The sequence below is a fragment of the Aulonocara sp. 'chitande type north' Nkhata Bay genome, linkage group LG9 (genome assembly GCF_057382095.1).
Source record: "Aulonocara sp. 'chitande type north' Nkhata Bay isolate Kocher_YH1m ecotype deep benthic linkage group LG9, A_spYH_male_GT1.1, whole genome shotgun sequence".
Lineage (NCBI taxonomy): Eukaryota > Metazoa > Chordata > Actinopteri > Cichliformes > Cichlidae > Aulonocara > Aulonocara sp. 'chitande type north' Nkhata Bay.
The window spans coordinates 1-101,723 of record NC_141352.1 but is presented as its reverse complement, the minus strand read 5'-3'; the positions used below and the strand labels follow the sequence as shown (position 1 = coordinate 101,723).

General features: G+C 48.1%; 1 long non-coding RNA gene across 1 annotated transcript; it reads right to left on the bottom strand.

Annotated features, from left to right (window-relative positions):
* Nucleotides 1–24,264: 24,264 nt before the first annotated feature.
* On the bottom strand, nt 24,265–74,823 carry LOC147321343 (uncharacterized). The gene is made up of 3 exons (XR_015130863.1): nt 74,625–74,823; nt 72,356–72,534; nt 24,265–24,444 (listed from the first exon to the last, which is right to left on the bottom strand). It is a non-coding gene; the product is annotated as an uncharacterized LOC147321343 (long non-coding RNA).
* Between the last annotated feature and the right edge of the window lie 26,900 nt (nt 74,824–101,723).

The window sequence follows — 101,723 nt, the reverse complement described above, 5'->3', positions numbered from 1 at the left end:
TAAACTTCCCATTTAGAATCTTGGAAGTGCTCGAATAAGACGTAATTAGTGGTATGATATTCCGATCATCCAACGCCTTCGATTCCCTAAAGGTTTTGAAGCAGTCCCGTAGGAATGACCTGGGATAACCTCTGTTCCTCAAGGCCTTAAAGAGTGTCCTCACTGCTTCAAGAAACTCCGCTCTTCTTGTGCAAATCCGAGCAAACCGTAAGAGCTGTGCTTTCACAATCCCTCTGAAACAGTGTGTCGGATGAAAGCTCCTCCTGTGGAGTAATGCGTGTGTATCCGTTGTTTTAAAATGCACCTTAATGTCTAACTTATGTGTCTGTAAGAAATCCGGTCCCTTAAAGACCGTGGTATCTAGGAAATCAATTGAATATTCATCAAATTCCTTTTTTAATGTAATTGAGGGATCGTGTGTATTGAGGATTTGCACAAAGTTATCAAATTCCTCACGCGACTTCGTCCAGACACCCCAAATGTCATCTAAATACCTAAGATAACATTTCGGCTTCGTCTCACACTTGGCTAACACTTCTTGTTCCCAATTGGCCATAAAGATGTTGGCATAGGCCGGTGCAAATCTTTTGCCCATTGCCGTGCCTTTCACCTGAAGATAATATTTTTCATTAAAGACAAAATCGTTTCTAGTTAAACTAATTTCTAGTAATTTTAAAAGTTCCTGATCTGGTCTTTTGGGGTCTGGATTCCTTTCAAACACCTTCCTAACACAATTGATTCCAGCCTCAATGGGAATATTGGTGTACAGGTTATCCACATCCATACTGAAGAAGGCGGAATCAGACGTGAGGGTTAAACTCTTTACAATCTCAATAAAATGATAAGTATCTCTGACATAGGCAGGGTGAGTAATGGACAAGGGATTAAGATAATAGTCTAAGTATTCCGCTATCAAATATGTCTCACTCCCACAGTCCGAAACTATCGGTCTGCCGGGAGGAATTTCAAATGGGACTGTCCACTTATGCGGCTCCTTATGAATTTTGGGCAAAATATAAAATCTCCTCTCCCTGGGCTCAAATTTGCCAATCAAGTATTGTCTTTGCTTCGCATTTATGAATTTCTTCTTTTTTAGTGTGTCCAATATGTCAATTACCATGGGAACTGTGTCCATGTACATAGGTTTTTCCAATTTTTTATAATACACCGGATCATTAAGTTGTCTTTCCACCTCAAACATGTATTGTTCCCTACTCATTATGACAACAGCTGATCCTTTGTCAGCTGGCTTGATTACCATATGTTTGGTTTTAATTAGCTCCCGTAGCGCTTTTACTTCCTGCCATGAAATATTGGGTTTCTCATTCTGAGATTTATAATGTGTTCTAAAAACGTCTCTATCCGTATCAATTAAATTTTGGACTGGGGTTGGTATCAGATTCCATGAAGGTTCCCAAATGGAAGGGCCAATGAAAGGAAGTATGTCTCGCTTTTTAGAGTTCCTATAATGGGTTGCCAATTTGAGCTTCCTATGATAGTTTTGCATATCTAACTGAAATTGGTCCCTGCCATCCTTGCCTATGTCGAGGGTTGGGACATATGTCAACCCCTTACTGAGCAACCTACGTTGTGAGTCAGTAAGTTTGAAATTTTTTGCCAAAACTACTACTTCCCGAGCCTGAACGGACTGCGAGCCTTCCGCCCCCTCTCGTTCCAGGCTCAAGGGGCAGCAGAGTTTAGCGTCACCATCCAATGTTCAAACATTGCCCTTGCAGTGTCACTGGTCCAGTGTACATCATCCAGCTCGGTCTCAAAATCCTCCTCCGGTAAGAGGGGGATGTAGGGCATGTTCCTGATCAGATGCTCATTCAAGGTCTGGAGGTTTTCCTTTTCCTCTGTTGGGAGGTTTGGCGAAAAGTTGATCAGTGGTACCCATATCTCCGCATAGGGGAACTTCCTCTTCGCAGAACGAAGTGCCCCCTGCAGATTCTTCACTGTGGTTTCCTTAGACTTATTCGCCCTACTGTTAATGCCAAAGGACAAAATGATCTTTTCCACCACTAAATCTGGAGGTGGTGTAGTTTTTTCCATTAATGCCTGTGCGTGTCGAAAATGAGCACCCGGAAAACTATCCACCTGTAGGTTGCTAGTGAGGAAGTCTGGAAACCGACAAACGTTCGAATCGCCCATAATGAGCCACTTTTTCTCAACCTCCAACGACCAATCTGTGAGCTTCCGCTGAGTGTTTGGATGGTGCTTCACCCTAAACCTCGGCGGTTCTGGAGAAGTGAAGTGATCGAAGGAGTCCTCAAACAGATCATCACTGTGTGCAGAGTCTTCTTCTCGGTGGACCTCAACCTGAGATATCTGTGACACAGGTGACATCTGCATGTCGGCGTGCTCCAGGTCTTCACTTTGTGCAGAAGAGTGCAGGGCAGCCGCCGCTGCTTCAGCCGCTTCCTCCTCTCTCTGCATTTCATCAAACAGAGCCTCCAATTCGGGGTGCTCTGAACGATAGACTGGCGCCTCAGACTCCTCCTGGTCCTCCGCGCTTTCAGCGATAACTTCCAGGAAGGCCTCCTGGTCACGGCGTTGTCTGACTCTCCGACGCTCTTTCGGAGGTTCCGCGTGACTTCCAACCTGAGGCCAATCCTCATCTTGAACCCGTAAATCAGTCATGGTTCCAGCCGAAACCATGACCTTGGGCCTCTGCCGGGGACCTTGCTGTCTACCCGAATCTCTACGTTCAGTTGAAGTAGCAGTTAAGGTTGAAACCCTAGGAGCGGTCATCGTAGCTGTGGAAGTTCCACGGGCTTGTGGAGCCTCGGGCTGAGCCGGGGTTTCCGTTTGCTGGGGGACCTGAGCCTGTCCTTGCTGTCCCTCCTCAGCAATGGACGTAATCAGGGCTTCAGCATGCTCAAGAACAGTGTGGGTGATACGCGACAGGTTCCGCTTCGCCCAACGCACTGCTACTTCAAACGCAGGTTTCCAATCAGGAACCAGAACGGTGGACAACCCTTCCAAAAGATCCGTCAGACCAGCTTCATAGTGCTCCATAAGAATCTGGCAAGTGGTATAACCCCAGTTCTTCGCATTGGCCTGAATCAGGCTCAAAGTGTGCTCCGTTGGAGCGGCCGGTTTAATCATTCCAGATAGAACCTCCACCATTCTGGAAATCATTCTCGGCTCTGTAGTCTGTCCAGGCTTCAGAGCCACATTCTGCAAGTGGTGAACCATTTTGATCACCCCATGCATTTTGCGAACCAGTCTCCCAAACTGAGGGTCAGCTGGTTGCCGCCTAACCTCATTGCCTAAGCCCCGTGGAGAAGGACCTCTTCGGGGAGGTCTTGGGTAAGCTTGGCGTACCACATCCGCAAAAGAGCGGGACTGGGTGTTCCTGTACCGGAAGTTCCCTATGGGAGGCGCTGGCCGGCTAGGGTAGGGGAATTGATTCCTCCTACGAGGGTAGAAGGAAGGTGCACGGGCCATCCCACGGGAGAACCCCCGATCCCTGTCTGGGTTCTCAAGGAAGGGACGTTGGCGTCGCCTTCCGTAGCGGACGACTTGCCACTCGTCCGCCATGACAAGTGGTTTTTAATTTACTGTTTTAAATATAAATGAAATAAAACAAACTTGTTTTTAAACAACTAAAAGAGAGCCCAAGGCTTCAAAATCCCTTAAAATAAAACACCGTAAATTCGGTTCCAAACAACTAAAAGAGAGCCCAAAGGCTTAAAAATCCCTTAAACTAAAATACCGTAAATTCGGTCCCAAACAACGAAAAGAGAGCCCGAAGGCTTAAAAATCCCTTAAAAGAAAACCGTGTATTCGGTTGTTTAGTATAAACAAAAATAAAAAATTCTGCAAACAACTAAAAGAGAGCACCGGGGCTTGAAAATCCCTAAAAACAAAAAAACCCGTGTTTTCCGGTTGAAAAAAATCAAACGTGCCTCAGGCAACGTTTCGACCCTAAAAGGTCTTCCTCAGGCCTGTGAGGCACGAAAGAAAATAAAACCAACAAAAATCCAAGCGCTCAAAACAATGGCTGGCTGCTGGAGATGTGCACTGTTTGGCCGTCGAAAGCAGAATGAGCTCTCTCTCCTGCCTGCGCTCCTTTTATATCCTCTGGTCTGTTGTGCGATTTAAACCGTTCGTTTTAAATGTTTTTCCAGTTTCCCTGTGTCCTTTTAAAAGTAGGGCTTGACATTACACTAAAATGAATTACACAACATGAATTGAAATGATACACTATTTAAATTAACTTATTTATTTATTTATTTATTTATTAGCGTGAGTGCCTTTTTAATATTTGAGTGTATAATTGTATATTTATACTTTGACAGTACAATAATGAATTTACCGTCATTAATCCAACCCCTTTTCAGAAGAGTAAAATATTTAAATATTCCCACCTGATATTAGGGTTGGACATAAAGCCAATTGGGGTTATTAGGGGAAGGGGAAAGGTTAGGGTTAGGGAAAGGGAACATGGGTGGGGTTAGGGTTAGGGGAAGGGAAGGGGTTGGGGTTAGGGAAAGGTAGTGGGAGGGGATAGGAGGTAAAGGGGAAGAGGGGGAGTGGTTAGGGTTAGGAAAAGGATCCGGATTGGGGATAAGGGGATGGGATAATAGAAATTTGGACCAGACCAGGGCACATTTCAATTAGGGTTGGACAAAGAACTGGGATCCGGAGTTGGGTCAAATTGGAAATTAAACTAAATTTGCATATTTAGGCCAGATGGGTCTTTAGTACCTAATAAATAAATCCAGTACTTTTCCTTCTTTTTACGTTCCCAATCCGTCCAGCTTACATTCCGTTGCAGGCCAGCCATTCTCATCGCTTCTTCGCCATGAATTAAAAAATGTTGAACCAAAAGAGTGTCCGTTGACTTCTTTCTCTTCACATTGTATCGATGTTGCATCATACGTGTGGACAATGTGTTCTTGGTTTCTCCAACATACTGAACACCACACTTTGAACAAAAGATAACATATATACAATTTTTTGAGTCGGTGCTGAACCCTTGCTCAACCCGAAAAACTTTCTTATCAGCGCTCTTAACAAACTTAAGCCTGACAAATTGGGATTCCAATAGCTGTGGTTTCCGCACGGTTAGAGAGGGTAACCTGGCTTTAACCAAATAATCCCGCAAGTTCTTATTCCGTCTATAGGCTGAGATAACCTTAGATGACGGAAGAAATTGCTGGACATCCGGAACCGTATCGAAATTAGTCTTAAACTTCCCATTTAGAATCTTGGAAGTGCTCGAATAAGACGTAATTAGTGGTATGATATTCCGATCATCCAACGCCTTCGATTCCCTAAAGGTTTTGAAGCAGTCCCGTAGGAATGACCTGGGATAACCTCTGTTCCTCAAGGCCTTAAAGAGTGTCCTCACTGCTTCAAGAAACTCCGCTCTTCTTGTGCAAATCCGAGCAAACCGTAAGAGCTGTGCTTTCACAATCCCTCTGAAACAGTGTGTCGGATGAAAGCTCCTCCTGTGGAGTAATGCGTGTGTATCCGTTGTTTTAAAATGCACCTTAATGTCTAACTTATGTGTCTGTAAGAAATCCGGTCCCTTAAAGACCGTGGTATCTAGGAAATCAATTGAATATTCATCAAATTCCTTTTTTAATGTAATTGAGGGATCGTGTGTATTGAGGATTTGCACAAAGTTATCAAATTCCTCACGCGACTTCGTCCAGACACCCCAAATGTCATCTAAATACCTAAGATAACATTTCGGCTTCGTCTCACACTTGGCTAACACTTCTTGTTCCCAATTGGCCATAAAGATGTTGGCATAGGCCGGTGCAAATCTTTTGCCCATTGCCGTGCCTTTCACCTGAAGATAATATTTTTCATTAAAGACAAAATCGTTTCTAGTTAAACTAATTTCTAGTAATTTTAAAAGTTCCTGATCTGGTCTTTTGGGGTCTGGATTCCTTTCAAACACCTTCCTAACACAATTGATTCCAGCCTCAATGGGAATATTGGTGTACAGGTTATCCACATCCATACTGAAGAAGGCGGAATCAGACGTGAGGGTTAAACTCTTTACAATCTCAATAAAATGATAAGTATCTCTGACATAGGCAGGGTGAGTAATGGACAAGGGATTAAGATAATAGTCTAAGTATTCCGCTATCAAATATGTCTCACTCCCACAGTCCGAAACTATCGGTCTGCCGGGAGGAATTTCAAATGGGACTGTCCACTTATGCGGCTCCTTATGAATTTTGGGCAAAATATAAAATCTCCTCTCCCTGGGCTCAAATTTGCCAATCAAGTATTGTCTTTGCTTCGCATTTATGAATTTCTTCTTTTTTAGTGTGTCCAATATGTCAATTACCATGGGAACTGTGTCCATGTACATAGGTTTTTCCAATTTTTTATAATACACCGGATCATTAAGTTGTCTTTCCACCTCAAACATGTATTGTTCCCTACTCATTATGACAACAGCTGATCCTTTGTCAGCTGGCTTGATTACCATATGTTTGGTTTTAATTAGCTCCCGTAGCGCTTTTACTTCCTGCCATGAAATATTGGGTTTCTCATTCTGAGATTTATAATGTGTTCTAAAAACGTCTCTATCCGTATCAATTAAATTTTGGACTGGGGTTGGTATCAGATTCCATGAAGGTTCCCAAATGGAAGGGCCAATGAAAGGAAGTATGTCTCGCTTTTTAGAGTTCCTATAATGGGTTGCCAATTTGAGCTTCCTATGATAGTTTTGCATATCTAACTGAAATTGGTCCCTGCCATCCTTGCCTATGTCGAGGGTTGGGACATATGTCAACCCCTTACTGAGCAACCTACGTTGTGAGTCAGTAAGTTTGAAATTTTTTGCCAAAACTACTACTTCCCGAGCCTGAACGGACTGCGAGCCTTCCGCCCCCTCTCGTTCCAGGCTCAAGGGGCAGCAGAGTTTAGCGTCACCATCCAATGTTCAAACATTGCCCTTGCAGTGTCACTGGTCCAGTGTACATCATCCAGCTCGGTCTCAAAATCCTCCTCCGGTAAGAGGGGGATGTAGGGCATGTTCCTGATCAGATGCTCATTCAAGGTCTGGAGGTTTTCCTTTTCCTCTGTTGGGAGGTTTGGCGAAAAGTTGATCAGTGGTACCCATATCTCCGCATAGGGGAACTTCCTCTTCGCAGAACGAAGTGCCCCCTGCAGATTCTTCACTGTGGTTTCCTTAGACTTATTCGCCCTACTGTTAATGCCAAAGGACAAAATGATCTTTTCCACCACTAAATCTGGAGGTGGTGTAGTTTTTTCCATTAATGCCTGTGCGTGTCGAAAATGAGCACCCGGAAAACTATCCACCTGTAGGTTGCTAGTGAGGAAGTCTGGAAACCGACAAACGTTCGAATCGCCCATAATGAGCCACTTTTTCTCAACCTCCAACGACCAATCTGTGAGCTTCCGCTGAGTGTTTGGATGGTGCTTCACCCTAAACCTCGGCGGTTCTGGAGAAGTGAAGTGATCGAAGGAGTCCTCAAACAGATCATCACTGTGTGCAGAGTCTTCTTCTCGGTGGACCTCAACCTGAGATATCTGTGACACAGGTGACATCTGCATGTCGGCGTGCTCCAGGTCTTCACTTTGTGCAGAAGAGTGCAGGGCAGCCGCCGCTGCTTCAGCCGCTTCCTCCTCTCTCTGCATTTCATCAAACAGAGCCTCCAATTCGGGGTGCTCTGAACGATAGACTGGCGCCTCAGACTCCTCCTGGTCCTCCGCGCTTTCAGCGATAACTTCCAGGAAGGCCTCCTGGTCACGGCGTTGTCTGACTCTCCGACGCTCTTTCGGAGGTTCCGCGTGACTTCCAACCTGAGGCCAATCCTCATCTTGAACCCGTAAATCAGTCATGGTTCCAGCCGAAACCATGACCTTGGGCCTCTGCCGGGGACCTTGCTGTCTACCCGAATCTCTACGTTCAGTTGAAGTAGCAGTTAAGGTTGAAACCCTAGGAGCGGTCATCGTAGCTGTGGAAGTTCCACGGGCTTGTGGAGCCTCGGGCTGAGCCGGGGTTTCCGTTTGCTGGGGGACCTGAGCCTGTCCTTGCTGTCCCTCCTCAGCAATGGACGTAATCAGGGCTTCAGCATGCTCAAGAACAGTGTGGGTGATACGCGACAGGTTCCGCTTCGCCCAACGCACTGCTACTTCAAACGCAGGTTTCCAATCAGGAACCAGAACGGTGGACAACCCTTCCAAAAGATCCGTCAGACCAGCTTCATAGTGCTCCATAAGAATCTGGCAAGTGGTATAACCCCAGTTCTTCGCATTGGCCTGAATCAGGCTCAAAGTGTGCTCCGTTGGAGCGGCCGGTTTAATCATTCCAGATAGAACCTCCACCATTCTGGAAATCATTCTCGGCTCTGTAGTCTGTCCAGGCTTCAGAGCCACATTCTGCAAGTGGTGAACCATTTTGATCACCCCATGCATTTTGCGAACCAGTCTCCCAAACTGAGGGTCAGCTGGTTGCCGCCTAACCTCATTGCCTAAGCCCCGTGGAGAAGGACCTCTTCGGGGAGGTCTTGGGTAAGCTTGGCGTACCACATCCGCAAAAGAGCGGGACTGGGTGTTCCTGTACCGGAAGTTCCCTATGGGAGGCGCTGGCCGGCTAGGGTAGGGGAATTGATTCCTCCTACGAGGGTAGAAGGAAGGTGCACGGGCCATCCCACGGGAGAACCCCCGATCCCTGTCTGGGTTCTCAAGGAAGGGACGTTGGCGTCGCCTTCCGTAGCGGACGACTTGCCACTCGTCCGCCATGACAAGTGGTTTTTAATTTACTGTTTTAAATATAAATGAAATAAAACAAACTTGTTTTTAAACAACTAAAAGAGAGCCCAAGGCTTCAAAATCCCTTAAAATAAAACACCGTAAATTCGGTTCCAAACAACTAAAAGAGAGCCCAAAGGCTTAAAAATCCCTTAAACTAAAATACCGTAAATTCGGTCCCAAACAACGAAAAGAGAGCCCGAAGGCTTAAAAATCCCTTAAAAGAAAACCGTGTATTCGGTTGTTTAGTATAAACAAAAATAAAAAATTCTGCAAACAACTAAAAGAGAGCACCGGGGCTTGAAAATCCCTAAAAACAAAAAAACCCGTGTTTTCCGGTTGAAAAAAATCAAACGTGCCTCAGGCAACGTTTCGACCCTAAAAGGTCTTCCTCAGGCCTGTGAGGCACGAAAGAAAATAAAACCAACAAAAATCCAAGCGCTCAAAACAATGGCTGGCTGCTGGAGATGTGCACTGTTTGGCCGTCGAAAGCAGAATGAGCTCTCTCTCCTGCCTGCGCTCCTTTTATATCCTCTGGTCTGTTGTGCGATTTAAACCGTTCGTTTTAAATGTTTTTCCAGTTTCCCTGTGTCCTTTTAAAAGTAGGGCTTGACATTACACTAAAATGAATTACACAACATGAATTGAAATGATACACTATTTAAATTAACTTATTTATTTATTTATTTATTTATTAGCGTGAGTGCCTTTTTAATATTTGAGTGTATAATTGTATATTTATACTTTGACAGTACAATAATGAATTTACCGTCATTAATCCAACCCCTTTTCAGAAGAGTAAAATATTTAAATATTCCCACCTGATATTAGGGTTGGACATAAAGCCAATTGGGGTTATTAGGGGAAGGGGAAAGGTTAGGGTTAGGGAAAGGGAACATGGGTGGGGTTAGGGTTAGGGGAAGGGAAGGGGTTGGGGTTAGGGAAAGGTAGTGGGAGGGGATAGGAGGTAAAGGGGAAGAGGGGGAGTGGTTAGGGTTAGGAAAAGGATCCGGATTGGGGATAAGGGGATGGGATAATAGAAATTTGGACCAGACCAGGGCACATTTCAATTAGGGTTGGACAAAGAACTGGGATCCGGAGTTGGGTCAAATTGGAAATTAAACTAAATTTGCATATTTAGGCCAGATGGGTCTTTAGTACCTAATAAATAAATCCAGTACTTTTCCTTCTTTTTACGTTCCCAATCCGTCCAGCTTACATTCCGTTGCAGGCCAGCCATTCTCATCGCTTCTTCGCCATGAATTAAAAAATGTTGAACCAAAAGAGTGTCCGTTGACTTCTTTCTCTTCACATTGTATCGATGTTGCATCATACGTGTGGACAATGTGTTCTTGGTTTCTCCAACATACTGAACACCACACTTTGAACAAAAGATAACATATATACAATTTTTTGAGTCGGTGCTGAACCCTTGCTCAACCCGAAAAACTTTCTTATCAGCGCTCTTAACAAACTTAAGCCTGACAAATTGGGATTCCAATAGCTGTGGTTTCCGCACGGTTAGAGAGGGTAACCTGGCTTTAACCAAATAATCCCGCAAGTTCTTATTCCGTCTATAGGCTGAGATAACCTTAGATGACGGAAGAAATTGCTGGACATCCGGAACCGTATCGAAATTAGGGTTAGGGGTTAGGGTTAGGGTTAGGGTTAGGGTTAGGGTTAGGGTTAGGGGGTTAGGGTAGGGTTAGGGTTAGGGTTAGGGTTAGGGTAGGGGTTAGGGGGTAGGGTTAGGTTAGGGGGTAATAGCCAGAGCTTGACGGAATAAAATGGAATAACTGGGAAAGTAAGTGTCGTAGAGGGATGAAAGTGGTGTCTACGGGGGGGTTTCGGGGTGCTCCGGACACCCTGGTGAAGACCCCATGTCGATAGCACCAACGGTTCTGGACTTGGTGTAAATGGGTCCAAATTTGACGGAATAAAAAGGTCAAAGTGGCAGATAGGAGTGTCCGATCGGGCCGATTCCACCACCACTGTACTCAGCAGGCCCTGCCGGGTCGTTAGACACGCAGCATGGCAGGGATCGGTGACATAACATGTAGCAGTTTCCCTTCACAGAAGCGTCTGCAGCAGGTGGGTGGAGGAGGAGGCAGCAGAACCAGGCCTTTGGAGCACTGTGTCATCTCCTGGTCCTGATGCTTTGAATCTCCCTCTCTGTCTGTCTGTCTGTCTGTCTGTCACACACACACACACACACACAGAAGCTGGTCAAGTGCTGTGCAACTGGGATTGCACCTGTCGTCCACAGGAGGGCGCCTAGCTGGGAAGTCCAGTACATTCCATATTAAAGTTGTTGCAAGTGCATTTTTTGTGTAAAAGACAGACAGACACACACACACACACACACACACACACACACACACACACACACACACACACACACACACAGTAAGGTCTGAAGTGCAAAATTTGAATTACATTCCTTTGTATCTCTCCCTCTCTCTCTCTCTCTCTCTCTCTCTCTCTCTGTCTCTCTCTCTCTCTCTCTGTCAACACACACACACACACACACACTCACACACACCAAAGCACACAGACAGAAGCTGGTCACAACTGCTGTGCAACTGGGATTGAACCAGGGGGGCTCCCTCTGCTGGCTCAATGCGGTACAAAGTGTCAGAAGCTGTTAGATATCTGCTTTTGACAATCAATTGCACCTGTCATCCACAGGAGGGCGCCTAGCTGGGAAGTCCAGTACATTCCATATTAAAGTTGTTGCAAGTGCATTTTTTGTGTAAAAGACAGACACACACACACACACACACACACACACACACACACACTGTAAGGTCTGAAGTGCAAAATTTGAATTACATTCCTTTGTATCTCTCCCTCTCTCTCTCTCTCTCTCTCTCTCTGTCTCTCTCTCTCTCTCTCTCTCTCTGTCAACACACACACACACACACACACACACACACACACACACACTCAATGGAGTATAAAATAAAGACCGGGGCAGTTCTCTCACTGGAGTCTCTTAGAGTGGAGGCTGCCCTTGCTAGCAAGAAGTTCTGTGTGTTTCTCTTCTCTGAGTCTTTACTGAAGAAGTGTTTTATAACATTTTCCTTAACAACTGACATGTGTTTTTTGTGTAAAAGAGAGAGAGACACACACACACACACACACACACACACACACACACACACACACACTCACACTCAGCGGCTCAGAGATGAGGGAAAAACAACAGAAATCAGGATAGATTTTAATGTCAGGAGATGCCCTGTGATGCTGGGGCCATTGTGTAAGATTGGAATGTGTACCAGTGGCTGGTGGGTGGTCCTTGAAGGTCCCGGGAGGAGGCGGCGAGGAGGCAGCGGGTGGCTGGGCTTGAGCTGTGGATCAGGGACGTCATTAATTCTGCCTGGTGCTGCGTGTGCCCTGTGCAGCTTGGATGTCTGCCGCTGACGCTCTGTGGTTCCTGTTCTGCTGATCTCCTGGTCCACACACGGCTTCAGGGTGCACTGTACAAGCGGAGAAGAAATGCATCATTGGTTACCAAAATAAAACAGTGTCTTTCTGCCTGTGTCATTCTGTTTGGTTTCTTTGAGCGTTTGTTTCTTAAATACACAGCAAGTGTCACTCTCTCTCTCTGTCACACACACACACACACACACACACCAAAGCAAACACACCAAAGCGCACACACACACACACACACACACAGACACTGTGAGGTCTGCAGTTCAAAATTTGAATCTCAGAGCTTGGTGTTTTTGTCTCCCTCCAGTGGACAAATGCAGGTATGATTAGGGTTGGTTAGGTTAAGGGGATTTAGCCAGAGCTTGACGGAATAAAATGGAATAACTGGGAAAGTAAGTGTCGTAGAGGGATGAAAGTGGTGTCTACGTGGGGATTTTCTGCCGCTCCGCACGCGCTGGTGAAGACCCCATGTCGATAGCACCAACGGTTCTGGACTTGGTGTAAATGGGTCCAAATTTGACGGAATAAAAAGGTCAAAGTGGCAGATAGGAGTGTCCGATCGGGCCGATTCCACCACCACTGTACTCAGCAGGCCCTGCCGGGTCGTTAGACACGCAGCATGGCAGGGATCGGTGACATAACATGTAGCAGTTTCCCTTCACAGAAGCGTCTGCAGCAGGTGGGTGGAGGAGGAGGCAGCAGAACCAGGCCTTTGGAGCACTGTGTCATCTCCTGGTCCTGATGCTTTGAATCTCCCTCTCTGTCTGTCTGTCTGTCTGTCTGTCTGTCACACACACACACACACACACACACACACACACAGAAGCTGGTCAAGTGCTGTGCAACTGGGATTGCACCTGTCGTCCACAGGAGGGCGCCTAGCTGGGAAGTCCAGTACATTCCATATTAAAGTTGTTGCAAGTGCATTTTTTGTGTAAAAGACAGACACACACACACACACACACACACACACACACACACACACACAGTAAGGTCTGAAGTGCAAAATTTGAATTACATTCCTTTGTATCTCTCCCTCTCTCTCTCTCTCTCTCTCTCTCTCTGTCAACACACACACACACACACACACACACACACACACACACACACACACACACACACACACACACAGTAAGGTCTGAAGTGCAAAATTTGAATTACATTCCTTTGTATCTCTCCCTCTCTCTCTCTCTCTCTCTCTCTGTCTCTCTCTCTCTCTGTCAACACACACACACACACACACTCACACACACCAAAGCACACAGACAGAAGCTGGTCACAACTGCTGTGCAGCTGGGATTGAACCAGGGGGGCTCCCTCTGCTGGCTCAATGCGGTACAAAGTGTCAGAAGCTGTTAGATATCTGCTTTTGACAATCAATTGCACCTGTCATCCACAGGAGGGCGCCTAGCTGGGAAGTCCAGTACATTCCATATTAAAGTTGTTGCAAGTGCATTTTTTGTGTAAAAGACAGACACACACACACACACACACACACACACTGTAAGGTCTGAAGTGCAAAATTTGAATTACATTCCTTTGTATCTCTCCCTCTCTCTCTCTCTCTCTCTCTCTCTCTCTCTCTCTCTGTCTCTCTCTCTCTCTCTCTCTCTCTCTCTCTGTCTCTCTCTCTCTGTCAACACACACACACACACACACACACACACACACACACACACACACACACACACACACACTGTAAGGTCTGAAGTGCAAAATTTGAATTACATTCCTTTGTATCTCTCCCTCTCTCTCTCTCTCTCTCTCTGTCTCTCTCTCTCTGTCAACACACACACACACACACACACACACACACACACACGCTCAATGGAGTATAAAATAAAGACCGGGGCAGTTCTCTCACTGGAGTCTCTTAGAGTGGAGGCTGCCCTTGCTAGCAAGAAGTTCTGTGTGTTTCTCTTCTCTGAGTCTTTACTGAAGAAGTGTTTTATAACATTTTCCTTAACAACTGACATGTGTTTTTTGTGTAAAAGAGAGAGAGACACACACACACACACACACACACACACACACACACACACACACACACACTCACACTCAGCGGCTCAGAGATGAGGGAAAAACAACAGAAATCAGGATAGATTTTAATGTCAGGAGATGCCCTGTGATGCTGGGGCCATTGTGTAAGATTGGAATGTGTACCAGTGGCTGGTGGGTGGTCCTTGAAGGTCCCGGGAGGAGGCGGCGAGGAGGCAGCGGGTGGCTGGGCTTGAGCTGTGGATCAGGGACGTCATTAATTCTGCCTGGTGCTGCGTGTGCCCTGTGCAGCTTGGATGTCTGCCGCTGACGCTCTGTGGTTCCTGTTCTGCTGATCTCCTGGTCCACACACGGCTTCAGGGTGCACTGTACAAGGGAAGAAGAAATGCATCATTGGTTACCAAAATAAAACAGTGTCTTTCTGCCTGTGTCATTCTGTTTGGTTTCTTTGAGCGTTTGTTTCTTAAATACACAGCAAGTGTCACTCTCTCTCTCTCTCTCTCTGTCACACACACACACACACACACACACCAAAGCACACACACCAAAGCGCGCACACACACACACACACACACACCAAAGCGCACACACACACACACACACACACACACACACACACACACACAGACACAGACACTGTGAGGTTTGCAGTGCAAAATTTGAATTTTAGTGCATGGTGATTTGTCTCCCTCCAGTGGCCCACGGCAGGTATGATGAGGCTTAAATGATAGGTTATGGGGAAAAAGCCAGGAGAGGATGGGACAAAAGTGGAATAACTGAAAAAGTAAGAGGTGTAGAGGGCTGATGTTGGTGTCTAGGTGGGGGTTTTGGTGGGTGCCGGACGCTGTGGCGAAGAAGCCACGCCGATGGCTTCTTCGGTTCTGGAGATATGGCGAATCGGACCAAAAAGGATGGGACAAAAGGGTCCCAGTCGGAGAAAGGAAGGTGCAGAGGGCCTGGGTCCACCACCACTGTACTCAGCAGGCCCTGCCGGGTCGTTAGACACGCAGCATGGCAGGGATTGGTGACATAACATGTAGCAGTTTCCCTTCACAGAAGCCTCTGCAGCAGGTTGGTACAGGAGCAGGCACCAGAAGCAGGCCTGTGGAGCACTATGTCATCTGCTCGGCCTTGCTTCAGGATGCACTGTACAATTCGATAGCAAGACCTCATGGGTTACCACAAAAAAAACAGTGTCTTTCTGCCTCTGTCGTTCTCTTTGGTTTGTTTGAGCGCTTGTTTTTTAAATACACAGCAAGTGTCTCTCTCTCTCTCTCTCTGTCTGTCTCTCTGTCACACAAACACACACACACACACACACACACACACACACAGAAGCAGAGCAGCTGCTGTGCCACTGGGATTGAACAAGAGGTGCTCCCTCTGCTGGCTCAATGCGGTACAAAGTGTCAGAAGGTGTTATACCGGCGAAAATAACATCTTTCAATTGCATGTTTGGTCCACAGGATGGCGCCTAGCAAGCAAGTCCTGTACATTGCATATTAAAAGTTGTTGCAAGTGCACTCACATGTATTTTTTGTGTAAAAGAGACACACACACACACACACACACACACACACACACACACACACACACACACACACACACTCAATGGAGTATAAAATAAAGACCGGGGCAGTTCTCTCACTGGAGTCTCTTAGAGTGGAGGCTGCCCTTGCTAGCAAGAAGTTCTGTGTGTTTCTCTTCTCTGAGTCTTTACTGAAGAAGTGTTTTATAACATTTTCCTTAACAACTGACATGTGTTTTTTGTGTAAAAGAGAGAGAGACACACACACACACACACACACACACACACACACACTCACACTCACAGGCTCAGAGATGAGGGAAAAACAACAGAAATCAGGATAGATTTTAATGTCAGGAGATGCCCTGTGATGCTGGGGCCATTGTGTAAGATTGGAATGTGTACCAGTGGCTGGTGGGTGGTCCTTGAAGGTCCCGGGAGGAGGCGGCGAGGAGGCAGCGGGTGGCTGGGCTTGAGCTGTGGATCAGGGACGTCATTAATTCTGCCTGGTGCTGCGTGTGCCCTGTGCAGCTTGGATGTCTGCCGCTGACGCTCTGTGGTTCCTGTTCTGCTGATCTCCTGGTCCACACACGGCTTCAGGGTGTACTGTACAAGGGGAGAAGAAATGCATCATTGGTTACCAAAATAAAACAGTGTCTTTCTGCCTGTGTCATTCTGTTTGGTTTCTTTGAGCGTTTGTTTCTTAAATACACAGCAAGTGTCACTCTCTCTCTCTCTCTGTCACACACACACACACACACACACACACACACACACACACACACACACACACACACACACACACACACACACAGACACTGTGAGGTCTGCAGTTCAAAATTTGAATCTCAGAGCTTGGTGTTTTTGTCTCCCTCCAGTGGACAAATGCAGGTATGATGAGGGTTGGTTAGGTTAGGGGGTAATAGCCAGAGCTTGACGGAATAAAATGGAATAACTGGGAAAGTAAGTGTCGTAGAGGGATGAAAGTGGTGTCTACGGGGGGGTTTCGGGGTGCTCCGGACACCCTGGTGAAGACCCCATGTCGATAGCACCAACGGTTCTGGACTTGGTGTAAATGGGTCCAAATTTGACGGAATAAAAAGGTCAAAGTGGCAGATAGGAGTGTCCGATCGGGCCGATTCCACCACCACTGTACTCAGCAGGCCCTGCCGGGTCGTTAGACACGCAGCATGGCAGGGATCGGTGACATAACATGTAGCAGTTTCCCTTCACAGAAGCGTCTGCAGCAGGTGGGTGGAGGAGGAGGCAGCAGAACCAGGCCTTTGGAGCACTGTGTCATCTCCTGGTCCTGATGCTTTGAATCTCCCTCTCTGTCTGTCTGTCTGTCTGTCTGTCACACACACACACACACAGAAGCTGGTCAAGTGCTGTGCAACTGGGATTGCACCTGTCGTCCACAGGAGGGCGCCTAGCTGGGAAGTCCAGTACATTCCATATTAAAGTTGTTGCAAGTGCATTTTTTGTGTAAAAGACAGACAGACACACACACACACACACACACACACACACACACACACACACACACACACACACACACACACAGTAAGGTCTGAAGTGCAAAATTTGAATTACATTCCTTTGTATCTCTCCCTCTCTCTCTCTCTCTCTCTCTCTCTCTCTCTGTCTCTCTCTCTCTCTCTCTGTCAACACACACACACACACACACACTCACACACACCAAAGCACACAGACAGAAGCTGGTCACAACTGCTGTGCAACTGGGATTGAACCAGGGGGGCTCCCTCTGCTGGCTCAATGCGGTACAAAGTGTCAGAAGCTGTTAGATATCTGCTTTTGACAATCAATTGCACCTGTCATCCACAGGAGGGCGCCTAGCTGGGAAGTCCAGTACATTCCATATTAAAGTTGTTGCAAGTGCATTTTTTGTGTAAAAGACAGACACACACACACACACACACACACACACACACACACACTGTAAGGTCTGAAGTGCAAAATTTGAATTACATTCCTTTGTATCTCTCCCTCTCTCTCTCTCTCTCTCTCTCTCTGTCTCTCTCTCTCTCTCTCTCTCTCTGTCAACACACACACACACACACACACACACACACACACACACTCAATGGAGTATAAAATAAAGACCGGGGCAGTTCTCTCACTGGAGTCTCTTAGAGTGGAGGCTGCCCTTGCTAGCAAGAAGTTCTGTGTGTTTCTCTTCTCTGAGTCTTTACTGAAGAAGTGTTTTATAACATTTTCCTTAACAACTGACATGTGTTTTTTGTGTAAAAGAGAGAGAGACACACACACACACACACACACACACACACACACACACACACACACTCACACTCAGCGGCTCAGAGATGAGGGAAAAACAACAGAAATCAGGATAGATTTTAATGTCAGGAGATGCCCTGTGATGCTGGGGCCATTGTGTAAGATTGGAATGTGTACCAGTGGCTGGTGGGTGGTCCTTGAAGGTCCCGGGAGGAGGCGGCGAGGAGGCAGCGGGTGGCTGGGCTTGAGCTGTGGATCAGGGACGTCATTAATTCTGCCTGGTGCTGCGTGTGCCCTGTGCAGCTTGGATGTCTGCCGCTGACGCTCTGTGGTTCCTGTTCTGCTGATCTCCTGGTCCACACACGGCTTCAGGGTGCACTGTACAAGCGGAGAAGAAATGCATCATTGGTTACCAAAATAAAACAGTGTCTTTCTGCCTGTGTCATTCTGTTTGGTTTCTTTGAGCGTTTGTTTCTTAAATACACAGCAAGTGTCACTCTCTCTCTCTGTCACACACACACACACACACACACACCAAAGCAAACACACCAAAGCGCACACACACACACACACACACACAGACACTGTGAGGTCTGCAGTTCAAAATTTGAATCTCAGAGCTTGGTGTTTTTGTCTCCCTCCAGTGGACAAATGCAGGTATGATTAGGGTTGGTTAGGTTAAGGGGATTTAGCCAGAGCTTGACGGAATAAAATGGAATAACTGGGAAAGTAAGTGTCGTAGAGGGATGAAAGTGGTGTCTACGTGGGGATTTTCTGCCGCTCCGCACGCGCTGGTGAAGACCCCATGTCGATAGCACCAACGGTTCTGGACTTGGTGTAAATGGGTCCAAATTTGACGGAATAAAAAGGTCAAAGTGGCAGATAGGAGTGTCCGATCGGGCCGATTCCACCACCACTGTACTCAGCAGGCCCTGCCGGGTCGTTAGACACGCAGCATGGCAGGGATCGGTGACATAACATGTAGCAGTTTCCCTTCACAGAAGCGTCTGCAGCAGGTGGGTGGAGGAGGAGGCAGCAGAACCAGGCCTTTGGAGCACTGTGTCATCTCCTGGTCCTGATGCTTTGAATCTCCCTCTCTGTCTGTCTGTCTGTCTGTCTGTCTGTCACACACACACACACACACACACACACACACACACACAGAAGCTGGTCAAGTGCTGTGCAACTGGGATTGCACCTGTCGTCCACAGGAGGGCGCCTAGCTGGGAAGTCCAGTACATTCCATATTAAAGTTGTTGCAAGTGCATTTTTTGTGTAAAAGACAGACACACACACACACACACACACACACACACACACACACACAGTAAGGTCTGAAGTGCAAAATTTGAATTACATTCCTTTGTATCTCTCCCTCTCTCTCTCTCTCTCTCTCTCTCTCTGTCAACACACACACACACACACACACACACACACACACACACACACACACACACACACACACAGTAAGGTCTGAAGTGCAAAATTTGAATTACATTCCTTTGTATCTCTCCCTCTCTCTCTCTCTCTCTCTCTCTGTCTCTCTCTCTCTCTGTCAACACACACACACACACACACTCACACACACCAAAGCACACAGACAGAAGCTGGTCACAACTGCTGTGCAGCTGGGATTGAACCAGGGGGGCTCCCTCTGCTGGCTCAATGCGGTACAAAGTGTCAGAAGCTGTTAGATATCTGCTTTTGACAATCAATTGCACCTGTCATCCACAGGAGGGCGCCTAGCTGGGAAGTCCAGTACATTCCATATTAAAGTTGTTGCAAGTGCATTTTTTGTGTAAAAGACAGACACACACACACACACACACACACACACTGTAAGGTCTGAAGTGCAAAATTTGAATTACATTCCTTTGTATCTCTCCCTCTCTCTCTCTCTCTCTCTCTCTCTCTCTCTCTCTCTCTCTCTCTGTCTCTCTCTCTCTCTCTCTCTCTCTCTCTCTGTCTCTCTCTCTCTGTCAACACACACACACACACACACACACACACACACACACACACACACACACACACACACTGTAAGGTCTGAAGTGCAAAATTTGAATTACATTCCTTTGTATCTCTCCCTCTCTCTCTCTCTCTCTCTCTGTCTCTCTCTCTCTGTCAACACACACACACACACACACACACACACACACACGCTCAATGGAGTATAAAATAAAGACCGGGGCAGTTCTCTCACTGGAGTCTCTTAGAGTGGAGGCTGCCCTTGCTAGCAAGAAGTTCTGTGTGTTTCTCTTCTCTGAGTCTTTACTGAAGAAGTGTTTTATAACATTTTCCTTAACAACTGACATGTGTTTTTTGTGTAAAAGAGAGAGAGACACACACACACACACACACACACACACACACACACACACACACACACACACTCACACTCAGCGGCTCAGAGATGAGGGAAAAACAACAGAAATCAGGATAGATTTTAATGTCAGGAGATGCCCTGTGATGCTGGGGCCATTGTGTAAGATTGGAATGTGTACCAGTGGCTGGTGGGTGGTCCTTGAAGGTCCCGGGAGGAGGCGGCGAGGAGGCAGCGGGTGGCTGGGCTTGAGCTGTGGATCAGGGACGTCATTAATTCTGCCTGGTGCTGCGTGTGCCCTGTGCAGCTTGGATGTCTGCCGCTGACGCTCTGTGGTTCCTGTTCTGCTGATCTCCTGGTCCACACACGGCTTCAGGGTGCACTGTACAAGGGAAGAAGAAATGCATCATTGGTTACCAAAATAAAACAGTGTCTTTCTGCCTGTGTCATTCTGTTTGGTTTCTTTGAGCGTTTGTTTCTTAAATACACAGCAAGTGTCACTCTCTCTCTCTCTCTCTCTGTCACACACACACACACACACACACACCAAAGCACACACACCAAAGCGCGCACACACACACACACACACACACCAAAGCGCACACACACACACACACACACACACACACACACACACACACAGACACAGACACTGTGAGGTTTGCAGTGCAAAATTTGAATTTTAGTGCATGGTGATTTGTCTCCCTCCAGTGGCCCACGGCAGGTATGATGAGGCTTAAATGATAGGTTATGGGGAAAAAGCCAGGAGAGGATGGGACAAAAGTGGAATAACTGAAAAAGTAAGAGGTGTAGAGGGCTGATGTTGGTGTCTAGGTGGGGGTTTTGGTGGGTGCCGGACGCTGTGGCGAAGAAGCCACGCCGATGGCTTCTTCGGTTCTGGAGATATGGCGAATCGGACCAAAAAGGATGGGACAAAAGGGTCCCAGTCGGAGAAAGGAAGGTGCAGAGGGCCTGGGTCCACCACCACTGTACTCAGCAGGCCCTGCCGGGTCGTTAGACACGCAGCATGGCAGGGATTGGTGACATAACATGTAGCAGTTTCCCTTCACAGAAGCCTCTGCAGCAGGTTGGTACAGGAGCAGGCACCAGAAGCAGGCCTGTGGAGCACTATGTCATCTGCTCGGCCTTGCTTCAGGATGCACTGTACAATTCGATAGCAAGACCTCATGGGTTACCACAAAAAAAACAGTGTCTTTCTGCCTCTGTCGTTCTCTTTGGTTTGTTTGAGCGCTTGTTTTTTAAATACACAGCAAGTGTCTCTCTCTCTCTCTCTCTGTCTGTCTCTCTGTCACACAAACACACACACACACACACACACACACACACACAGAAGCAGAGCAGCTGCTGTGCCACTGGGATTGAACAAGAGGTGCTCCCTCTGCTGGCTCAATGCGGTACAAAGTGTCAGAAGGTGTTATACCGGCGAAAATAACATCTTTCAATTGCATGTTTGGTCCACAGGATGGCGCCTAGCAAGCAAGTCCTGTACATTGCATATTAAAAGTTGTTGCAAGTGCACTCACATGTATTTTTTGTGTAAAAGAGACACACACACACACACACACACACACACACACACACACACACACACACACACACACACACTCAATGGAGTATAAAATAAAGACCGGGGCAGTTCTCTCACTGGAGTCTCTTAGAGTGGAGGCTGCCCTTGCTAGCAAGAAGTTCTGTGTGTTTCTCTTCTCTGAGTCTTTACTGAAGAAGTGTTTTATAACATTTTCCTTAACAACTGACATGTGTTTTTTGTGTAAAAGAGAGAGAGACACACACACACACACACACACACACACACACACACTCACACTCACAGGCTCAGAGATGAGGGAAAAACAACAGAAATCAGGATAGATTTTAATGTCAGGAGATGCCCTGTGATGCTGGGGCCATTGTGTAAGATTGGAATGTGTACCAGTGGCTGGTGGGTGGTCCTTGAAGGTCCCGGGAGGAGGCGGCGAGGAGGCAGCGGGTGGCTGGGCTTGAGCTGTGGATCAGGGACGTCATTAATTCTGCCTGGTGCTGCGTGTGCCCTGTGCAGCTTGGATGTCTGCCGCTGACGCTCTGTGGTTCCTGTTCTGCTGATCTCCTGGTCCACACACGGCTTCAGGGTGTACTGTACAAGGGGAGAAGAAATGCATCATTGGTTACCAAAATAAAACAGTGTCTTTCTGCCTGTGTCATTCTGTTTGGTTTCTTTGAGCGTTTGTTTCTTAAATACACAGCAAGTGTCACTCTCTCTCTCTCTCTGTCACACACACACACACACACACACACACACACACACACACACACACACACACACACACACACACACAGACACTGTGAGGTCTGCAGTTCAAAATTTGAATCTCAGAGCTTGGTGTTTTTGTCTCCCTCCAGTGGACAAATGCAGGTATGATGAGGGTTGGTTAGGTTAGGGGGTAATAGCCAGAGCTTGACGGAATAAAATGGAATAACTGGGAAAGTAAGTGTCGTAGAGGGATGAAAGTGGTGTCTACGGGGGGGTTTCGGGGTGCTCCGGACACCCTGGTGAAGACCCCATGTCGATAGCACCAACGGTTCTGGACTTGGTGTAAATGGGTCCAAATTTGACGGAATAAAAAGGTCAAAGTGGCAGATAGGAGTGTCCGATCGGGCCGATTCCACCACCACTGTACTCAGCAGGCCCTGCCGGGTCGTTAGACACGCAGCATGGCAGGGATCGGTGACATAACATGTAGCAGTTTCCCTTCACAGAAGCGTCTGCAGCAGGTGGGTGGAGGAGGAGGCAGCAGAACCAGGCCTTTGGAGCACTGTGTCATCTCCTGGTCCTGATGCTTTGAATCTCCCTCTCTGTCTGTCTGTCTGTCTGTCTGTCACACACACACACACACACACACAGAAGCTGGTCAAGTGCTGTGCAACTGGGATTGCACCTGTCGTCCACAGGAGGGCGCCTAGCTGGGAAGTCCAGTACATTCCATATTAAAGTTGTTGCAAGTGCATTTTTTGTGTAAAAGACAGACACACACACACACACACACACACACACACACACACACACACACACAGTAAGGTCTGAAGTGCAAAATTTGAATTACATTCCTTTGTATCTCTCCCTCTCTCTCTCTCTCTCTCTCTCTCTCTCTCTCTCTGTCTCTCTCTCTCTCTCTCTCTGTCAACACACACACACACACACACACTCACACACACCAAAGCACACAGACAGAAGCTGGTCACAACTGCTGTGCAACTGGGATTGAACCAGGGGGGCTCCCTCTGCTGGCTCAATGCGGTACAAAGTGTCAGAAGCTGTTAGATATCTGCTTTTGACAATCAATTGCACCTGTCATCCACAGGAGGGCGCCTAGCTGGGAAGTCCAGTACATTCCATATTAAAGTTGTTGCAAGTGCATTTTTTGTGTAAAAGACAGACACACACACACACACACACACACACACACACACACACTGTAAGGTCTGAAGTGCAAAATTTGAATTACATTCCTTTGTATCTCTCCCTCTCTCTCTCTCTCTCTCTCTCTCTCTCTCTCTCTCTCTCTCTCTCTCTCTGTCAACACACACACACACACACACACACACACACACACACACACTCAATGGAGTATAAAATAAAGACCGGGGCAGTTCTCTCACTGGAGTCTCTTAGAGTGGAGGCTGCCCTTGCTAGCAAGAAGTTCTGTGTGTTTCTCTTCTCTGAGTCTTTACTGAAGAAGTGTTTTATAACATTTTCCTTAACAACTGACATGTGTTTTTTGTGTAAAAGAGAGAGAGACACACACACACACACACACACACACACACACACACACTCACACTCACACTCAGCGGCTCAGAGATGAGGGAAAAACAACAGAAATCAGGATAGATTTTAATGTCAGGAGATGCCCTGTGATGCTGGGGCCATTGTGTAAGATTGGAATGTGTACCAGTGGCTGGTGGGTGGTCCTTGAAGGTCCCAGGAGGAGGCGGCGAGGAGGCAGCGGGTGGCTGGGCTTCGGCCTTGGCCCAGGAACGTCATTTATTCTGCGTGGTGCCGCGTGTGCCCTGTGCAGCTTCGATGTGTGCGGCTGACGCTCTGTGGTTCCTGTTCCTGTCATAAAAGGCCCTGTACAAGGGGATAAGAAATGCATCATTGGTTACCAAAATAAAACAGTGTCTTTCTGCCTGTGTCATTCTGTTTGGTTTCTTTGAGCGTTTGTTTCTTAAATACACAGCAAGTGTCACTCTCTCTCTCTCTCTCTCTGTCACACACACACACACACACACACACACACACCAAAGCACACACACCAAAGCGCGCACACACACACACACACACACACACACCAAAGCGCGCACACACACACACACACACACACACACCAAAGCGCGCACACACACACACACACACACACACACACACACACACACACACACACACAGACACAGACACTGTGAGGTTTGCAGTGCAAAATTTGAATTTTAGTGCATGGTGATTTGTCTCCCTCCAGTGGCCCACGGCAGGTATGATGAGGCTTAAATGATAGGTTATGGGGAAAAAGCCAGGAGAGGATGGGACAAAAGTGGAATAACTGAAAAAGTAAGAGGTGTAGAGGGCTGATGTTGGTGTCTAGGTGGGGGTTTTGGTGGGTGCCGGACGCTGTGGCGAAGAGGCCACGCCGATGGCTTCTTCGGTTCTGGAGATATGGCGAATCGGACCAAAAAGGATGGGACAAAACGGTCCCAGTCGGAGAAAGGAAGGTGCAGAGGGCCTGGGTCCACCACCACTGTACTCAGCAGGCCCTGCCGGGTCGTTAGACACGCAGCATGGCAGGGATCGGTGACATAACATGTAGCAGTTTCCCTTCACAGAAGCGTCTGCAGCAGGTGGGTGGAGGAGGAGGCAGCAGAACCAGGCCTTTGGAGCACTGTGTCATCTCCTGGTCCTGATGCTTTGAATCTCCCTCTCTGTCTGTCTGTCTGTCTGTCTGTCACACACACACACACACACACAGAAGCTGGTCAAGTGCTGTGCAACTGGGATTGCACCTGTCGTCCACAGGAGGGCGCCTAGCTGGGAAGTCCAGTACATTCCATATTAAAGTTGTTGCAAGTGCATTTTTTGTGTAAAAGACAGACACACACACACACACACACACACACACACACACACACAGTAAGGTCTGAAGTGCAAAATTTGAATTACATTCCTTTGTATCTCTCCCTCTCTCTCTCTCTCTCTCTCTCTCTCTCTCTCTCTCTCTGTCTCTCTCTCTCTCTCTCTGTCAACACACACACACACACACACACACTCACACACACCAAAGCACACAGACAGAAGCTGGTCACAACTGCTGTGCAACTGGGATTGAACCAGGGGGGCTCCCTCTGCTGGCTCAATGCGGTACAAAGTGTCAGAAGCTGTTAGATATCTGCTTTTGACAATCAATTGCACCTGTCATCCACAGGAGGGCGCCTAGCTGGGAAGTCCAGTACATTCCATATTAAAGTTGTTGCAAGTGCATTTTTTGTGTAAAAGACAGACACACACACACACACACACACACACACACACACACACACACACACACACACACACACTGTAAGGTCTGAAGTGCAAAATTTGAATTACATTCCTTTGTATCTCTCTCTCTCTCTCTCTCTCTCTGTCTCTCTCTCTCTCTCTCTGTCAACACACACACACACACACACACACACACACACACACACACACACACTGTAAGGTCTGAAGTGCAAAATTTGAATTACATTCCTTTGTATCTCTCTCTCTCTCTCTCTCTCTCTGTCTCTCTCTCTCTCTCTCTGTCAACACACACACGCACACACACACACACACACACGCTCAATGGAGTATAAAATAAAGACCGGGGCAGTTCTCTCACTGGAGTCTCTTAGAGTGGAGGCTGCCCTTGCTAGCAAGAAGTTCTGTGTGTTTCTCTTCTCTGAGTCTTTACTGAAGAAGTGTTTTATAACATTTTCCTTAACAACTGACATGTGTTTTTTGTGTAAAAGAGAGAGAGACACACACACACACACACACACACACACACACACACACACACACACACACACACACACACACACACACACACACAGGCTCAGAGATGAGGGAAAAACAACAGAAATCAGGATAGATTTTAATGTCAGGAGATGCCCTGTGATGCTGGGGCCATTGTGTAAGATTGGAATGTGTACCAGTGGCTGGTGGGTGGTCCTTGAAGGTCCCGGGAGGAGGCGGCGAGGAGGCAGCGGGTGGCTGGGCTTGAGCTGTGGATCAGGGACGTCATTAATTCTGCCTGGTGCTGCGTGTGCCCTGTGCAGCTTGGATGTCTGCCGCTGACGCTCTGTGGTTCCTGTTCTGCTGATCTCCTGGTCCACACACGGCTTCAGGGTGTACTGTACAAGGGGAGAAGAAATGCATCATTGGTTACCAAAATAAAACAGTGTCTTTCTGCCTGTGTCATTCTGTTTGGTTTCTTTGAGCGTTTGTTTCTTAAATACACAGCAAGTGTCACTCTCTCTCTCTCTCTGTCACACACACACACACACACACACACACACACACACACACACACACACACACACACACACACAGACACTGTGAGGTCTGCAGTTCAAAATTTGAATCTCAGAGCTTGGTGTTTTTGTCTCCCTCCAGTGGACAAATGCAGGTATGATGAGGGTTGGTTAGGTTAGGGGGTAATAGCCAGAGCTTGACGGAATAAAATGGAATAACTGGGAAAGTAAGTGTCGTAGAGGGATGAAAGTGGTGTCTACGGGGGGGTTTCGGGGTGCTCCGGACACCCTGGTGAAGACCCCATGTCGATAGCACCAACGGTTCTGGACTTGGTGTAAATGGGTCCAAATTTGACGGAATAAAAAGGTCAAAGTGGCAGATAGGAGTGTCCGATCGGGCCGATTCCACCACCACTGTACTCAGCAGGCCCTGCCGGGTCGTTAGACACGCAGCATGGCAGGGATCGGTGACATAACATGTAGCAGTTTCCCTTCACAGAAGCGTCTGCAGCAGGTGGGTGGAGGAGGAGGCAGCAGAACCAGGCCTTTGGAGCACTGTGTCATCTCCTGGTCCTGATGCTTTGAATCTCCCTCTCTGTCTGTCTGTCTGTCTGTCTGTCACACACACACACACACAGAAGCTGGTCAAGTGCTGTGCAACTGGGATTGCACCTGTCGTCCACAGGAGGGCGCCTAGCTGGGAAGTCCAGTACATTCCATATTAAAGTTGTTGCAAGTGCATTTTTTGTGTAAAAGACAGACAGACACACACACACACACACACACACACACACACACACACACACACACACACACACACACACACACACACACACAGTAAGGTCTGAAGTGCAAAATTTGAATTACATTCCTTTGTATCTCTCCCTCTCTCTCTCTCTCTCTCTCTCTCTCTCTCTGTCTCTCTCTCTCTCTCTCTGTCAACACACACACACACACACACACTCACACACACCAAAGCACACAGACAGAAGCTGGTCACAACTGCTGTGCAACTGGGATTGAACCAGGGGGGCTCCCTCTGCTGGCTCAATGCGGTACAAAGTGTCAGAAGCTGTTAGATATCTGCTTTTGACAATCAATTGCACCTGTCATCCACAGGAGGGCGCCTAGCTGGGAAGTCCAGTACATTCCATATTAAAGTTGTTGCAAGTGCATTTTTTGTGTAAAAGACAGACACACACACACACACACACACACACACACACACACACACTGTAAGGTCTGAAGTGCAAAATTTGAATTACATTCCTTTGTATCTCTCCCTCTCTCTCTCTCTCTCTCTCTCTCTCTCTCTCTCTCTCTCTCTCTCTCTCTCTGTCAACACACACACACACACACACACACACACACACACACACACTCAATGGAGTATAAAATAAAGACCGGGGCAGTTCTCTCACTGGAGTCTCTTAGAGTGGAGGCTGCCCTTGCTAGCAAGAAGTTCTGTGTGTTTCTCTTCTCTGAGTCTTTACTGAAGAAGTGTTTTATAACATTTTCCTTAACAACTGACATGTGTTTTTTGTGTAAAAGAGAGAGAGACACACACACACACACACACACACACACACACACACACACACACACTCACACTCAGCGGCTCAGAGATGAGGGAAAAACAACAGAAATCAGGATAGATTTTAATGTCAGGAGATGCCCTGTGATGCTGGGGCCATTGTGTAAGATTGGAATGTGTACCAGTGGCTGGTGGGTGGTCCTTGAAGGTCCCGGGAGGAGGCGGCGAGGAGGCAGCGGGTGGCTGGGCTTGAGCTGTGGATCAGGGACGTCATTAATTCTGCCTGGTGCTGCGTGTGCCCTGTGCAGCTTGGATGTCTGCCGCTGACGCTCTGTGGTTCCTGTTCTGCTGATCTCCTGGTCCACACACGGCTTCAGGGTGCACTGTACAAGCGGAGAAGAAATGCATCATTGGTTACCAAAATAAAACAGTGTCTTTCTGCCTGTGTCATTCTGTTTGGTTTCTTTGAGCGTTTGTTTCTTAAATACACAGCAAGTGTCACTCTCTCTCTCTGTCACACACACACACACACACACACACCAAAGCAAACACACCAAAGCGCACACACACACACACACACACACAGACACTGTGAGGTCTGCAGTTCAAAATTTGAATCTCAGAGCTTGGTGTTTTTGTCTCCCTCCAGTGGACAAATGCAGGTATGATTAGGGTTGGTTAGGTTAAGGGGATTTAGCCAGAGCTTGACGGAATAAAATGGAATAACTGGGAAAGTAAGTGTCGTAGAGGGATGAAAGTGGTGTCTACGTGGGGATTTTCTGCCGCTCCGCACGCGCTGGTGAAGACCCCATGTCGATAGCACCAACGGTTCTGGACTTGGTGTAAATGGGTCCAAATTTGACGGAATAAAAAGGTCAAAGTGGCAGATAGGAGTGTCCGATCGGGCCGATTCCACCACCACTGTACTCAGCAGGCCCTGCCGGGTCGTTAGACACGCAGCATGGCAGGGATCGGTGACATAACATGTAGCAGTTTCCCTTCACAGAAGCGTCTGCAGCAGGTGGGTGGAGGAGGAGGCAGCAGAACCAGGCCTTTGGAGCACTGTGTCATCTCCTGGTCCTGATGCTTTGAATCTCCCTCTCTGTCTGTCTGTCTGTCTGTCTGTCTGTCACACACACACACACACACACACACACACACACAGAAGCTGGTCAAGTGCTGTGCAACTGGGATTGCACCTGTCGTCCACAGGAGGGCGCCTAGCTGGGAAGTCCAGTACATTCCATATTAAAGTTGTTGCAAGTGCATTTTTTGTGTAAAAGACAGACACACACACACACACACACACACACACACACACACACACAGTAAGGTCTGAAGTGCAAAATTTGAATTACATTCCTTTGTATCTCTCCCTCTCTCTCTCTCTCTCTCTCTCTCTCTGTCAACACACACACACACACACACACACACACACACACACACACACACACACACACACACACAGTAAGGTCTGAAGTGCAAAATTTGAATTACATTCCTTTGTATCTCTCCCTCTCTCTCTCTCTCTCTCTCTCTGTCTCTCTCTCTCTCTGTCAACACACACACACACACACACTCACACACACCAAAGCACACAGACAGAAGCTGGTCACAACTGCTGTGCAGCTGGGATTGAACCAGGGGGGCTCCCTCTGCTGGCTCAATGCGGTACAAAGTGTCAGAAGCTGTTAGATATCTGCTTTTGACAATCAATTGCACCTGTCATCCACAGGAGGGCGCCTAGCTGGGAAGTCCAGTACATTCCATATTAAAGTTGTTGCAAGTGCATTTTTTGTGTAAAAGACAGACACACACACACACACACACACACACACTGTAAGGTCTGAAGTGCAAAATTTGAATTACATTCCTTTGTATCTCTCCCTCTCTCTCTCTCTCTCTCTCTCTCTCTCTCTCTCTCTCTCTCTCTCTCTCTCTCTCTCTCTGTCTCTCTCTCTCTGTCAACACACACACACACACACACACACACACACACACACACACACACACACACACACACACTGTAAGGTCTGAAGTGCAAAATTTGAATTACATTCCTTTGTATCTCTCCCTCTCTCTCTCTCTCTCTCTCTGTCTCTCTCTCTCTGTCAACACACACACACACACACACACACACACACACACGCTCAATGGAGTATAAAATAAAGACCGGGGCAGTTCTCTCACTGGAGTCTCTTAGAGTGGAGGCTGCCCTTGCTAGCAAGAAGTTCTGTGTGTTTCTCTTCTCTGAGTCTTTACTGAAGAAGTGTTTTATAACATTTTCCTTAACAACTGACATGTGTTTTTTGTGTAAAAGAGAGAGAGACACACACACACACACACACACACACACACACACACACACACACACTCACACTCAGCGGCTCAGAGATGAGGGAAAAACAACAGAAATCAGGATAGATTTTAATGTCAGGAGATGCCCTGTGATGCTGGGGCCATTGTGTAAGATTGGAATGTGTACCAGTGGCTGGTGGGTGGTCCTTGAAGGTCCCGGGAGGAGGCGGCGAGGAGGCAGCGGGTGGCTGGGCTTGAGCTGTGGATCAGGGACGTCATTAATTCTGCCTGGTGCTGCGTGTGCCCTGTGCAGCTTGGATGTCTGCCGCTGACGCTCTGTGGTTCCTGTTCTGCTGATCTCCTGGTCCACACACGGCTTCAGGGTGCACTGTACAAGGGAAGAAGAAATGCATCATTGGTTACCAAAATAAAACAGTGTCTTTCTGCCTGTGTCATTCTGTTTGGTTTCTTTGAGCGTTTGTTTCTTAAATACACAGCAAGTGTCACTCTCTCTCTCTCTCTCTCTGTCACACACACACACACACACACACACCAAAGCACACACACCAAAGCGCGCACACACACACACACACACACACCAAAGCGCACACACACACACACACACACACACACACACACACACACACAGACACAGACACTGTGAGGTTTGCAGTGCAAAATTTGAATTTTAGTGCATGGTGATTTGTCTCCCTCCAGTGGCCCACGGCAGGTATGATGAGGCTTAAATGATAGGTTATGGGGAAAAAGCCAGGAGAGGATGGGACAAAAGTGGAATAACTGAAAAAGTAAGAGGTGTAGAGGGCTGATGTTGGTGTCTAGGTGGGGGTTTTGGTGGGTGCCGGACGCTGTGGCGAAGAAGCCACGCCGATGGCTTCTTCGGTTCTGGAGATATGGCGAATCGGACCAAAAAGGATGGGACAAAAGGGTCCCAGTCGGAGAAAGGAAGGTGCAGAGGGCCTGGGTCCACCACCACTGTACTCAGCAGGCCCTGCCGGGTCGTTAGACACGCAGCATGGCAGGGATTGGTGACATAACATGTAGCAGTTTCCCTTCACAGAAGCCTCTGCAGCAGGTTGGTACAGGAGCAGGCACCAGAAGCAGGCCTGTGGAGCACTATGTCATCTGCTCGGCCTTGCTTCAGGATGCACTGTACAATTCGATAGCAAGACCTCATGGGTTACCACAAAAAAAACAGTGTCTTTCTGCCTCTGTCGTTCTCTTTGGTTTGTTTGAGCGCTTGTTTTTTAAATACACAGCAAGTGTCTCTCTCTCTCTCTCTCTGTCTGTCTCTCTGTCACACAAACACACACACACACACACACACACACACACACAGAAGCAGAGCAGCTGCTGTGCCACTGGGATTGAACAAGAGGTGCTCCCTCTGCTGGCTCAATGCGGTACAAAGTGTCAGAAGGTGTTATACCGGCGAAAATAACATCTTTCAATTGCATGTTTGGTCCACAGGATGGCGCCTAGCAAGCAAGTCCTGTACATTGCATATTAAAAGTTGTTGCAAGTGCACTCACATGTATTTTTTGTGTAAAAGAGACACACACACACACACACACACACACACACACACACACACACACACACACACACACACTCAATGGAGTATAAAATAAAGACCGGGGCAGTTCTCTCACTGGAGTCTCTTAGAGTGGAGGCTGCCCTTGCTAGCAAGAAGTTCTGTGTGTTTCTCTTCTCTGAGTCTTTACTGAAGAAGTGTTTTATAACATTTTCCTTAACAACTGACATGTGTTTTTTGTGTAAAAGAGAGAGAGACACACACACACACACACACACACACACACACACACTCACACTCACAGGCTCAGAGATGAGGGAAAAACAACAGAAATCAGGATAGATTTTAATGTCAGGAGATGCCCTGTGATGCTGGGGCCATTGTGTAAGATTGGAATGTGTACCAGTGGCTGGTGGGTGGTCCTTGAAGGTCCCGGGAGGAGGCGGCGAGGAGGCAGCGGGTGGCTGGGCTTGAGCTGTGGATCAGGGACGTCATTAATTCTGCCTGGTGCTGCGTGTGCCCTGTGCAGCTTGGATGTCTGCCGCTGACGCTCTGTGGTTCCTGTTCTGCTGATCTCCTGGTCCACACACGGCTTCAGGGTGTACTGTACAAGGGGAGAAGAAATGCATCATTGGTTACCAAAATAAAACAGTGTCTTTCTGCCTGTGTCATTCTGTTTGGTTTCTTTGAGCGTTTGTTTCTTAAATACACAGCAAGTGTCACTCTCTCTCTCTCTCTGTCACACACACACACACACACACACACACACACACACACACACACACACACACACACACACACAGACACTGTGAGGTCTGCAGTTCAAAATTTGAATCTCAGAGCTTGGTGTTTTTGTCTCCCTCCAGTGGACAAATGCAGGTATGATGAGGGTTGGTTAGGTTAGGGGGTAATAGCCAGAGCTTGACGGAATAAAATGGAATAACTGGGAAAGTAAGTGTCGTAGAGGGATGAAAGTGGTGTCTACGTGGGGATTTTCTGCCGCTCCGCACGCGCTGGTGAAGACCCCATGTCGATAGCACCAACGGTTCTGGACTTGGTGTAAATGGGTCCAAATTTGACGGAATAAAAAGGTCAAAGTGGCAGATAGGAGTGTCCGATCGGGCCGATTCCACCACCACTGTACTCAGCAGGCCCTGCCGGGTCGTTAGACACGCAGCATGGCAGGGATCGGTGACATAACATGTAGCAGTTTCCCTTCACAGAAGCGTCTGCAGCAGGTGGGTGGAGGAGGAGGCAGCAGAACCAGGCCTTTGGAGCACTGTGTCATCTCCTGGTCCTGATGCTTTGAATCTCCCTCTCTGTCTGTCTGTCTGTCTGTCTGTCTGTCACACACACACACACACACACACACACACACACAGAAGCTGGTCAAGTGCTGTGCAACTGGGATTGCACCTGTCGTCCACAGGAGGGCGCCTAGCTGGGAAGTCCAGTACATTCCATATTAAAGTTGTTGCAAGTGCATTTTTTGTGTAAAAGACAGACACACACACACACACACACACACACACACACACACACAGTAAGGTCTGAAGTGCAAAATTTGAATTACATTCCTTTGTATCTCTCCCTCTCTCTCTCTCTCTCTCTCTCTCTCTGTCAACACACACACACACACACACACACACACACACACACACACACAGTAAGGTCTGAAGTGCAAAATTTGAATTACATTCCTTTGTATCTCTCCCTCTCTCTCTCTCTCTCTCTCTCTGTCTCTCTCTCTCTCTGTCAACACACACACACACACACACTCACACACACCAAAGCACACAGACAGAAGCTGGTCACAACTGCTGTGCAGCTGGGATTGAACCAGGGGGGCTCCCTCTGCTGGCTCAATGCGGTACAAAGTGTCAGAAGCTGTTAGATATCTGCTTTTGACAATCAATTGCACCTGTCATCCACAGGAGGGCGCCTAGCTGGGAAGTCCAGTACATTCCATATTAAAGTTGTTGCAAGTGCATTTTTTGTGTAAAAGACAGACACACACACACACACACACACACACACTGTAAGGTCTGAAGTGCAAAATTTGAATTACATTCCTTTGTATCTCTCCCTCTCTCTCTCTCTCTCTCTCTCTCTCTCTCTCTCTCTCTCTCTCTGTCTCTCTCTCTCTCTCTCTCTCTCTCTCTCTGTCTCTCTCTCTCTGTCAACACACACACACACACACACACACACACACACACACACACACACACACACACACTGTAAGGTCTGAAGTGCAAAATTTGAATTACATTCCTTTGTATCTCTCCCTCTCTCTCTCTCTCTCTCTCTGTCTCTCTCTCTCTGTCAACACACACACACACACACACACACACACACACACGCTCAATGGAGTATAAAATAAAGACCGGGGCAGTTCTCTCACTGGAGTCTCTTAGAGTGGAGGCTGCCCTTGCTAGCAAGAAGTTCTGTGTGTTTCTCTTCTCTGAGTCTTTACTGAAGAAGTGTTTTATAACATTTTCCTTAACAACTGACATGTGTTTTTTGTGTAAAAGAGAGAGAGACACACACACACACACACACACACACACACACACACACACACACACTCACACTCAGCGGCTCAGAGATGAGGGAAAAACAACAGAAATCAGGATAGATTTTAATGTCAGGAGATGCCCTGTGATGCTGGGGCCATTGTGTAAGATTGGAATGTGTACCAGTGGCTGGTGGGTGGTCCTTGAAGGTCCCGGGAGGAGGCGGCGAGGAGGCAGCGGGTGGCTGGGCTTGAGCTGTGGATCAGGGACGTCATTAATTCTGCCTGGTGCTGCGTGTGCCCTGTGCAGCTTGGATGTCTGCCGCTGACGCTCTGTGGTTCCTGTTCTGCTGATCTCCTGGTCCACACACGGCTTCAGGGTGCACTGTACAAGGGAAGAAGAAATGCATCATTGGTTACCAAAATAAAACAGTGTCTTTCTGCCTGTGTCATTCTGTTTGGTTTCTTTGAGCGTTTGTTTCTTAAATACACAGCAAGTGTCACTCTCTCTCTCTCTCTCTCTGTCACACACACACACACACACACACACCAAAGCACACACACCAAAGCGCGCACACACACACACACACACACACCAAAGCGCACACACACACACACACACACACACACACACACACACACACAGACACAGACACTGTGAGGTTTGCAGTGCAAAATTTGAATTTTAGTGCATGGTGATTTGTCTCCCTCCAGTGGCCCACGGCAGGTATGATGAGGCTTAAATGATAGGTTATGGGGAAAAAGCCAGGAGAGGATGGGACAAAAGTGGAATAACTGAAAAAGTAAGAGGTGTAGAGGGCTGATGTTGGTGTCTAGGTGGGGGTTTTGGTGGGTGCCGGACGCTGTGGCGAAGAAGCCACGCCGATGGCTTCTTCGGTTCTGGAGATATGGCGAATCGGACCAAAAAGGATGGGACAAAAGGGTCCCAGTCGGAGAAAGGAAGGTGCAGAGGGCCTGGGTCCACCACCACTGTACTCAGCAGGCCCTGCCGGGTCGTTAGACACGCAGCATGGCAGGGATTGGTGACATAACATGTAGCAGTTTCCCTTCACAGAAGCCTCTGCAGCAGGTTGGTACAGGAGCAGGCACCAGAAGCAGGCCTGTGGAGCACTATGTCATCTGCTCGGCCTTGCTTCAGGATGCACTGTACAATTCGATAGCAAGACCTCATGGGTTACCACAAAAAAAACAGTGTCTTTCTGCCTCTGTCGTTCTCTTTGGTTTGTTTGAGCGCTTGTTTTTTAAATACACAGCAAGTGTCTCTCTCTCTCTCTCTCTGTCTGTCTCTCTGTCACACAAACACACACACACACACACACACACACACACACAGAAGCAGAGCAGCTGCTGTGCCACTGGGATTGAACAAGAGGTGCTCCCTCTGCTGGCTCAATGCGGTACAAAGTGTCAGAAGGTGTTATACCGGCGAAAATAACATCTTTCAATTGCATGTTTGGTCCACAGGATGGCGCCTAGCAAGCAAGTCCTGTACATTGCATATTAAAAGTTGTTGCAAGTGCACTCACATGTATTTTTTGTGTAAAAGAGACACACACACACACACACACACACACACACACACACACACACACACACACACACACACACTCAATGGAGTATAAAATAAAGACCGGGGCAGTTCTCTCACTGGAGTCTCTTAGAGTGGAGGCTGCCCTTGCTAGCAAGAAGTTCTGTGTGTTTCTCTTCTCTGAGTCTTTACTGAAGAAGTGTTTTATAACATTTTCCTTAACAACTGACATGTGTTTTTTGTGTAAAAGAGAGAGAGACACACACACACACACACACACACACACACACACACACACTCACACTCACAGGCTCAGAGATGAGGGAAAAACAACAGAAATCAGGATAGATTTTAATGTCAGGAGATGCCCTGTGATGCTGGGGCCATTGTGTAAGATTGGAATGTGTACCAGTGGCTGGTGGGTGGTCCTTGAAGGTCCCGGGAGGAGGCGGCGAGGAGGCAGCGGGTGGCTGGGCTTGAGCTGTGGATCAGGGACGTCATTAATTCTGCCTGGTGCTGCGTGTGCCCTGTGCAGCTTGGATGTCTGCCGCTGACGCTCTGTGGTTCCTGTTCTGCTGATCTCCTGGTCCACACACGGCTTCAGGGTGTACTGTACAAGGGGAGAAGAAATGCATCATTGGTTACCAAAATAAAACAGTGTCTTTCTGCCTGTGTCATTCTGTTTGGTTTCTTTGAGCGTTTGTTTCTTAAATACACAGCAAGTGTCACTCTCTCTCTCTCTCTGTCACACACACACACACACACACACACACACACACACACACACACACACACACACACACACACAGACACTGTGAGGTCTGCAGTTCAAAATTTGAATCTCAGAGCTTGGTGTTTTTGTCTCCCTCCAGTGGACAAATGCAGGTATGATGAGGGTTGGTTAGGTTAGGGGGTAATAGCCAGAGCTTGACGGAATAAAATGGAATAACTGGGAAAGTAAGTGTCGTAGAGGGATGAAAGTGGTGTCTACGGGGGGGTTTCGGGGTGCTCCGGACACCCTGGTGAAGACCCCATGTCGATAGCACCAACGGTTCTGGACTTGGTGTAAATGGGTCCAAATTTGACGGAATAAAAAGGTCAAAGTGGCAGATAGGAGTGTCCGATCGGGCCGATTCCACCACCACTGTACTCAGCAGGCCCTGCCGGGTCGTTAGACACGCAGCATGGCAGGGATCGGTGACATAACATGTAGCAGTTTCCCTTCACAGAAGCGTCTGCAGCAGGTGGGTGGAGGAGGAGGCAGCAGAACCAGGCCTTTGGAGCACTGTGTCATCTCCTGGTCCTGATGCTTTGAATCTCCCTCTCTGTCTGTCTGTCTGTCTGTCTGTCACACACACACACACACAGAAGCTGGTCAAGTGCTGTGCAACTGGGATTGCACCTGTCGTCCACAGGAGGGCGCCTAGCTGGGAAGTCCAGTACATTCCATATTAAAGTTGTTGCAAGTGCATTTTTTGTGTAAAAGACAGACAGACACACACACACACACACACACACACACACACACACACACACACACACACACACACACACACACACACACACAGTAAGGTCTGAAGTGCAAAATTTGAATTACATTCCTTTGTATCTCTCCCTCTCTCTCTCTCTCTCTCTCTCTCTCTCTCTGTCTCTCTCTCTCTCTCTCTGTCAACACACACACACACACACACACTCACACACACCAAAGCACACAGACAGAAGCTGGTCACAACTGCTGTGCAACTGGGATTGAACCAGGGGGGCTCCCTCTGCTGGCTCAATGCGGTACAAAGTGTCAGAAGCTGTTAGATATCTGCTTTTGACAATCAATTGCACCTGTCATCCACAGGAGGGCGCCTAGCTGGGAAGTCCAGTACATTCCATATTAAAGTTGTTGCAAGTGCATTTTTTGTGTAAAAGACAGACACACACACACACACACACACACACACACACACACACTGTAAGGTCTGAAGTGCAAAATTTGAATTACATTCCTTTGTATCTCTCCCTCTCTCTCTCTCTCTCTCTCTCTCTCTCTCTCTCTCTCTCTCTCTCTCTCTCTGTCAACACACACACACACACACACACACACACACACACACACACTCAATGGAGTATAAAATAAAGACCGGGGCAGTTCTCTCACTGGAGTCTCTTAGAGTGGAGGCTGCCCTTGCTAGCAAGAAGTTCTGTGTGTTTCTCTTCTCTGAGTCTTTACTGAAGAAGTGTTTTATAACATTTTCCTTAACAACTGACATGTGTTTTTTGTGTAAAAGAGAGAGAGACACACACACACACACACACACACACACACACACACACACACACACTCACACTCAGCGGCTCAGAGATGAGGGAAAAACAACAGAAATCAGGATAGATTTTAATGTCAGGAGATGCCCTGTGATGCTGGGGCCATTGTGTAAGATTGGAATGTGTACCAGTGGCTGGTGGGTGGTCCTTGAAGGTCCCGGGAGGAGGCGGCGAGGAGGCAGCGGGTGGCTGGGCTTGAGCTGTGGATCAGGGACGTCATTAATTCTGCCTGGTGCTGCGTGTGCCCTGTGCAGCTTGGATGTCTGCCGCTGACGCTCTGTGGTTCCTGTTCTGCTGATCTCCTGGTCCACACACGGCTTCAGGGTGCACTGTACAAGCGGAGAAGAAATGCATCATTGGTTACCAAAATAAAACAGTGTCTTTCTGCCTGTGTCATTCTGTTTGGTTTCTTTGAGCGTTTGTTTCTTAAATACACAGCAAGTGTCACTCTCTCTCTCTGTCACACACACACACACACACACACACCAAAGCAAACACACCAAAGCGCACACACACACACACACACACACAGACACTGTGAGGTCTGCAGTTCAAAATTTGAATCTCAGAGCTTGGTGTTTTTGTCTCCCTCCAGTGGACAAATGCAGGTATGATTAGGGTTGGTTAGGTTAAGGGGATTTAGCCAGAGCTTGACGGAATAAAATGGAATAACTGGGAAAGTAAGTGTCGTAGAGGGATGAAAGTGGTGTCTACGTGGGGATTTTCTGCCGCTCCGCACGCGCTGGTGAAGACCCCATGTCGATAGCACCAACGGTTCTGGACTTGGTGTAAATGGGTCCAAATTTGACGGAATAAAAAGGTCAAAGTGGCAGATAGGAGTGTCCGATCGGGCCGATTCCACCACCACTGTACTCAGCAGGCCCTGCCGGGTCGTTAGACACGCAGCATGGCAGGGATCGGTGACATAACATGTAGCAGTTTCCCTTCACAGAAGCGTCTGCAGCAGGTGGGTGGAGGAGGAGGCAGCAGAACCAGGCCTTTGGAGCACTGTGTCATCTCCTGGTCCTGATGCTTTGAATCTCCCTCTCTGTCTGTCTGTCTGTCTGTCTGTCTGTCACACACACACACACACACACACACACACACACAGAAGCTGGTCAAGTGCTGTGCAACTGGGATTGCACCTGTCGTCCACAGGAGGGCGCCTAGCTGGGAAGTCCAGTACATTCCATATTAAAGTTGTTGCAAGTGCATTTTTTGTGTAAAAGACAGACACACACACACACACACACACACACACACACACACACACAGTAAGGTCTGAAGTGCAAAATTTGAATTACATTCCTTTGTATCTCTCCCTCTCTCTCTCTCTCTCTCTCTCTCTCTGTCAACACACACACACACACACACACACACACACACACACACACACACACACACACACACACAGTAAGGTCTGAAGTGCAAAATTTGAATTACAATTCCTTTGTATCTCTCCCTCTCTCTCTCTCTCTCTCTCTCTGTCTCTCTCTCTCTCTGTCAACACACACACACACACACACTCACACACACCAAAGCACACAGACAGAAGCTGGTCACAACTGCTGTGCAGCTGGGATTGAACCAGGGGGGCTCCCTCTGCTGGCTCAATGCGGTACAAAGTGTCAGAAGCTGTTAGATATCTGCTTTTGACAATCAATTGCACCTGTCATCCACAGGAGGGCGCCTAGCTGGGAAGTCCAGTACATTCCATATTAAAGTTGTTGCAAGTGCATTTTTTGTGTAAAAGACAGACACACACACACACACACACACACACACTGTAAGGTCTGAAGTGCAAAATTTGAATTACATTCCTTTGTATCTCTCCCTCTCTCTCTCTCTCTCTCTCTCTCTCTCTCTCTCTCTCTCTCTCTCTCTCTCTCTCTCTCTGTCTCTCTCTCTCTGTCAACACACACACACACACACACACACACACACACACACACACACACACACACACACACACTGTAAGGTCTGAAGTGCAAAATTTGAATTACATTCCTTTGTATCTCTCCCTCTCTCTCTCTCTCTCTCTCTGTCTCTCTCTCTCTGTCAACACACACACACACACACACACACACACACACACGCTCAATGGAGTATAAAATAAAGACCGGGGCAGTTCTCTCACTGGAGTCTCTTAGAGTGGAGGCTGCCCTTGCTAGCAAGAAGTTCTGTGTGTTTCTCTTCTCTGAGTCTTTACTGAAGAAGTGTTTTATAACATTTTCCTTAACAACTGACATGTGTTTTTTGTGTAAAAGAGAGAGAGACACACACACACACACACACACACACACACACACACACACACACACTCACACTCAGCGGCTCAGAGATGAGGGAAAAACAACAGAAATCAGGATAGATTTTAATGTCAGGAGATGCCCTGTGATGCTGGGGCCATTGTGTAAGATTGGAATGTGTACCAGTGGCTGGTGGGTGGTCCTTGAAGGTCCCGGGAGGAGGCGGCGAGGAGGCAGCGGGTGGCTGGGCTTGAGCTGTGGATCAGGGACGTCATTAATTCTGCCTGGTGCTGCGTGTGCCCTGTGCAGCTTGGATGTCTGCCGCTGACGCTCTGTGGTTCCTGTTCTGCTGATCTCCTGGTCCACACACGGCTTCAGGGTGCACTGTACAAGGGAAGAAGAAATGCATCATTGGTTACCAAAATAAAACAGTGTCTTTCTGCCTGTGTCATTCTGTTTGGTTTCTTTGAGCGTTTGTTTCTTAAATACACAGCAAGTGTCACTCTCTCTCTCTCTCTCTCTGTCACACACACACACACACACACACACCAAAGCACACACACCAAAGCGCGCACACACACACACACACACACACCAAAGCGCACACACACACACACACACACACACACACACACACACACACAGACACAGACACTGTGAGGTTTGCAGTGCAAAATTTGAATTTTAGTGCATGGTGATTTGTCTCCCTCCAGTGGCCCACGGCAGGTATGATGAGGCTTAAATGATAGGTTATGGGGAAAAAGCCAGGAGAGGATGGGACAAAAGTGGAATAACTGAAAAAGTAAGAGGTGTAGAGGGCTGATGTTGGTGTCTAGGTGGGGGTTTTGGTGGGTGCCGGACGCTGTGGCGAAGAAGCCACGCCGATGGCTTCTTCGGTTCTGGAGATATGGCGAATCGGACCAAAAAGGATGGGACAAAAGGGTCCCAGTCGGAGAAAGGAAGGTGCAGAGGGCCTGGGTCCACCACCACTGTACTCAGCAGGCCCTGCCGGGTCGTTAGACACGCAGCATGGCAGGGATTGGTGACATAACATGTAGCAGTTTCCCTTCACAGAAGCCTCTGCAGCAGGTTGGTACAGGAGCAGGCACCAGAAGCAGGCCTGTGGAGCACTATGTCATCTGCTCGGCCTTGCTTCAGGATGCACTGTACAATTCGATAGCAAGACCTCATGGGTTACCACAAAAAAAACAGTGTCTTTCTGCCTCTGTCGTTCTCTTTGGTTTGTTTGAGCGCTTGTTTTTTAAATACACAGCAAGTGTCTCTCTCTCTCTCTCTCTGTCTGTCTCTCTGTCACACAAACACACACACACACACACACACACACACACACAGAAGCAGAGCAGCTGCTGTGCCACTGGGATTGAACAAGAGGTGCTCCCTCTGCTGGCTCAATGCGGTACAAAGTGTCAGAAGGTGTTATACCGGCGAAAATAACATCTTTCAATTGCATGTTTGGTCCACAGGATGGCGCCTAGCAAGCAAGTCCTGTACATTGCATATTAAAAGTTGTTGCAAGTGCACTCACATGTATTTTTTGTGTAAAAGAGACACACACACACACACACACACACACACACACACACACACACACACACACACACACTCAATGGAGTATAAAATAAAGACCGGGGCAGTTCTCTCACTGGAGTCTCTTAGAGTGGAGGCTGCCCTTGCTAGCAAGAAGTTCTGTGTGTTTCTCTTCTCTGAGTCTTTACTGAAGAAGTGTTTTATAACATTTTCCTTAACAACTGACATGTGTTTTTTGTGTAAAAGAGAGAGAGACACACACACACACACACACACACACACACACACACTCACACTCACAGGCTCAGAGATGAGGGAAAAACAACAGAAATCAGGATAGATTTTAATGTCAGGAGATGCCCTGTGATGCTGGGGCCATTGTGTAAGATTGGAATGTGTACCAGTGGCTGGTGGGTGGTCCTTGAAGGTCCCGGGAGGAGGCGGCGAGGAGGCAGCGGGTGGCTGGGCTTGAGCTGTGGATCAGGGACGTCATTAATTCTGCCTGGTGCTGCGTGTGCCCTGTGCAGCTTGGATGTCTGCCGCTGACGCTCTGTGGTTCCTGTTCTGCTGATCTCCTGGTCCACACACGGCTTCAGGGTGTACTGTACAAGGGGAGAAGAAATGCATCATTGGTTACCAAAATAAAACAGTGTCTTTCTGCCTGTGTCATTCTGTTTGGTTTCTTTGAGCGTTTGTTTCTTAAATACACAGCAAGTGTCACTCTCTCTCTCTCTCTGTCACACACACACACACACACACACACACACACACACACACACACACACACACACACACACACAGACACTGTGAGGTCTGCAGTTCAAAATTTGAATCTCAGAGCTTGGTGTTTTTGTCTCCCTCCAGTGGACAAATGCAGGTATGATGAGGGTTGGTTAGGTTAGGGGGTAATAGCCAGAGCTTGACGGAATAAAATGGAATAACTGGGAAAGTAAGTGTCGTAGAGGGATGAAAGTGGTGTCTACGTGGGGATTTTCTGCCGCTCCGCACGCGCTGGTGAAGACCCCATGTCGATAGCACCAACGGTTCTGGACTTGGTGTAAATGGGTCCAAATTTGACGGAATAAAAAGGTCAAAGTGGCAGATAGGAGTGTCCGATCGGGCCGATTCCACCACCACTGTACTCAGCAGGCCCTGCCGGGTCGTTAGACACGCAGCATGGCAGGGATCGGTGACATAACATGTAGCAGTTTCCCTTCACAGAAGCGTCTGCAGCAGGTGGGTGGAGGAGGAGGCAGCAGAACCAGGCCTTTGGAGCACTGTGTCATCTCCTGGTCCTGATGCTTTGAATCTCCCTCTCTGTCTGTCTGTCTGTCTGTCTGTCTGTCACACACACACACACACACACACACACACACACAGAAGCTGGTCAAGTGCTGTGCAACTGGGATTGCACCTGTCGTCCACAGGAGGGCGCCTAGCTGGGAAGTCCAGTACATTCCATATTAAAGTTGTTGCAAGTGCATTTTTTGTGTAAAAGACAGACACACACACACACACACACACACACACACACACACACAGTAAGGTCTGAAGTGCAAAATTTGAATTACATTCCTTTGTATCTCTCCCTCTCTCTCTCTCTCTCTCTCTCTCTCTGTCAACACACACACACACACACACACACACACACACACACACACACAGTAAGGTCTGAAGTGCAAAATTTGAATTACATTCCTTTGTATCTCTCCCTCTCTCTCTCTCTCTCTCTCTCTGTCTCTCTCTCTCTCTGTCAACACACACACACACACACACTCACACACACCAAAGCACACAGACAGAAGCTGGTCACAACTGCTGTGCAGCTGGGATTGAACCAGGGGGGCTCCCTCTGCTGGCTCAATGCGGTACAAAGTGTCAGAAGCTGTTAGATATCTGCTTTTGACAATCAATTGCACCTGTCATCCACAGGAGGGCGCCTAGCTGGGAAGTCCAGTACATTCCATATTAAAGTTGTTGCAAGTGCATTTTTTGTGTAAAAGACAGACACACACACACACACACACACACACACTGTAAGGTCTGAAGTGCAAAATTTGAATTACATTCCTTTGTATCTCTCCCTCTCTCTCTCTCTCTCTCTCTCTCTCTCTCTCTCTCTCTCTCTCTGTCTCTCTCTCTCTCTCTCTCTCTCTCTCTCTGTCTCTCTCTCTCTGTCAACACACACACACACACACACACACACACACACACACACACACACACACACACACTGTAAGGTCTGAAGTGCAAAATTTGAATTACATTCCTTTGTATCTCTCCCTCTCTCTCTCTCTCTCTCTCTGTCTCTCTCTCTCTGTCAACACACACACACACACACACACACACACACACACGCTCAATGGAGTATAAAATAAAGACCGGGGCAGTTCTCTCACTGGAGTCTCTTAGAGTGGAGGCTGCCCTTGCTAGCAAGAAGTTCTGTGTGTTTCTCTTCTCTGAGTCTTTACTGAAGAAGTGTTTTATAACATTTTCCTTAACAACTGACATGTGTTTTTTGTGTAAAAGAGAGAGAGACACACACACACACACACACACACACACACACACACACACACACACTCACACTCAGCGGCTCAGAGATGAGGGAAAAACAACAGAAATCAGGATAGATTTTAATGTCAGGAGATGCCCTGTGATGCTGGGGCCATTGTGTAAGATTGGAATGTGTACCAGTGGCTGGTGGGTGGTCCTTGAAGGTCCCGGGAGGAGGCGGCGAGGAGGCAGCGGGTGGCTGGGCTTGAGCTGTGGATCAGGGACGTCATTAATTCTGCCTGGTGCTGCGTGTGCCCTGTGCAGCTTGGATGTCTGCCGCTGACGCTCTGTGGTTCCTGTTCTGCTGATCTCCTGGTCCACACACGGCTTCAGGGTGCACTGTACAAGGGAAGAAGAAATGCATCATTGGTTACCAAAATAAAACAGTGTCTTTCTGCCTGTGTCATTCTGTTTGGTTTCTTTGAGCGTTTGTTTCTTAAATACACAGCAAGTGTCACTCTCTCTCTCTCTCTCTCTGTCACACACACACACACACACACACACCAAAGCACACACACCAAAGCGCGCACACACACACACACACACACACCAAAGCGCACACACACACACACACACACACACACACACACACACACACAGACACAGACACTGTGAGGTTTGCAGTGCAAAATTTGAATTTTAGTGCATGGTGATTTGTCTCCCTCCAGTGGCCCACGGCAGGTATGATGAGGCTTAAATGATAGGTTATGGGGAAAAAGCCAGGAGAGGATGGGACAAAAGTGGAATAACTGAAAAAGTAAGAGGTGTAGAGGGCTGATGTTGGTGTCTAGGTGGGGGTTTTGGTGGGTGCCGGACGCTGTGGCGAAGAAGCCACGCCGATGGCTTCTTCGGTTCTGGAGATATGGCGAATCGGACCAAAAAGGATGGGACAAAAGGGTCCCAGTCGGAGAAAGGAAGGTGCAGAGGGCCTGGGTCCACCACCACTGTACTCAGCAGGCCCTGCCGGGTCGTTAGACACGCAGCATGGCAGGGATTGGTGACATAACATGTAGCAGTTTCCCTTCACAGAAGCCTCTGCAGCAGGTTGGTACAGGAGCAGGCACCAGAAGCAGGCCTGTGGAGCACTATGTCATCTGCTCGGCCTTGCTTCAGGATGCACTGTACAATTCGATAGCAAGACCTCATGGGTTACCACAAAAAAAACAGTGTCTTTCTGCCTCTGTCGTTCTCTTTGGTTTGTTTGAGCGCTTGTTTTTTAAATACACAGCAAGTGTCTCTCTCTCTCTCTCTCTGTCTGTCTCTCTGTCACACAAACACACACACACACACACACACACACACACACAGAAGCAGAGCAGCTGCTGTGCCACTGGGATTGAACAAGAGGTGCTCCCTCTGCTGGCTCAATGCGGTACAAAGTGTCAGAAGGTGTTATACCGGCGAAAATAACATCTTTCAATTGCATGTTTGGTCCACAGGATGGCGCCTAGCAAGCAAGTCCTGTACATTGCATATTAAAAGTTGTTGCAAGTGCACTCACATGTATTTTTTGTGTAAAAGAGACACACACACACACACACACACACACACACACACACACACACACACACACACACACACACTCAATGGAGTATAAAATAAAGACCGGGGCAGTTCTCTCACTGGAGTCTCTTAGAGTGGAGGCTGCCCTTGCTAGCAAGAAGTTCTGTGTGTTTCTCTTCTCTGAGTCTTTACTGAAGAAGTGTTTTATAACATTTTCCTTAACAACTGACATGTGTTTTTTGTGTAAAAGAGAGAGAGACACACACACACACACACACACACACACACACACACACACTCACACTCACAGGCTCAGAGATGAGGGAAAAACAACAGAAATCAGGATAGATTTTAATGTCAGGAGATGCCCTGTGATGCTGGGGCCATTGTGTAAGATTGGAATGTGTACCAGTGGCTGGTGGGTGGTCCTTGAAGGTCCCGGGAGGAGGCGGCGAGGAGGCAGCGGGTGGCTGGGCTTGAGCTGTGGATCAGGGACGTCATTAATTCTGCCTGGTGCTGCGTGTGCCCTGTGCAGCTTGGATGTCTGCCGCTGACGCTCTGTGGTTCCTGTTCTGCTGATCTCCTGGTCCACACACGGCTTCAGGGTGTACTGTACAAGGGGAGAAGAAATGCATCATTGGTTACCAAAATAAAACAGTGTCTTTCTGCCTGTGTCATTCTGTTTGGTTTCTTTGAGCGTTTGTTTCTTAAATACACAGCAAGTGTCACTCTCTCTCTCTCTCTGTCACACACACACACACACACACACACACACACACACACACACACACACACACACACACACACAGACACTGTGAGGTCTGCAGTTCAAAATTTGAATCTCAGAGCTTGGTGTTTTTGTCTCCCTCCAGTGGACAAATGCAGGTATGATGAGGGTTGGTTAGGTTAGGGGGTAATAGCCAGAGCTTGACGGAATAAAATGGAATAACTGGGAAAGTAAGTGTCGTAGAGGGATGAAAGTGGTGTCTACGGGGGGGTTTCGGGGTGCTCCGGACACCCTGGTGAAGACCCCATGTCGATAGCACCAACGGTTCTGGACTTGGTGTAAATGGGTCCAAATTTGACGGAATAAAAAGGTCAAAGTGGCAGATAGGAGTGTCCGATCGGGCCGATTCCACCACCACTGTACTCAGCAGGCCCTGCCGGGTCGTTAGACACGCAGCATGGCAGGGATCGGTGACATAACATGTAGCAGTTTCCCTTCACAGAAGCGTCTGCAGCAGGTGGGTGGAGGAGGAGGCAGCAGAACCAGGCCTTTGGAGCACTGTGTCATCTCCTGGTCCTGATGCTTTGAATCTCCCTCTCTGTCTGTCTGTCTGTCTGTCTGTCTGTCACACACACACACACACACACACACACACACACAGAAGCTGGTCAAGTGCTGTGCAACTGGGATTGCACCTGTCGTCCACAGGAGGGCGCCTAGCTGGGAAGTCCAGTACATTCCATATTAAAGTTGTTGCAAGTGCATTTTTTGTGTAAAAGACAGACACACACACACACACACACACACACACACACACACACACACAGTAAGGTCTGAAGTGCAAAATTTGAATTACATTCCTTTGTATCTCTCCCTCTCTCTCTCTCTCTCTCTCTCTCTCTGTCAACACACACACACACACACACACACACACACACACACACACACAGTAAGGTCTGAAGGGTTTCTTAAATACACAGCAAGTGTCACTCTCTCTCTCTGTCACACACACACACACACACACACACCAAAGCAAACACACCAAAGCGCACACACACACACACACACACACAGACACTGTGAGGTCTGCAGTTCAAAATTTGAATCTCAGAGCTTGGTGTTTTTGTCTCCCTCCAGTGGACAAATGCAGGTATGATTAGGGTTGGTTAGGTTAAGGGGATTTAGCCAGAGCTTGACGGAATAAAATGGAATAACTGGGAAAGTAAGTGTCGTAGAGGGATGAAAGTGGTGTCTACGTGGGGATTTTCTGCCGCTCCGCACGCGCTGGTGAAGACCCCATGTCGATAGCACCAACGGTTCTGGACTTGGTGTAAATGGGTCCAAATTTGACGGAATAAAAAGGTCAAAGTGGCAGATAGGAGTGTCCGATCGGGCCGATTCCACCACCACTGTACTCAGCAGGCCCTGCCGGGTCGTTAGACACGCAGCATGGCAGGGATCGGTGACATAACATGTAGCAGTTTCCCTTCACAGAAGCGTCTGCAGCAGGTGGGTGGAGGAGGAGGCAGCAGAACCAGGCCTTTGGAGCACTGTGTCATCTCCTGGTCCTGATGCTTTGAATCTCCCTCTCTGTCTGTCTGTCTGTCTGTCTGTCTGTCACACACACACACACACACACACACACACACACAGAAGCTGGTCAAGTGCTGTGCAACTGGGATTGCACCTGTCGTCCACAGGAGGGCGCCTAGCTGGGAAGTCCAGTACATTCCATATTAAAGTTGTTGCAAGTGCATTTTTTGTGTAAAAGACAGACACACACACACACACACACACACACACACACACACACACACAGTAAGGTCTGAAGTGCAAAATTTGAATTACATTCCTTTGTATCTCTCCCTCTCTCTCTCTCTCTCTCTCTCTCTCTGTCAACACACACACACACACACACACACACACACACACACACACACACACACACACACACACACACAGTAAGGTCTGAAGTGCAAAATTTGAATTACATTCCTTTGTATCTCTCCCTCTCTCTCTCTCTCTCTCTCTCTGTCTCTCTCTCTCTCTGTCAACACACACACACACACACACTCACACACACCAAAGCACACAGACAGAAGCTGGTCACAACTGCTGTGCAGCTGGGATTGAACCAGGGGGGCTCCCTCTGCTGGCTCAATGCGGTACAAAGTGTCAGAAGCTGTTAGATATCTGCTTTTGACAATCAATTGCACCTGTCATCCACAGGAGGGCGCCTAGCTGGGAAGTCCAGTACATTCCATATTAAAGTTGTTGCAAGTGCATTTTTTGTGTAAAAGACAGACACACACACACACACACACACACACACTGTAAGGTCTGAAGTGCAAAATTTGAATTACATTCCTTTGTATCTCTCCCTCTCTCTCTCTCTCTCTCTCTCTCTCTCTCTCTCTCTGTCTCTCTCTCTCTCTCTCTCTCTCTCTCTCTGTCTCTCTCTCTCTGTCAACACACACACACACACACACACACACACACACACACACACACACACACACACACACACTGTAAGGTCTGAAGTGCAAAATTTGAATTACATTCCTTTGTATCTCTCCCTCTCTCTCTCTCTCTCTCTCTGTCTCTCTCTCTCTGTCAACACACACACACACACACACACACACACACACACACGCTCAATGGAGTATAAAATAAAGACCGGGGCAGTTCTCTCACTGGAGTCTCTTAGAGTGGAGGCTGCCCTTGCTAGCAAGAAGTTCTGTGTGTTTCTCTTCTCTGAGTCTTTACTGAAGAAGTGTTTTATAACATTTTCCTTAACAACTGACATGTGTTTTTTGTGTAAAAGAGAGAGAGACACACACACACACACACACACACACACACACACACACACACACACACACTCACACTCAGCGGCTCAGAGATGAGGGAAAAACAACAGAAATCAGGATAGATTTTAATGTCAGGAGATGCCCTGTGATGCTGGGGCCATTGTGTAAGATTGGAATGTGTACCAGTGGCTGGTGGGTGGTCCTTGAAGGTCCCGGGAGGAGGCGGCGAGGAGGCAGCGGGTGGCTGGGCTTGAGCTGTGGATCAGGGACGTCATTAATTCTGCCTGGTGCTGCGTGTGCCCTGTGCAGCTTGGATGTCTGCCGCTGACGCTCTGTGGTTCCTGTTCTGCTGATCTCCTGGTCCACACACGGCTTCAGGGTGCACTGTACAAGGGAAGAAGAAATGCATCATTGGTTACCAAAATAAAACAGTGTCTTTCTGCCTGTGTCATTCTGTTTGGTTTCTTTGAGCGTTTGTTTCTTAAATACACAGCAAGTGTCACTCTCTCTCTCTCTCTCTCTGTCACACACACACACACACACACACACCAAAGCACACACACCAAAGCGCGCACACACACACACACACACACACCAAAGCGCACACACACACACACACACACACACACACACACACACACACAGACACAGACACTGTGAGGTTTGCAGTGCAAAATTTGAATTTTAGTGCATGGTGATTTGTCTCCCTCCAGTGGCCCACGGCAGGTATGATGAGGCTTAAATGATAGGTTATGGGGAAAAAGCCAGGAGAGGATGGGACAAAAGTGGAATAACTGAAAAAGTAAGAGGTGTAGAGGGCTGATGTTGGTGTCTAGGTGGGGGTTTTGGTGGGTGCCGGACGCTGTGGCGAAGAAGCCACGCCGATGGCTTCTTCGGTTCTGGAGATATGGCGAATCGGACCAAAAAGGATGGGACAAAAGGGTCCCAGTCGGAGAAAGGAAGGTGCAGAGGGCCTGGGTCCACCACCACTGTACTCAGCAGGCCCTGCCGGGTCGTTAGACACGCAGCATGGCAGGGATTGGTGACATAACATGTAGCAGTTTCCCTTCACAGAAGCCTCTGCAGCAGGTTGGTACAGGAGCAGGCACCAGAAGCAGGCCTGTGGAGCACTATGTCATCTGCTCGGCCTTGCTTCAGGATGCACTGTACAATTCGATAGCAAGACCTCATGGGTTACCACAAAAAAAACAGTGTCTTTCTGCCTCTGTCGTTCTCTTTGGTTTGTTTGAGCGCTTGTTTTTTAAATACACAGCAAGTGTCTCTCTCTCTCTCTCTCTGTCTGTCTCTCTGTCACACAAACACACACACACACACACACACACACACACACAGAAGCAGAGCAGCTGCTGTGCCACTGGGATTGAACAAGAGGTGCTCCCTCTGCTGGCTCAATGCGGTACAAAGTGTCAGAAGGTGTTATACCGGCGAAAATAACATCTTTCAATTGCATGTTTGGTCCACAGGATGGCGCCTAGCAAGCAAGTCCTGTACATTGCATATTAAAAGTTGTTGCAAGTGCACTCACATGTATTTTTTGTGTAAAAGAGACACACACACACACACACACACACACACACACACACACACACACACACACACACACACTCAATGGAGTATAAAATAAAGACCGGGGCAGTTCTCTCACTGGAGTCTCTTAGAGTGGAGGCTGCCCTTGCTAGCAAGAAGTTCTGTGTGTTTCTCTTCTCTGAGTCTTTACTGAAGAAGTGTTTTATAACATTTTCCTTAACAACTGACATGTGTTTTTTGTGTAAAAGAGAGAGAGACACACACACACACACACACACACACACACACACACTCACACTCACAGGCTCAGAGATGAGGGAAAAACAACAGAAATCAGGATAGATTTTAATGTCAGGAGATGCCCTGTGATGCTGGGGCCATTGTGTAAGATTGGAATGTGTACCAGTGGCTGGTGGGTGGTCCTTGAAGGTCCCGGGAGGAGGCGGCGAGGAGGCAGCGGGTGGCTGGGCTTGAGCTGTGGATCAGGGACGTCATTAATTCTGCCTGGTGCTGCGTGTGCCCTGTGCAGCTTGGATGTCTGCCGCTGACGCTCTGTGGTTCCTGTTCTGCTGATCTCCTGGTCCACACACGGCTTCAGGGTGTACTGTACAAGGGGAGAAGAAATGCATCATTGGTTACCAAAATAAAACAGTGTCTTTCTGCCTGTGTCATTCTGTTTGGTTTCTTTGAGCGTTTGTTTCTTAAATACACAGCAAGTGTCACTCTCTCTCTCTCTCTGTCACACACACACACACACACACACACACACACACACACACACACACACACACACACACACACACACACACACAGACACTGTGAGGTCTGCAGTTCAAAATTTGAATCTCAGAGCTTGGTGTTTTTGTCTCCCTCCAGTGGACAAATGCAGGTATGATGAGGGTTGGTTAGGTTAGGGGGTAATAGCCAGAGCTTGACGGAATAAAATGGAATAACTGGGAAAGTAAGTGTCGTAGAGGGATGAAAGTGGTGTCTACGGGGGGGTTTCGGGGTGCTCCGGACACCCTGGTGAAGACCCCATGTCGATAGCACCAACGGTTCTGGACTTGGTGTAAATGGGTCCAAATTTGACGGAATAAAAAGGTCAAAGTGGCAGATAGGAGTGTCCGATCGGGCCGATTCCACCACCACTGTACTCAGCAGGCCCTGCCGGGTCGTTAGACACGCAGCATGGCAGGGATCGGTGACATAACATGTAGCAGTTTCCCTTCACAGAAGCGTCTGCAGCAGGTGGGTGGAGGAGGAGGCAGCAGAACCAGGCCTTTGGAGCACTGTGTCATCTCCTGGTCCTGATGCTTTGAATCTCCCTCTCTGTCTGTCTGTCTGTCTGTCTGTCACACACACACACACACAGAAGCTGGTCAAGTGCTGTGCAACTGGGATTGCACCTGTCGTCCACAGGAGGGCGCCTAGCTGGGAAGTCCAGTACATTCCATATTAAAGTTGTTGCAAGTGCATTTTTTGTGTAAAAGACAGACAGACACACACACACACACACACACACACACACACACACACACACACACACACACACACACACACAGTAAGGTCTGAAGTGCAAAATTTGAATTACATTCCTTTGTATCTCTCCCTCTCTCTCTCTCTCTCTCTCTCTCTCTCTCTGTCTCTCTCTCTCTCTCTCTGTCAACACACACACACACACACACACTCACACACACCAAAGCACACAGACAGAAGCTGGTCACAACTGCTGTGCAACTGGGATTGAACCAGGGGGGCTCCCTCTGCTGGCTCAATGCGGTACAAAGTGTCAGAAGCTGTTAGATATCTGCTTTTGACAATCAATTGCACCTGTCATCCACAGGAGGGCGCCTAGCTGGGAAGTCCAGTACATTCCATATTAAAGTTGTTGCAAGTGCATTTTTTGTGTAAAAGACAGACACACACACACACACACACACACACACACACACACACTGTAAGGTCTGAAGTGCAAAATTTGAATTACATTCCTTTGTATCTCTCCCTCTCTCTCTCTCTCTCTCTCTCTCTGTCTCTCTCTCTCTCTCTCTCTCTCTGTCAACACACACACACACACACACACACACACACACACACACTCAATGGAGTATAAAATAAAGACCGGGGCAGTTCTCTCACTGGAGTCTCTTAGAGTGGAGGCTGCCCTTGCTAGCAAGAAGTTCTGTGTGTTTCTCTTCTCTGAGTCTTTACTGAAGAAGTGTTTTATAACATTTTCCTTAACAACTGACATGTGTTTTTTGTGTAAAAGAGAGAGAGACACACACACACACACACACACACACACACACACACACACACACACTCACACTCAGCGGCTCAGAGATGAGGGAAAAACAACAGAAATCAGGATAGATTTTAATGTCAGGAGATGCCCTGTGATGCTGGGGCCATTGTGTAAGATTGGAATGTGTACCAGTGGCTGGTGGGTGGTCCTTGAAGGTCCCGGGAGGAGGCGGCGAGGAGGCAGCGGGTGGCTGGGCTTGAGCTGTGGATCAGGGACGTCATTAATTCTGCCTGGTGCTGCGTGTGCCCTGTGCAGCTTGGATGTCTGCCGCTGACGCTCTGTGGTTCCTGTTCTGCTGATCTCCTGGTCCACACACGGCTTCAGGGTGCACTGTACAAGCGGAGAAGAAATGCATCATTGGTTACCAAAATAAAACAGTGTCTTTCTGCCTGTGTCATTCTGTTTGGTTTCTTTGAGCGTTTGTTTCTTAAATACACAGCAAGTGTCACTCTCTCTCTCTGTCACACACACACACACACACACACACCAAAGCAAACACACCAAAGCGCACACACACACACACACACACACAGACACTGTGAGGTCTGCAGTTCAAAATTTGAATCTCAGAGCTTGGTGTTTTTGTCTCCCTCCAGTGGACAAATGCAGGTATGATTAGGGTTGGTTAGGTTAAGGGGATTTAGCCAGAGCTTGACGGAATAAAATGGAATAACTGGGAAAGTAAGTGTCGTAGAGGGATGAAAGTGGTGTCTACGTGGGGATTTTCTGCCGCTCCGCACGCGCTGGTGAAGACCCCATGTCGATAGCACCAACGGTTCTGGACTTGGTGTAAATGGGTCCAAATTTGACGGAATAAAAAGGTCAAAGTGGCAGATAGGAGTGTCCGATCGGGCCGATTCCACCACCACTGTACTCAGCAGGCCCTGCCGGGTCGTTAGACACGCAGCATGGCAGGGATCGGTGACATAACATGTAGCAGTTTCCCTTCACAGAAGCGTCTGCAGCAGGTGGGTGGAGGAGGAGGCAGCAGAACCAGGCCTTTGGAGCACTGTGTCATCTCCTGGTCCTGATGCTTTGAATCTCCCTCTCTGTCTGTCTGTCTGTCTGTCTGTCTGTCACACACACACACACACACACACACACACACACACACAGAAGCTGGTCAAGTGCTGTGCAACTGGGATTGCACCTGTCGTCCACAGGAGGGCGCCTAGCTGGGAAGTCCAGTACATTCCATATTAAAGTTGTTGCAAGTGCATTTTTTGTGTAAAAGACAGACACACACACACACACACACACACACACACACACACACACAGTAAGGTCTGAAGTGCAAAATTTGAATTACATTCCTTTGTATCTCTCCCTCTCTCTCTCTCTCTCTCTCTCTCTCTGTCAACACACACACACACACACACACACACACACACACACACACACACACACACACACACACAGTAAGGTCTGAAGTGCAAAATTTGAATTACATTCCTTTGTATCTCTCCCTCTCTCTCTCTCTCTCTCTCTCTGTCTCTCTCTCTCTCTGTCAACACACACACACACACACACTCACACACACCAAAGCACACAGACAGAAGCTGGTCACAACTGCTGTGCAGCTGGGATTGAACCAGGGGGGCTCCCTCTGCTGGCTCAATGCGGTACAAAGTGTCAGAAGCTGTTAGATATCTGCTTTTGACAATCAATTGCACCTGTCATCCACAGGAGGGCGCCTAGCTGGGAAGTCCAGTACATTCCATATTAAAGTTGTTGCAAGTGCATTTTTTGTGTAAAAGACAGACACACACACACACACACACACACACACTGTAAGGTCTGAAGTGCAAAATTTGAATTACATTCCTTTGTATCTCTCCCTCTCTCTCTCTCTCTCTCTCTCTCTCTCTCTCTCTCTCTCTCTCTGTCTCTCTCTCTCTCTCTCTCTCTCTCTCTCTGTCTCTCTCTCTCTGTCAACACACACACACACACACACACACACACACACACACACACACACACACACACACACTGTAAGGTCTGAAGTGCAAAATTTGAATTACATTCCTTTGTATCTCTCCCTCTCTCTCTCTCTCTCTCTCTGTCTCTCTCTCTCTGTCAACACACACACACACACACACACACACACACACACGCTCAATGGAGTATAAAATAAAGACCGGGGCAGTTCTCTCACTGGAGTCTCTTAGAGTGGAGGCTGCCCTTGCTAGCAAGAAGTTCTGTGTGTTTCTCTTCTCTGAGTCTTTACTGAAGAAGTGTTTTATAACATTTTCCTTAACAACTGACATGTGTTTTTTGTGTAAAAGAGAGAGAGACACACACACACACACACACACACACACACACACACACACACACACACACACTCACACTCAGCGGCTCAGAGATGAGGGAAAAACAACAGAAATCAGGATAGATTTTAATGTCAGGAGATGCCCTGTGATGCTGGGGCCATTGTGTAAGATTGGAATGTGTACCAGTGGCTGGTGGGTGGTCCTTGAAGGTCCCGGGAGGAGGCGGCGAGGAGGCAGCGGGTGGCTGGGCTTGAGCTGTGGATCAGGGACGTCATTAATTCTGCCTGGTGCTGCGTGTGCCCTGTGCAGCTTGGATGTCTGCCGCGCTGACGCTCTGTGGTTCCTGTTCTGCTGATCTCCTGGTCCACACACGGCTTCAGGGTGCACTGTACAAGGGAAGAAGAAATGCATCATTGGTTACCAAAATAAAACAGTGTCTTTCTGCCTGTGTCATTCTGTTTGGTTTCTTTGAGCGTTTGTTTCTTAAATACACAGCAAGTGTCACTCTCTCTCTCTCTCTCTCTGTCACACACACACACACACACACACACCAAAGCACACACACCAAAGCGCGCACACACACACACACACACACACCAAAGCGCACACACACACACACACACACACACACACACACACACACACAGACACAGACACTGTGAGGTTTGCAGTGCAAAATTTGAATTTTAGTGCATGGTGATTTGTCTCCCTCCAGTGGCCCACGGCAGGTATGATGAGGCTTAAATGATAGGTTATGGGGAAAAAGCCAGGAGAGGATGGGACAAAAGTGGAATAACTGAAAAAGTAAGAGGTGTAGAGGGCTGATGTTGGTGTCTAGGTGGGGGTTTTGGTGGGTGCCGGACGCTGTGGCGAAGAAGCCACGCCGATGGCTTCTTCGGTTCTGGAGATATGGCGAATCGGACCAAAAAGGATGGGACAAAAGGGTCCCAGTCGGAGAAAGGAAGGTGCAGAGGGCCTGGGTCCACCACCACTGTACTCAGCAGGCCCTGCCGGGTCGTTAGACACGCAGCATGGCAGGGATTGGTGACATAACATGTAGCAGTTTCCCTTCACAGAAGCCTCTGCAGCAGGTTGGTACAGGAGCAGGCACCAGAAGCAGGCCTGTGGAGCACTATGTCATCTGCTCGGCCTTGCTTCAGGATGCACTGTACAATTCGATAGCAAGACCTCATGGGTTACCACAAAAAAAACAGTGTCTTTCTGCCTCTGTCGTTCTCTTTGGTTTGTTTGAGCGCTTGTTTTTTAAATACACAGCAAGTGTCTCTCTCTCTCTCTCTCTGTCTGTCTCTCTGTCACACAAACACACACACACACACACACACACACACACACAGAAGCAGAGCAGCTGCTGTGCCACTGGGATTGAACAAGAGGTGCTCCCTCTGCTGGCTCAATGCGGTACAAAGTGTCAGAAGGTGTTATACCGGCGAAAATAACATCTTTCAATTGCATGTTTGGTCCACAGGATGGCGCCTAGCAAGCAAGTCCTGTACATTGCATATTAAAAGTTGTTGCAAGTGCACTCACATGTATTTTTTGTGTAAAAGAGACACACACACACACACACACACACACACACACACACACACACACACACACACACACACTCAATGGAGTATAAAATAAAGACCGGGGCAGTTCTCTCACTGGAGTCTCTTAGAGTGGAGGCTGCCCTTGCTAGCAAGAAGTTCTGTGTGTTTCTCTTCTCTGAGTCTTTACTGAAGAAGTGTTTTATAACATTTTCCTTAACAACTGACATGTGTTTTTTGTGTAAAAGAGAGAGAGACACACACACACACACACACACACACACACACACACTCACACTCACAGGCTCAGAGATGAGGGAAAAACAACAGAAATCAGGATAGATTTTAATGTCAGGAGATGCCCTGTGATGCTGGGGCCATTGTGTAAGATTGGAATGTGTACCAGTGGCTGGTGGGTGGTCCTTGAAGGTCCCGGGAGGAGGCGGCGAGGAGGCAGCGGGTGGCTGGGCTTGAGCTGTGGATCAGGGACGTCATTAATTCTGCCTGGTGCTGCGTGTGCCCTGTGCAGCTTGGATGTCTGCCGCTGACGCTCTGTGGTTCCTGTTCTGCTGATCTCCTGGTCCACACACGGCTTCAGGGTGTACTGTACAAGGGGAGAAGAAATGCATCATTGGTTACCAAAATAAAACAGTGTCTTTCTGCCTGTGTCATTCTGTTTGGTTTCTTTGAGCGTTTGTTTCTTAAATACACAGCAAGTGTCACTCTCTCTCTCTCTCTGTCACACACACACACACACACACACACACACACACACACACACACACACACACACACACACACACACACACACAGACACTGTGAGGTCTGCAGTTCAAAATTTGAATCTCAGAGCTTGGTGTTTTTGTCTCCCTCCAGTGGACAAATGCAGGTATGATGAGGGTTGGTTAGGTTAGGGGGTAATAGCCAGAGCTTGACGGAATAAAATGGAATAACTGGGAAAGTAAGTGTCGTAGAGGGATGAAAGTGGTGTCTACGGGGGGGTTTCGGGGTGCTCCGGACACCCTGGTGAAGACCCCATGTCGATAGCACCAACGGTTCTGGACTTGGTGTAAATGGGTCCAAATTTGACGGAATAAAAAGGTCAAAGTGGCAGATAGGAGTGTCCGATCGGGCCGATTCCACCACCACTGTACTCAGCAGGCCCTGCCGGGTCGTTAGACACGCAGCATGGCAGGGATCGGTGACATAACATGTAGCAGTTTCCCTTCACAGAAGCGTCTGCAGCAGGTGGGTGGAGGAGGAGGCAGCAGAACCAGGCCTTTGGAGCACTGTGTCATCTCCTGGTCCTGATGCTTTGAATCTCCCTCTCTGTCTGTCTGTCTGTCTGTCTGTCACACACACACACACACAGAAGCTGGTCAAGTGCTGTGCAACTGGGATTGCACCTGTCGTCCACAGGAGGGCGCCTAGCTGGGAAGTCCAGTACATTCCATATTAAAGTTGTTGCAAGTGCATTTTTTGTGTAAAAGACAGACAGACACACACACACACACACACACACACACACACACACACACACACACACACACACACACACACAGTAAGGTCTGAAGTGCAAAATTTGAATTACATTCCTTTGTATCTCTCCCTCTCTCTCTCTCTCTCTCTCTCTCTCTCTCTGTCTCTCTCTCTCTCTCTCTGTCAACACACACACACACACACACACTCACACACACCAAAGCACACAGACAGAAGCTGGTCACAACTGCTGTGCAACTGGGATTGAACCAGGGGGGCTCCCTCTGCTGGCTCAATGCGGTACAAAGTGTCAGAAGCTGTTAGATATCTGCTTTTGACAATCAATTGCACCTGTCATCCACAGGAGGGCGCCTAGCTGGGAAGTCCAGTACATTCCATATTAAAGTTGTTGCAAGTGCATTTTTTGTGTAAAAGACAGACACACACACACACACACACACACACACACACACACACTGTAAGGTCTGAAGTGCAAAATTTGAATTACATTCCTTTGTATCTCTCCCTCTCTCTCTCTCTCTCTCTCTCTCTGTCTCTCTCTCTCTCTCTCTCTCTCTGTCAACACACACACACACACACACACACACACACACACACACTCAATGGAGTATAAAATAAAGACCGGGGCAGTTCTCTCACTGGAGTCTCTTAGAGTGGAGGCTGCCCTTGCTAGCAAGAAGTTCTGTGTGTTTCTCTTCTCTGAGTCTTTACTGAAGAAGTGTTTTATAACATTTTCCTTAACAACTGACATGTGTTTTTTGTGTAAAAGAGAGAGAGACACACACACACACACACACACACACACACACACACACACACACACTCACACTCAGCGGCTCAGAGATGAGGGAAAAACAACAGAAATCAGGATAGATTTTAATGTCAGGAGATGCCCTGTGATGCTGGGGCCATTGTGTAAGATTGGAATGTGTACCAGTGGCTGGTGGGTGGTCCTTGAAGGTCCCGGGAGGAGGCGGCGAGGAGGCAGCGGGTGGCTGGGCTTGAGCTGTGGATCAGGGACGTCATTAATTCTGCCTGGTGCTGCGTGTGCCCTGTGCAGCTTGGATGTCTGCCGCTGACGCTCTGTGGTTCCTGTTCTGCTGATCTCCTGGTCCACACACGGCTTCAGGGTGCACTGTACAAGCGGAGAAGAAATGCATCATTGGTTACCAAAATAAAACAGTGTCTTTCTGCCTGTGTCATTCTGTTTGGTTTCTTTGAGCGTTTGTTTCTTAAATACACAGCAAGTGTCACTCTCTCTCTCTGTCACACACACACACACACACACACACCAAAGCAAACACACCAAAGCGCACACACACACACACACACACACAGACACTGTGAGGTCTGCAGTTCAAAATTTGAATCTCAGAGCTTGGTGTTTTTGTCTCCCTCCAGTGGACAAATGCAGGTATGATTAGGGTTGGTTAGGTTAAGGGGATTTAGCCAGAGCTTGACGGAATAAAATGGAATAACTGGGAAAGTAAGTGTCGTAGAGGGATGAAAGTGGTGTCTACGTGGGGATTTTCTGCCGCTCCGCACGCGCTGGTGAAGACCCCATGTCGATAGCACCAACGGTTCTGGACTTGGTGTAAATGGGTCCAAATTTGACGGAATAAAAAGGTCAAAGTGGCAGATAGGAGTGTCCGATCGGGCCGATTCCACCACCACTGTACTCAGCAGGCCCTGCCGGGTCGTTAGACACGCAGCATGGCAGGGATCGGTGACATAACATGTAGCAGTTTCCCTTCACAGAAGCGTCTGCAGCAGGTGGGTGGAGGAGGAGGCAGCAGAACCAGGCCTTTGGAGCACTGTGTCATCTCCTGGTCCTGATGCTTTGAATCTCCCTCTCTCTGTCTGTCTGTCTGTCTGTCTGTCACACACACACACACACACACACACACACACACAGAAGCTGGTCAAGTGCTGTGCAACTGGGATTGCACCTGTCGTCCACAGGAGGGCGCCTAGCTGGGAAGTCCAGTACATTCCATATTAAAGTTGTTGCAAGTGCATTTTTTGTGTAAAAGACAGACACACACACACACACACACACACACACACACACACACACACAGTAAGGTCTGAAGTGCAAAATTTGAATTACATTCCTTTGTATCTCTCCCTCTCTCTCTCTCTCTCTCTCTCTCTCTGTCAACACACACACACACACACACACACACACACACACACACACACACACACACACACACACACACAGTAAGGTCTGAAGTGCAAAATTTGAATTACATTCCTTTGTATCTCTCCCTCTCTCTCTCTCTCTCTCTCTCTGTCTCTCTCTCTCTCTGTCAACACACACACACACACACACTCACACACACCAAAGCACACAGACAGAAGCTGGTCACAACTGCTGTGCAGCTGGGATTGAACCAGGGGGGCTCCCTCTGCTGGCTCAATGCGGTACAAAGTGTCAGAAGCTGTTAGATATCTGCTTTTGACAATCAATTGCACCTGTCATCCACAGGAGGGCGCCTAGCTGGGAAGTCCAGTACATTCCATATTAAAGTTGTTGCAAGTGCATTTTTTGTGTAAAAGACAGACACACACACACACACACACACACACACTGTAAGGTCTGAAGTGCAAAATTTGAATTACATTCCTTTGTATCTCTCCCTCTCTCTCTCTCTCTCTCTCTCTCTCTCTCTCTCTCTGTCTCTCTCTCTCTCTCTCTCTCTCTCTCTCTGTCTCTCTCTCTCTGTCAACACACACACACACACACACACACACACACACACACACACACACACACACACACACACTGTAAGGTCTGAAGTGCAAAATTTGAATTACATTCCTTTGTATCTCTCCCTCTCTCTCTCTCTCTCTCTCTGTCTCTCTCTCTCTGTCAACACACACACACACACACACACACACACACACACGCTCAATGGAGTATAAAATAAAGACCGGGGCAGTTCTCTCACTGGAGTCTCTTAGAGTGGAGGCTGCCCTTGCTAGCAAGAAGTTCTGTGTGTTTCTCTTCTCTGAGTCTTTACTGAAGAAGTGTTTTATAACATTTTCCTTAACAACTGACATGTGTTTTTTGTGTAAAAGAGAGAGAGACACACACACACACACACACACACACACACACACACACACACACACACACTCACACTCAGCGGCTCAGAGATGAGGGAAAAACAACAGAAATCAGGATAGATTTTAATGTCAGGAGATGCCCTGTGATGCTGGGGCCATTGTGTAAGATTGGAATGTGTACCAGTGGCTGGTGGGTGGTCCTTGAAGGTCCCGGGAGGAGGCGGCGAGGAGGCAGCGGGTGGCTGGGCTTGAGCTGTGGATCAGGGACGTCATTAATTCTGCCTGGTGCTGCGTGTGCCCTGTGCAGCTTGGATGTCTGCCGCTGACGCTCTGTGGTTCCTGTTCTGCTGATCTCCTGGTCCACACACGGCTTCAGGGTGCACTGTACAAGGGAAGAAGAAATGCATCATTGGTTACCAAAATAAAACAGTGTCTTTCTGCCTGTGTCATTCTGTTTGGTTTCTTTGAGCGTTTGTTTCTTAAATACACAGCAAGTGTCACTCTCTCTCTCTCTCTCTCTGTCACACACACACACACACACACACACCAAAGCACACACACCAAAGCGCGCACACACACACACACACACACACCAAAGCGCACACACACACACACACACACACACACACACACACACACACAGACACAGACACTGTGAGGTTTGCAGTGCAAAATTTGAATTTTAGTGCATGGTGATTTGTCTCCCTCCAGTGGCCCACGGCAGGTATGATGAGGCTTAAATGATAGGTTATGGGGAAAAAGCCAGGAGAGGATGGGACAAAAGTGGAATAACTGAAAAAGTAAGAGGTGTAGAGGGCTGATGTTGGTGTCTAGGTGGGGGTTTTGGTGGGTGCCGGACGCTGTGGCGAAGAAGCCACGCCGATGGCTTCTTCGGTTCTGGAGATATGGCGAATCGGACCAAAAAGGATGGGACAAAAGGGTCCCAGTCGGAGAAAGGAAGGTGCAGAGGGCCTGGGTCCACCACCACTGTACTCAGCAGGCCCTGCCGGGTCGTTAGACACGCAGCATGGCAGGGATTGGTGACATAACATGTAGCAGTTTCCCTTCACAGAAGCCTCTGCAGCAGGTTGGTACAGGAGCAGGCACCAGAAGCAGGCCTGTGGAGCACTATGTCATCTGCTCGGCCTTGCTTCAGGATGCACTGTACAATTCGATAGCAAGACCTCATGGGTTACCACAAAAAAAACAGTGTCTTTCTGCCTCTGTCGTTCTCTTTGGTTTGTTTGAGCGCTTGTTTTTTAAATACACAGCAAGTGTCTCTCTCTCTCTCTCTCTGTCTGTCTCTCTGTCACACAAACACACACACACACACACACACACACACACACAGAAGCAGAGCAGCTGCTGTGCCACTGGGATTGAACAAGAGGTGCTCCCTCTGCTGGCTCAATGCGGTACAAAGTGTCAGAAGGTGTTATACCGGCGAAAATAACATCTTTCAATTGCATGTTTGGTCCACAGGATGGCGCCTAGCAAGCAAGTCCTGTACATTGCATATTAAAAGTTGTTGCAAGTGCACTCACATGTATTTTTTGTGTAAAAGAGACACACACACACACACACACACACACACACACACACACACACACACACACACACACACTCAATGGAGTATAAAATAAAGACCGGGGCAGTTCTCTCACTGGAGTCTCTTAGAGTGGAGGCTGCCCTTGCTAGCAAGAAGTTCTGTGTGTTTCTCTTCTCTGAGTCTTTACTGAAGAAGTGTTTTATAACATTTTCCTTAACAACTGACATGTGTTTTTTGTGTAAAAGAGAGAGAGACACACACACACACACACACACACACACACACACACTCACACTCACAGGCTCAGAGATGAGGGAAAAACAACAGAAATCAGGATAGATTTTAATGTCAGGAGATGCCCTGTGATGCTGGGGCCATTGTGTAAGATTGGAATGTGTACCAGTGGCTGGTGGGTGGTCCTTGAAGGTCCCGGGAGGAGGCGGCGAGGAGGCAGCGGGTGGCTGGGCTTGAGCTGTGGATCAGGGACGTCATTAATTCTGCCTGGTGCTGCGTGTGCCCTGTGCAGCTTGGATGTCTGCCGCTGACGCTCTGTGGTTCCTGTTCTGCTGATCTCCTGGTCCACACACGGCTTCAGGGTGTACTGTACAAGGGGAGAAGAAATGCATCATTGGTTACCAAAATAAAACAGTGTCTTTCTGCCTGTGTCATTCTGTTTGGTTTCTTTGAGCGTTTGTTTCTTAAATACACAGCAAGTGTCACTCTCTCTCTCTCTCTGTCACACACACACACACACACACACACACACACACACACACACACACACACACACACACACACACACACACACACAGACACTGTGAGGTCTGCAGTTCAAAATTTGAATCTCAGAGCTTGGTGTTTTTGTCTCCCTCCAGTGGACAAATGCAGGTATGATGAGGGTTGGTTAGGTTAGGGGGTAATAGCCAGAGCTTGACGGAATAAAATGGAATAACTGGGAAAGTAAGTGTCGTAGAGGGATGAAAGTGGTGTCTACGGGGGGGTTTCGGGGTGCTCCGGACACCCTGGTGAAGACCCCATGTCGATAGCACCAACGGTTCTGGACTTGGTGTAAATGGGTCCAAATTTGACGGAATAAAAAGGTCAAAGTGGCAGATAGGAGTGTCCGATCGGGCCGATTCCACCACCACTGTACTCAGCAGGCCCTGCCGGGTCGTTAGACACGCAGCATGGCAGGGATCGGTGACATAACATGTAGCAGTTTCCCTTCACAGAAGCGTCTGCAGCAGGTGGGTGGAGGAGGAGGCAGCAGAACCAGGCCTTTGGAGCACTGTGTCATCTCCTGGTCCTGATGCTTTGAATCTCCCTCTCTGTCTGTCTGTCTGTCTGTCTGTCACACACACACACACACAGAAGCTGGTCAAGTGCTGTGCAACTGGGATTGCACCTGTCGTCCACAGGAGGGCGCCTAGCTGGGAAGTCCAGTACATTCCATATTAAAGTTGTTGCAAGTGCATTTTTTGTGTAAAAGACAGACAGACACACACACACACACACACACACACACACACACACACACACACACACACACACACACACACACAGTAAGGTCTGAAGTGCAAAATTTGAATTACATTCCTTTGTATCTCTCCCTCTCTCTCTCTCTCTCTCTCTCTCTCTCTCTGTCTCTCTCTCTCTCTCTCTGTCAACACACACACACACACACACACTCACACACACCAAAGCACACAGACAGAAGCTGGTCACAACTGCTGTGCAACTGGGATTGAACCAGGGGGGCTCCCTCTGCTGGCTCAATGCGGTACAAAGTGTCAGAAGCTGTTAGATATCTGCTTTTGACAATCAATTGCACCTGTCATCCACAGGAGGGCGCCTAGCTGGGAAGTCCAGTACATTCCATATTAAAGTTGTTGCAAGTGCATTTTTTGTGTAAAAGACAGACACACACACACACACACACACACACACACACACACACTGTAAGGTCTGAAGTGCAAAATTTGAATTACATTCCTTTGTATCTCTCCCTCTCTCTCTCTCTCTCTCTCTCTCTGTCTCTCTCTCTCTCTCTCTCTCTCTGTCAACACACACACACACACACACACACACACACACACACACTCAATGGAGTATAAAATAAAGACCGGGGCAGTTCTCTCACTGGAGTCTCTTAGAGTGGAGGCTGCCCTTGCTAGCAAGAAGTTCTGTGTGTTTCTCTTCTCTGAGTCTTTACTGAAGAAGTGTTTTATAACATTTTCCTTAACAACTGACATGTGTTTTTTGTGTAAAAGAGAGAGAGACACACACACACACACACACACACACACACACACACACACACACACTCACACTCAGCGGCTCAGAGATGAGGGAAAAACAACAGAAATCAGGATAGATTTTAATGTCAGGAGATGCCCTGTGATGCTGGGGCCATTGTGTAAGATTGGAATGTGTACCAGTGGCTGGTGGGTGGTCCTTGAAGGTCCCGGGAGGAGGCGGCGAGGAGGCAGCGGGTGGCTGGGCTTGAGCTGTGGATCAGGGACGTCATTAATTCTGCCTGGTGCTGCGTGTGCCCTGTGCAGCTTGGATGTCTGCCGCTGACGCTCTGTGGTTCCTGTTCTGCTGATCTCCTGGTCCACACACGGCTTCAGGGTGCACTGTACAAGCGGAGAAGAAATGCATCATTGGTTACCAAAATAAAACAGTGTCTTTCTGCCTGTGTCATTCTGTTTGGTTTCTTTGAGCGTTTGTTTCTTAAATACACAGCAAGTGTCACTCTCTCTCTCTGTCACACACACACACACACACACACACCAAAGCAAACACACCAAAGCGCACACACACACACACACACACACAGACACTGTGAGGTCTGCAGTTCAAAATTTGAATCTCAGAGCTTGGTGTTTTTGTCTCCCTCCAGTGGACAAATGCAGGTATGATTAGGGTTGGTTAGGTTAAGGGGATTTAGCCAGAGCTTGACGGAATAAAATGGAATAACTGGGAAAGTAAGTGTCGTAGAGGGATGAAAGTGGTGTCTACGTGGGGATTTTCTGCCGCTCCGCACGCGCTGGTGAAGACCCCATGTCGATAGCACCAACGGTTCTGGACTTGGTGTAAATGGGTCCAAATTTGACGGAATAAAAAGGTCAAAGTGGCAGATAGGAGTGTCCGATCGGGCCGATTCCACCACCACTGTACTCAGCAGGCCCTGCCGGGTCGTTAGACACGCAGCATGGCAGGGATCGGTGACATAACATGTAGCAGTTTCCCTTCACAGAAGCGTCTGCAGCAGGTGGGTGGAGGAGGAGGCAGCAGAACCAGGCCTTTGGAGCACTGTGTCATCTCCTGGTCCTGATGCTTTGAATCTCCCTCTCTGTCTGTCTGTCTGTCTGTCTGTCTGTCACACACACACACACACACACACACACACACACACACAGAAGCTGGTCAAGTGCTGTGCAACTGGGATTGCACCTGTCGTCCACAGGAGGGCGCCTAGCTGGGAAGTCCAGTACATTCCATATTAAAGTTGTTGCAAGTGCATTTTTTGTGTAAAAGACAGACACACACACACACACACACACACACACACACACACACACAGTAAGGTCTGAAGTGCAAAATTTGAATTACATTCCTTTGTATCTCTCCCTCTCTCTCTCTCTCTCTCTCTCTCTCTGTCAACACACACACACACACACACACACACACACACACACACACACACACACACACACACACAGTAAGGTCTGAAGTGCAAAATTTGAATTACATTCCTTTGTATCTCTCCCTCTCTCTCTCTCTCTCTCTCTCTGTCTCTCTCTCTCTCTGTCAACACACACACACACACACACTCACACACACCAAAGCACACAGACAGAAGCTGGTCACAACTGCTGTGCAGCTGGGATTGAACCAGGGGGGCTCCCTCTGCTGGCTCAATGCGGTACAAAGTGTCAGAAGCTGTTAGATATCTGCTTTTGACAATCAATTGCACCTGTCATCCACAGGAGGGCGCCTAGCTGGGAAGTCCAGTACATTCCATATTAAAGTTGTTGCAAGTGCATTTTTTGTGTAAAAGACAGACACACACACACACACACACACACACACTGTAAGGTCTGAAGTGCAAAATTTGAATTACATTCCTTTGTATCTCTCCCTCTCTCTCTCTCTCTCTCTCTCTCTCTCTCTCTCTCTCTCTCTCTGTCTCTCTCTCTCTCTCTCTCTCTCTCTCTCTGTCTCTCTCTCTCTGTCAACACACACACACACACACACACACACACACACACACACACACACACACACACACACTGTAAGGTCTGAAGTGCAAAATTTGAATTACATTCCTTTGTATCTCTCCCTCTCTCTCTCTCTCTCTCTCTGTCTCTCTCTCTCTGTCAACACACACACACACACACACACACACACACACACGCTCAATGGAGTATAAAATAAAGACCGGGGCAGTTCTCTCACTGGAGTCTCTTAGAGTGGAGGCTGCCCTTGCTAGCAAGAAGTTCTGTGTGTTTCTCTTCTCTGAGTCTTTACTGAAGAAGTGTTTTATAACATTTTCCTTAACAACTGACATGTGTTTTTTGTGTAAAAGAGAGAGAGACACACACACACACACACACACACACACACACACACACACACACACACACACTCACACTCAGCGGCTCAGAGATGAGGGAAAAACAACAGAAATCAGGATAGATTTTAATGTCAGGAGATGCCCTGTGATGCTGGGGCCATTGTGTAAGATTGGAATGTGTACCAGTGGCTGGTGGGTGGTCCTTGAAGGTCCCGGGAGGAGGCGGCGAGGAGGCAGCGGGTGGCTGGGCTTGAGCTGTGGATCAGGGACGTCATTAATTCTGCCTGGTGCTGCGTGTGCCCTGTGCAGCTTGGATGTCTGCCGCTGACGCTCTGTGGTTCCTGTTCTGCTGATCTCCTGGTCCACACACGGCTTCAGGGTGCACTGTACAAGGGAAGAAGAAATGCATCATTGGTTACCAAAATAAAACAGTGTCTTTCTGCCTGTGTCATTCTGTTTGGTTTCTTTGAGCGTTTGTTTCTTAAATACACAGCAAGTGTCACTCTCTCTCTCTCTCTCTCTGTCACACACACACACACACACACACACCAAAGCACACACACCAAAGCGCGCACACACACACACACACACACACCAAAGCGCACACACACACACACACACACACACACACACACACACACACAGACACAGACACTGTGAGGTTTGCAGTGCAAAATTTGAATTTTAGTGCATGGTGATTTGTCTCCCTCCAGTGGCCCACGGCAGGTATGATGAGGCTTAAATGATAGGTTATGGGGAAAAAGCCAGGAGAGGATGGGACAAAAGTGGAATAACTGAAAAAGTAAGAGGTGTAGAGGGCTGATGTTGGTGTCTAGGTGGGGGTTTTGGTGGGTGCCGGACGCTGTGGCGAAGAAGCCACGCCGATGGCTTCTTCGGTTCTGGAGATATGGCGAATCGGACCAAAAAGGATGGGACAAAAGGGTCCCAGTCGGAGAAAGGAAGGTGCAGAGGGCCTGGGTCCACCACCACTGTACTCAGCAGGCCCTGCCGGGTCGTTAGACACGCAGCATGGCAGGGATTGGTGACATAACATGTAGCAGTTTCCCTTCACAGAAGCCTCTGCAGCAGGTTGGTACAGGAGCAGGCACCAGAAGCAGGCCTGTGGAGCACTATGTCATCTGCTCGGCCTTGCTTCAGGATGCACTGTACAATTCGATAGCAAGACCTCATGGGTTACCACAAAAAAAACAGTGTCTTTCTGCCTCTGTCGTTCTCTTTGGTTTGTTTGAGCGCTTGTTTTTTAAATACACAGCAAGTGTCTCTCTCTCTCTCTCTCTGTCTGTCTCTCTGTCACACAAACACACACACACACACACACACACACACACACAGAAGCAGAGCAGCTGCTGTGCCACTGGGATTGAACAAGAGGTGCTCCCTCTGCTGGCTCAATGCGGTACAAAGTGTCAGAAGGTGTTATACCGGCGAAAATAACATCTTTCAATTGCATGTTTGGTCCACAGGATGGCGCCTAGCAAGCAAGTCCTGTACATTGCATATTAAAAGTTGTTGCAAGTGCACTCACATGTATTTTTTGTGTAAAAGAGACACACACACACACACACACACACACACACACACACACACACACACACACACACACACACTCAATGGAGTATAAAATAAAGACCGGGGCAGTTCTCTCACTGGAGTCTCTTAGAGTGGAGGCTGCCCTTGCTAGCAAGAAGTTCTGTGTGTTTCTCTTCTCTGAGTCTTTACTGAAGAAGTGTTTTATAACATTTTCCTTAACAACTGACATGTGTTTTTTGTGTAAAAGAGAGAGAGACACACACACACACACACACACACACACACACACACTCACACTCACAGGCTCAGAGATGAGGGAAAAACAACAGAAATCAGGATAGATTTTAATGTCAGGAGATGCCCTGTGATGCTGGGGCCATTGTGTAAGATTGGAATGTGTACCAGTGGCTGGTGGGTGGTCCTTGAAGGTCCCGGGAGGAGGCGGCGAGGAGGCAGCGGGTGGCTGGGCTTGAGCTGTGGATCAGGGACGTCATTAATTCTGCCTGGTGCTGCGTGTGCCCTGTGCAGCTTGGATGTCTGCCGCTGACGCTCTGTGGTTCCTGTTCTGCTGATCTCCTGGTCCACACACGGCTTCAGGGTGTACTGTACAAGGGGAGAAGAAATGCATCATTGGTTACCAAAATAAAACAGTGTCTTTCTGCCTGTGTCATTCTGTTTGGTTTCTTTGAGCGTTTGTTTCTTAAATACACAGCAAGTGTCACTCTCTCTCTCTCTCTGTCACACACACACACACACACACACACACACACACACACACACACACACACACACACACACACACACAGACACTGTGAGGTCTGCAGTTCAAAATTTGAATCTCAGAGCTTGGTGTTTTTGTCTCCCTCCAGTGGACAAATGCAGGTATGATGAGGGTTGGTTAGGTTAGGGGGTAATAGCCAGAGCTTGACGGAATAAAATGGAATAACTGGGAAAGTAAGTGTCGTAGAGGGATGAAAGTGGTGTCTACGGGGGGGTTTCGGGGTGCTCCGGACACCCTGGTGAAGACCCCATGTCGATAGCACCAACGGTTCTGGACTTGGTGTAAATGGGTCCAAATTTGACGGAATAAAAAGGTCAAAGTGGCAGATAGGAGTGTCCGATCGGGCCGATTCCACCACCACTGTACTCAGCAGGCCCTGCCGGGTCGTTAGACACGCAGCATGGCAGGGATCGGTGACATAACATGTAGCAGTTTCCCTTCACAGAAGCGTCTGCAGCAGGTGGGTGGAGGAGGAGGCAGCAGAACCAGGCCTTTGGAGCACTGTGTCATCTCCTGGTCCTGATGCTTTGAATCTCCCTCTCTGTCTGTCTGTCTGTCTGTCTGTCACACACACACACACACACACACAGAAGCTGGTCAAGTGCTGTGCAACTGGGATTGCACCTGTCGTCCACAGGAGGGCGCCTAGCTGGGAAGTCCAGTACATTCCATATTAAAGTTGTTGCAAGTGCATTTTTTGTGTAAAAGACAGACACACACACACACACACACACACACACACACACACACACACACACAGTAAGGTCTGAAGTGCAAAATTTGAATTACATTCCTTTGTATCTCTCCCTCTCTCTCTCTCTCTCTCTCTCTCTCTCTCTCTCTGTCTCTCTCTCTCTCTCTCTCTGTCAACACACACACACACACACACACTCACACACACCAAAGCACACAGACAGAAGCTGGTCACAACTGCTGTGCAACTGGGATTGAACCAGGGGGGCTCCCTCTGCTGGCTCAATGCGGTACAAAGTGTCAGAAGCTGTTAGATATCTGCTTTTGACAATCAATTGCACCTGTCATCCACAGGAGGGCGCCTAGCTGGGAAGTCCAGTACATTCCATATTAAAGTTGTTGCAAGTGCATTTTTTGTGTAAAAGACAGACACACACACACACACACACACACACACACACACACACTGTAAGGTCTGAAGTGCAAAATTTGAATTACATTCCTTTGTATCTCTCCCTCTCTCTCTCTCTCTCTCTCTCTCTCTCTCTCTCTCTCTCTCTCTCTCTCTGTCAACACACACACACACACACACACACACACACACACACACACTCAATGGAGTATAAAATAAAGACCGGGGCAGTTCTCTCACTGGAGTCTCTTAGAGTGGAGGCTGCCCTTGCTAGCAAGAAGTTCTGTGTGTTTCTCTTCTCTGAGTCTTTACTGAAGAAGTGTTTTATAACATTTTCCTTAACAACTGACATGTGTTTTTTGTGTAAAAGAGAGAGAGACACACACACACACACACACACACACACACACACACACTCACACTCACACTCAGCGGCTCAGAGATGAGGGAAAAACAACAGAAATCAGGATAGATTTTAATGTCAGGAGATGCCCTGTGATGCTGGGGCCATTGTGTAAGATTGGAATGTGTACCAGTGGCTGGTGGGTGGTCCTTGAAGGTCCCAGGAGGAGGCGGCGAGGAGGCAGCGGGTGGCTGGGCTTCGGCCTTGGCCCAGGAACGTCATTTATTCTGCGTGGTGCCGCGTGTGCCCTGTGCAGCTTCGATGTGTGCGGCTGACGCTCTGTGGTTCCTGTTCCTGTCATAAAAGGCCCTGTACAAGGGGATAAGAAATGCATCATTGGTTACCAAAATAAAACAGTGTCTTTCTGCCTGTGTCATTCTGTTTGGTTTCTTTGAGCGTTTGTTTCTTAAATACACAGCAAGTGTCACTCTCTCTCTCTCTCTCTCTGTCACACACACACACACACACACACACACACACCAAAGCACACACACCAAAGCGCGCACACACACACACACACACACACACACCAAAGCGCGCACACACACACACACACACACACACACCAAAGCGCGCACACACACACACACACACACACACACACACACACACACACACACACACAGACACAGACACTGTGAGGTTTGCAGTGCAAAATTTGAATTTTAGTGCATGGTGATTTGTCTCCCTCCAGTGGCCCACGGCAGGTATGATGAGGCTTAAATGATAGGTTATGGGGAAAAAGCCAGGAGAGGATGGGACAAAAGTGGAATAACTGAAAAAGTAAGAGGTGTAGAGGGCTGATGTTGGTGTCTAGGTGGGGGTTTTGGTGGGTGCCGGACGCTGTGGCGAAGAGGCCACGCCGATGGCTTCTTCGGTTCTGGAGATATGGCGAATCGGACCAAAAAGGATGGGACAAAACGGTCCCAGTCGGAGAAAGGAAGGTGCAGAGGGCCTGGGTCCACCACCACTGTACTCAGCAGGCCCTGCCGGGTCGTTAGACACGCAGCATGGCAGGGATCGGTGACATAACATGTAGCAGTTTCCCTTCACAGAAGCGTCTGCAGCAGGTGGGTGGAGGAGGAGGCAGCAGAACCAGGCCTTTGGAGCACTGTGTCATCTCCTGGTCCTGATGCTTTGAATCTCCCTCTCTGTCTGTCTGTCTGTCTGTCTGTCACACACACACACACACACACAGAAGCTGGTCAAGTGCTGTGCAACTGGGATTGCACCTGTCGTCCACAGGAGGGCGCCTAGCTGGGAAGTCCAGTACATTCCATATTAAAGTTGTTGCAAGTGCATTTTTTGTGTAAAAGACAGACACACACACACACACACACACACACACACACACACACAGTAAGGTCTGAAGTGCAAAATTTGAATTACATTCCTTTGTATCTCTCCCTCTCTCTCTCTCTCTCTCTCTCTCTCTCTCTCTCTCTCTGTCTCTCTCTCTCTCTCTCTGTCAACACACACACACACACACACACACTCACACACACCAAAGCACACAGACAGAAGCTGGTCACAACTGCTGTGCAACTGGGATTGAACCAGGGGGGCTCCCTCTGCTGGCTCAATGCGGTACAAAGTGTCAGAAGCTGTTAGATATCTGCTTTTGACAATCAATTGCACCTGTCATCCACAGGAGGGCGCCTAGCTGGGAAGTCCAGTACATTCCATATTAAAGTTGTTGCAAGTGCATTTTTTGTGTAAAAGACAGACACACACACACACACACACACACACACACACACACACACACACACACACACACACACTGTAAGGTCTGAAGTGCAAAATTTGAATTACATTCCTTTGTATCTCTCTCTCTCTCTCTCTCTCTCTGTCTCTCTCTCTCTCTCTCTGTCAACACACACACACACACACACACACACACACACACACACACACACACTGTAAGGTCTGAAGTGCAAAATTTGAATTACATTCCTTTGTATCTCTCTCTCTCTCTCTCTCTCTCTGTCTCTCTCTCTCTCTCTCTGTCAACACACACACGCACACACACACACACACACACGCTCAATGGAGTATAAAATAAAGACCGGGGCAGTTCTCTCACTGGAGTCTCTTAGAGTGGAGGCTGCCCTTGCTAGCAAGAAGTTCTGTGTGTTTCTCTTCTCTGAGTCTTTACTGAAGAAGTGTTTTATAACATTTTCCTTAACAACTGACATGTGTTTTTTGTGTAAAAGAGAGAGAGACACACACACACACACACACACACACACACACACACACACACACACACACACACACACACACACACACACACACAGGCTCAGAGATGAGGGAAAAACAACAGAAATCAGGATAGATTTTAATGTCAGGAGATGCCCTGTGATGCTGGGGCCATTGTGTAAGATTGGAATGTGTACCAGTGGCTGGTGGGTGGTCCTTGAAGGTCCCGGGAGGAGGCGGCGAGGAGGCAGCGGGTGGCTGGGCTTGAGCTGTGGATCAGGGACGTCATTAATTCTGCCTGGTGCTGCGTGTGCCCTGTGCAGCTTGGATGTCTGCCGCTGACGCTCTGTGGTTCCTGTTCTGCTGATCTCCTGGTCCACACACGGCTTCAGGGTGTACTGTACAAGGGGAGAAGAAATGCATCATTGGTTACCAAAATAAAACAGTGTCTTTCTGCCTGTGTCATTCTGTTTGGTTTCTTTGAGCGTTTGTTTCTTAAATACACAGCAAGTGTCACTCTCTCTCTCTCTCTGTCACACACACACACACACACACACACACACACACACACACACACACACACACACACACACACAGACACTGTGAGGTCTGCAGTTCAAAATTTGAATCTCAGAGCTTGGTGTTTTTGTCTCCCTCCAGTGGACAAATGCAGGTATGATGAGGGTTGGTTAGGTTAGGGGGTAATAGCCAGAGCTTGACGGAATAAAATGGAATAACTGGGAAAGTAAGTGTCGTAGAGGGATGAAAGTGGTGTCTACGGGGGGGTTTCGGGGTGCTCCGGACACCCTGGTGAAGACCCCATGTCGATAGCACCAACGGTTCTGGACTTGGTGTAAATGGGTCCAAATTTGACGGAATAAAAAGGTCAAAGTGGCAGATAGGAGTGTCCGATCGGGCCGATTCCACCACCACTGTACTCAGCAGGCCCTGCCGGGTCGTTAGACACGCAGCATGGCAGGGATCGGTGACATAACATGTAGCAGTTTCCCTTCACAGAAGCGTCTGCAGCAGGTGGGTGGAGGAGGAGGCAGCAGAACCAGGCCTTTGGAGCACTGTGTCATCTCCTGGTCCTGATGCTTTGAATCTCCCTCTCTGTCTGTCTGTCTGTCTGTCTGTCACACACACACACACACAGAAGCTGGTCAAGTGCTGTGCAACTGGGATTGCACCTGTCGTCCACAGGAGGGCGCCTAGCTGGGAAGTCCAGTACATTCCATATTAAAGTTGTTGCAAGTGCATTTTTTGTGTAAAAGACAGACAGACACACACACACACACACACACACACACACACACACACACACACACACACACACACACACACACACACACACAGTAAGGTCTGAAGTGCAAAATTTGAATTACATTCCTTTGTATCTCTCCCTCTCTCTCTCTCTCTCTCTCTCTCTCTCTCTGTCTCTCTCTCTCTCTCTCTGTCAACACACACACACACACACACACTCACACACACCAAAGCACACAGACAGAAGCTGGTCACAACTGCTGTGCAACTGGGATTGAACCAGGGGGGCTCCCTCTGCTGGCTCAATGCGGTACAAAGTGTCAGAAGCTGTTAGATATCTGCTTTTGACAATCAATTGCACCTGTCATCCACAGGAGGGCGCCTAGCTGGGAAGTCCAGTACATTCCATATTAAAGTTGTTGCAAGTGCATTTTTTGTGTAAAAGACAGACACACACACACACACACACACACACACACACACACACACTGTAAGGTCTGAAGTGCAAAATTTGAATTACATTCCTTTGTATCTCTCCCTCTCTCTCTCTCTCTCTCTCTCTCTCTCTCTCTCTCTCTCTCTCTCTCTCTCTGTCAACACACACACACACACACACACACACACACACACACACACTCAATGGAGTATAAAATAAAGACCGGGGCAGTTCTCTCACTGGAGTCTCTTAGAGTGGAGGCTGCCCTTGCTAGCAAGAAGTTCTGTGTGTTTCTCTTCTCTGAGTCTTTACTGAAGAAGTGTTTTATAACATTTTCCTTAACAACTGACATGTGTTTTTTGTGTAAAAGAGAGAGAGACACACACACACACACACACACACACACACACACACACACACACACTCACACTCAGCGGCTCAGAGATGAGGGAAAAACAACAGAAATCAGGATAGATTTTAATGTCAGGAGATGCCCTGTGATGCTGGGGCCATTGTGTAAGATTGGAATGTGTACCAGTGGCTGGTGGGTGGTCCTTGAAGGTCCCGGGAGGAGGCGGCGAGGAGGCAGCGGGTGGCTGGGCTTGAGCTGTGGATCAGGGACGTCATTAATTCTGCCTGGTGCTGCGTGTGCCCTGTGCAGCTTGGATGTCTGCCGCTGACGCTCTGTGGTTCCTGTTCTGCTGATCTCCTGGTCCACACACGGCTTCAGGGTGCACTGTACAAGCGGAGAAGAAATGCATCATTGGTTACCAAAATAAAACAGTGTCTTTCTGCCTGTGTCATTCTGTTTGGTTTCTTTGAGCGTTTGTTTCTTAAATACACAGCAAGTGTCACTCTCTCTCTCTGTCACACACACACACACACACACACACCAAAGCAAACACACCAAAGCGCACACACACACACACACACACACAGACACTGTGAGGTCTGCAGTTCAAAATTTGAATCTCAGAGCTTGGTGTTTTTGTCTCCCTCCAGTGGACAAATGCAGGTATGATTAGGGTTGGTTAGGTTAAGGGGATTTAGCCAGAGCTTGACGGAATAAAATGGAATAACTGGGAAAGTAAGTGTCGTAGAGGGATGAAAGTGGTGTCTACGTGGGGATTTTCTGCCGCTCCGCACGCGCTGGTGAAGACCCCATGTCGATAGCACCAACGGTTCTGGACTTGGTGTAAATGGGTCCAAATTTGACGGAATAAAAAGGTCAAAGTGGCAGATAGGAGTGTCCGATCGGGCCGATTCCACCACCACTGTACTCAGCAGGCCCTGCCGGGTCGTTAGACACGCAGCATGGCAGGGATCGGTGACATAACATGTAGCAGTTTCCCTTCACAGAAGCGTCTGCAGCAGGTGGGTGGAGGAGGAGGCAGCAGAACCAGGCCTTTGGAGCACTGTGTCATCTCCTGGTCCTGATGCTTTGAATCTCCCTCTCTGTCTGTCTGTCTGTCTGTCTGTCTGTCACACACACACACACACACACACACACACACACAGAAGCTGGTCAAGTGCTGTGCAACTGGGATTGCACCTGTCGTCCACAGGAGGGCGCCTAGCTGGGAAGTCCAGTACATTCCATATTAAAGTTGTTGCAAGTGCATTTTTTGTGTAAAAGACAGACACACACACACACACACACACACACACACACACACACACAGTAAGGTCTGAAGTGCAAAATTTGAATTACATTCCTTTGTATCTCTCCCTCTCTCTCTCTCTCTCTCTCTCTCTCTGTCAACACACACACACACACACACACACACACACACACACACACACACACACACACACACACAGTAAGGTCTGAAGTGCAAAATTTGAATTACATTCCTTTGTATCTCTCCCTCTCTCTCTCTCTCTCTCTCTCTGTCTCTCTCTCTCTCTGTCAACACACACACACACACACACTCACACACACCAAAGCACACAGACAGAAGCTGGTCACAACTGCTGTGCAGCTGGGATTGAACCAGGGGGGCTCCCTCTGCTGGCTCAATGCGGTACAAAGTGTCAGAAGCTGTTAGATATCTGCTTTTGACAATCAATTGCACCTGTCATCCACAGGAGGGCGCCTAGCTGGGAAGTCCAGTACATTCCATATTAAAGTTGTTGCAAGTGCATTTTTTGTGTAAAAGACAGACACACACACACACACACACACACACACTGTAAGGTCTGAAGTGCAAAATTTGAATTACATTCCTTTGTATCTCTCCCTCTCTCTCTCTCTCTCTCTCTCTCTCTCTCTCTCTCTCTCTCTCTCTCTCTCTCTCTCTCTGTCTCTCTCTCTCTGTCAACACACACACACACACACACACACACACACACACACACACACACACACACACACACACTGTAAGGTCTGAAGTGCAAAATTTGAATTACATTCCTTTGTATCTCTCCCTCTCTCTCTCTCTCTCTCTCTGTCTCTCTCTCTCTGTCAACACACACACACACACACACACACACACACACACGCTCAATGGAGTATAAAATAAAGACCGGGGCAGTTCTCTCACTGGAGTCTCTTAGAGTGGAGGCTGCCCTTGCTAGCAAGAAGTTCTGTGTGTTTCTCTTCTCTGAGTCTTTACTGAAGAAGTGTTTTATAACATTTTCCTTAACAACTGACATGTGTTTTTTGTGTAAAAGAGAGAGAGACACACACACACACACACACACACACACACACACACACACACACACTCACACTCAGCGGCTCAGAGATGAGGGAAAAACAACAGAAATCAGGATAGATTTTAATGTCAGGAGATGCCCTGTGATGCTGGGGCCATTGTGTAAGATTGGAATGTGTACCAGTGGCTGGTGGGTGGTCCTTGAAGGTCCCGGGAGGAGGCGGCGAGGAGGCAGCGGGTGGCTGGGCTTGAGCTGTGGATCAGGGACGTCATTAATTCTGCCTGGTGCTGCGTGTGCCCTGTGCAGCTTGGATGTCTGCCGCTGACGCTCTGTGGTTCCTGTTCTGCTGATCTCCTGGTCCACACACGGCTTCAGGGTGCACTGTACAAGGGAAGAAGAAATGCATCATTGGTTACCAAAATAAAACAGTGTCTTTCTGCCTGTGTCATTCTGTTTGGTTTCTTTGAGCGTTTGTTTCTTAAATACACAGCAAGTGTCACTCTCTCTCTCTCTCTCTCTGTCACACACACACACACACACACACACCAAAGCACACACACCAAAGCGCGCACACACACACACACACACACACCAAAGCGCACACACACACACACACACACACACACACACACACACACACAGACACAGACACTGTGAGGTTTGCAGTGCAAAATTTGAATTTTAGTGCATGGTGATTTGTCTCCCTCCAGTGGCCCACGGCAGGTATGATGAGGCTTAAATGATAGGTTATGGGGAAAAAGCCAGGAGAGGATGGGACAAAAGTGGAATAACTGAAAAAGTAAGAGGTGTAGAGGGCTGATGTTGGTGTCTAGGTGGGGGTTTTGGTGGGTGCCGGACGCTGTGGCGAAGAAGCCACGCCGATGGCTTCTTCGGTTCTGGAGATATGGCGAATCGGACCAAAAAGGATGGGACAAAAGGGTCCCAGTCGGAGAAAGGAAGGTGCAGAGGGCCTGGGTCCACCACCACTGTACTCAGCAGGCCCTGCCGGGTCGTTAGACACGCAGCATGGCAGGGATTGGTGACATAACATGTAGCAGTTTCCCTTCACAGAAGCCTCTGCAGCAGGTTGGTACAGGAGCAGGCACCAGAAGCAGGCCTGTGGAGCACTATGTCATCTGCTCGGCCTTGCTTCAGGATGCACTGTACAATTCGATAGCAAGACCTCATGGGTTACCACAAAAAAAACAGTGTCTTTCTGCCTCTGTCGTTCTCTTTGGTTTGTTTGAGCGCTTGTTTTTTAAATACACAGCAAGTGTCTCTCTCTCTCTCTCTCTGTCTGTCTCTCTGTCACACAAACACACACACACACACACACACACACACACACAGAAGCAGAGCAGCTGCTGTGCCACTGGGATTGAACAAGAGGTGCTCCCTCTGCTGGCTCAATGCGGTACAAAGTGTCAGAAGGTGTTATACCGGCGAAAATAACATCTTTCAATTGCATGTTTGGTCCACAGGATGGCGCCTAGCAAGCAAGTCCTGTACATTGCATATTAAAAGTTGTTGCAAGTGCACTCACATGTATTTTTTGTGTAAAAGAGACACACACACACACACACACACACACACACACACACACACACACACACACACACACACTCAATGGAGTATAAAATAAAGACCGGGGCAGTTCTCTCACTGGAGTCTCTTAGAGTGGAGGCTGCCCTTGCTAGCAAGAAGTTCTGTGTGTTTCTCTTCTCTGAGTCTTTACTGAAGAAGTGTTTTATAACATTTTCCTTAACAACTGACATGTGTTTTTTGTGTAAAAGAGAGAGAGACACACACACACACACACACACACACACACACACACTCACACTCACAGGCTCAGAGATGAGGGAAAAACAACAGAAATCAGGATAGATTTTAATGTCAGGAGATGCCCTGTGATGCTGGGGCCATTGTGTAAGATTGGAATGTGTACCAGTGGCTGGTGGGTGGTCCTTGAAGGTCCCGGGAGGAGGCGGCGAGGAGGCAGCGGGTGGCTGGGCTTGAGCTGTGGATCAGGGACGTCATTAATTCTGCCTGGTGCTGCGTGTGCCCTGTGCAGCTTGGATGTCTGCCGCTGACGCTCTGTGGTTCCTGTTCTGCTGATCTCCTGGTCCACACACGGCTTCAGGGTGTACTGTACAAGGGGAGAAGAAATGCATCATTGGTTACCAAAATAAAACAGTGTCTTTCTGCCTGTGTCATTCTGTTTGGTTTCTTTGAGCGTTTGTTTCTTAAATACACAGCAAGTGTCACTCTCTCTCTCTCTCTGTCACACACACACACACACACACACACACACACACACACACACACACACACACACACACACACAGACACTGTGAGGTCTGCAGTTCAAAATTTGAATCTCAGAGCTTGGTGTTTTTGTCTCCCTCCAGTGGACAAATGCAGGTATGATGAGGGTTGGTTAGGTTAGGGGGTAATAGCCAGAGCTTGACGGAATAAAATGGAATAACTGGGAAAGTAAGTGTCGTAGAGGGATGAAAGTGGTGTCTACGTGGGGATTTTCTGCCGCTCCGCACGCGCTGGTGAAGACCCCATGTCGATAGCACCAACGGTTCTGGACTTGGTGTAAATGGGTCCAAATTTGACGGAATAAAAAGGTCAAAGTGGCAGATAGGAGTGTCCGATCGGGCCGATTCCACCACCACTGTACTCAGCAGGCCCTGCCGGGTCGTTAGACACGCAGCATGGCAGGGATCGGTGACATAACATGTAGCAGTTTCCCTTCACAGAAGCGTCTGCAGCAGGTGGGTGGAGGAGGAGGCAGCAGAACCAGGCCTTTGGAGCACTGTGTCATCTCCTGGTCCTGATGCTTTGAATCTCCCTCTCTGTCTGTCTGTCTGTCTGTCTGTCTGTCACACACACACACACACACACACACACACACACAGAAGCTGGTCAAGTGCTGTGCAACTGGGATTGCACCTGTCGTCCACAGGAGGGCGCCTAGCTGGGAAGTCCAGTACATTCCATATTAAAGTTGTTGCAAGTGCATTTTTTGTGTAAAAGACAGACACACACACACACACACACACACACACACACACACACAGTAAGGTCTGAAGTGCAAAATTTGAATTACATTCCTTTGTATCTCTCCCTCTCTCTCTCTCTCTCTCTCTCTCTCTGTCAACACACACACACACACACACACACACACACACACACACACACAGTAAGGTCTGAAGTGCAAAATTTGAATTACATTCCTTTGTATCTCTCCCTCTCTCTCTCTCTCTCTCTCTCTGTCTCTCTCTCTCTCTGTCAACACACACACACACACACACTCACACACACCAAAGCACACAGACAGAAGCTGGTCACAACTGCTGTGCAGCTGGGATTGAACCAGGGGGGCTCCCTCTGCTGGCTCAATGCGGTACAAAGTGTCAGAAGCTGTTAGATATCTGCTTTTGACAATCAATTGCACCTGTCATCCACAGGAGGGCGCCTAGCTGGGAAGTCCAGTACATTCCATATTAAAGTTGTTGCAAGTGCATTTTTTGTGTAAAAGACAGACACACACACACACACACACACACACACTGTAAGGTCTGAAGTGCAAAATTTGAATTACATTCCTTTGTATCTCTCCCTCTCTCTCTCTCTCTCTCTCTCTCTCTCTCTCTCTCTCTCTCTCTGTCTCTCTCTCTCTCTCTCTCTCTCTCTCTCTGTCTCTCTCTCTCTGTCAACACACACACACACACACACACACACACACACACACACACACACACACACACACTGTAAGGTCTGAAGTGCAAAATTTGAATTACATTCCTTTGTATCTCTCCCTCTCTCTCTCTCTCTCTCTCTGTCTCTCTCTCTCTGTCAACACACACACACACACACACACACACACACACACGCTCAATGGAGTATAAAATAAAGACCGGGGCAGTTCTCTCACTGGAGTCTCTTAGAGTGGAGGCTGCCCTTGCTAGCAAGAAGTTCTGTGTGTTTCTCTTCTCTGAGTCTTTACTGAAGAAGTGTTTTATAACATTTTCCTTAACAACTGACATGTGTTTTTTGTGTAAAAGAGAGAGAGACACACACACACACACACACACACACACACACACACACACACACACTCACACTCAGCGGCTCAGAGATGAGGGAAAAACAACAGAAATCAGGATAGATTTTAATGTCAGGAGATGCCCTGTGATGCTGGGGCCATTGTGTAAGATTGGAATGTGTACCAGTGGCTGGTGGGTGGTCCTTGAAGGTCCCGGGAGGAGGCGGCGAGGAGGCAGCGGGTGGCTGGGCTTGAGCTGTGGATCAGGGACGTCATTAATTCTGCCTGGTGCTGCGTGTGCCCTGTGCAGCTTGGATGTCTGCCGCTGACGCTCTGTGGTTCCTGTTCTGCTGATCTCCTGGTCCACACACGGCTTCAGGGTGCACTGTACAAGGGAAGAAGAAATGCATCATTGGTTACCAAAATAAAACAGTGTCTTTCTGCCTGTGTCATTCTGTTTGGTTTCTTTGAGCGTTTGTTTCTTAAATACACAGCAAGTGTCACTCTCTCTCTCTCTCTCTCTGTCACACACACACACACACACACACACCAAAGCACACACACCAAAGCGCGCACACACACACACACACACACACCAAAGCGCACACACACACACACACACACACACACACACACACACACACAGACACAGACACTGTGAGGTTTGCAGTGCAAAATTTGAATTTTAGTGCATGGTGATTTGTCTCCCTCCAGTGGCCCACGGCAGGTATGATGAGGCTTAAATGATAGGTTATGGGGAAAAAGCCAGGAGAGGATGGGACAAAAGTGGAATAACTGAAAAAGTAAGAGGTGTAGAGGGCTGATGTTGGTGTCTAGGTGGGGGTTTTGGTGGGTGCCGGACGCTGTGGCGAAGAAGCCACGCCGATGGCTTCTTCGGTTCTGGAGATATGGCGAATCGGACCAAAAAGGATGGGACAAAAGGGTCCCAGTCGGAGAAAGGAAGGTGCAGAGGGCCTGGGTCCACCACCACTGTACTCAGCAGGCCCTGCCGGGTCGTTAGACACGCAGCATGGCAGGGATTGGTGACATAACATGTAGCAGTTTCCCTTCACAGAAGCCTCTGCAGCAGGTTGGTACAGGAGCAGGCACCAGAAGCAGGCCTGTGGAGCACTATGTCATCTGCTCGGCCTTGCTTCAGGATGCACTGTACAATTCGATAGCAAGACCTCATGGGTTACCACAAAAAAAACAGTGTCTTTCTGCCTCTGTCGTTCTCTTTGGTTTGTTTGAGCGCTTGTTTTTTAAATACACAGCAAGTGTCTCTCTCTCTCTCTCTCTGTCTGTCTCTCTGTCACACAAACACACACACACACACACACACACACACACACAGAAGCAGAGCAGCTGCTGTGCCACTGGGATTGAACAAGAGGTGCTCCCTCTGCTGGCTCAATGCGGTACAAAGTGTCAGAAGGTGTTATACCGGCGAAAATAACATCTTTCAATTGCATGTTTGGTCCACAGGATGGCGCCTAGCAAGCAAGTCCTGTACATTGCATATTAAAAGTTGTTGCAAGTGCACTCACATGTATTTTTTGTGTAAAAGAGACACACACACACACACACACACACACACACACACACACACACACACACACACACACACACTCAATGGAGTATAAAATAAAGACCGGGGCAGTTCTCTCACTGGAGTCTCTTAGAGTGGAGGCTGCCCTTGCTAGCAAGAAGTTCTGTGTGTTTCTCTTCTCTGAGTCTTTACTGAAGAAGTGTTTTATAACATTTTCCTTAACAACTGACATGTGTTTTTTGTGTAAAAGAGAGAGAGACACACACACACACACACACACACACACACACACACACACTCACACTCACAGGCTCAGAGATGAGGGAAAAACAACAGAAATCAGGATAGATTTTAATGTCAGGAGATGCCCTGTGATGCTGGGGCCATTGTGTAAGATTGGAATGTGTACCAGTGGCTGGTGGGTGGTCCTTGAAGGTCCCGGGAGGAGGCGGCGAGGAGGCAGCGGGTGGCTGGGCTTGAGCTGTGGATCAGGGACGTCATTAATTCTGCCTGGTGCTGCGTGTGCCCTGTGCAGCTTGGATGTCTGCCGCTGACGCTCTGTGGTTCCTGTTCTGCTGATCTCCTGGTCCACACACGGCTTCAGGGTGTACTGTACAAGGGGAGAAGAAATGCATCATTGGTTACCAAAATAAAACAGTGTCTTTCTGCCTGTGTCATTCTGTTTGGTTTCTTTGAGCGTTTGTTTCTTAAATACACAGCAAGTGTCACTCTCTCTCTCTCTCTGTCACACACACACACACACACACACACACACACACACACACACACACACACACACACACACACAGACACTGTGAGGTCTGCAGTTCAAAATTTGAATCTCAGAGCTTGGTGTTTTTGTCTCCCTCCAGTGGACAAATGCAGGTATGATGAGGGTTGGTTAGGTTAGGGGGTAATAGCCAGAGCTTGACGGAATAAAATGGAATAACTGGGAAAGTAAGTGTCGTAGAGGGATGAAAGTGGTGTCTACGGGGGGGTTTCGGGGTGCTCCGGACACCCTGGTGAAGACCCCATGTCGATAGCACCAACGGTTCTGGACTTGGTGTAAATGGGTCCAAATTTGACGGAATAAAAAGGTCAAAGTGGCAGATAGGAGTGTCCGATCGGGCCGATTCCACCACCACTGTACTCAGCAGGCCCTGCCGGGTCGTTAGACACGCAGCATGGCAGGGATCGGTGACATAACATGTAGCAGTTTCCCTTCACAGAAGCGTCTGCAGCAGGTGGGTGGAGGAGGAGGCAGCAGAACCAGGCCTTTGGAGCACTGTGTCATCTCCTGGTCCTGATGCTTTGAATCTCCCTCTCTGTCTGTCTGTCTGTCTGTCTGTCACACACACACACACACAGAAGCTGGTCAAGTGCTGTGCAACTGGGATTGCACCTGTCGTCCACAGGAGGGCGCCTAGCTGGGAAGTCCAGTACATTCCATATTAAAGTTGTTGCAAGTGCATTTTTTGTGTAAAAGACAGACAGACACACACACACACACACACACACACACACACACACACACACACACACACACACACACACACACACACACACAGTAAGGTCTGAAGTGCAAAATTTGAATTACATTCCTTTGTATCTCTCCCTCTCTCTCTCTCTCTCTCTCTCTCTCTCTCTGTCTCTCTCTCTCTCTCTCTGTCAACACACACACACACACACACACTCACACACACCAAAGCACACAGACAGAAGCTGGTCACAACTGCTGTGCAACTGGGATTGAACCAGGGGGGCTCCCTCTGCTGGCTCAATGCGGTACAAAGTGTCAGAAGCTGTTAGATATCTGCTTTTGACAATCAATTGCACCTGTCATCCACAGGAGGGCGCCTAGCTGGGAAGTCCAGTACATTCCATATTAAAGTTGTTGCAAGTGCATTTTTTGTGTAAAAGACAGACACACACACACACACACACACACACACACACACACACTGTAAGGTCTGAAGTGCAAAATTTGAATTACATTCCTTTGTATCTCTCCCTCTCTCTCTCTCTCTCTCTCTCTCTCTCTCTCTCTCTCTCTCTCTCTCTCTCTGTCAACACACACACACACACACACACACACACACACACACACACTCAATGGAGTATAAAATAAAGACCGGGGCAGTTCTCTCACTGGAGTCTCTTAGAGTGGAGGCTGCCCTTGCTAGCAAGAAGTTCTGTGTGTTTCTCTTCTCTGAGTCTTTACTGAAGAAGTGTTTTATAACATTTTCCTTAACAACTGACATGTGTTTTTTGTGTAAAAGAGAGAGAGACACACACACACACACACACACACACACACACACACACACACACACTCACACTCAGCGGCTCAGAGATGAGGGAAAAACAACAGAAATCAGGATAGATTTTAATGTCAGGAGATGCCCTGTGATGCTGGGGCCATTGTGTAAGATTGGAATGTGTACCAGTGGCTGGTGGGTGGTCCTTGAAGGTCCCGGGAGGAGGCGGCGAGGAGGCAGCGGGTGGCTGGGCTTGAGCTGTGGATCAGGGACGTCATTAATTCTGCCTGGTGCTGCGTGTGCCCTGTGCAGCTTGGATGTCTGCCGCTGACGCTCTGTGGTTCCTGTTCTGCTGATCTCCTGGTCCACACACGGCTTCAGGGTGCACTGTACAAGCGGAGAAGAAATGCATCATTGGTTACCAAAATAAAACAGTGTCTTTCTGCCTGTGTCATTCTGTTTGGTTTCTTTGAGCGTTTGTTTCTTAAATACACAGCAAGTGTCACTCTCTCTCTCTGTCACACACACACACACACACACACACCAAAGCAAACACACCAAAGCGCACACACACACACACACACACACAGACACTGTGAGGTCTGCAGTTCAAAATTTGAATCTCAGAGCTTGGTGTTTTTGTCTCCCTCCAGTGGACAAATGCAGGTATGATTAGGGTTGGTTAGGTTAAGGGGATTTAGCCAGAGCTTGACGGAATAAAATGGAATAACTGGGAAAGTAAGTGTCGTAGAGGGATGAAAGTGGTGTCTACGTGGGGATTTTCTGCCGCTCCGCACGCGCTGGTGAAGACCCCATGTCGATAGCACCAACGGTTCTGGACTTGGTGTAAATGGGTCCAAATTTGACGGAATAAAAAGGTCAAAGTGGCAGATAGGAGTGTCCGATCGGGCCGATTCCACCACCACTGTACTCAGCAGGCCCTGCCGGGTCGTTAGACACGCAGCATGGCAGGGATCGGTGACATAACATGTAGCAGTTTCCCTTCACAGAAGCGTCTGCAGCAGGTGGGTGGAGGAGGAGGCAGCAGAACCAGGCCTTTGGAGCACTGTGTCATCTCCTGGTCCTGATGCTTTGAATCTCCCTCTCTGTCTGTCTGTCTGTCTGTCTGTCTGTCACACACACACACACACACACACACACACACACAGAAGCTGGTCAAGTGCTGTGCAACTGGGATTGCACCTGTCGTCCACAGGAGGGCGCCTAGCTGGGAAGTCCAGTACATTCCATATTAAAGTTGTTGCAAGTGCATTTTTTGTGTAAAAGACAGACACACACACACACACACACACACACACACACACACACACAGTAAGGTCTGAAGTGCAAAATTTGAATTACATTCCTTTGTATCTCTCCCTCTCTCTCTCTCTCTCTCTCTCTCTCTGTCAACACACACACACACACACACACACACACACACACACACACACACACACACACACACACAGTAAGGTCTGAAGTGCAAAATTTGAATTACATTCCTTTGTATCTCTCCCTCTCTCTCTCTCTCTCTCTCTCTGTCTCTCTCTCTCTCTGTCAACACACACACACACACACACTCACACACACCAAAGCACACAGACAGAAGCTGGTCACAACTGCTGTGCAGCTGGGATTGAACCAGGGGGGCTCCCTCTGCTGGCTCAATGCGGTACAAAGTGTCAGAAGCTGTTAGATATCTGCTTTTGACAATCAATTGCACCTGTCATCCACAGGAGGGCGCCTAGCTGGGAAGTCCAGTACATTCCATATTAAAGTTGTTGCAAGTGCATTTTTTGTGTAAAAGACAGACACACACACACACACACACACACACACTGTAAGGTCTGAAGTGCAAAATTTGAATTACATTCCTTTGTATCTCTCCTCTCTCTCTCTCTCTCTCTCTCTCTCTCTCTCTCTCTCTCTCTCTCTCTCTCTCTCTCTCTCTGTCTCTCTCTCTCTGTCAACACACACACACACACACACACACACACACACACACACACACACACACACACACACACTGTAAGGTCTGAAGTGCAAAATTTGAATTACATTCCTTTGTATCTCTCCCTCTCTCTCTCTCTCTCTCTCTGTCTCTCTCTCTCTGTCAACACACACACACACACACACACACACACACACACGCTCAATGGAGTATAAAATAAAGACCGGGGCAGTTCTCTCACTGGAGTCTCTTAGAGTGGAGGCTGCCCTTGCTAGCAAGAAGTTCTGTGTGTTTCTCTTCTCTGAGTCTTTACTGAAGAAGTGTTTTATAACATTTTCCTTAACAACTGACATGTGTTTTTTGTGTAAAAGAGAGAGAGACACACACACACACACACACACACACACACACACACACACACACACTCACACTCAGCGGCTCAGAGATGAGGGAAAAACAACAGAAATCAGGATAGATTTTAATGTCAGGAGATGCCCTGTGATGCTGGGGCCATTGTGTAAGATTGGAATGTGTACCAGTGGCTGGTGGGTGGTCCTTGAAGGTCCCGGGAGGAGGCGGCGAGGAGGCAGCGGGTGGCTGGGCTTGAGCTGTGGATCAGGGACGTCATTAATTCTGCCTGGTGCTGCGTGTGCCCTGTGCAGCTTGGATGTCTGCCGCTGACGCTCTGTGGTTCCTGTTCTGCTGATCTCCTGGTCCACACACGGCTTCAGGGTGCACTGTACAAGGGAAGAAGAAATGCATCATTGGTTACCAAAATAAAACAGTGTCTTTCTGCCTGTGTCATTCTGTTTGGTTTCTTTGAGCGTTTGTTTCTTAAATACACAGCAAGTGTCACTCTCTCTCTCTCTCTCTCTGTCACACACACACACACACACACACACCAAAGCACACACACCAAAGCGCGCACACACACACACACACACACACCAAAGCGCACACACACACACACACACACACACACACACACACACACACAGACACAGACACTGTGAGGTTTGCAGTGCAAAATTTGAATTTTAGTGCATGGTGATTTGTCTCCCTCCAGTGGCCCACGGCAGGTATGATGAGGCTTAAATGATAGGTTATGGGGAAAAAGCCAGGAGAGGATGGGACAAAAGTGGAATAACTGAAAAAGTAAGAGGTGTAGAGGGCTGATGTTGGTGTCTAGGTGGGGGTTTTGGTGGGTGCCGGACGCTGTGGCGAAGAAGCCACGCCGATGGCTTCTTCGGTTCTGGAGATATGGCGAATCGGACCAAAAAGGATGGGACAAAAGGGTCCCAGTCGGAGAAAGGAAGGTGCAGAGGGCCTGGGTCCACCACCACTGTACTCAGCAGGCCCTGCCGGGTCGTTAGACACGCAGCATGGCAGGGATTGGTGACATAACATGTAGCAGTTTCCCTTCACAGAAGCCTCTGCAGCAGGTTGGTACAGGAGCAGGCACCAGAAGCAGGCCTGTGGAGCACTATGTCATCTGCTCGGCCTTGCTTCAGGATGCACTGTACAATTCGATAGCAAGACCTCATGGGTTACCACAAAAAAAACAGTGTCTTTCTGCCTCTGTCGTTCTCTTTGGTTTGTTTGAGCGCTTGTTTTTTAAATACACAGCAAGTGTCTCTCTCTCTCTCTCTCTGTCTGTCTCTCTGTCACACAAACACACACACACACACACACACACACACACACAGAAGCAGAGCAGCTGCTGTGCCACTGGGATTGAACAAGAGGTGCTCCCTCTGCTGGCTCAATGCGGTACAAAGTGTCAGAAGGTGTTATACCGGCGAAAATAACATCTTTCAATTGCATGTTTGGTCCACAGGATGGCGCCTAGCAAGCAAGTCCTGTACATTGCATATTAAAAGTTGTTGCAAGTGCACTCACATGTATTTTTTGTGTAAAAGAGACACACACACACACACACACACACACACACACACACACACACACACACACACACACTCAATGGAGTATAAAATAAAGACCGGGGCAGTTCTCTCACTGGAGTCTCTTAGAGTGGAGGCTGCCCTTGCTAGCAAGAAGTTCTGTGTGTTTCTCTTCTCTGAGTCTTTACTGAAGAAGTGTTTTATAACATTTTCCTTAACAACTGACATGTGTTTTTTGTGTAAAAGAGAGAGAGACACACACACACACACACACACACACACACACACACTCACACTCACAGGCTCAGAGATGAGGGAAAAACAACAGAAATCAGGATAGATTTTAATGTCAGGAGATGCCCTGTGATGCTGGGGCCATTGTGTAAGATTGGAATGTGTACCAGTGGCTGGTGGGTGGTCCTTGAAGGTCCCGGGAGGAGGCGGCGAGGAGGCAGCGGGTGGCTGGGCTTGAGCTGTGGATCAGGGACGTCATTAATTCTGCCTGGTGCTGCGTGTGCCCTGTGCAGCTTGGATGTCTGCCGCTGACGCTCTGTGGTTCCTGTTCTGCTGATCTCCTGGTCCACACACGGCTTCAGGGTGTACTGTACAAGGGGAGAAGAAATGCATCATTGGTTACCAAAATAAAACAGTGTCTTTCTGCCTGTGTCATTCTGTTTGGTTTCTTTGAGCGTTTGTTTCTTAAATACACAGCAAGTGTCACTCTCTCTCTCTCTCTGTCACACACACACACACACACACACACACACACACACACACACACACACACACACACACACACAGACACTGTGAGGTCTGCAGTTCAAAATTTGAATCTCAGAGCTTGGTGTTTTTGTCTCCCTCCAGTGGACAAATGCAGGTATGATGAGGGTTGGTTAGGTTAGGGGGTAATAGCCAGAGCTTGACGGAATAAAATGGAATAACTGGGAAAGTAAGTGTCGTAGAGGGATGAAAGTGGTGTCTACGTGGGGATTTTCTGCCGCTCCGCACGCGCTGGTGAAGACCCCATGTCGATAGCACCAACGGTTCTGGACTTGGTGTAAATGGGTCCAAATTTGACGGAATAAAAAGGTCAAAGTGGCAGATAGGAGTGTCCGATCGGGCCGATTCCACCACCACTGTACTCAGCAGGCCCTGCCGGGTCGTTAGACACGCAGCATGGCAGGGATCGGTGACATAACATGTAGCAGTTTCCCTTCACAGAAGCGTCTGCAGCAGGTGGGTGGAGGAGGAGGCAGCAGAACCAGGCCTTTGGAGCACTGTGTCATCTCCTGGTCCTGATGCTTTGAATCTCCCTCTCTGTCTGTCTGTCTGTCTGTCTGTCTGTCACACACACACACACACACACACACACACACACAGAAGCTGGTCAAGTGCTGTGCAACTGGGATTGCACCTGTCGTCCACAGGAGGGCGCCTAGCTGGGAAGTCCAGTACATTCCATATTAAAGTTGTTGCAAGTGCATTTTTTGTGTAAAAGACAGACACACACACACACACACACACACACACACACACACACAGTAAGGTCTGAAGTGCAAAATTTGAATTACATTCCTTTGTATCTCTCCCTCTCTCTCTCTCTCTCTCTCTCTCTCTGTCAACACACACACACACACACACACACACACACACACACACACACAGTAAGGTCTGAAGTGCAAAATTTGAATTACATTCCTTTGTATCTCTCCCTCTCTCTCTCTCTCTCTCTCTCTGTCTCTCTCTCTCTCTGTCAACACACACACACACACACACTCACACACACCAAAGCACACAGACAGAAGCTGGTCACAACTGCTGTGCAGCTGGGATTGAACCAGGGGGGCTCCCTCTGCTGGCTCAATGCGGTACAAAGTGTCAGAAGCTGTTAGATATCTGCTTTTGACAATCAATTGCACCTGTCATCCACAGGAGGGCGCCTAGCTGGGAAGTCCAGTACATTCCATATTAAAGTTGTTGCAAGTGCATTTTTTGTGTAAAAGACAGACACACACACACACACACACACACACACTGTAAGGTCTGAAGTGCAAAATTTGAATTACATTCCTTTGTATCTCTCCCTCTCTCTCTCTCTCTCTCTCTCTCTCTCTCTCTCTCTCTCTCTCTGTCTCTCTCTCTCTCTCTCTCTCTCTCTCTCTGTCTCTCTCTCTCTGTCAACACACACACACACACACACACACACACACACACACACACACACACACACACACTGTAAGGTCTGAAGTGCAAAATTTGAATTACATTCCTTTGTATCTCTCCCTCTCTCTCTCTCTCTCTCTCTGTCTCTCTCTCTCTGTCAACACACACACACACACACACACACACACACACACGCTCAATGGAGTATAAAATAAAGACCGGGGCAGTTCTCTCACTGGAGTCTCTTAGAGTGGAGGCTGCCCTTGCTAGCAAGAAGTTCTGTGTGTTTCTCTTCTCTGAGTCTTTACTGAAGAAGTGTTTTATAACATTTTCCTTAACAACTGACATGTGTTTTTTGTGTAAAAGAGAGAGAGACACACACACACACACACACACACACACACACACACACACACACACTCACACTCAGCGGCTCAGAGATGAGGGAAAAACAACAGAAATCAGGATAGATTTTAATGTCAGGAGATGCCCTGTGATGCTGGGGCCATTGTGTAAGATTGGAATGTGTACCAGTGGCTGGTGGGTGGTCCTTGAAGGTCCCGGGAGGAGGCGGCGAGGAGGCAGCGGGTGGCTGGGCTTGAGCTGTGGATCAGGGACGTCATTAATTCTGCCTGGTGCTGCGTGTGCCCTGTGCAGCTTGGATGTCTGCCGCTGACGCTCTGTGGTTCCTGTTCTGCTGATCTCCTGGTCCACACACGGCTTCAGGGTGCACTGTACAAGGGAAGAAGAAATGCATCATTGGTTACCAAAATAAAACAGTGTCTTTCTGCCTGTGTCATTCTGTTTGGTTTCTTTGAGCGTTTGTTTCTTAAATACACAGCAAGTGTCACTCTCTCTCTCTCTCTCTCTGTCACACACACACACACACACACACACCAAAGCACACACACCAAAGCGCGCACACACACACACACACACACACCAAAGCGCACACACACACACACACACACACACACACACACACACACACAGACACAGACACTGTGAGGTTTGCAGTGCAAAATTTGAATTTTAGTGCATGGTGATTTGTCTCCCTCCAGTGGCCCACGGCAGGTATGATGAGGCTTAAATGATAGGTTATGGGGAAAAAGCCAGGAGAGGATGGGACAAAAGTGGAATAACTGAAAAAGTAAGAGGTGTAGAGGGCTGATGTTGGTGTCTAGGTGGGGGTTTTGGTGGGTGCCGGACGCTGTGGCGAAGAAGCCACGCCGATGGCTTCTTCGGTTCTGGAGATATGGCGAATCGGACCAAAAAGGATGGGACAAAAGGGTCCCAGTCGGAGAAAGGAAGGTGCAGAGGGCCTGGGTCCACCACCACTGTACTCAGCAGGCCCTGCCGGGTCGTTAGACACGCAGCATGGCAGGGATTGGTGACATAACATGTAGCAGTTTCCCTTCACAGAAGCCTCTGCAGCAGGTTGGTACAGGAGCAGGCACCAGAAGCAGGCCTGTGGAGCACTATGTCATCTGCTCGGCCTTGCTTCAGGATGCACTGTACAATTCGATAGCAAGACCTCATGGGTTACCACAAAAAAAACAGTGTCTTTCTGCCTCTGTCGTTCTCTTTGGTTTGTTTGAGCGCTTGTTTTTTAAATACACAGCAAGTGTCTCTCTCTCTCTCTCTCTGTCTGTCTCTCTGTCACACAAACACACACACACACACACACACACACACACACAGAAGCAGAGCAGCTGCTGTGCCACTGGGATTGAACAAGAGGTGCTCCCTCTGCTGGCTCAATGCGGTACAAAGTGTCAGAAGGTGTTATACCGGCGAAAATAACATCTTTCAATTGCATGTTTGGTCCACAGGATGGCGCCTAGCAAGCAAGTCCTGTACATTGCATATTAAAAGTTGTTGCAAGTGCACTCACATGTATTTTTTGTGTAAAAGAGACACACACACACACACACACACACACACACACACACACACACACACACACACACTCAATGGAGTATAAAATAAAGACCGGGGCAGTTCTCTCACTGGAGTCTCTTAGAGTGGAGGCTGCCCTTGCTAGCAAGAAGTTCTGTGTGTTTCTCTTCTCTGAGTCTTTACTGAAGAAGTGTTTTATAACATTTTCCTTAACAACTGACATGTGTTTTTTGTGTAAAAGAGAGAGAGACACACACACACACACACACACACACACACACACACACACTCACACTCACAGGCTCAGAGATGAGGGAAAAACAACAGAAATCAGGATAGATTTTAATGTCAGGAGATGCCCTGTGATGCTGGGGCCATTGTGTAAGATTGGAATGTGTACCAGTGGCTGGTGGGTGGTCCTTGAAGGTCCCGGGAGGAGGCGGCGAGGAGGCAGCGGGTGGCTGGGCTTGAGCTGTGGATCAGGGACGTCATTAATTCTGCCTGGTGCTGCGTGTGCCCTGTGCAGCTTGGATGTCTGCCGCTGACGCTCTGTGGTTCCTGTTCTGCTGATCTCCTGGTCCACACACGGCTTCAGGGTGTACTGTACAAGGGGAGAAGAAATGCATCATTGGTTACCAAAATAAAACAGTGTCTTTCTGCCTGTGTCATTCTGTTTGGTTTCTTTGAGCGTTTGTTTCTTAAATACACAGCAAGTGTCACTCTCTCTCTCTCTCTGTCACACACACACACACACACACACACACACACACACACACACACACACACACACACACACACAGACACTGTGAGGTCTGCAGTTCAAAATTTGAATCTCAGAGCTTGGTGTTTTTGTCTCCCTCCAGTGGACAAATGCAGGTATGATGAGGGTTGGTTAGGTTAGGGGGTAATAGCCAGAGCTTGACGGAATAAAATGGAATAACTGGGAAAGTAAGTGTCGTAGAGGGATGAAAGTGGTGTCTACGGGGGGGTTTCGGGGTGCTCCGGACACCCTGGTGAAGACCCCATGTCGATAGCACCAACGGTTCTGGACTTGGTGTAAATGGGTCCAAATTTGACGGAATAAAAAGGTCAAAGTGGCAGATAGGAGTGTCCGATCGGGCCGATTCCACCACCACTGTACTCAGCAGGCCCTGCCGGGTCGTTAGACACGCAGCATGGCAGGGATCGGTGACATAACATGTAGCAGTTTCCCTTCACAGAAGCGTCTGCAGCAGGTGGGTGGAGGAGGAGGCAGCAGAACCAGGCCTTTGGAGCACTGTGTCATCTCCTGGTCCTGATGCTTTGAATCTCCCTCTCTGTCTGTCTGTCTGTCTGTCTGTCTGTCACACACACACACACACACACACACACACACACAGAAGCTGGTCAAGTGCTGTGCAACTGGGATTGCACCTGTCGTCCACAGGAGGGCGCCTAGCTGGGAAGTCCAGTACATTCCATATTAAAGTTGTTGCAAGTGCATTTTTTGTGTAAAAGACAGACACACACACACACACACACACACACACACACACACACACACAGTAAGGTCTGAAGTGCAAAATTTGAATTACATTCCTTTGTATCTCTCCCTCTCTCTCTCTCTCTCTCTCTCTCTCTGTCAACACACACACACACACACACACACACACACACACACACACACAGTAAGGTCTGAAGGGTTAGGGTTAGGGTTAGGGGGTTAGGGTTTGGGGAAAGAAAGGGGTCCCAGGCAGAAGTCTGGGTCCCCTGGTGCACGCTCACTCGACTGGGGTGGGCACTGATGCCCCCCGATCAAAAAATTGCCCATCATTGGGTAGTAGTGGCCATTAGTGTGTCTATTGAGCCCGTCGCACTTCGCCTTCATCAGGCTGGGCTCAATGAGGGTAGGGACTGATTTGTCCTCTATTTATACTTTTTCTTTTCTTAGCTTTTCTTTCTGACTTTTTTGTCTTACTTTTTTCTGTTTCTTCTTACTTAGGTTTTTTCTTGGCTTTTTAATTTTCTCTGTACTTAGGTTTTTCTATTTTTCTCTCTGTCACTTTTTCTGTTTTTACGTGACTTTCCTCTTTTCCTCTCAACCCTACTTGGGGAGCTTTCTTACTCTCTCTCTTTTTTTCTCTTCTCAACCCTACTTGGGGAGCTTTCTTTCTATCCTTTTTCTTTATGGCACCCCCTATTCCTTAGTCCACTCTGCATCTTGTTTTTCTGGCACCCCCATCCTTAGTAACCACTCTATTTAGGCTTCTTTTTCTGTTTTTTGTTTTTCCATTTTTTTAGGCTTTTTTTCTGTTTTTTCTGGGGTTGGGACCGGGAGGGGGGGATAGGTTAGGGTTAGGGAAGGAGATGTGGGTAGGGGCATCGCCCACTCCACCGGGACCTGGCTGGTAAGGGTTTGGGGAAAGAAAGGGGTCCCAGGCAGAAGTCTGGGTCCCCTGGTGCACGCTCACTCGACTGGGGTGGGCACTGATGCCCCCCGATCAAAAAATTGCCCATCATTGGGTAGTAGTGGCCATTAGTGTGTCTATTGAGCCCGTCGCGACGTTTCGGCGTTACTTCGCCTTCATCAGGCTGGGCTCAATGAGGGTAGGGACTGATTTGTCCTCTATTTATACTTTTTCTTTTCTTAGCTTTTCTTTCTGACTTTTTTGTCTTACTTTTTTCTGTTTCTTCTTACTTAGGTTTTTTCTTGGCTTTTTAATTTTCTCTGTACTTAGGTTTTTCTATTTTTCTCTCTGTCACTTTTTCTGTTTTTACGTGACTTTCCTCTTTTCCTCTCAACCCTACTTGGGGAGCTTTCTTACTCTCTCTCTTTTTTTCTCTTCTCAACCCTACTTGGGGAGCTTTCTTTCTATCCTTTTTCTTTATGGCACCCCCTATTCCTTAGTCCACTCTGCATCTTGTTTTTCTGGCACCCCCATCCTTAGTAACCACTCTATTTAGGCTTCTTTTTCTGTTTTTTGTTTTTCCATTTTTTTAGGCTTTTTTTCTGTTTTTTCTGGGGTTGGGACCGGGAGGGGGGGATAGGTTAGGGTTAGGGAAGGAGATGTGGGTAGGGGCATCGCCCACTCCACCGGGACCTGGCTGGTAAGGGTTTGGGGAAAGAAAGGGGTCCCAGGCAGAAGTCTGGGTCCCCTGGTGCACGCTCACTCGACTGGGGTGGGCACTGATGCCCCCCGATCAAAAAATTGCCCATCATTGGGTAGTAGTGGCCATTAGTGTGTCTATTGAGCCCGTCGCGACGTTTCGGCGTTACTTCGCCTTCATCAGGCTGGGCTCAATGAGGGTAGGGACTGATTTGTCCTCTATTTATACTTTTTCTTTTCTTAGCTTTTCTTTCTGACTTTTTTGTCTTACTTTTTTCTGTTTCTTCTTACTTAGGTTTTTTCTTGGCTTTTTAATTTTCTCTGTACTTAGGTTTTTCTATTTTTCTCTCTGTCACTTTTTCTGTTTTTACGTGACTTTCCTCTTTTCCTCTCAACCCTACTTGGGGAGCTTTCTTACTCTCTCTCTTTTTTTCTCTTCTCAACCCTACTTGGGGAGCTTTCTTTCTATCCTTTTTCTTTATGGCACCCCCTATTCCTTAGTCCACTCTGCATCTTGTTTTTCTGGCACCCCCATCCTTAGTAACCACTCTATTTAGGCTTCTTTTTCTGTTTTTTGTTTTTCCATTTTTTTAGGCTTTTTTTCTGTTTTTTCTGGGGTTGGGACCGGGAGGGGGGGATAGGTTAGGGTTAGGGAAGGAGATGTGGGTAGGGGCATCGCCCACTCCACCGGGACCTGGCTGGTAAGGGTTTGGGGAAAGAAAGGGGTCCCAGGCAGAAGTCTGGGTCCCCTGGTGCACGCTCACTCGACTGGGGTGGGCACTGATGCCCCCCGATCAAAAAATTGCCCATCATTGGGTAGTAGTGGCCATTAGTGTGTCTATTGAGCCCGTCGCGACGTTTCGGCGTTACTTCGCCTTCATCAGGCTGGGCTCAATGAGGGTAGGGACTGATTTGTCCTCTATTTATACTTTTTCTTTTCTTAGCTTTTCTTTCTGACTTTTTTGTCTTACTTTTTTCTGTTTCTTCTTACTTAGGTTTTTTCTTGGCTTTTTAATTTTCTCTGTACTTAGGTTTTTCTATTTTTCTCTCTGTCACTTTTTCTGTTTTTACGTGACTTTCCTCTTTTCCTCTCAACCCTACTTGGGGAGCTTTCTTACTCTCTCTCTTTTTTTCTCTTCTCAACCCTACTTGGGGAGCTTTCTTTCTATCCTTTTTCTTTATGGCACCCCCTATTCCTTAGTCCACTCTGCATCTTGTTTTTCTGGCACCCCCATCCTTAGTAACCACTCTATTTAGGCTTCTTTTTCTGTTTTTTGTTTTTCCATTTTTTTAGGCTTTTTTTCTGTTTTTTCTGGGGTTGGGACCGGGAGGGGGGGATAGGTTAGGGTTAGGGAAGGAGATGTGGGTAGGGGCATCGCCCACTCCACCGGGACCTGGCTGGTAAGGGTTTGGGGAAAGAAAGGGGTCCCAGGCAGAAGTCTGGGTCCCCTGGTGCACGCTCACTCGACTGGGGTGGGCACTGATGCCCCCCGATCAAAAAATTGCCCATCATTGGGTAGTAGTGGCCATTAGTGTGTCTATTGAGCCCGTCGCGACGTTTCGGCGTTACTTCGCCTTCATCAGGCTGGGCTCAATGAGGGTAGGGACTGATTTGTCCTCTATTTATACTTTTTCTTTTCTTAGCTTTTCTTTCTGACTTTTTTGTCTTACTTTTTTCTGTTTCTTCTTACTTAGGTTTTTTCTTGGCTTTTTAATTTTCTCTGTACTTAGGTTTTTCTATTTTTCTCTCTGTCACTTTTTCTGTTTTTACGTGACTTTCCTCTTTTCCTCTCAACCCTACTTGGGGAGCTTTCTTACTCTCTCTCTTTTTTTCTCTTCTCAACCCTACTTGGGGAGCTTTCTTTCTATCCTTTTTCTTTATGGCACCCCCTATTCCTTAGTCCACTCTGCATCTTGTTTTTCTGGCACCCCCATCCTTAGTAACCACTCTATTTAGGCTTCTTTTTCTGTTTTTTGTTTTTCCATTTTTTTAGGCTTTTTTTCTGTTTTTTCTGGGGTTGGGACCGGGAGGGGGGGATAGGTTAGGGTTAGGGAAGGAGATGTGGGTAGGGGCATCGCCCACTCCACCGGGACCTGGCTGGTAAGGGTTTGGGGAAAGAAAGGGGTCCCAGGCAGAAGTCTGGGTCCCCTGGTGCACGCTCACTCGACTGGGGTGGGCACTGATGCCCCCCGATCAAAAAATTGCCCATCATTGGGTAGTAGTGGCCATTAGTGTGTCTATTGAGCCCGTCGCGACGTTTCGGCGTTACTTCGCCTTCATCAGGCTGGGCTCAATGAGGGTAGGGACTGATTTGTCCTCTATTTATACTTTTTCTTTTCTTAGCTTTTCTTTCTGACTTTTTTGTCTTACTTTTTTCTGTTTCTTCTTACTTAGGTTTTTTCTTGGCTTTTTAATTTTCTCTGTACTTAGGTTTTTCTATTTTTCTCTCTGTCACTTTTTCTGTTTTTACGTGACTTTCCTCTTTTCCTCTCAACCCTACTTGGGGAGCTTTCTTACTCTCTCTCTTTTTTTCTCTTCTCAACCCTACTTGGGGAGCTTTCTTTCTATCCTTTTTCTTTATGGCACCCCCTATTCCTTAGTCCACTCTGCATCTTGTTTTTCTGGCACCCCCATCCTTAGTAACCACTCTATTTAGGCTTCTTTTTCTGTTTTTTGTTTTTCCATTTTTTTAGGCTTTTTTTCTGTTTTTTCTGGGGTTGGGACCGGGAGGGGGGGATAGGTTAGGGTTAGGGAAGGAGATGTGGGTAGGGGCATCGCCCACTCCACCGGGACCTGGCTGGTAAGGGTTTGGGGAAAGAAAGGGGTCCCAGGCAGAAGTCTGGGTCCCCTGGTGCACGCTCACTCGACTGGGGTGGGCACTGATGCCCCCCGATCAAAAAATTGCCCATCATTGGGTAGTAGTGGCCATTAGTGTGTCTATTGAGCCCGTCGCGACGTTTCGGCGTTACTTCGCCTTCATCAGGCTGGGCTCAATGAGGGTAGGGACTGATTTGTCCTCTATTTATACTTTTTCTTTTCTTAGCTTTTCTTTCTGACTTTTTTGTCTTACTTTTTTCTGTTTCTTCTTACTTAGGTTTTTTCTTGGCTTTTTAATTTTCTCTGTACTTAGGTTTTTCTATTTTTCTCTCTGTCACTTTTTCTGTTTTTACGTGACTTTCCTCTTTTCCTCTCAACCCTACTTGGGGAGCTTTCTTACTCTCTCTCTTTTTTTCTCTTCTCAACCCTACTTGGGGAGCTTTCTTTCTATCCTTTTTCTTTATGGCACCCCCTATTCCTTAGTCCACTCTGCATCTTGTTTTTCTGGCACCCCCATCCTTAGTAACCACTCTATTTAGGCTTCTTTTTCTGTTTTTTGTTTTTCCATTTTTTTAGGCTTTTTTTCTGTTTTTTCTGGGGTTGGGACCGGGAGGGGGGGATAGGTTAGGGTTAGGGAAGGAGATGTGGGTAGGGGCATCGCCCACTCCACCGGGACCTGGCTGGTAAGGGTTTGGGGAAAGAAAGGGGTCCCAGGCAGAAGTCTGGGTCCCCTGGTGCACGCTCACTCGACTGGGGTGGGCACTGATGCCCCCCGATCAAAAAATTGCCCATCATTGGGTAGTAGTGGCCATTAGTGTGTCTATTGAGCCCGTCGCGACGTTTCGGCGTTACTTCGCCTTCATCAGGCTGGGCTCAATGAGGGTAGGGACTGATTTGTCCTCTATTTATACTTTTTCTTTTCTTAGCTTTTCTTTCTGACTTTTTTGTCTTACTTTTTTCTGTTTCTTCTTACTTAGGTTTTTTCTTGGCTTTTTAATTTTCTCTGTACTTAGGTTTTTCTATTTTTCTCTCTGTCACTTTTTCTGTTTTTACGTGACTTTCCTCTTTTCCTCTCAACCCTACTTGGGGAGCTTTCTTACTCTCTCTCTTTTTTTCTCTTCTCAACCCTACTTGGGGAGCTTTCTTTCTATCCTTTTTCTTTATGGCACCCCCTATTCCTTAGTCCACTCTGCATCTTGTTTTTCTGGCACCCCCATCCTTAGTAACCACTCTATTTAGGCTTCTTTTTCTGTT